Source organism: Dermochelys coriacea, chromosome 5, assembly GCF_009764565.3.
Source record: "Dermochelys coriacea isolate rDerCor1 chromosome 5, rDerCor1.pri.v4, whole genome shotgun sequence".
NCBI classification, from domain to species: domain Eukaryota; kingdom Metazoa; phylum Chordata; order Testudines; family Dermochelyidae; genus Dermochelys; species Dermochelys coriacea.
Genome location: NC_050072.1, coordinates 2,811,651 through 2,922,837, shown reverse-complemented (window position 1 = coordinate 2,922,837; position 111,187 = coordinate 2,811,651). Strand labels below are relative to the sequence as shown.

The 111,187-nt window shown below is 57.7% G+C and overlaps 1 protein-coding gene across 8 annotated transcripts; it reads left to right on the top strand.

The window, feature by feature from the left end:
• The first annotated feature begins 2,953 nt into the window (after positions 1–2,953).
• On the top strand, positions 2,954–73,763 carry IL11RA (interleukin 11 receptor subunit alpha). 8 transcript variants are annotated; one of them, XM_038403750.2, is made up of 12 exons: positions 2,954–3,267; positions 59,977–60,076; positions 61,867–61,927; positions 62,395–62,561; positions 62,931–63,045; positions 67,623–67,655; positions 69,031–69,197; positions 69,458–69,763; positions 70,175–70,270; positions 70,812–70,911; positions 72,507–72,589; positions 73,196–73,763. In XM_038403750.2, exons 2-12 carry the CDS (start codon positions 59,977–59,979, stop codon positions 73,210–73,212), a joined length of 1,245 nt encoding a protein of 414 aa, XP_038259678.1. In that variant the 5' UTR covers positions 2,954–3,267; the 3' UTR covers positions 73,213–73,763. The 8 variants fall into 8 exon arrangements, with proteins under 8 accessions (XP_038259678.1, XP_038259680.1, XP_038259681.1 ...); XM_038403752.2 differs by having other exon boundaries at positions 2,955–3,267; positions 69,034–69,197; XM_043515216.1 differs by lacking the exon at positions 2,954–3,267 and adding an exon at positions 38,947–39,220 and having other exon boundaries at positions 69,034–69,197.
• The last annotated feature ends 37,424 nt before the right edge of the window (positions 73,764–111,187 follow it).

Sequence of the window (111,187 nt, the reverse complement as noted above, 5' to 3'; positions counted from 1 at the left end):
TTAATAAAAAATAAAATAAAAAAGCAATCATTTAATTTTCAACCCCACCCCCACCTCACCCCACGTAGTCCTTAACCTGACCCCTCTCATACGGCTAGCTGGTGTTCTATCCCACAGAAGCAAAGACCTCTAAGGCCGCAACTGGATGAGACTGAGCAGAGCCAGGGAGCCGCTGGCGGGTGGGCCGGGACCGGCCGCGCAGGGACCCTGCAGCCAGTGGAAACAGGGTCAGGAGCAGCCTCTGCCTGAGTAAGTGCAGCCACCCCAGGCTGTTCTCATACCCACTCACCCTCATCTCCCCTGCTCATCCCCCCACTTCTCCAGGCCCTGCAAGCAGCTGCATCCCGTGCTCAGAGCGCCCCTGGCCCCAGCATTGGTGCTGAATCCACTCTGGGCCCTATGCACCCCTCCCGCACCCATCTCATCTGACCCTCTTCCCTCCCCAGGTGCTGTCCTTGCTCCCTCTCCTACCCCCCAAGGGCCTGGCATGGCTACTGCTCAGCTCCTCCTGAGGGGGGTCTCTCCTGCCCTGGGCATCCCTTGCTCCGCAGCCTGTAGGTCCCAGCCCTGCTCTGACCAAGTCCCACTGCTGGCCCAGAGAGCCCCCCATCCTGCTTCGCGCTATGCAGCTAACGCGCTGGGGAAACTCCCCTGACCCAAACATGGGAGCCGGCTGCCAGGAGGGCCAGCTGTTGGGGGTGGAGTCATTGCTGTGCCCATGGCCGCTGGCGCTGCCAGCCTGCTCCCGCCACCTCTCACTGCAGTGATCTGGGGCTCCTTTCCTCTCAGGGGGCCTGACCCTGCTTAATGCTGAGCCATCAACTCCCACTGACTTCAAGGACTGAGGGGCACCAGTAGAGCTTGGGTGGGGAGAAGCCCAGGGCTGGGGTTGTGGGGACCTGCGGGTCGGGATTGAGGGGCACTAGCAGAGCTGAGGGAGGGGGCCCAGTGCTGGGGTCGCAGGGGGCTGTGGGTTGGGAATGAGGGGCAGTGGCAGAGCTGGTGAGCAGGGGAATCTAGTGCTGGGGTCACAGAGGGCTGCGGGTTGGGAGTGAGGGGCACTAGCAGAGCTGGGGGGGGCCTAGTGCTGGGGTCACAAGGGGCTGCGGGTCGGGATTGAGGGGCACTAGCAGAGCTGGCGGGGGGAAAGTTTGCCCGTGCCTGTCATGCCTAACTCGAGCTAATAGTCCCCCCTCAGTTTCATGTGCCCTAACCCTGCTGTCCTCTCTCCTCCCCCATTTGGGGGGGTAGAGCCCCCAGGGCCAGAACCAGCACAGTTCTGGATTCCAGTTCCCTGTGCCCAGCTCGTTCAGCACATAAGAAGCCCGGCCGTGCCCAGCGCGCTGGGTGAGACCCCAGCTGCGTCTAATCCCCACCGGCTCGTTGGTGGCAGCTTGGGATGCTGCGGGGCTACCACAGAGCAGGGGGAGCCTGCAGCCCCTTCCCCAGCCTCCTTCGCTAAACAGGGGGGTGGCAGATACATTGAACCATTAGCACCCAGTGGATCCCTGTTCCAGCGAGGCGTCTGGCAGACATCAACTCGCCTGCTGCCAGGGCCCTTGGCAGACCTGCGGCCTCTTGTCCCCGCCCCCGCACTGCAGCGCTCCTCCATGACCTCCGCAGCCGAACACGGCTCCCCTGCCCCAGGCGGGAGGCTGATCCCAGGCAGGCTGGCAAGGACTGTTACACCATAACACGCAGACCTGACCAGCGCTGGCGCTGTGGGGCTGGGCACTGGGCTAGCGGCGGGTGTTTTATCACAGCACAGACGTACCCAGAGGCACCCACGCCGCTTGGGATTGTACGGCTGCAGGCATGGCTGGTTATTGCACAATTCCTCGTTTGTTTCCACGATTTCCACGATTCCTCGGTTGTTACTGTAGGGTCGCCCCGGTGAGCTGGCATAGGGGCACACCCAGGTTTGTTAGTGTAGGGCCGCTCCGGTGGGCCAGCACAGGGGCACCCCCGGGTTTGTTAGTGTAGGGTCGCCCCGGTGGGCCGGTACAGAGATACACCCGGGTTTGTTATTGTAGGGTTGCCCCGGTGGGCCGGCACAGGGGCACCCCCAGGGTTGTTACTGTAGGGTCGCCCCGGTGAGCTGGCACAGGGGCACACCCAGGGTTGTTACTGTAGGGCCGCCCTGGTGGGCCAGCACAGGGGCACACCCGCTCCTGGGCACTGTGATCAACATGGGACCTGGCTCGAGGTGTCGCTGCTCAAAACTTTTTTGTTGAATATTTTTTTAATTGGAAAATGGGGATTTGACAACCAGATTTTTTTTCACTTCAAACAAATCATTTTCCTTGTAATTTCCAACCGAACCAAAACCAGCCAACACCCCCCACGCTCGGTTTTAAAATGTGGTGGAAAACTCATCTTGTGTGAGTTCTCCACTCCTTTTCCTGTGGAAAGTTTTTAAAGTTTGACAAAGGGAGAGGAAAAGTGGGATTTTGCCCAACAAGGCGAAAATATGGGGGGGGGGCGGGGAAAGTTGTGCAAGTTTTGGCGAAACTTTTCAAACAAAAAGAAAAAACTTTATTTTTAAAAAACCGTCTTGATTTTGCTTCTGTCCCAGCCCCTCCCGTCAGGAGCACTCTGCCCACGGGGCACCGGTGGGGAAACTGAGGCACGGAGCAGGGGACCTCGCCTCAGGTCCCCGGGCGGGCTCAGTCCAGAGCCAGTCCCCCAGCCCCTTCCGCATCGCTCCCACGGGCAGAGGCGGCCCCGGGCCTGCCCTGCCCGCGGCGCAGAGCCCGGGCGCCGATCGCCCCCGCAGTCGGGGTGAGGCGGGGCGGCTGGGGGCCGGCGCTGGCCGCCCCCGTGGTTGTGGGGCAGCGTGAGGGGGCAGGTCCGGGGGCCCGCGCCAGGCGGATCCCGAGGGCAGGCAGGGGGAGCCCGGTGCCCTGCCAGCGCCGTGCGCTCCCGAGAGCGCAAAGCCTCCTCCCGGCCGGACCCCCGCAGGGCCCGGCCCCGCAGCCCAGACAGGAAGCGCCCGGGAGCCCTGGCCCCGGATTGGCAGGGGGATTCTCCAATTGGGCTGCGGGAGCCCCCGCCGCCGGCCAGCGCCTGCTCCGACTTGCCGGGCGGGAGGCTCGGGCAGCCCGGCTGGGGCCGAGCCATGGCGAGGGGCGCAGCGCGCCGGGGCTCGGCTGAGGGTCGCTGCGCGCAGTGAGAGCCGCGGAGCGGAGCGGAGCGGAGCGGGGAGCAGGGCGCGCCCGAGGGCCGGCCGGCCACCATGCAGCTCGCAGCGCGGTAACAGCGGGGAAGGTAAGGGAGAGCGGGGAGCCCAGACACCGCCGGGATGGGCGCAGAGCGGGGCCTCGGCGGGGAGCAGCCACCCGGGACCGTGTGTTGCCGGATCCTCGCCCCCGCCCCCGGCCCGTTTGCGGTGGGCGCTGGAGCGGGGTGCGGGGTTCCCCCACTCGTCCTCCCCGAGACTACCGGCCCCAACGTTTCCCCCAACCCGCCCCGCGGTCCGTGCGCGTCTGGCCGGGGGTCCCCTGGCGGCTCTGGACAGACGGACGGGCCCGTCGGGGACACGAGCGATGCGCCGGCTGAGCAGCCCCCGGCCCGGCCCGGCCCTAGCCCGCTCTGTGCCCCTCCGGTCCCTGCGTGCGGCGCCTGCCCCTCCGGCCGCCCCGCGGCCATTGCCCTAGCGGTGCCGGCTGCCAGGACAGCGCCGAGGGGGGCCGGGCAGCCGGTCCCTGGAGTGGAGTGGAAGCCAGACTCCCCGCGGCCCCGGGCTGGTCACACCCGTCCCAGAGACAAGCCTGCAAGGTGCTACTTGTGGGGCTGGAGCTGACCCGGCCCTGCCCGAGCGCAGTGTTTGGGGTCAGGGCCGCTGGGGGCTCGCGGTGGGGGCTGGGGTCGAGTTTCGCTCGCGAAGGGTCCGTAGACACCAGACTCCTTCACTCGGTGTCTGGGGGTTTGTCCTGGTCGCTGCTGGGTGCAGTGGGAAGCCCAGGGGCCAGTGGATCCAGTGCTCGGGGCCGTCTCCCTGCTGGCCAGCTGGCTACTGCCCCGCGGGCTGGTGGCGACTGGGCTGGGCTCCGGACGGGGCTGGCCCCGGGGCTGGCCCCGCTCCATGTCTGCACCCAGCGTGGGTCGATGCGAGCGCGGGTCACTGCAGGGCTGTGCAGCGGCCTGCGCCGATCCGCCTGGAGTGGGGGCCGAGGGACACTCCAGCCAGCCCCTTGCTTTGGCCCAACTGCCGTTGCGAGGTGGATACCCTGAGGGGGGTCAGGCCGGAGCCAGGGTGAGGGGGGCAGGATCTCTGCAGTGCACCCCGAACCCCGCAGGGCTGGGGGTCATCTCAAACGGGAGCCTGCAGACTCGGGGGCACTGGAGGAGCGCTGTGTGTGTGTGTTGAGGGGGAGCCCCGTACTGGAATAGCGGGGAAAGGGGGCTGGGGTTTGGATTTGGGGGGCACTGGAGGAGCTCTGTGCGTGTGTGTGGGAGCCTGGCACTGGAATGGCAGGGAAAGGGGCCGGGATGGGATTTGGGGGGCACTGGTGGAGCTCTGTGTATTTGTGGGAGCCTGGCACTGGAATAGCAGGGGAAGGGAACTGGGGTTGAGATTTGGGGGGCACTGGAGGAGCTCTGTGTGGTGGAGGGGAGCCCTGCACTGGAATAGCAGGGGGTTGTGGCTCAGCACTGAGGGACATTGGCACTGCCGGGTGTAGGAAGCTGACCCAGCCCTTCCTCCACCTTTGCCCACTCTGCCCAGCTGGCCCCAGCTCTTCACTCTTGCAGGCACCGAAGGGGGAAAACCTGACCTGCAGATGAGCTCTGATAAGCCGCTTTTTCCCTGGCGGGTGAAGTCCCTGGGCTCAGGGCTGGCACGGGGGAAGGGCGTTTGGCCCGAGCAGCGCTGGCTGGCTGAGGTGAGCGAGTGACTCATGCCGATGGAGGCTCAGAGAAACTTGGACCCAGCCCCGATTCCCCGTGGCTGCTGCCGGGCTTATCGGAAGCCCCTGCGCTCAGTTTACCGCCTCCGTGGCCCTTCTGCTGCAGGACATCCGGGGCCCAGCCCTGCCTGGCAGCTCCGCTGTCTGTGCCCAGGCCAGGCAGAGAGCCCAGCTGCGTGCGGAGCGCATCCTCCAGAGCAGTGCAGGGCTGCGGAGCAAAGGGCCCAGCCAGGCCGGCTGCCTAGCCTAGGCGTCCACTGTAACTGAGCCCAGCTCCTGGGTTTCCACTGGGAGATGTCAGGTACGTTGAAGCCTGGGGGCTCCCCCTCCCTAGGCCCTGCCCAAACCTGAATGTCCCTGGGCATTAGTGATGGGCACTAGAATGGGAGTCTTCAGCCGAGTGCCTGGTGAGTGTGTGGGGTGGGGCTGCCCCCTACAGGAGGAATGGATCAGAGGCACTGTGATACAGGGCGCTCATAGCCACCTCTGCGTGTACGCCCGCCTGGTAGGGGCACGCTCCCATCTCCCTGAGTGCAGCTGTGCGGGCCCCCATCTTTCTCAGTGGGACAGGACGCCCCGGATCCCTTCCCCACGGGTGCCCGTATGCAGCTGGCTGACAGCTGCCGCGTCTCTCTGTGCACATGGATGCTTACGCTGCTCGTGTGATGGACACGCCTCTCTTCGCTTACCCGTGCAGCCCTAGTCTCCAGAGCATCTGACCGCCTCCCCTTCGCTGGCGTATTGACCCACAGGCAGGGCAATGCCCCCATTGTATGGACAGGAGCCGAGGCACACAGTAGATTAAGTGACTTGCCCAGGGTCAGGCAGGAAGTCTGTGGCGAAGCAGGGAACTGAATCCAGGTTTGTTGGGCTGCCAGTTTAGTGCCCCACCCACTAGACTTTCATCCCCCCGGGGAAGTACTGCAGCGAGGAATGGCTCCCAGGTCATGGCAGGAGACGCAGACCCGCAGAGGGAGCTGTCAGTGGTTCTGACTCATAAGTGCGCTATCCCTGTCCCCAGCTGGTGGCTGGGTGTGAGATCGGGGGTGTGGAGGAGAGGACATGTGTTGTGCTCTGGCTGGGGTTTGCGGGGTTGGTGGCAGCTCTGGATGAGCCCAGGTTTTGGTTACGTCAGGGCAATCATTTTGTGATGCGGTTCTCAAGGCAGCCCCCTCAGCGACCCGACAGAACCACATTCTGTACAGTGCTGGCAAGATGGGGGGCCCACGCTGGCGTGATGGGACCGGGGGGGGGCATTGGGCCTCGGTTGGGATGAAAGCTGCTTGGATTGAGAGCAGCTGCTTATAAATGTCACATCAGAAACTTGTCTAAAGTCTAATTGTGTGTGTGCACATGTGCGAATGCACGGACCCAGCTCAGAGGGTGTACGCCCGCGAGCGTTCACAGGCACAGATCCACATGGGGGGGAGGGGGTGTACACCTGTGGGCGCGCACGGACCCGGACCCACTTGGAGGGGTGTATGCCCGTGAGCACACATGGACCCCGACCCACGTGGGGACGTGTACGACCGTGGGCGCGCACAGACCCACATGGGGGTGCACATGCGTTGGCCCTCCCCCCTGCAGTGATTTCCCCTGCGCTCTATTCCACTAAAGGAAAATCCCTCTCAGGGAAACTGGCTGGCTAGAGACTGCGCCCACGAGACAGGAACTTCCCTTGTTTCCATCTGCCCCTGCTTGGTGCTTCCCTTTTTCTTTTCTTTTTTTTTTTTTCCAGAGAGGAGTCTGAGCTGGGTGTGGATTCGGGGCATGTCTGGATCTCAGGGTTTGGGCTCTGTCCATTCCAGAGACATGGGCCAGGAATTGGGGTGTAGACAGGGACTGCTCCAAACACCTAGTACAACGGACCATGACCCGGTTGGCGTCTCTGCCCAAACCCAGCAATACATAGTGGCTCCAGGCTCTCCAGTGGATTGCTGGGCTGGTTTTAGGGAGTTTTCAAAGTTGTGATGTTTTCATAATGGGAGTGACAATAGTTTGAACATTTTCCATCTGTTTTGTGTTGTTTGAAAAACCAACCACCCAAAAAACTCTTTTGGTGAAAATTTTCATTTCATTTGCAACTTTCATTTTTTTGATGCAAAACCAAAGCTCGTTCTGTTGTTAAAAGCCTGGCGGTGTTTGGTTTTCAAAGAAAATGGTTTGTTTCTCCAGAATATTGCTGTGGGGAATACTCCCTGTTTTCCAAGCAGCCTGCTCTGAGGCAAACAGGGGACACGGGAAGAGGGATGCGAAAATTGGCCCCTTTCCCCTCCAAACAGTGTGACCACTCTGAGACGGGCTCTAAAACATCTTTTCTCTGCAGTGTGACACAAGCTCCTTGGGGCAGGGGCTGTCTCTTTCTTCTGCCTTTGTACAGCACCTAGTGTGTCTGCAGCGCTACAAATAATAAAAGGAATCGAATTTTACCAGCACTTCTGTGGGAAGAGCTGCAGCACTCCTGCCTTTGTCCTTGTCATTAACGTGGTGAGCCCAGGTTCTCACTCACAGAAGCTCTGAACCCCACAGCCACGTTTCCGTCTCTCTCACCCCGTCACTCATGAAAGTGGGAAAATGTGCCAATGTCAGACAGTTGTTTCGCTGGTGGCCTGGCCTAGCTGTCGCTGCAGGCAGTGGAAAGGTGCCCGTTGACTGCAGCGGGAATTGCAGCAGGGTCAGCTCTAGACAAGGCTGCGTGGGGAGCTTCAGAGGAACTGAACACAACGAGGTGCCTGGGCAGTGTGACGGCTGGTTAAACTAAGCATGGGCAAGTGCTGGGAGACTGGTTGGAAGGGTGCTTTCAAGCAATCGCACACAGTCCTTCGTTCCATTGACTGTAACTGCCCGGAAGAAACATCCAGGCATCATTGTGGGCCACTCGGGGATGTGTGCAGCAGTGGGCAAAAATGCTGGCAAGTTGTTTGGCCCCACTAAGAGCAGCTGGAGCTAAGAGAGGGCTGGAGAATGAAGCTGAAACTACCCTATAAAGCAGTGGGATGCCCTTACATGGGAGAGCATGTGTAGTTCTGGTCCCCTCATCTCAGAAAGGATAGAGCAGAAATAGAAATAGGCTAGTAAAAATGATTGCAGACCTGGAGAGACTGCTTTAAGAGGAGAGCTGGCAAAGATCAGGGCTATCACACTGAGCAAGGAGTGCTGTGGATGGGTACAGAGTGTGAAGGGGGGAGCGAGTCACTGGGTGTTTCTTTCTACCCGTCTTGTAACACAGGCACAAGGAAACTTTCAGCAAAAAGCAACAAATTCAAAACTGACCCAGGACAATGTGTTTTTAAGTAACATGTGATGAACCCATGGAACTCGCTGCCACAAGATATCGCTCCTGCCAAGAGATTAGAAGGACTCAAACCACAAATAGTGAGGATAGTGACATGTGTCAGGGGTACCAAATATATAGTTTAGGGTACAAACCTACCACCGTCTGACTGGGTTAGACAGAAATGTCCCCCGTACGCATGTATCGAATATAGTCAGTTCTAGGAGTATGCCATATTCCTTCTAAGTGGGGCACTGGTGGGAGAGGGGACTGGGTACAGGCCTGGCTGGCTCCCACTGAAGTCCATGGAATGGATTCCTGTGTTCAGGTAACCCCTGCTTTGACTCACCCAGAGCTTTCTGCAGCTGTGGGGCTCAAACTCCCCACACAGGTTGTCTCATTTCAGGTTTCAGAGTAGCAGCCGTTTTAGTCTGTATTCGCAAAAAGAAAAGGAGTACTTGTGGCACCTTAGAGACTAACAAATTTATTTCAGATATATTTCAAATATATTCCTAGAGTTGGAGATGTCGAAAATAGGATTCTAGGTCACCACAGAACTGTATCATGTTCGTGCGGGAGGAGGGGCAGAAGGAGAGGCCCCGAGATAGGACAGATTCTTCTGCTGGGCTAAGAGTATAGTTGGATAGATTAACAATATTGCTGGGTGGGTTAAGGGAAACAGATTGACAGAGCCAGAAGAGTACCCAGAAGTCACCTACTACAGGACAGGCCCAACAAAGAAAATAACAGAACGCCACTAGCCATCACCTTCAGCCCCCAACTAAAACCTCTCCAACGCATCATCAAGGATCTACAACCTATCCTGAAGGACGACCCATCACTCTCACAGATCTTGGGAGACAGGCCAGGCCTTGCTTACAGACAGCCCCCCAACCTGAAGCAAATACTCACCAGCAACCACACACCACACAACAGAACCACTAACCCAGGAACCTATCCTTGCAACAAAGCCCGTTGCCAACTCTGTCCACATATCTATTCAGGGGACACCATCATAGGGCCTAATCACATCAGCCACACTATCAGAGGCTCGTTCACCTGCGCATCTACCAATGTGATATATGCCATCATGTGCCAGCAATGCCCCTCTGCCATGTACATTGGTCAAACTGGACAGTCTCTACATAAAAGAATAAATGGACACAAATCAGACATCAAGAACTATAACATTCAAAAACCAGTTGGAGAACACTTCAATCTCTCTGGTTACTTGATTACAGACCTAAAAGTTGCAATTCTTCAACAAAAAAACTTCAAAAATAGACTCCAAGGAGAGACTGCTGAATTGGAATTAATTTGCAAACTGGATACAATTAACTTAGGCTTGAATAGGGACTGGGAGTGGATGAGTCATTACACAAAGTAAAACTATTTCCCCTTATTTATCTCCCCCCTCTTCCCCCCCCCCCTCCCGCTGTTCCTCGGAGGTTCTTGTTAACTGCTGGAAATGGCCCACCTTGATTATCACCACAAAAGGTTTTCCTCCCTTCCCCCCTCCTTCCTGCTGGTAATAGCTCATCTTAAGTGATCACTCTCGTTACAGTGTGTATAACACCCATTGTTTCATGTTCTCTCTGTATATAAATCTTCCCACTGTATTTTCCACTGAATGCATCCGATGAAGTGAGCTGTAGCTCACGAAAGCTTATGTTCAAATAAATTTGTTAGTCTCTAAGGTGCCACAAGTCCTCCTTTTCTTTTTGTCTCAGTTCAGACATTATTTACAAAGTTATTTAAATCCCTGTCATGTGAGGGGAGGGAAGAGAATAGAAACAAGAAGGCCCATACTGGGTTAGACCAAAGGTCCATCTAGCCCAGTGTCCTGTCTTCCGAGAGCGACCAATGCCAGGTGCTTCAGCGGGAATGAACAGAACAGGGAATCAAGTGATCCATCCCCCGTTGTTCATTCCCAACTTCTGGCAATGTCAGGCAGTCAGAGGTTTAGGGACACCCAGGGCATGGGGTTGTGTCCCTGACCATCTTGGCTCATGGGACCTATCCTCCAGGAACTTGTCTAGTTCTTTTTCAAACCCAGTTACTCTTTTTTAAAAGCAGAAAAAAAGAGTAATTGAGACGAGTTTTTTTTTTTTTTTTTTCTGCACAATTAGCAAGAGCAAAAGGACTTTGACACCAACCAGGGGACGTGGCGAGCCCGCCGCTACAGGGTGGCAGATGAGGAGAACGGCGCTATTCTGAGTGACCAGCAAGGCTGGGGGGCCCGTGTGGGCACGTTTCCAGGCAGAGGATGCAGGGCAGAACATTCCCGTCACGCTCCGCCAAGGCTGGTTCAGTTGGGGCATCTCGGCAGTTACCCATAAAAGCCCTGAGCCTGCCCTGAGCTGTGTGTGGGGCTCTCGGGCCCACTGAGTCAGTGGGGGTCTTTTCAACGACGCCCATGGGTTTTGGATCCAGCCCCTAATCTGAGACGCTGTGGATGGGCTTGACCTGCTGTCACTCAGGCCCTCTCCCTGAGGCTGGAGCGTGGCCTTTGTGTGTTCTCCAGGGCTTCGCCCTGTCTTGTGTCAGGGTGCCCAGGCGATGGGGCTTCCACCGTGCCCCAGTCCGCAGCCTCACTGGGCCATCCAGTGCCATCGGCTTTGATTTCCAGGGGCAGTTCAGCTGAACAACTGTTGGCCTGAGGCAGCCCCCAGCCAGAGGCTTGCCACACCTGGTTAGCCTCGGGTTCCCTGTCTCAGTTCCCTCGCTCTGTGGCGTGCTTTGCCTGTTATCGTGTCCTCTGAGTGTTTACCGACCGTTACCCTGACCCCTGAGCCTTGCCTAGGCGTGTCTCCTCTCAGCTCCGTTTGCCTCTGCTCTGAACTCCCTCTGGTTCGTCCATATCCTCTGGGTCCCCACCCAACGCTGTATCTCAGGCCTGGTCTCGGCTGCCCTGTGACTTTGATTCCTGGGTTTGCTGTACACACGTGGCTGGCCGGGCGTGAAGTCCAGTCTAGCCTCAGGAGAAGATTGTAGCAGTGTCTCATGGATGCAGCTGTAAAATCTCCCCCGCCTGAAATAAGTGACTCCCAGAGCATGGGCCTTCGACCTCATATTAGTTGGCTCTGAACAGGCTTTGAAGAGCCTGGCTCCAGTCACTGAGTTTCCCAGACTCCGCTCAGGAACTTCAGCCGGGGCCTCGCTGGATAGTTGGCGGATAGTTGTAAAGTTGTAAACTGGCGGATAGTTGTAAAGCCTCCATAGAACAGAAACCGCCCAGCGCTTGGCAGGGGAAGCAACATCCAGACTTCTGGGCCTACCCGGGCTGGCCCTTCTCGCATGGCAGGTATGGTGGGAGGTACACACAGGCGCTGGACCTTTTTAAAGGAGCAGAATGGTTTTCCCCTGGCCAATAACATTTGTAGTTGTAAAAAGAAAAGGAGGACTTGTGGCACCTTAGAGACTAACAAATTTGTTAGTCTCTAAGGTGCCACAAGTCCTCCTTTTTCTTTTTGCGGATACAGACTAACACAGCTGCTACTCTGAAATTTTTAGCTATGCGTGCGAAAAGTCACAGCCCCAAGGGACCCAGCAGGCTGCCTGGGTGACCGTGTGTCTAGCCCCTTCCAGCGCCTGGGGGTGCCCAGATGTTCATGACCGTGCTGGGCACCCTGGAAAAGCCCCAAATCCTCCTCAGTCACCAGAGAGTCCCTCATCCCGAGCCTGGAAGAATCCATTGGTCACTTTTTCTCTGTGAGATTAGTAGACTTCAGGGCCAGATCCTCCTGCATAGTCCGGGCCAGGGACCTGGGATCAAGTCATCTAAACTGCAGGCCATGTTTATCAGCTGGAAGATTTCTGGCATCTCAAACGTCTCCCGTCTTCACAAACAGCCGCATGCGGCAGCTAATGAACGCTGGGTGACCCGCCAGATGCTTTTCAATTGACAGGCGGCAGTTAGCAGGCTAAGGGCAGCAGCGTGTGGAGAAGCAGCCCGTGTGCTGGCATGTGCAGGCTCCGGCCTTGGTGGGGGCCAGTGCGGTGCAGAGAGGACAATGTAACTGAGTTCCTGTGGAAAAAAAATACTAGAGTGATGACCTCATCCCAGAGAAATCTAAACAGAGGGTTCAAAGCAGCAGTGTTTGGGTGGGATCCTGCCTTCGCACCCGTGTGAATCTGCTGACCGGAGTGGAGTCACTCCGGATTTACACCGGTGCCAGAGAGCAGAATCAGGCCCTTAGCCGTCGTCTGCTCTGTCCCAAGTTCCCCCCCTTCCGAACGTTGCCCTCAGAAGAGAGAGGGCTTGGTGGGAGCAGGGTCAGCTGCCTCTGCTCCCTCATTGCCAGCAGCTCACTGGCCAGCGGGAAGCTCTCCCACCTGCCGGGAGGGATGGGTTGGGAGCAGACCCGGATCTGCCCAGCTTTCATTGGGAGAGGCCTGTTCTCTCCTGTCCAATACAGCCCGAGAGGGCTCCTCCCTCTGTCCTGAGCCTGGGGAGTCTATCACATCTCCTCCCTGCGCCCGGGGACCAGTGCAACATGCGGGTCTAGCAGCATCACCAACCAGCTGACTGAAGGGCCAAGGGACCCCCTCCCGGTGGGACCCCCAGCGACAGACCTGGGCTGATCACACGGTTTCCGTGTGCCTTTTCCAGTCATCTGGGATCTCTCCTGTCTGCCCCGAGTTCTCAAAGTTGATCGCTAATGGCTCAGAGATCTCCAGCCAGTTCTTCATTTATTCCAGGATGTATTAAGAATGTCTCCAACCCCGCAGGGTCCTAGAGCCCGGGCTCCAGCCCGAATCCGGAAATCTACACAGCAGTGAGTCGGCTAGCACGGGCCAGCCGCGGGAGGCTAGTGACTGCGTAGACAGACCTGAAGACACATAACTTGCCCAAGTAGTTCTGAGCTTGTTCTTTTCCTGTCCTAGCCTCAGATCCTACCCCATGTGCACCGATGGTCACTATGGTAGTTGGCCAGTCGCTGCTGTCCTTTTCTGGTGAAAGCGGAAAAAAACAGGCGTTTAACCCTTCGGCCATCGCTGAGTTTTTCTGTCATTGGCTTTCCCCCCTCGCTGTGTAGTGGGCCAGCTCTGTGCTTGGACTGCCTCTGGCTTCTCATGTGCTTGTAAAATCGTCGCTCGTCACCCTTTACGCCCCTAGCCAGTTTAATCTCACTTTGGGCCTCAACCTTTCTCATTTTGTCCCTTCATGCTCGTGTTGGGGTTTTTTGTTTTTTTTTACATTCATAACTGCGTAGCCCCCCCACCCCCGCTCTCTGGGTCGCTCTGCCCCAAAGCACCTGGCCCCCATCCTGCTCCAGCTCTGGGTCTCTCATTCAGCCCTCTGAGCTTGACGATGCCGGATGCAATTACCAGCCTCGTGTTCCCAGGGGCCGCGTCCTCTGGAGAGCAGCGTGCGTGTGACCAGGGCAGAGCGCTGGGATTCGGCTCCGAGGAGCGGCTGCTGCTTCTAGAGCTCCAGCACAGCCGTCCTTTGGGGTAAGTTAGTGTCAGCGCTGGGAGGGGCAGGGGCAGGGGCAGGCAAGAATGTTTGGGGGTGCTAGTGTGAATGGGAGTGAAGGGGAGGTGAGGGAGGCTGGACGCTGAGTGCATTGGTAGTTGTGGCATCTGTGAGGGAGCAGGTGTGTGTGCACAGGGGGGTGTACGCGTGAGTGTACATATTTGGGGGGGTGTACATGTACATGGGGCAGGGACAGTGGGGTTGGAAGCTGGTGCCAGGCTCTTTCCCTGCAGGCAGGTCCATGGGGACGGGTGAACTTCGGCAATTGTCTTTTACTCTTGTTCTGGTTCCAAATAAATTGTCCTCAGACCCCAGGTCATGTGATGTTAACAAAACCTCTCCCCTCAAAGCAGGCGATTTCTTTCCAAACAAGGCACATTCCTAGACCAAGGGGAGCCCTTTTGTGTCTCTGCTTCCTCAGCACTAGCTCCACTCCAGCTCGCTTCCTGCTCCAGGTTTAAAGAGACAGGGGCCCTCTCCTCACCCCCAGATTGTGACTGGTGCAGGGTTGCCGTGATGATGCTTAATGTAGCTGGGCGGACGCACCCCAGAAAACCGGCAGCATGCCCGCCAGTACCCAGCGTGCCTTGGCGCATGGGATGCTGGACGTGAGTTCCTGCAGTTGCTCTGATGCCAAGCGTCACCGCTCCAAAGCCCATTGCAAACAGACAGGGGCAGGGCTGGGAGCTTGGCTGCAGGGACGTTGCCCACCTGCTAGCCATGCATCTGTGCACGCTTAACCCCTGCACCAGATGAGCTGGTGTGGATGCCTGGAAAGGGCTGGCTGCTGCTGGGAGAGCCACAGGGGCCTGGCAGGCAGCACTGCACTGTCATGCAGCCTCTCTCTGCTCACGCTGGCAGGTGGCACGGGAGAATGGTAGCCACGCTCAAGATGGGCACTTGCAGCTGAGGCATGGCATAGCAGTGCCTCCTGCCGGTTTGCCACAGCACACGGCAGGGCTGCCCTCAGAGTGTCGCCACGTTCCTGACTTAGCTCTGATGTGAGCTTGGGGGTGCAGGCTAGAGCCAGGCTTAGTGTGGGCAGCCAATGTGCCAGCATCCCTCAGGCAGTGCCCCCAAAGGTGGCCAGAGCACACATGGCTAATCCAGACCTGCCCGTTCCCTCCGGCTTTGCCACGGGATATCAGCTCCCAGTCATTCCAGCCTGGGACTGCTTACGGCAGGTCTCCTGGGGCCCCTCAGCCCCACACCCCGCTATTCCAGTCCTGAGCTCTGTATATCCAGCTCTGCCAATTCCCCTCAGTCCTGACCCACAGCCACCCTGTTATTCCAATTCTGGGCCATTCTCGAGCAAGCAGCACTGATCCTGCTGGCTCTGACCTGGCTGTGAACAACCTGAGGAAGGGATGGGAGCAGGTGGTCCCCTTTGTTTGTGATTGGCAGAGGCAGGATTCGAACCCAGGTCTCCAGGAGGGTCAGGCTCTTGCGTTAATTGTTGACTCACCCCGTGCCTGCCTTCCATAGGGCTGCTAACTGCAGCATTTGCCTTTTTAAGATCTGAGCTGTAACGCTGTGAAATTCCCAGGCAGGTCCCTCACACGGGCCTGCTCAGCCGAGAGCCCTGGATTGGGACACTCCCCGTGGTTCCTGTGGCCTCGTGGGCAGAGGAGAGCTGCAGCCGCAGAGACCAGAGAAAGGAAGCTAATTAAACCCTCACGAACACACGCTCCGGTGCCTGGAGGGGTACTGAGAGAGCAGAGTGAATCACATGGCTAAAGCCAGCTTTCCTCTGCTTGTCTGCTGTCCGGTCAACGCGTGGCCACCCTCCCCGCGGGCGGAGGGCTGGTTAGAGGGCAGGGCTGGCTCGTGCGTCGCTGCTGAATGCACGCCAAGGAATTGGGACGGGCTGTTTCCACCCGGGCTGTTCGCTATTTGTGGTGCATGGAGGCAGGTTTCCGCTCCCTGGCTGGGCACACGCCCCGTCTCATATCGATTAGTGTGCTTTCCCATGGGGGTTTGTAGCAGAACAATCTGTTGATGTGAAAACGTGGAGGTTGGTGAATATTTTCCACCTGGACCCAGGGCCCGTGCAAATCCTTGTGAACGTCACGTGCAGAATCCACCCGTGAGCAGCTGCAGGCACCTGCATGGGGTTTGGATTCTGTCTGGACTAGTTCTAAAACGCGCCGGGAGATGCAGCGTCTATGGAGCCCAAGGCCAAATTCCCCCTGGGGTAGGCCCTGTGCGTGCAGTTCCCACGGCTGTGCCTGCCTGGACTATGGCTGCATGTGCAAACAAAGGCTTTGCCATCCAACGTGCGCTTGAGCAGATGCAGTGGTGGTAGCTGTGCATGTGGGTGTGAGCACACGTGTGTGTGTGTGTGCGCGCGCATGTGCTGTTCCCCACAGACCATCGGTCCTTCGTGTTGTGTGTCCCGTTCTCCTCCCCTGTGTGCAGTGGGTCGGCTCTGAGGGCTTGGCATTTAGTGACATACAAATCCAGCGCAGAGAAGGGAGGGCCAGGGCAACCCGCAGGGTGGAGACGTGGAGGCCGCGGTGCAGCCTCCCTGGTCCTAACATCTGGGAGCCGCCCCTCTGAAGAGCTGATGAGAAAATCCACGGTCACCTCTATTGACTTGAACTGGGACCGTATAGAACATTGTTACAACCAAGGTCCTGTAGTGGCACCAAATCTTGTATAAAGGGGGTCAAATAAGGTGTCTAAGATGAGGTTATGGTTTGCTGGTTATGATTATGCTGTCTGTTTGCATGTATCATTTTTGTATTTAAAGATACAAGTATTGGCTCTATACTGTCTGTATTCCAAACTTATGCTATGCTTCTTGGTGACACCCCAGACAAGTTAACCAATTCTAGCTCTTTATATATATCTTTCTCCTTTTATGAATAAGCCTTTAGATTTTAGATTCTAAAGGATTGGCAACAGCGTGATTTGTGGGTAAGATCTGACTTGTATATTGACCTGGGTCTGGGGCTTGGCCCTTTGGGATTGAGAGAACCTTTTTTCTTTTACTGGGGTATTGGTTTTCATAACCATTTGTCCCCATAACAAGTGGAACTGGTGGTGATACTGGGAAACTGGAGCGTCTAAGGGAATTGCTTGTGTGACTTGTGGTTAGCCAGTGGGGTAAAACCAAAGTCCTCTCTGTTTGGCTGGTTTGGTTTGCCTTGGTGTGCATAGAAACCCCAGCCTTGGGCTGTAACTGCCCTGCTTTAAGCAATTTGTCCTGAATTGGCACTCTCAGTTGGGTCCCGCCAGAACCAGCATCATTACAGTGGCATAATCATGCTTGGATCCAAAGAATCGGGTCAATTAAACTTTGGAACCCCACGCTATCCAAATTTGAATTTTGGTAGTGAGAGTTTGGTTGGTTAAAAAGCAGTTGCAACGGGTGAGCAAAGAGCATATGAGGGCCTTGACAAAAAAGCCCTGAAAGGTTTGTGGTCAGAAAAGGGGATAAGCTTTAGAAAAAAGAAAAGGAGTACTTGTGGCACCTTAAAGACTAACAAATTTATTAGAGCATAAACTTTCGTGAGCTATAGCTCACTTGCTTATGCTCTAATAAATTTGTTAGTCTCTAAGGTGCCACAAGTACTCCTTTTCTTTTTCTGAATACAGACTAACATGGCTGCTACTCTGAAGCTTTAGAAAGAAAGCTACAAATCAAGAACTGAGAGATCTGTTAATGGCCAGCACAGCGCTTACCTGATACTGCAGAAGCAATGAAACTGCAAGCCCTGAGAGTCGGCCTGCAGTTGGAACATGAACAAAAACTGGCAGAAATTCAAATGAGAGAGAAACAAGCCTTGGCCCAGCTGGAGAAGGAGGCTGATGAAAGGAAGGAAAGGGCTCGTAAGAGGCATCTGGAGTGGCTGGCTGCTAAGGAGGGGGTTCGCCAGATACAAGAAACTGCCAGACTTCAGCTCCAAGTCAAAAAAGCAATGGAAGAACAGCTGAAATTGTATCCTCTTGAAAGTCCAGTTTATAACAATTTTGGTATGTTGTCTGGGTGTAACCAAATGTACCCAAACACTGCCACCTTTTATGTAAATGCTGTTTCTGTGAGTTCAGTAGAAGGTGACTCCATAAATTGTGCCAATGCTATGTATGGGACTGGTAATGAAAAATTCGTAGTGTGTGTAAAAGGCAATGGTAAAAGCTGTTTAGGGCAAATTATGGCTTCTAACATCACTCTTGTTAAAGCAGATCTGGTCAAAGAGGAAGATTACTTACCAAATCAGAGTGTGAATGTTGTAGTCCTCTATGAGTTTATTGTAAGCGTGCCTTTAGCCAGAATCCACCTTGAATGGAATGGTACTAAGCATGAAGTTATAACTGGTGTAAGGAAGTTATTGCCTGAGGATCTTTAGATTGGGGGAAATGTCAAAGTTTATTCAGTCCAGGTAGCCAGTCACAGGAATGGAATGATCTTAAACCTGTGTCTGTTATGGTCAATGATTTGCCTGGGGAGGGTTTCTCCAAGTGTTTGAGCAAAAAAGCAGTTTGTCTGTGAATTAAAAAAAGGAGTACTTGTGGCACCTTAGAGACTAACACATTTATTTGAGCATAAGCTTTCGTGAGCTACAGCTCACTTCAGCGGATGCATTCAGCTATAGCTCATGAAAGCGTATGCTCAAATAAATGTGTTAGTCTCTAAGGTGCCACAAGTACTCCTTTTCTTAACTCCTTTCTTTTTGTGAAATTGGATTAACACGACTGCTAGTCTGAAACCTGTCATTATGCAAGTCTGTGAATGAAGTTTTTGACTGTCTGTCTAATGTCTCAGAAGTGAATCTGGAATTAGATCAAGCACAGAAAGAACTCATTGGTCAGGACAATGTTTCTCAGGATCAGATTAAAGTGGATGGTCAGGTTGAAGCGCTAACTGAGGAAGGAAAGGGTAGATTTTTGATGGGTGATGGATAATTGGCTAGTACAGCTTGTAAAAGTGAACCTGAAAAGGGTAATTTGCTGGAAGTAGCTCAGGGTTGTGAGAAGAGCAGCTGTTTATCTGTGGGAAGTGGCAATGTGCCTGGGAAGGAGATTTTGGATGAGCCTAGGCAGCCTTGTGAGCTGATGGCTTTGTCTAGTCAGCAGGGTGGGAAGGCGAGGAGAGTGGAAGATGAGTGTCCCTGCACCTTATCTGTTAGCTGGGTGGAGAAGTGTGACAGTGAAGGAAACGTGCCTGTGTCTGTCAGGGGTATTGACTTGCCTGTGGAGGGAGCTACCCTGATCTCCAAGCAGTTGTCTGTGAACAGCCCTGTGTGCTGGGACAAGAGGAATGAGATCCCAAGCTGTGTGTCTGGGAAAGGAGAAAGTGTGTCCGGCTCTGCTTTGTCTGTGGAGCAGACAGAAGGGGCCTTTCAGTCTGTGATGGTCGAGAATAGTGCAGTTGTCTCAGAGCTGGTTCTGGATTCAGCTAAAGCCCAGGACGGGAATGGTCCTAAGTTTGTGTCTGCTCGGGAGAATGGCCCTGTAACTAGGTCGCATCCATGCATTCTTACAACTACAATACCCACCCTGCTGAAGTGAAGAAACAGATTGACAGAGCCAGAAGAGTACCCAGAAGTCACCTACTACAGGACAGGCCCAACAAAGAAAATAACAGAACGCCACTAGCCATCACCTTCAGCCCCCAACTAAAACCTCTCCAACGCATCATCAAGGATCTACAACCTATCCTGAAGGACGACCCATCACTCTCACAGATCTTGGGAGACAGGCCAGTCCTTGCTTACAGACAGCCCCCCAATCTGAAGCAAATACTCACCAGCAACCACACACCACACAACAGAACCACTAACCCAGGAACCTATCCTTGCAACAAAGCCCGTTGCCAACTCTGTCCACATATCTATTCAGGGGACACCATCATAGGGCCTAATCACATCACCCACACTTTCAGAGGCTAGTTCACCTGCGCATCTACCAATGTGATATATGCCATCATGTGCCAGCAATGCCCCTCTGCCATGTACATTGGTCAAACTGGACAGTTTCTACGTAAAAGAATAAATGGACACAAATCAGACATCAAGAATTTTAACATTCAAAAACCAGTCGGAGAACACTTCAGTCTTTCCGGTCACTCGATTACAGACCTAAGAGTGGCTATCCTTCAACAAAAAAAACTTCAGAAACAGACTCCAATGAGAGACTGCTGAATTGGAATTAATTTGCAAACTGGATACAATTAATTTAGGCTTGAATAGAGACTGGGAGTGGATGGGTCATTACACAAAGTAAAACTATTTCCCCATGTTATTGCTCCCCCCCTACCCCACCCCCCACTGTTCCTCAGAAGTTCTTGTTAACTGCTGGAAATGGCCCACCTTGATTATCATCACAAAAGGTTTTCCTCCTCCCCCCCCTTCCTGCTGGTAATAGCTCATCATAAGTGATCACTCTCCTTACAGTGTGTATGATAAAACCCATTGTTTCATGTTCTCTGTGTGTGTATATCAATCTCCCCTCTGTTTTTTCCACCAAATGCATCTGATGAAATGAGCTGTAGCTCACGAAAGCTTATGCTCAAATAAATTTGTTAGTCTCTAAGGTGCCACAAGTACTCCTTTTCTTTTTAGGTCGCATCCAGTTAGTGTCTTTGTAAAGTCCCAGAGACCAGACAATTCTGGTGCTTGTATTTTGCCTGTTGCTAGTGTGTTGCTGGGAAAGGGTGAAGCAACTCTGTCTGATCAGGGTGATACCCTAGCCAGGGCACAAGGAGAGCAGAAAGGTGATTTGATTGTGTTACCTACTGAGGTTGTGGAAACCTGTAGCAAGAAGGAAAAGATTCCTGAACTTGTGTGTGGCAAAGGGAAGGAGAAGGCTTCTAACCTTTTATCTAGTGAGTCTATGGGTTTGCCTGAAGGGGGATTGTGTAGGAATCCGCCTGATGGGCCAGAGGTGATTCTGGATGTAAGTGAGACCCAGAAAGAGTCTCTTGTTGCTCAGGAAAGTGTTCCTCTAGAGCAAGCCCTCAGTGAAGAGGGTAAGGGCAGAATTTCTGTGCAGGGTGAATTGTTGCATAGAAAAGCCCCTAGGGAAAGGAATCCTCATGGAGTCTTTGCAAGCAGTTTACTACTACTGAAGGGTGTGAAAGTGATTTAATCAAGAAAGTTTCAGTTCCTAACAGCCAGAAATTTTCTGTGGTGAATGGATCCACTGACTTTTTCCTTTTGAAAGATCCAGTGTGGATAGGTTTGAGAAGGTCTCAGATGGAGTGAAAGCTGGTAAGAAAGTTGAACAGTCCTCTAACCAAGTGGCTGGGTTTCGCCAGCTTGTTGGGCAGACAAGGTTGTTGAGAGAGGAATGTCTCCATGCTGATTCTGTGAGTGAACAGTCTGTGTCTCAGGTTCAGAGGAAAGACTGGGTAGATGAGTCTGCAGAGCAGAACAGCTGTGTATATCGGCAGAGCCCCCTCTGACCAAGACACCGCCAGATTCCTGAGCGGTTCTCTGGATGGCGAATTTGGACGGGACAGTGGCGACATCGCTTCGCTGTGGTCCCGCGCTCGCAATGCCACGCGTCGCCTGGGGAAGCGCGTCGGCTGCCGCTGGGAGTGGTGCGAGGAGCGCCAGGAGCTGGGAGTCCTAGTGCTGCAGATCAGGTCCGACGACAACACCATCGTCACCCCGAGCGCCAGGGGCATGCTGGAGAGGACCCTGAAGGCGGCCATCCACTCGTTGTACATGGAAACCCTGAAGCGTAAACCAGATCAGGGTAAAGTCTTCAAACTTACCAGCAAGTGGGACGCCAGCAACCACTTCCTCGCCGGGGGCAGCTTCACCCGTTTCGCCGACTGGCGGTTTATCCACCGCACCTGGCTCAACTCTATCCCGCTCAACGGAGCCGTCCGCCACGGGAACCGCGATAAGCGTTGCAGGAAGTGCGGCTACTCCAACGAGACCCTGCTCCACATCCTGTGCAGCTGCAAGCCCCATTCCAGAGCCTGGTAGCTCCGCCACAACGCGATCCAGAACCGCCTGGTGAAAGCCATCACACTGTGCCTGGGGGAGGTCACCGTGAACTCCACCATCCCCGGGACGGACAGCCAGTTGCGACCTGACGGGGTGGTCACCAACGAGGACCAGAATAAGATCATCCTCATCGACATCACAGTCTCCTTTGAGAATAGGACCCCGGCCTTCCGCGAAGCCCGAGCTTGTAAGCAGGAAAAATACGCCCCCCTGGCCGACACCCTGAGAGCGAAGGGCTATGAGGTGCAGATGGATGCCCTGATTGTTGGAGCCCTGGGCACTTGGGACCCCTGCAACGAGCGTGTGCTGCAGACCTGTGGGATCGGTCGACGATACGCACGGCTCATGCGGCGCCTCATGGTCTCGGACACAATCCGATGGTCCAGGGACATCTACATCGAACACATCACCAGCCACGGACAGCACCAGGAGGTGTGAGCTGGAACGGCATCGTGTGTCAACCATGGGAAAGGGACTGAGAGACTTTTTTTTTCATTGGACCGTATGAACTGGAACCATAAACTCACTGAACATTAAATACCACCAAATGAGGGTAAATCCATCCTCATCATCGTATCCACTCATTATACTCCACACCTGAACATAGCCATTATATGGACAACATATCCCCATATCTCAGTGTCTGTACTTTGACCCGTTAAACTTTTAATCCCAATCGGGGAGATTGCAGATTATGTATTCCGTACGCCACCCGCTCCTAAACTGAATTTTGCACTCCTTGATAATCTGTACCTTATTCCCTGATAACCAGAAACTTCTATGCCTAAACTCTGTACCGTTTTCTTTTTACTTCAACATTATCTTAATAAAACTATTGTCTCTCAAGAATGCAGGGGATGGCAGGTAAACTCTCATCTCTAGACACTTTGGATACGACTTGTAGTCTCTCAGTGAATTTAACATCTGATTCCATGTGGAATCAGAGGTTGGTAAGGGAAGGACAACAGAACTTTGAGTCTAGCTTGTTAGTGAAAATGGATGGTTTCTCTTTAAGACAGAGTCCCAGAGTCCTCGGGATCAGTAACAGTGAAGGATCTGAACACTGGTGAATAGGCTCCTGTCTGTCTGAATGCAAATTACTTGACTGACTGGGGGAAGAAAGACTTGCTAATAGCCCTTAGCAGAGAGAGCACACCCAATCAGCCCATGAATTCTGTTAAGCAAGAGAAATCAGGGTTTGATCCTTCAGGATAAGGAGGAAAGAGAGACCTTAATTTTGCAAAGGGAAGCCACAGGCTGACCCTAAAAGGCCCAAAGCCCAATGGTATTGAGCCAGAGGTGTGGCAAGACAAACATGATTGTAGATGGACACTTGCAATGAATTTATTATTGCTCAAGGTAATTTTTGTTGACAGGTTTCAGAGTAGCAGCCCTGTTAGTCTGTATTCGCAAAAAGAAAAGGAGGACTTGTGGCATCTTAGAGACTAACACATTTATTTGAGTATAAGCATCCAATGTAGTGAGCTGTAGCTCACAAAAGCTTATGTTCAAATAAATTTGTTAGTCTTTAAGGTGCCATAAGTCCTCCTCTTCTTTTTGGTAATTTTTGTGACTGTGTTGCTATTACCAAAAACTGTAAAAATGTACAATGTGCCTAATCTTTTGGAAAATCCCTTGAACATGGTAAAAGGATTACATGAACACACTTTATGTTAAAAGGCCTTGTTATACTGATGTTTCGCAGTCAATGCCTGTAAACAGTATTGAAACTTTTCACAAGGGAAAAGACATTCCAGACCTGATGTACTGTATGAAAAAGGAAACTGAGGCACACCACCATATTACTTTCATAGCTAAATGCCAAGATTCCTATACTATGGACAACAATATCTACATTGACCTGATGTTAATTGGGTTCAAACATTTGCCAGAGCTTTTATGGATAAAGTAGCTATGTTCTTTAGCTCTTGGCAAGATCACATGAGAAATACAGGAATCATGTTGCAAGAGCAGATCCAATCCACTATTGTTCTAACCAAGTTTTCCTTGAGTTTGTAAAGAAATTCAATCAGGTTATTGAACATGACTTTGATGAACCATTTCTGTTATACACTGGTACGGCTTCTAACCCAATACTAGCTGTAGTAAGGTAGAACCCAGGATGGGGAGCTCTTGGGATGCAGTCAGTGATGTTTGTGTCATCCTTTCCTGCATCCATTTTGCATTGGGGGTGTGACATTATTCACTTGGACTGTGTAGAACATTGTTGCCACCAAGGTCCTGTAGTGGCACCAAATCTTGTATAAAGGGGGTCAAATAAAGTGTCTAAGATGAGGTTATGGTTTGCTGGTTATGATTATGCTATATGTTTGCATGTATCGTTTTTGTATTTAAAGATACAAGTATTGGCTCTAGACTGTCTGTATTCCAAACTTATGCTATGCTTCTGGGTGACATGCCAGACAAGTTGGTGTCAGCTCTGCCCAGCCTGCTGGATGGCCCTTTAAGGAGCATCAGCTACACAACTGACCCACTGAGAGAAGGCAGACAAGCCTTGGGACTCAGCAAGGTATGCAGGGACCTGCCTATGGACAGAACTCTCAGGTTTTTCCAGGCCATGTGCTGGACAGCTTGTCTTTGGGACAAAGAAAGACAGACCACATGGCAAGAGACTATAAAAAGCTGCTGCAGCTCCTCCATCTTGTCTTCAATCCTGCTTCTGACCTCTGGAGGGACTTTGCTACAAACGGAAGCTCTGAACCAAGGACCGAATGACCCATCCCGGCTGGGGATGTCCTCCAGGGACTTGATCTGAACCTGCAGTCTATTCTATCATTGCTGCAAGCCTGAACCAAGAACTTGGCCATTACTATATGTAATTCAGCTCTCATCTATATCTTTTTCCTTTTATGAATAAACCTTTAGATTTTAGATTCTAAAGGATTGGCAACAGCATGATTTGTGGGTAAGATCTGATTTGTATATTGACCTGGGTCTGGGGCTTGGTCCTTTGGGATCGAGAGAACCTTTTTTCTTTTACTGGGGTATTGGTTTTCATAACCATTTGTCCCCATAACGAGTGGCACTGGTGGTGATACTGGGAAATTGGGGTGTCTAAGGGAATTGCTTGTGTGACTTGTGGTTAGCCAGTGGGGTAAAACCAAAGTCTTCTCTGTTTGGCTGGTTTGGTTTGTCTTGGTGTGCATAGAAACCCCAGCCTTGGGCTGTAACTGCCTTGAAGCAGTTTGTCCTGAAATGGCACTCTCAGTTGGGTCCCGCCAGAACCAGCCTCGTTACAACCCCACCTGCCTTTGCTGTGTTTCCATGGCTCATTTCAGAGGCTGCACAGAGGGCGGGGGGGAGCCATTAGCTTCTCAGCCGTGCTTACGATACTTTACCATCTCGCCAGCCCTAGGTCGCAAAGCGCTTCACCGAGTGGGTTATGTATCCATTTTACATGGGGGAAACTGAGGCACCGAGCTGACGGGGGGGAAGTGACTGCTCAGGGCCACGCAGTGAGTTGCTGGCAGACCCAAGAATAGAGCCCAGGCATCTGGACTTCCCATCAGTTGTGCCACCCCTTAGCCTGCTCCCCCTTGCAGGGAACAGCGGAGCAGGGCATTAGCAGCTCCCCGTGGTCCCCTGGGGCTGCGCTGCTCCAGAGAGGTCACGGGGCGGCCAGAGGTCTCCGCTCGCTGGCGCTGAGCGGTTTACGAGCGTGCGCTGGGGTGTGGCCTCCCTAGCAGTTTCCGCTCCCACAGGAACCCTCTATCAGCCCTGCACAGTTCCCATCAGGCCAGGAAGCCCGCCCTCGTCTGCCCTTCGAGTGCTCCCCCTCCTCACACCCTGCACGGCCCTGGGAAGTGAGGCCCGGGGGGGGGGCCCCCTCACGGCGTCGCCAGCAGCTGGGTGGTGAGCGCGGGCTTGGCAGGCTCCAGGGAGCGAGCAGAGCGGGGGTGCGTTGGGGAGACGGAGAAAGGCAGGGCAGAGGGGGAGAGAGGACGAGAGGGAGAAAGGGGGAGAATTTGGGGGACCCCCAGCTGCAGCCAGCGAGATTCCCCTGCAGCCCCCAGCTCTGCTAGGGAAGCTGGCAGGGGGTGCTCCCGAGAGCCCAGCACATGGGCACAAAGCACCCTCCCCCCCTTGGCTTGTGGGCTGAGGCCTCCCCCGTGCCAGCACAGCCCAGGGCTCGGAGGGAGTCGGGCTACCCCTCCCTCTTGAGTGAAGGTGTTGGGTGGTGCCCATGCAGCAGCTGGCTGGCCTCCTGCTGACCACCACCCGGCCTGGGCCCTGGTACCCTCCCCTCAGGAGCCGGGCGGGCAGGGAGGGAGTCTCCGTGCTAGGAGCAGGGGGCTCAGAGCCTTCCCCAGATGTGACTTCGCCCACCCGGGGAGGGCAGCCAGTGGCAGGACCCCGCTCGCCCCAGGGGCCACCCACTTGCTGGCAGAGAGTTAATCCTCCTGCCTAAGCTCCTAACTTGGACGCAGTCTGGGCCGGCGGGCGCTCACGGTGCAGAGGGGAGCAGGGTCCCAGCACTGAGCTGGGGGAGCCCGAGTCCTTGGCATCATTGACCCGGGGTGGGGAGAGAGGGCCTGGCCACCCTGCCACCCCCGCCCCAGCCAGTGCTAGAGCGTGTGGGCAGGGAGCCCCCCTCTGAAGCAGGCACCAGAGCCAGCCTAGGAGCAGAGGGGGAGGTGCCCACCTTTTGGGGGGTAACAGAGCCTCTGGAATGGGTGTGAGGGGGACAGCACCGTGCCACGGGCGCTGTCCCAGATCCGCAGACTCAGGGCTCCGTTCTTCCACCCGGGACCCACTGGCTCCCGTCCAGCCATGCCCTCCCCCCAGCTCCTGCCCTCCCCCCCAGCTCCATCCCAGGCCCACCTGGGGGCCAGCAGCCCAGGATCCCCCCTTCAGATGGGAAGGGGACGTGCCAGCCTGGGGGGGGCTCCTGGGTCCGGAGCCCGGGACCCCTGCCTTGTGCCTCAGGCGCCACTTGCCAAGCAGGAAAGGGCAAGGACCGCGCTGAGAGACCGGCAGCTGCTGCCAGCTGGACTCCTCGCTGAGCCGTGGGGGCCAGACAGGGGGTATCTCGCCAGAGCTCACTGCCCCCCCCAGCCCCCCGGCCTGGCTTTCCAGGGCCGGTTGCGTGCTGCAGGGCGGTGGGGGTGCGGCTGGCTGCAGAAAAGTGAGGCCTGGGGGAAGTTCAGGGCTCCGAGGGAGGGAGGGGGGCTGGCCGGTCCTGAACGAAATCAGGGAAGTACCAGCCAGGCCACAGCTCCACGCCGTAGGTGCCCGTTTCGCTCAGCCCCGCGGGACAGACATGCCGCCCCGGGCAGTCGCCTGCAGAGACCCAGTGCTGGGGTCTGGCCAGCAGCCGGCCCCCGACCCGTTCTAGCAAGAGGCTGAAAATCCAGGGCCCCTCGTAGGGGGACAACTTGATAATTAAAAACCGGACAATCCAGCAGGAGGGCAGGAACCTCCCCTGTCCCGTCCCTACCCCCCGAGGCTCTGCCCCGTCCAGTTCTCTCCCCTCATCCTCCTTCCCCCCCCCGTCGCTCACTACTTCCCCCCCTTGGGTCAGGAGGGACTCCCCTGCGGAGCCGGGGCTGGGAGCGGAGCCACCCAACACAGCTAGGAGGCAGCCCTGGCTACGTAGGGGCTGGTGCGGGTGATGACCCGACGACGCCTCCCCGCCCGAAGCAAGCAGACTTTGAGTGTCCAGTCAGTAGATCTGACTGGACACGGCTGGGTCCCCTTTTCGACTGGTCTTTCCTAGCCCCTTGTCCCCCCTGGCTAGCTTGTGCTCCACAGCCCCTGGCCGCCCTCTGCTGACTCTCTGGACCCCACGGGCAGGGATGCCCCACGCACCCGTCCCCGGGAGGCTGGACCCTCTCCCAGAATCAGGCCCCATCTCCCTGAGGCAAACTGGGAGATTTGGGGCGCTAACCGTCTGGCATCGCAGCAGGACTAGGGCGGCTTCCTTGCCTGCCTGGCCCTGGGCCGCTCCCAGAAGCGGCCGGCACCATCCCTGTGGTCCCTGGGGGCAGGGGGGTCTCTGCATGTGCTGTCCCTGCCCCGAGCGCCAGCTCTGCAGCTCCCATTGGCCAGGAACTGCGGCAAATGGGAGCTGCGGGGGCGGTTCCTGTGGGCAAGGGAGTGCATGGAGACGCCCTGGTGCTCCCCCCCTCCCCAAAGGGTGTGCCCGTCGCTTTTGGAAGCCGCTGGAGGTAAGCACTGCCCCTCTCACCTCCTCCTACACCCCAAACCCCTGCCCCAGCCCAGAGCCCGCACCCAAACTCTCACCCAGAACCTGACCCGTCATCCCCTCCCGCACCCCAATCCCCTGCCCCAGCCCAGAGCCCTACCCCTCACCCCCTCGTGCACCCCAAACTCCCTCCCAGAGCCTGCACCCCCTCCTGCACCCCAACCCCCTGCCCCAGCCCGGTGAAAGTGAGTGAGGTGGGGGGGAGCAAGTGATGGAGGGAGGGGGGGCTGGAGTGAGTGGGGGTGGGGCCAGGGTGTTTTGGGGTTGTACCATTAGTCAGCTGGCACCGCCCAGTGCAGGTCTCCTGGAGCCCAGCCCTCTGCTCTAAGCACTTCCCCGGCTCCCCTGACCCCCCCCATGCTGCGCTTCCTCCTTGACAACGAGACGGGTCAGCCCCTATCTCTGGGCTCACCCCCCCGCGTGGGGGACAGGACCCCTTTGCACCACAGGGGGGAACCTGAGGGACCTTAAAGCCCAACCCCCTCTGCCTGCTACCGCGCTAACTTCTCCCTCTCTGATCCCTGTGCCCCCGGCCCAGCCATAGCCCCCCGAGCCCCATAGCGGCCCTGGGCCTCCTGGCACACCAGCTTCCAGCGCCAGCACTGTGTAGGACCCCAGTGCCCGGTACTGTATCGTAGCAGCCCAGGGGGTGCTGTGGAGAGGGGCAGGCTGGCAGCAGCAGGCCCAGAGGGGTGAGACAGCAGCTGCCAGGGGGTCAGGATGGGGGCAGAGCCGTGGGGCCAGCCCCTCGGGTCAGCCGCTCCGGTGTCAGGTTCCCAGCGCTAATTTTAAGCACCCGCTGAACACTGGCAGGCTTGTTCTCCCTGGCGCTGAGGCCGCACGCGTGGAAGAAATAGCTGTGGTGCAAATCCCAGCTGTGTCCAAACACCTGGGCTGGAGGGGGTGAGCAGAGCCAGAGCCATTAACATACTCACGGCAGGGGAATGGGGGGGACAGCGGGGGGGCAGACAGGAGTGGGGGGGCAGAGAGGGGAGAGGGAAAAGAGGACACACCGGGCGGGGGTCGGGGGGGGGGTGATGGGAACTGGCTTTACTTAGGATGAGACTTCAAAGTGATGCAGTTCAACTCTTGCAGATGCCCCAGTGGATGCTGTGAATCCAGTTGAACCTGGGCTAGAGGCAGGGTTCGGCCGTCGTGCCACGGGTCCCTCATCCCAAAAGCCGAGCGGCCCCAGGGGTCTGCCCTGGACTCCCTACACTGGTTGGTGTTTGCCTGGAGCCCAGGCCCCCCCTTTTCTGGGCCCCCTGGGCCCATGTGGGGCCTCCCTGCCCGTGGGGTCCCGAGAGCAAGAGCAAACACAAGGGAGCACATGTGGAACTCCTCGCAGGCTGTCTGCAGAGCACGCAACGCAGAAAGTCCATTGCACAGAGAGCCCCTGTCAGGCCGGAGTGGGGGGGTCCTGACTGGAGGGGGAATGTGGCTCCCCTGCCTCTTAGCCCAATGTGCCCCGCCTCAGCATCGGGCAATGGCAGGGCAGGGAGGGGCTCACCGGAGTTTTCCTTAAAACGTTGCAGCTGAGAGCCCAGGCCAGCCCTGGGTAACGGCACTGGCAGCCAGGGACCTGCGCCGGGGGCTCCAGCTAGAGGGCAGGTCCTGGGTCCATTGTCAGTGAGACCCCTGGGGGCTCAGAGTTAACCTCCCCTCCCTGCCTGCAGGCTAGCTCTGCTGTCACCTGGACCCTGGCCCATAGCCCCCAGCCCCAACCTCCATGCTCCACAGCCCAGCTGGCGCTGAGCTGAGCAGAGCCACACCCACCACCCCAGCCCCATCTTCCAACCGCTCTGCCTTAAAAATTGTCCCTCTCCTCGGGGAAAGCCATGGGACTTTGTGCCAACTGCAGAGCGAAGGCAGGTCCGGGGTGCAGCCTGTCTCTGGTCACTTCCACGGCCCAGCAAGCAGGGGGGAGCGCTGAACCCCCTTACTGTGGGCCACACGCAAATGTTGTGTTGTGTTTCTCAGCTTGGCCGGTTAGATTTGGAAAGAGTAACCCCCGCGCCTGGCTCCATCAGGCGCCTGGGTCAGCTCTGAGCCCCCTGGCAGGCCGGGCTGGGTCAGCTCTGAGCCCCCTGGCAGGCCAGGCTGGGTCAGCTCTGAGCGGGGCCAGATGTTCGAGCTGGGGCCCCTGGCTCGCCGGGTCGGGACTGCGACGTGTCTGGCCTGCGTCTAGCAACGCTCCCGCGCTCAGAACAATGACTTTTCCTTAACGCTCCTTACTGCAGACGTACCCAGCCGGGCATCCCGCCATGGGGCCTTGCAGCCGGCAGTTAGAGCTCCCGGGGGCCGCAGCCGGAGAAACGGACCTGCCAAGGCCACTGAGCTTCAAAGAGAACCCAGGAGTCCTGGCTCCATCAGGGCTGTTGGAGGGTGACGGTGCCAGCACAGGCTGGTCTGAGCTCCTGTCCCGTGGCAGTCTCTTAGGTTTCAAACTCCACCAGTGAAGGGCCCCTGCTCCCTGAATCCTCCCTCCCGGCCTGGTTTAAAGAGACAGGGCGCTGTGGGGTAAACACAGCCCTGGTGTAATGTCATGGATAGTCTTGGAGTTACACCTGTGTGTGTCTCACGGTTTTGCATTACCGCCCATGCTGGCTGTGATTGCGGTCCACGCGCTTCCCCCGGACCCCTGCACTTGGCCTCCTGGCTGGCAGCACCCAGCTGGCAGGCTGTGTTGCTCCCTGAGAGACCCGAACGCGGACAAGACCTGAACCCGGGGCCAAGCACAACACAGAGTTGGCAAAGGTGGTACTGAAAGCGGCTCCCTTTCCATCCTCTGCCTTTGTTAGCGGGACACTGAGCTGGGGAAGCTGGGTTCTGGCCACCACCAGCACCCTGCTCCACCTCCGCCACTCCCCGGGCACAGCCGCTGCCATGGCAGGGATCGGCGGGGCTAGGGGGAAGGAGAGAGCCACTTACTTCGTGTCTGGGCCTAGAGGTCAGAGCAGAGGACTGGGAGCCAGGACTCCTGGGTTCTAGTCCCATCTCCGGGTGGGGAGCATAGTGGAGTGGTTAGAGCAGGGAGCCAGGACTCGTGGGTTCTAGTCCCATCTCTGGGTGGGGAGCGTAGTGCAGTGGTTAGAGCAGGGAGCCAGGACTCGTGGGTTCTAGTCCCATCTCTGGGTGGGGAGCGTAGTGCAGTGGTTAGAGCAGGGAGCCAGGACTCGTGGGTTCTAGTCCCATCTCTGGGTGGGGAGCGTAGTGCAGTGGTTAGAGCAGGGAGCCAGGACTCCTGGGTTCTATTTGTACCTGTGCCACTGACTCTCTTTATGACTTTGGGCAAATCATCTCCGTTCTCTCTGCAGTCAGATGTCGCCCAACTCCCCGGGGGCTGGGTGGGTTTATCTGCTCTCTGTACGGTGCCCTGAGAGCCCTGGGCTGTTCTGCACTGGTAGACATTAGTGCCTGAGCTGGATGCCCAGATCATGCTACCAGCAGCACCCCCCCTTCTTTTCAGCAAAAAGAAAAGGAGGACTTGTGGCACCTTGGAGACTAACAAATTTATTAGAGCATAAGATTTCGTGAGCTACAGCTCACTTCATTGGATGCATTTGGTGGAAAAAACAGAGGAGAGATGAATCTCTGTTTTTTCCACCAAATGCATCCGATGAAGTGAGCTGTAGCTCACGAAAGCTTATGCTCTAATAAATTTGTTAGTCTCTAAGGTGCCACAAGTACTCCTTTTCTTTTTGCGAATACAGACTAACACGGCTGCTACTCTGAAACCCTTCTCTTCAGGTAGCCCTGGGGTGAGGAGGTTTTATGAGTCCCGCCAGCAGGAGTGTGGGGGGGAATGCAGCCCAGCAGGGACTCAGCCCCCAACCCCCCCCGTGCAAGCAGCGCTGGGGCACATGGGCAGCCTCGGGCATAAGGCCTGTCTCTGCTTGGAGAGCCCTGCTCTGGGCTGGTGCCTTGGGGGAATGTTGCTGGCCCAGACAGAGGGGAGAATGCATTGCTGCCCTGCCCTGTGGGGCAGCGAGATTGCCCTCTGTTGACTGGACCCAGGGACAAGACATGGCACCTGCTCCTCCTATCCCCCTCGGGGATCCCCCTGGCTCAGCTGGCCGCAGCCTGCAGTCCCAGCTGGACGGCTTTACTAGCAATGGGGTGTTGCCTGCAGCACAGGGGTTTGTTACTCCTGCCGTGGCAGCCTGAGGCAGGCTGTTGACCCCCAGCTTTTGGAGGGGGCATCGAGATCCCGCTCCCACTGGCCACACTGGTTGCCCCTGAGCAGGGGCTACTCTGGCTGCCTCTCCTGGTGACCAGGCCTGCACCAGTGCAGCTGGATCTGGACCCGTCTGGCTCTGGCTAAGCCCCGTCCCCTGGGAGGTGGGAAGCTGTTTTACTTTCTACTCTTGGCCAGGGCTGGGTTTGGAGGGGGCAATTCAGCCTGTGTGCAGCCAGCAAGCGTGCGGAGCGAGGGAGAGTGTCTGTCTGTGCTTGCGCCAGGCTCCTGGAGTCGTCGAGTCCACTGCCAGAAGGAACCAATGTGACCATCGAGTCCGACCTGCTGGAGAATGCGGGCCAGAGACCTGCCCCCAGGACTCCCCAGAGTAGATCTTGGCTAAACAGCCACCGCTGAATTAACAATGGTCAGGGATGGAGAATCCCTCCCTACCGTCGTTGTTCCAATGGTTAATGACCCTCGTTAACAATGTAGGCCTTATCTCCAGCTGGGTTTGTCTCGCTTCAACTTCCAACCATTGGATCCTCTTGGACCTTCCTCTGCTGGATGGAAGAGCCCTTTGTTGTTCCCTGTGTAGGGTCTTATCGATCGTCACCCCTTAGCCTTCTCTTTTTTCAGCTAAACTGAGCTCCGTGAGTCTCTCACTCTAAGGCGGGTTTTTGAATCCTTTCCTCATTCTCGCGGCTCTGCCCTGAACCCGCTACAATGAATTGTGGGCCCCAGAACTGGACACAGGAATCCAGCCGCAGTCGCACCAGTGCCAAACCCAGAGAAACAATCTCCCTGCTCCTACTGGAGATTCCTCGGTTGATGCATCCCAGGATCGCACGAGCCCTTTGAGCCACTGGGAGCTCCTGTTCTGCTGATTCTCCGCCCTGCCCCCCAGATATTTATCAGAGTCCCGCTTTCCCAGGAGAGGGCCCGCAGCCTGTAAGTCTGGCCTGCAGTCTTGGTTCCCGGGTGTATGTACGTTTACATTTAGCTGTATTAAAATGCGTACTATGTTGCTTACCAAGTGACCAGATCGCTTGGTATCGGTGACCTGCCCTCTTCGGTACTCACCCCTCACCTAACCTGCGTGGCATCTGTACGCTTTATCAGTGAGGATCTGATGTTGTCTGCCGGGTCGCTGATATAAATAGCGCAGGGCCGAGAACTGATCCCAGCGGGACCCCATTGGAAACAGACCCACTGGATGAGGTTTCCCCCTTTACAGCTACATTTGGGGAAGGAGCCGTTAACCGGCTTTTAATCCAGTTCCTGTGTGCCGTGGTTGTGTTGTAGTTTGTAACCTGCCCAAGGAGTGCCGGAGGGTGCGACGGGAGCAATCCCTCTTCGGCAGGGGGTGATCTCACTCTCTGTCCTGTTTGCAGATAGGAACTGGATCGCCTTCCTTCCCCGCCCCTGCTCCCATATCCCCTCCCCAGCAACGTCCCTTGGGGCCAGTTTTCCCCCAGAGCCAAGTGCCTTTGGCTCCCAGCGGTTTCGGGGGGGTGGGGGACTTGGGGGACAGGGAGGGGGTCTCCACTGTTCTCAAGAGGAGCTGCTGAAAATGTCGGGGTCCAGCCCATCCTCCCAGCCCGCGGCCCCCTAGCCCAGGTGCCAGGCATGCTGGGAGATGGAAGTGCCACAGAGACTCGCTCCGAAACAAGGCTGCCCTTTTACAGACCCCTCCCGCCCCGCTGCCAGCTGGGCCTGATAGCGCCAGGGCTCAGCCTGACAAGGAACCTCAGCCCAGCCCCGGGGCCCAGTGTGGGAGAACGTTACTTTTCTCCTTGATTTTTAATAGCTGTTTTCTGTAGCCCTAATTGGCTTGGCTTGAGCCGCAGCCAAGGCAAATGCACCTGAGGGAGGCTTGCTTTACAATCTCCATCCGCAGGCTCCCGCTCCCCTCCCAAACACCAGCTCGGCATCTGGCCTCTTTTAGAGGGGCCGGGGCCGGGGGCCGGCCGAGCTGATCGGGGGAGTGCTCCCGGCACCACAGCAGCTGTGTGCGTCCCATGAAGGGCCGTCTGTGTGAGGGAGGCGAGAGGTGGGGGCTGCGGCAGCACCCAGATGGGCATGGCTGGGCTGCGTCTGGGCACGTGAGAGCCATCGCCAATGGTCGTGTGTGGGTCGTTCCGGAGACGGGACAGAGCTGACACCCCGACGTGAAATCCAGAGCTGAGAACAGAGCCACGGCCTGGCCCTGATTTTCACGTCGGGCTGATCCGTCCCCCCAGGCTGTCGCAGGGCTCGGAGCGAGAGCGCCTGGAATGTCTGTGGGCCCACCTGCTCTCACCCGGGTTCAAGGGGCAATTCTCCTGCTGTCACACAGGTGCTAGGTACCTCCGTGCTGGGCAGCGTCGGCTCTCCGCCATCTGGGGTTTTATAGGCTCGTCCGGCTGAGCGCACATATAGGGTGGGGAACTGCTATTGAAAATGTGGCCCCTTGCAGCCCAGACAGGAATCTGAGCCCCACAAACCCTCCGCCCCACCTAGGCAGGAAAGGAGGCTGTGTAATGGGCCGGGGGCCTGGGAGCCAGAGGTCTGGTTTCCATCACCAAATGCTCACTTAGGCTGAGCTTGCTGGGGCAGGGTCCTGCCTAATCTCCTGCCATGTCAGTTATGGCACAGAGCATATTTGGGGCTTAGCGAGTCATTTCTTCTTATTGTTATTAATGAGTAATGGCCAGCTCTGTCTGTGGCTCAATGTGGGCAAGTCACTTAGTTGCCCTGTGCCTTGGTTTCCCCATCTGTGTCTTGAGCATAGTTCCCCTGACCCTGCTTGCAGAGTGACTGGCTGACTAGATGCATTCAGGTTTGCGAACCCCTTGGAGGCCCAGGGAAGGGAGAGGCATCTCTCCTAGCACCATGCAAGCTGCGCCAGCCTCTGGGGGAGTGGCCACATCTCAGCTCCTCATGGACAGCTGTGCACGGCCTGTAGCAACGAGGGAGCATTGTCTGCTGCCAGATACTCTCCCCACACGTTGGGGGCGGAAGGTAGTGCTGAGTGAACCTACAGAGAGCGTAGCGTGGCCTGGCCTGGTTTGACTCAGCCTCTGAGGTGTTGGCTGCTGATCAGGACGCTCTGCAGACCAACGCCCTGACCCCCCTGGGCGTGTGGGATTTGGCAGGAACCGTGGGGAGCACCGCCTGCCAAGCTGTGCATCCTGACCCTGCCGGGAGCGAGGAGACGTGTGCACAGGGAACGTAGCCCAGGGGTCAAGGGTAACCGAGCAGCTCTGCTCACACAGGTCTGATTGCAGGATTGGGGCCATAGTTTGCCCATGCAGCGCTGCCCCCTACTGGGCGTGAGTGTCTCCTGCCCCATCATATGCATGTCAGCTCCTGCACTGGCTGTGTGCCCTCTGTGGAAAGTGGCGCATGCGCCCTCCCGTGGGGCCAGGTTCCCTCTTCTAGCTGGCCGAATGTTAACTCAGTACAACTTTCAAAACAGAAGGTCATTCACCGCCGTCCTGCTCTTGCTCAGCCTGCCTGACGGCCTGAGGACATTCTCAAACTGGAGCCTGCAGCTCCCACGGGGAAGCCAGAGACGCTTGGGGTCGAGGGGGGCCGGAGCTACAAAATGCCTGCGTTCTTCCAGCAGCGTTTGTGCGGTTACACAACATTACAATCGGCTGCATTTGATGGGGTCAGAATTTGTGTGAAAGACACGAGTGTAAGATAAAGGAGCTACTACTGCTGCTAGCTATAGATATGCTCCCTTAGCTCAAGTGCTAGAGGCCTTTGTTTCTGATGAGCGCTCAGAGCAGGTTTCCGCCCCGCTGCCCTCGTGTGTGAGGAGGTTTCTGTAGCCCTTGTGCCTGTTCACAGCATACGGGCCTGGATTTTTGATGTCCAAAGCTAGAGCGGGGCAGAGACCAGAAATTCCGTCTCATGGAGGATTTGGAGATTTTGAAACTTAGCTTCATTTTGAATCGGAGCAAAACAAAGGGAAATTAAAAAAAAAATTTTGGTCGATTGAAATGTTTCCTTTTTAACCCATTGTGGTTACGCTCCATGTTCTGAGATGTGCCGTCGTGTAAAATCAGCCATTTCAGAATGAGCAATGGGAATGTTTCATTCTGCAAAGGTGGAAACGGGATGGTAGAGACAAGATGGGGGAGGGAAAACCTTTGATTGGACCAACCTGTGTTCGGGAGAGAGCCAAGCTTTCCGGCCTACGCAGAGCTCGTCCTCGGGGCTGGGCAATGAGCTGTTCGCAGGCCACTGCACTTGGAGTGTCTCTTGCGATCCGGGTTAGCTACGTGCACTGGGCAGTCCGGTCCCCGTCGCATTGAGCAGCGCTGCACTGCGTGCCTTTCCGTGGGTCCCAGGGCCAAAGAAGAGCTCTGTGGTGCACGACAGCTGGTCTGGGGATAAAAGATCTCACCTCAGCCCCCTTGTCTCTCCGATATCCTGGGCCAACCCGGCTACACCCACCCTGCAGACAAAATTGGGACGCAGGCCTGGTTTCTGTTTTGTGAAACCGTTTGGATTTGGACCTGGCTGCGTTGGTGACAGGAAGGGGACCCGTTGGAGCTTTTCTGACCAAGAGGCCCCCAGGCACAGGGTGATTCTTGAGCTCCAGAGCCGAGGCACCTGCTTCCCATCACGCCGTCCTGTGCCTCGCTCCGTGGCTGCACGGCTTGGGCAGGGCCTCTACTGAGCGGGAGGTGTCCTATAAGGAAGTGGTGCAGGTGGATCAGCTCCAGCAGCAATTGCCCCCCTTTTTTGTCATGCCAGTAAAGTCACCGAGGATAAATGAAGTCGGGAGACCCCTGAGGGGCTGCACAGTGCTGCCGGGCTGATGGCATGTGGGGATGGAGGAGTGACCCTGCCCCCACTGAGCTCACTGGGGACGGGGGCACCTGCCGGATCGGGCCCTACATCCACCCAGCGGGTGGCTGGTCAGTGCCAGGCCCCTCCCACCTCTCCCTCTGGCTGACGTTGAGATCGCGGCAGACAGCTGCGGGCAGCATCTGCCCACTCTTGGCTCCAGGCGTGGGCACTGCCAGCTCAGCAAGGCGGCTGCAGGGCGACGTGAAGGGCGAGAGCTGAGTGGCTGGGCAGCTGCGGTTCCCTGGGACCAGGCCGGTGCTGAAGGCCATGGTGGAGGCAGTGTCTCGGGTGCGTGGTCTCAGCGGTGCAGACCTGTTCCCTCCCCATCCTGCCCTGGGGGGGGTATCGCTTCCAAGAGGGCACTGGCCCTGCATCCCAGGTGGGGGTGGGCTGAGCAACAAGGACCCCTTTGTCCCCTGCCCTTACAGCCTGGGGAGCCCTGGCTGAGCCGGGGCAGCCCTGAGCCCATGGACTTTAGCAGGCGACAAGGGGGCTTGGCACCTGTCTAGCCACTCTGCTGTGTCCGTCCCCAGGAGGGATTTGGGGACGGGGGTGCTGCAGCCCTGTGTCGTTCCACCTCTGCTGTGAGCGGCCGCGGCCTGACGCCCGGCCCAGGTTGCTGCAGGTGCCAAGGAGCTAATGGGTCCTGGCTGGCAGGGTTGGTCCCCAGGAGCCCCCAGTGACCCTGTGTGCGTGTGGGGAAGGACGTGTATTTCACCTGGCACCGCCGGGTGCCCAAAGGGGCTTTGTTTTGAAAGGGAGGGACAGCACATGGCCAGCTGCAGGCTCCCCAGCGCCGGAGGCCAGCAGGAACGGCGGCTGTTTGGGTTGGAGCTGCCAAGCTCCAGCGTTTGGCTGACCCGGGAGTCTTTGTGCTTGGAAGGGAGCGGAGGCCAGAAAGCTTCCCGGCCCGGAGCACGGCTCCCTCTCCCCTGCCCACTGGTGGGGGAAGTGCCGTGGGGCTGGCCGAGGATAAGGCGAGGGTCAGAGGGCATTCCCCTGCACCTGGGTCCCGGGCATGCCACCGGGGCAAAGTGGAAGGTAGTTTTGTAGTGGGATTCATTTAGAGCTCATTGTTCCAAAGGAGGCAGCTAAGTGAGGGCCGAGGAATTGGCGCTGGTGCAAACCAGTGGCTGGCACGCGCTGGGCACAGGGACATTGTGCGGTTTGGGATTCCTCCTGCCTGGGCACCCTGCCTGACTGGGTCGTGAGCCCCGTCACAGCCCCAGGGCTACTCCGGGCACTCACCAGCCTTCTCGTGACTGAGCGGCTGGTGCCGACGTTTGTCGTGAGGCAGGCCAGTTTGCCATGCCCGGGCAGCGCCCGCTCTCAGCCTCCAGGAGCGCCAGAACTCTCATCCCCAAGCCCGTCTGCACCTGGGCTGGCACACTCTTCTTGTACTGAGGGCTGGCAATGGCCAGGCCGGGTACTGACACCCCCTCCTGGCAGGATTTGGGGGCCTGGTTCAGATCCATTTTGGAACCATCTCTTGTTGGGGTTCCCAGGCCTGCATCTCTCCCGTCCCCTGTTGGTGGGACATTCCCCTCCCCGGGATGGGGGCTGGTGGAGCATCTGTCCCAGGGTCCCAAAGGTGCGTGAAGGGAGAGGCCCAGAGGGACCAGACCCACCCCCAGAATCCCGGCGGGCTATACCACACTTGTTTAACCTGCGGGGAGCGAGAGGGGGCTCACTGCTGGACCAGCGCCTTGCCCTGCTCTTTGCAGCTCTGGGCCCCCCTTCTGGCTGCTGGGGTCCGTGCCGCAGAGCCCCCCCGGCCTGGAACCCGGCCTGCCCCATCTGCCTGGTGACCTGTGGCTGCCTGGGGGCTGAAATCTCCCCGCTCCCCCAGCTGCTGAGCTGTTACTTTGCTGGGAGATTATTTTTAGGAATTTCTGGAGCATGCGGTCGGCATGGCTGGGGACCGAGGGGCGGGCGGCCTGGGCGGGGGCGGGGGCGGGGGCGGGGGAGGGAAGAAGGTGGGTTTTTTTTTTTTGGTTTCTTTTTTGTTTTGTTTTTTTTGTTTTTTTTTTTTTTTTTTGCAATAAAATCTATTCCCAGCTGGCAGCAGCTCCGGGCTTGGCTGCCGGCTGCTCTCAGTGCCCTGGTTTTCGGCTCTGCCAGCGCCTCGGGTTACCGCTGGGAAGCGAGAGGCTCTGGTTCCCTGCAGTGGGGCTGGGGGGGCGCCGCAGGGGGAGGTCCAGCGCGAGTGGGTTTTTTGGTGTGCGCTGTCGAGCCTCCTGCTGCAGGCCGGGGGGGAGAATCCCCCCTTTTCTCCGCAGCCGAGCGCGGGTCCGGGGCAGCCAGGCCAGCATGGGGACCTGTGGCTGTGGCCGAGGCAGCTGGCTCTGAAGGTAGGATGGAGGGATGGGGAGCTGCTCCGGCGCACGGGTTCGGGGCCAGGCTGTCGCCAGGACTGGTTTGTGCTGGGCCAGGGACACCCTTCCTGGAGGAGGCTGCTGGGGAGGAGGGGGGAGAATAGTTGTGTATATAAGACAAAGCCCCTAACATCAGGATTGTCCCGATAGTATCGGGACATCAGGCCACTCGACTGGTGCTTGTGGGCTGGGGCTGCCCAGATGGCGCTGCCCGTGAGCGTGCTGGGTCTGATTGGACATGGGGGGAAAGCTGATTTATCCCAGGGTGACCAGAACCAGGCTTGGAGGGTTTCAGAGTAGCAGCCGTGTTAGTCTATATCCGCAAAAAGAAAAGGAGGACTTGTGGCACCTTAGAGACTAACAAATTTATTTGAGCATAAGCTTTCGGGAGCTACAGCTCACTTCATCGGATGCATTCTTGGGGGGGTTGCTCTGGGTTTGCCCCCAGGGTGATTGGAACAGGGTCGGGCTGGAGGGGTGTTCCAGGTTTGCCCCAGGGTGACGGGAAAAGGATTGGCTGGGGGGTCGAGGGGGGCGTTCCAGGTTTGCCCTAGCTGAGTCCATGGCGTGACTCCGGCCGTCCCCTGGTGAGTGTCACTGTCTCAGTGGCCTGCCCCAGTGAGAGGGATGGGGGCTCTGTCTCTGCTGCTAAGGGTAACGCTCCGTCCCTGGCTGGCCGCCCCACGCAGTGTGAGAGGGGCAGGGCACCCCCAGGTGGGAAGCAGCCACTCTCTGCAGCTCCGTGTGATGGGGAAGGGGGCAGCAGGGGCCGGGTGGCTCCTGTGAGCGAATGTGTGTGTGGGGGGGAAGCGGGACCCAGCAGCACAGTGTAAACGCCAGTCTGGCTGCGCACCCGCCTTGGCTGCGGTCTCGGTGCCCACGCCAGCCTCCCGACAGGCTCTCCTTCCCTCAGAATGCACACCAGCACCCCCCCCCCGGTCCCACCGCAGCACCCCCCACTGCACTGCGCCTGCTTTACACCAGCCGGGGGTCTGGCCAGCCTCGGGCTCATTCAGATTTCCCCAGCTGCCTTGGGAGCTCATTAATCAGCCTGCGTTAACGTTTGTCGGCTGCTCATGTCTATTGTCTTCTATTTTTGTCTGTGCTCGGAGCCAGCCGGATGGAGGTCTTTGCTAGCGTTCACAACAAACACAGCCCTTTCATCCCCTCCGTCCGAGGGAGTGTCATGCTTCTGGGGGAGCCCTGAGGCAGAGAGGGGATTGCTGAGGGACGTCCTGCTCGTGCCCGGTACCAATCCAGAGTCACTCTGGTTTAGTGCCGGTGTACCTCGGCTGACTTCGGTGGAGTAGCTGAGATGGGAACCTGGTCCCCAGTCCTGTCCTGATGGTGACTGTATGAACCTTGTCCCCATTATGGGTTTTCCACTCGATCCAATAATGTGTGGGGCCAGGTCCTTAGCTGGTGTGAATCAGCCCCACTCCAGCAGGTCCAGTAGAGCTGGGCTGCTTGACGTGAGGTGAGGCTCCAGACCTGGTGTGATCGCTGCACGCGAGTAGTGGATGGCTTGACGGAGCTTGGCGTGTGCTCTGCCGACCGTCACAGAGTGAGCTCTGCCAGGTGCGCCTGGCTGGGGAGAGGAGGGACTGGCACCCCTCTGCCACCTCCCCGCTCTCTCCCTGGGGAGACCAGAACAGCTGGTGCAGTCACAATGCTCTGCTGGTTCGTGTCACCAGGGCACCACACCGGGGAATGGCACAACGTGCAATCCAAGCAGCGTCCTTCTCCGGCCGGTTCCGCGCTCGGGCACATGCTGCGGGCAGCTGTGCAGCACCACTTGGCAAGTCACTTTACAATCAGCGTTATGCCCAAGCTGGTGTCGGAGCCAGGCACTTGGTCGCTGGATGTCACAATTTCAGGGGGATTGCTGCTGGCTCCTGCCCAGCCTGGGCGCTCCGGAGTGGCAGCAAGAAAGCAAGTGTTGGGGGGTGCTCTTGCGAGTGAGACATGAGTCCGTACGAAGGGTGGGGGGGCAGGTGGGATTTGCGGCTGTCTCTCGTTCTGGCAGTGTTGGTCTCCTCGCTGGCCGGGCTCAGCCCATTCAGGGCCCTACGGTTTGAGGGGAGTGGGGACACCAGAGACGCTCTCTCCATTTGATTCTAGTGAGAGGCGAGGTTGGGGGTGCAGCTCTGATCCCAAAAGCCAGGCAGGGGCAACTGTCCGCCTTGACTCCTCGTGTGTGCAGCAGGCCCTGCGCTTGTTGCAATGGAGGGGGATTGAATTTCTCGGAGAGCCGTGGTTCAGAACCGTCTCTGGGGGCACAAACGAGTTCCTCAAACAAACAAAGAAACGGAAGCCATTCTAGTGCTTTCCCGTCGTTCCAAACCCTCGCGGGCTCCCCATTCCCTAGACACAGCCTGCAGCTCTGAGCATGGCTGCACGCATGGGTAATTCAGTGTCGTTCCATGGACTTTAAATCAGTTCTCTGCTGATTTACACCAGCTCAGGATTGGGGTTTCTGCCCCCAGTGACTCCAGTATAAACGGACCGAAGCTAGCAGCATTGCTCTGGGTTTGCGGCAGCAGGCTCCTGGCTGGGCCCAAGTCCACCTCTTGCACCCCAGCGCTGCTGCATCTGTTCTGAGCCTCTGTGTGCTGGGCCCACTGGGCCAGGAGGGTTCAGGAGCCGCATGGCCGGTGGGGGCTGCCCAAATGCCCCGGCCTGTGTTACGTGGGTCAGCCCAGTGGTCGCCTTGGTCCCTTCTGGCCCCAGCATCCAGGAGAACCCCACTGCGGAAGCAGGCAAGGAAGGGGCAGTTCATCACTGTGCGGCACCTCGGGGGGAGCCCCCCAGCCAGAACGCTGGTGCAGGGCTGGCGGATCCGCATGGGGGCTAGCAGGGAGGGGCAGGGCAAGGGTGGGGATATTCCTGAGAGAAGCGCTAAGCTTTGGTGGGAGAGGGACTGGGGCTAGGTCTGCAGCAGGCACGTGGGCACAACTCTGTCAGCTCCAGCACATTCACACCCACTGCAGAACTGGCCCTGGCTTGGTGGGCAGGCGCTGGGGACATGCTCGGTGCCAGGCTCCTCTGGGGTCACTTGGCTGCAGCCCATGTGGGTGCACCTGGGCTCCAAGCTCATGTGGGGAGAGAGTTTTTCTTGGTTTAATTGGCATCTTCATGGGGGGAAACCTTTTCCCTTCTAGGGCCAGTAACTGGGAGGAGCGTTAAAGACGCCATGCAAAGGGAGTGCCGAGGCGGGGCGGAGTCCGCGCCCCTCCCCCCCAGATGTTTGGGGTTGGTGTCCAGGGAGAAAGCAACAGGAGCGAGGTGTGCCGGGCCATGGGGTATTGCTGGGGGTCGACGGGCGCAGTCCGACTCATGTTCCATCCTGGCCGTGACTCAGCCTGTGGAAGGAGCGACCCTCCTCTGGAGAGCGTTACGGCTCCCTGGGCCCTGCTGGGGCTCTGGGCCTGGGTCCTTACCAGGAGCACTGAGGAGAACGTGGGGTTTGGGGGGGATCAGGCTTAGCCCCAACCACCTGCCGCCAGAGCTCTGCAGCTGGGAGGGTGAATTGGAGTTGGACCTTCAAAGTCCTGGGCCAGCCCCTCCCCTGCTGCAAGTTCTCGTGGAGTGAGGCCTGGTTCAGGCCCGACTGCAGCCCCAGGCTGGTGGACCTGCAGGCAGTGAGACCTTTGGGAAGCTCAGTGTGATGACGTGCGCTTACTGCCCCCCACAAGCCTGGGCTCTGTGCACAGGCAGTTGCGGTTGTGTAGGTAGGACAGTGCATGCCCCCCTACCGCAATGCGGGTCAAGGCGTCCCGCTGGCAGAAGGCGTGTTCGTATCCCCGCTCTCGGACAGGACCGTTTCCAGGATTGTGTCCATGAGCCGTCCAGGGCCCCTCCCTCACCCCAGGGCCCGAGAGTCTCTTTAAAGGACACCCCGTTCCCAGCCCCTGCTTTGTTTATCTTTGGGATCCAAGCCAGTGAAGTGCCTGGGTCAGGCTGTTTGATTTGCACTGTTCACTTGCAGGGATGGCACTTCCCTTAGGAGTGAGGGCTGGAGGGGCAGATCCCCAGCTCCGGTGCAGAGCCTGGGGGGAGTCAATGGAGGAGGCGGCCCCTGGGTTGGGAAGCACTTTGCCGCTGTCGGGATAGGTGTCATGGAGTCCCCGGCGATGCTCTGGAGCTGCTCCCCATGAAGCCAGGCAGGACTCTGGGGGAGTCTCCTCTCTGGGAGCAGCCTGTCTGCAGGACACGCAGCTCACCCGGCTCCCCCTTTCCTGGGGCTGACCTCGGGGCATTCAGCATCCTCTGCCCCTCTGTGCACTTCCCACAGCGAGTCCGCCCAGGGGGGGTCCTGGGGAAGCCAGAGGGTCCTGCCCCCCAACTCCACAGTCAGACGGGACTCTCAGCCAGCCAGTAAAACAGAAGGTTTATTAGACGACAGGAACATGGTCTAAACCAGAGCTTGTAGGTGGGTCCATTTTGGGGGGTAGGGAGCCAGACAACCCCATCTGCACTTCACTCCATGTCCCCAGCCAGGCCCAAACTGAAACTCTCTCCAGCCCCCTCCTCTGGGCTTTGTCCCTTTCCCGGCCAGGAGGGCACCTGATTCCTTTGTTTTCCAGCCCTTTAGCTCTCACCTTGCAGGGGGGAAGGGCCCAGGCCATCAGGTGCCAGGAAACAGGGTGTCGGCCATTCTCTGTGTCCAGACCCCTGCACACACCTGCCATTTAAGGCTCTGCAAGGATCATACACCCTTATCCCACCCCCTAGAGACTTAAGAACTGCATAGGGGAAACTGAGGCACCCCCACAATATTCAGAGGAAACATTAAGAACAGTCCCGCTTTGTCACAATAGGCAAGCCCAGAATATGGTTCTAGCTTATTCTCAAGGCGCATTGGGGCTGTCTGAGCTCCTTCGACCCGAGCTAGACACCCTCTTCTCGCGGTGTGGGGGTGAGAGACGGAGGGGCCTTGGGGCCAGGGCTCTTTCCCTGGACAGCTCAGAAACAGAAGTGGCTGTGTGAATGTTCCCGGCATTGCCCAGACTGAGGCACAGTGTTGGATCAGTCTCCTGAGCAGCGAGTCGCTTGGGGTCTCGTGTCCTGGGCTGGCACAGAAGGGCTCTCACAAGCCAGTCGGGCTGGAGGCCCGTTGGTTTCTCGCCTGCAGCTGCAGCTACGTGGTTCCCGGGTGCGTTTCACCAGGATGCCCCCCAGGGCTGGAGGCCCCATCCATGCACGTTAGAGCATGGGTTGTAGTCGCCCGGCATGTGGCACCCAGCCCAGCCTGGATCCCTCTGCCATGGAGAGGGTGCCATGGGCGAGATGTCGCCCAGACCCAGGGTGGCTGACGCTGTGTTTGCAGGCGGGTGACCCTGGAGGCGGCAAGCTGGCACCAAGCATGCAGGGGGAGACGCTGCCAAGCCCACTTGGCTCCCCGTGCCGCCACTTCACTGGGGCTGCCCTAGACCACCCTCGGGGAGGATTGGCAGTGGGGAACTTTGGAGGCCCCCATGGCGCCTCAGCCTGGTTGGCAGGGGCCTCTGTCCCCACCCCAGTCCCTGAGCGTCTCTCCCTCCCTCCCGACCAAATCTCTGCCCGCGTCTCCCTTTCGCTTTGAAGAGTGACATCCAATGAAGCAGAAAAACCCCAAGCACAGAGCACTCAGTGCAGTGGAAAGCTGGCCCAACCCTGGTACCTCCCCCAGGAATCCCGGCCATCTCCTTGCCAGGCCACTGCGGGGCATGGCACAGAATGAGTGTCTCTGTGCGCGCACACGTGTGTCTCTGTGCGCGCACACGTGTGTTTCATCATCCTCAGCAGGAAACAAAACAAGCAGCAAACCCAGCAGAGATTCTTATCAGTGGATGGGGGCAGAGCAGGACAACCGGTGCCGACGGGTCATGCCAAGGGCCACGTGCAGGGAGCAGGTCCTGCCCATCACTGCTGGGCGTTTTGGGGTGCTGGCTGGTTCAAGGCCCCCAGAGGCACATAGGGTTTGGGGATCAGGTCTGCATTTAGATAAGTCCACGGAGGCTGGGAAATCACAGGTGCGCCATCTGGAAGGGTTAATTTACAAACCCAGAGCTGCTGGGTTCCATTCCCTGGTCCTCGGGCTCGTTCAGCCAGCGGGAGCCTCCCGATGGGGTGACGCAGCTAACTTGTGTCCGAGTGCACTGTCATTCGATGGTCTGCAGGGGCTGCCGTGTGGCGTGGCATTCGGGAATAAGCCAGGACATTTGGGCTCACATAGTTTGAAAGGGGATGGTTCTTGTGGACGGCTGTGTTAGCAGGTCCCCTCCCGCCCCTCGGATCATCTGGGATCAGCACTGTGTTTCCAGCCTCAAACCTTCCAAAATCATGAGTTGGCCCCCCACAGAAATCATGAGATTGGCTTGAAAGATCATGAGGTTTTTGGTTTTTTAAGTAACCGGCTTGGGGTCTGGTCAGTCATCCTCTGGGCTCCGAGGCTGTAGGGGTCACGTTTCCTAGCTTCTCCCTGCAGCCAGGAGGGCTGGAAACTTACTGCTTTGCTTAATGCTAGCCAAGATTCCCCTCGAATCCCGGGACTCCGGGAGGTGGGGCTGTAAGAGAACCGCCCCACGCTGCGAGGCTTGTGAGAAAACTGTGAGTGAGCCGCGCTAATCTGGACCACGCTCAGCATCGGCCCAGCCCAGCTCTCGCTGAAGTGAGCAGTAAAACTCCGAGGAGCTTGGCCAACGCTGGGCGCTTTGGGCAACTCCCACCCCTCTTTTCTCCAGCAAGCCTGGGCTCTTCGGTCTTCTCCAGCTCCCTGCTGGCTGGCCTTTCGCACCGCATCTGCTGCCCAGCCGGCACCCGGCAGATGTCTGCACGCTGGAGAGTTGTCGCCGCCACCAGCGCAGATCAGAGCAGGCAGCGGGCAGCCAGGGCTGCTGCTTGCGTCTTAATCAGCCCAGATTTCGCCTGCATCATCCGGCAGGGCTAGAGGTAATGACGACCCTGCTCATCATAGCTCTGTGCTAATGCTGGGCTTTGCCATGGCGGGCACTGGCCAAGGGCCAGGCGGCCCGGTCCGCACCCAGTCCTTCCTCCAGAACAAAGCAAGGGGCCACGGAGCAGTGGGGGGCAGAGGGACCAGATAGGCTGGTGCCTCGAGGCTCAAGTCGCCCCTGGCCAGCAGCCTGGCGGCTTGCCCCGGCTGGGGTCCCAAGGCCGCCCCTTGGCTGACTGGATTGCGGGGCGGGGGAGGGAAGCTACTTGGACGGGTGCCAGACTCCCGCTGCATGGAGGGTGTTGGGATGGGAGGGGCAGCTGGCTCAGGCTGCCACCCTGGCACCGTGCGATGGAAGATGGGGACCCCCCTCCGCTGACCCTTCCAAGGCACCACATTGATTCTGGGTGCGCAGCTGAGCTCGGCTTCCCCCGCCCCAGGGCTGGAAGCGGCTGCTGCATTTCAGCTCAGAGCCAGCCCCGCCTGCCGGGCTGGGCTGGGGTGAGGCCGGTCATGGCCTGGAGAGGTCCCCGGCTGCACCAGGCCGTGGGCAGCAGATGCCTCTTGCTCTGTAATTAACAGCAGAGGAATCCACCGAGCGAGCGGAGGAAGAAAGTGTCCCATTGTTTCCCCTGCTGAGGCCTGGCTCTGCGGCTGCCGGGCTGGGGACTCCCAGTGCTGGGGCTTAGGTCATCACTGGAGCAAATATAGAAGGGGGGCCTCTGATTCCTGCCGGCTTCATCTCTCCAGACCCCCCTCTGCTGCCCCAGCTCTGCTCTGTGGAGCTCTGTCTGTCTGTCTGTCTATCTAGTCTGTTTTATCCTGCCACCCATCGCCATAGTATCTAGGCACCATTCACATTAAACTCCACAGTGGATCCCTTGTGAGCTCCGGGGGGAGTCTATCTTTCTCCTCTTTTGGGGCATGATTCTGCCTGGGGAAGGCTTGTGGGTTTTGCTTTGCTCGCCGACGTTCCTTTGGCTGGTGGACAGGGTGTCGGAGTTGTGGGGGGCGTTCGGGGAGAGGTGATGAAGTCATTTGTATGTAGATTTGTGGCCGCCAAGTTTTGTGCACTACGCGGGTGGCATTTTATGCCAGTTATTTGTAATGAATGGCATTAGCTGTGTCTTCATTCTATTGATTTGCCTGGTCCCCCAGACACGGGATAGACCAGAAGGCACCTGCCCGCTCCTCCCAGTCCCTGCTCTGCAGAAAGGCTCTGCGCGGGCAGGCCCTGGGCGCTCGTCTGTAGGGTTCAGAGTATGGGGTAGGGCTCGTCCATACCAGAGATAGGTAGGTTGTCTCGCCCAGGCTGGGAGCCCCCGGGCTGCAGGTTTATGGCGCTGACCTTCCTGGCAAAGCTCTGTGAGAAGCCAGAGGACAAGTCCTCTGTCGGAGAAGCTGGGTGTTCTTGCCTGGGTCATGCGGCCATTCAGCTGGGTTTAGAGCTGCCTGCCGCGTCTGCACTGAGCCCTTGGTCAGCCCTGGCCCTGCAGGCTCTCGGGGTGAAGGTACAGCTCAGCCAGTGGCAGTGTGTTGCCTTGTCCAGCTTTCTCGGCACTGCGTCTCCTGGTGAGCTCTGGGCTCCTGTCCTCGCAGCAGGGCAAGATCTTTTCGATCCAGCAGCTCTCAGCCTCGTGACCTGTGAGCAGGGCCTCTTAGGGCTGGGCGCTGCCTCGAAGGGTGGCAGCATGGTTCTGAGCTGGCAGCAGCTGCCCTGGGCTGTCTGACGGGGGCGCTACGCAGAGCTGCTTCGGGTTGTAGCATTCGCTTCCGTCTCTGTCCCGCTCCCTTCCCCTGCGGGTGCCTGGAATCGTGTGGTGTCCCAAAGCCTGGCAAGCGCTGGTGATGTCGGGCACTTCAGGCTGGTACCAGGACAGGTGCCTTTTGGTTTCGTTTTCGTGGTCTGGGTGCCTCGGGCACGGCACTGAGACCCCACCAACTCATTTCACGCAGGCCCCTCGGCGGCCGTCCTGCCCTTCTGAGCAAGGCCCCTCCCCAGGGTTCTCCAGGGGGATCAGAGCACAAAGCCCTCTCCCTCCTCGCTGCCGGGGCCGCGCCCGAGGAGCCGGGCGGGACACAGGGCACAGAGCACAGAGCGCTGGCTGTTCTGAGCCGCTCTGGCTCTGCATGTGGGCCCACACTCCAGACTTTCATAACCGTGCCCTGCTAAATATGCGCTGGCACCAGGGCTGCCTGCCCCATGGCGTTTGCCAGCCCTTAGCCGCTCCACTCCGCTGCCCACTGGGGAGGGACTGAAAGGGGAGAAAGAAGCCCTCCCCCCTTTCTGCAGCGACGGGGGAAGAGCGGCTGGCATGCAGACAGCAGGGCAGGGCGCCACGCTCAGATGCTGGCCCAGGGCTTCCCACGCTCCGTCTCTCTGCCCCCTCTCTGGGCTCCTCCTGGCAAGGGCGCTCTGCTGGCTGGCTGTTCTCGGGCATTAGCCGCAGACTCCATCCCAAGCCCTTTATCCCTCTCTTGGGCAGCCTCTTTCGATCCCTCGCTCTCTGGGCTGGCTCCTAGCAGGGTCAGGGTCCCCTCCGCAGACCCTTGCCCTGTGGGATTTCCCTGCTGAACTCTGCGGGCTCAGCATTTGTCTGGGGCTTGGAATGGGGATGTTGCCTTCGCAAAGGCCCCACCTCTGATCAGGTCCCACCAGGCGCTGCCCAGAGCCAGCCGGTCCCTGCCTCCGAGAGCTCCTGTTCTCTAGAGCCAGCCCAGCCCGAGGATGGGAGACAGTCGGGAACGGAGATGCGGAGACTGAAAGCGAGCGCTTGCTCTGCAATATCACCGGAGCCCACGGGAGCCGGTTCAGGGCTGGCTACGGGAGCTCTCGAAAGGGGAATCCTCATCGAATGGGGTCCCAGCGGGCTCCGTCCTAGGCCTGACGCTTTTCAACATCTCCCCCTCCCCGATTCGGGCAGTAAATATAAAATCCCTGCTGGTAAAACGTGCGGCTGGCACACAGATTGGCAGAGCTATAAACAGTGACGAGGCCGGGCAGCCACACAGAGCAATTGGGGTTGCTGTGTAAGCTGGGCCTGTGAAAAGCGAAGCGCGGTTTAATACAGCCATGCGGAGTTAAACCTCTGTCTAGTTTATCAATGAGCAAATTGAGATGGGACTCGGTCAGTGCATGGCTACCTTCACCAGAGGAAAATCCCAGGGACTGAAGGGCGCTCAGATCTAGCAGAGAATGGCTGGAAGCAGAAGCCAGACAGATTAGAAATAAGGCACAAATGTGTAACCGGGCAGGTGACTAACTATTGGAGCAGACTGCCAAGGAGCGTGGCAGATTCTCCAGCTCTTGATCGCTTCGGACCCAGCTGGAGGCTTTTCTGGAGGGTGCTTTAGCCAAACCCAAGTGTTTGGGCTCAGTACAGGGGTAACTGTGTGAAATGTGAGGACCTGGACTAGGCAGGAGGTCAGACTAGATGATCTAATGGTCCCAGCTGCGCCTCAAATCTCTGACTCGCTGATGTGGTTCTATGTGTAGCTTTCACCTTGTATCTGAGTTCTGAGTGGGGTTTGTTTGGTTTTTTTTTGCACCCACACCCACACATTGTGTTGTGCTGAAAAGTCTCCAGCCGGGGGTGGGCCCACAGGGGCGGGGTTCTGGGGAAGTTTCAGTGTCTTTTGTGGTGAAACCAAGGGCCTCTTGGCACCCAGTGACATATGCAAAAACACATGAAAAATATTTCCTGCCACACAACCCCAGCATCATCAAAGCAGTGCCAGCCTGGGCTTGCCTTGGGGACCTGAGCTAGCTGTCTCAGCGAGGCATGCCAGGCCAGTAATGGGGCAAACCCCACCTTGGGTGCTGCCCCCTGTACCTGCTGCTGTCCGGCGAATGGGCCCGTGATCTCTTCTGCTGCGTCTATCCCCTGGGAGCTGCAAGTGCCTTCAGCCACTAAGGAGTTAACGTGAGGGTTTTACTTTATCTTAACCTTTAGTGGAGCTCTTGCTAAGGCGGGTAACCACAGCAATACCACCCAGCAATTGTGGTTTCACTCAGTTAGGTAATCTCCGAGCTCAGCCAGGCTACATTGCTTCTGAGCTCTCTGTTTGCATAAATCCCCTGCTGAACTGGCCTGCAAGGTGACTAGGGAGCAGTGGAAGGGGATTAAGAAGAGGGTGAAAACTCCATCAATAGGCTGTGTGCATGCACAGAGTATCCCCAAAGCAAAACGGCTTGGCTCGCTGAGCGAGAGCCGGGTGTGTTCCCATCACATCATTTACAAAAGCCGGGCACTCGGCAGCAGAACGAATAGCTCCAGACATCCTATATTTTATAGGTTTCAGAGTAGCAGCCGTGTTAGTCTGTATTCGCAAAAAGAAAAGGAGTACCCGTGGCACCTGAGACTAACAAATTTATTAGAGCATAAGCTTTCGTGAGCTACAGCTCACTTCATCGGATGCATTTGGTGGAAAAAGCAGAGGAGAGATTTATATACACACACACAGAGAACATGAAACAATGGGTTTATCATACACACTGTAAGGAGAGTGATCACTTAAGATAAGCCATCACCAGCAGCAGGGGGGGAAAAGGAGGAAAACCTCCTATATTTTATACTTCCCAAAGAAACACCCTGTGCTTAACCACTATACAAATCCACAATAACCTTAGCTCTGGCCTAGGGGCTGGTTCTGTAGGGTTTAAATCCCCATTTCAGTATCTAACTGTTTCATTGAGTGCAATGCGCCAGTGGACATGTCAGTTGTCGCTGGAACGTTTCTGGCAGAGGTCTGGTAACTGCTGTGTCTAGAGAAGAATGTTTGAACGTGTGGTTTAACAGGGAAGCTTGTGCCAGTCTCCAGACGAATTCTTTACGCACGGAGCCTGCTTGGGAGGCTGCAGAGAGATTTTGTGTTGCACGTATATTGTGAGGCGAGTGGCAGAAGAATGGTGTTTCAGCTAGCGCCGGGCGTTGTGGGGGAATAGGCGTTGCGGTGCAGCGGTAGGAATAATGGGCTGATGTTTATCATCTGCACAGGTGAAGGTCTATGCCCGCAACCACCCAGCCATGCCTTTGCCTTTAAGTGCTGGAGGTTTTGTCTGAGCTGATAAAGAGGCTGCTGTTGGCATGTAGCGACTCATCTGATTTCTTTATATGGGGTTTTTGGTTTTTCCTAGGTTTTTCGCGCGTTGCATTTTCTGGTCCGGGTGGGTAAACGTCCAGTGGCCAGGGCCATCTGGGAACCTAGCTGGAGAAAAAGTCAGTCTTTTCTGAACTTGCAAACATTTCTCACTCTGTCAATACATGAACAGAGTGAGCTGGGCCAGCCAGCCTCTAATGGCCACTCTGCCGTCTTTAATACATGGCCGCGCAAGCCTGAAGTATGTTTTTCCAAGCTTGCCATTCACCCAAATCCAAAGCTGTTTTCACTAGAGTTCTCCAGGCAGTTCTCAGTCGGCCAGGGCCCTTCTCCTTCCAGATCTCCGTGTCCTGCCCCTTGCGTGGGCGGCGGAGCTGTGCAAAATGAAGCTCCCACGTTTGCGGGGTTGCCAACTTTCTAATCGCACAAAACCGAACCTCCTAGCCCTGTCCCCTGCCCCAGGCCTTCCCCACGGCCCTGCTCCTTCTCCGAGGCCCCACCCCTTGCTCACTCCAGCCCCCTCCCTCTGTCGCTCGCTCTCCCCTGCCCTCACTCACTTGCTCATTTTCACCAGGCTTGGCAGGGGATTGGGGTGCAGGAGGGCGTGAGGGTTCTGAGGTGGGGCCAGAAATGCGGGGTTCAGGGTGCGGGAGGGAGTTCCCGGCTGAGGCAGGGAGTTGGAGTGCAGGAGGGGTGAAAGCTCCAGCTGGGAGTGCAGGCTCTGTGGTGGGGCTGGGGATGAGGGGTTTGGGGTACAGGAGGGGGCTCTGGGCTGAGATAGGGGATTGGGGCATGGGAGGGGGTGCGGGATGTGAGCTCCGGGATGGAGCTTGGTGCAGGGTCTGGGAGGGGTCTGGGACAGGGAGTTGGGGTATGGGAGTGGATGTGGGGTCCGAGCTCTGGGAGGGAGTTGGGTGTGGGAGGGGGCTCAGGGCTGGGGCAGGGGCTTAGGGTGCAGGAGGGGTTCGGGGAATGGGCTCCAGGTGGTGCTTACCTCAGGGGGCTCCCTGGAAGCGGTGACATGTCCCTTGGCTCCTAGGTGGAGGGGCGGCTGGGGGGTTCTGTGCACTGCCCGCACCTGCAGGCACTGCTCCCACAGCTCCCATTGGCCACAGTTCTCAGCCAATGGGAGCTGCGGAGCCGGCACTCGGGGTGGAGAAAGTGCGCAGAGCCCTCTTGGCCGAGCCTCCACTAGGAGCCGGAAGGACGTGTCATCGCTTCTGGGGAGCCTTGCAGCGCCGGGTAGGGATGACTTTATTAGGCAGTTCAGAGCAAGTGAAAACCCAGGGGCTAGAGTGGAGGGTCTTGGGGCTTGGATGCCGTTCGACACTAATGTTGGAGCCGGGTGCACACGGGCTTGGTGGCACCTCCTATACCTAAAGCAGCCCCCGGTTTCCAGACCCTCTGAATTTTGCCCAGCGTCCCGCCTTTGGACAGTGGAAACGTGGCATCAAAGGCAGGTTTAATCTGTAACTGTCAAGGACGCTGGGTGCTGCCCTAGGAAAAAGAAATCCAAACATTGCTGGTTCCCGCTTGTCCAAATAAATCCCACAGCAGGATGTGGAAAAATAAAACCCTGGCCTTGGTGGACAATAAACAAACAAGCCACCAATAAACAGCGTCGAGTAAACCCCGGCCCTGAGCTGAGCCCCCCGGGGCCCCTTGCTGCGCTCCAGGGTGGGAGCAGCCCAGCACGGCCATGCCAGGGGGTCAGCGGGCACAGGCGGAGCCAGCTGTGTGATTTTCTGCAGGAGACTCTGACCTGATCAAGCCTCCAGCGCGGGGCCGGGGACTGGTGTGCCTGGAGGGATCCTGGCTGTGAGAGCCATTAACGCGGTGCTGGACCTGGGTTCAGCGGCTGTTCTCACCGCGTCCCTGCGAGCTCCCCGGGGTGTAAATCGAAACCAGGCGTGTCTGGGGCTGGCATCCTGTTCCGGTGGCGCTGGGGTAAATCCAGGGGCACTCAGGCCAGGCCTAGGGGGGAGGGATAGCTCAAGGGAGGGAGGGATAGCTCAGTGGTTGAGCACTGGCTTGCTAAACCCAGGGTTGCGAGTTCAATCCTTGAGGGGACCATTTAGGATTGGGGGCAAAAATTGGGGATTGCTCCTGCTTTGAGCAGGGGGTTGGTCTAGATGACCTCCTGAGGTCCCTTCCAACCCTGACGTTCCATGATTCTGTGATTCTGCATGGCTCTGGGTTGTGGCAGATGTCAGGCCGAGGGCTGTACTTATGCTGACCTGTATGGGGTGGCCACTCACACATTGCTGGCCATTTGGGTACTTCTGGGAATCACCTGGGCCTGCCCTTGCCGGTGTGACCGACCCCCACCAGCATGATCTCGGACGCACAGTGCAGGCAAGGTCCCGCCAGTGGGGGTAGAGAGGGGCGCTCTTTAAAAGGCAAGTAGTGTTGCTCTGGATTTACGCCACTGTTAAGTAAATCTGAACCTACCACCACCACCCTCCCTGGCCTCTTTGAGACGGTGAGCGTCAGACCCACCAGCCAACGGCGTTGTGGATTTCATGTGGGTCCTGAGTCATGTTTCGGTGCCCGGTGCCTGGATCCTGGCTTGCCTGCTGCCATCCATCCCCCCATGCACTGAGCCCAGGAATCTGTGTGTAAACAAACACTCCTGGCCTTGGTATGGGAGCTGCCTGTTGCTTTTTCCATGTCAAACTCTTTCAGACACCTCGGTGCTCTGCCCTGCTCCCAGCTGGAGCCGGCCAAAGGGAGCACAATCTCGCTACTTGCTCCCTGCTCCGGGCAGGGACCAGAACCAGTTGGAAGTTTTTCCACACCACGGGTTTCCTGCGGCGAACGCTGATCTGACAGCATTGAAATGTTCCCCAAGAGCGTATCGATTTCGGAGCGTTTCGACGGGAAATGATCAACACACTTTGTGTTTCTCTGCAGTCTACGACTCTCGCAGAAGGCAGTGGGGACATGAACATAGAGTGGCTGTTCAGTCGCGTGGCTGTGCTTGGACAAGGCTAGTGTTTCTGAATTGAATTGTGTTTGGAAATGTCCCCGTTTCGTTCCGAGTTGCTCCGAAAGGTGGGAATTTCCTGTGGGCCGGAACCCTTGAGTTGTGCCCAGCTGTAGCGTGAGGCTCTCTGTGTTGCGGGGGGATCCTGCCGAATGCTGGGAGTCACTTCCACTCATGCCTCAGTTTCTCTTCCCACCCTTTGACTGTTCGGACTGTTACGTGTGTGTACAGCAGCTAGCACATGGGGAGGCTGATTTCGCTCAGAGCTGCTCCTGTGTACAAATGCTGTCATTGCACGCAGGAGGTGTGTGATTGTCATGAAATGACCCTGACTGTCTAATTATAACACTCATTCCTTGTACTGCAATCGCAGTCATAGGCCCCCATGAGGCGTGAAGCCAGGTGCTGTACAAACACAATACACACAAGCCAGGTGCCCTATGAACACACAGCCACGGTCCCCCCTTCCCCCACAGCTCAAAACTGAAACAGACGAGCCAGGCAAGAACAGATGCCAGAGAAACAAAACCACATTAGTGCAAAACACGCCAGTCACATCTTTTTTTAATTCCCCCTTCCCTCCCCCCCTGGCTGCCCCTGCCAACCTGCTGTGCCAGGACTGCAAAGCAAGATCCTAGCGGGATTGCGTCCTCCAGTCCTGTTTGCATGTTGCCGCCTTTCGGTGGCCCCAGTCTGGATCCTGCACCGAGGGAGGAGTTTGGGCTGATCAGTGCCTCTGGCTGCTATTGCAGGGGACGTATTAATACTAAGAAATCCAGGCCTGTCTGTCTGGCACAGGATGGGCGCCTGGATCAAGCGGCACAACTTGTAAGAACAAACAGTACCCATTTCTAGATACTGGTCTGTGCACAGTGCCTGGCACCCTGGGGTCCTGGTTCGTGGCTGGCCGTCCAGGGCAGGACCGCACCACCGATAATAAACTACAGGCCCCATAACTGAAGTGTCATCTGCACTCCCCTCTTGCTCGAAAAGATCTCCCCATCCAGTACGCTCTTCAGGGACACCCCTCCCGCCCCCCCGGATCGCAGACACTTCTGTGTAACGGCCTGGCCAAAGGGTTAATGGCAGCCGGGGCTCCTGGCGCACGGTTCCTGTTTCCCACTAAGCGCTGTGGAGTGGCCTATGCATGGTCAGCTGGGTGTCCTGCGCTCAGCCAGCACACCAATTCCCTGGGCTCCCGGCGTGAGTCACGGGCCCTGCGCCGCTTGCATTGTTCACGGCCTGGGAGTTACAGCCAGCCAGGGCAGCCGGCCAAGTTCCAGAGAGAGACTTTAATTCAGTGCAGCTTTTGCCAACCCTGGGCAGCCTCTACCTCCTCCCTCCCGGTGACTGACCTTTGCCCCTTGCACACCCCAGAGCGGCCTGGCAGGGAACTCGCAACCCGCTGGATTGCCCCCGCTGCCGGCTCTGACAATAAACAGACTTTCTCACCATACCGGAGCACAGTGTGTACCAGGAGCCCTCTCCTCCCTCCCCTGAGCTGATCTGCACGGGGGCAATATTTGTATATTATGGAGCTGAAAGCCGGGCCTGGGTGCTGCACAGAAACAGAGCGAGAAAGTCCCTGCTCAGTTCCCGGTCTAAACAGACGGGACAGACACAGGGCGGGAGGGCAATCAGAGGCCCAGGGGCGGGGACAGGTCTGAGGTATGGAGCCCAAGTCTCCTGATGCCCAGGCCAGTGCTCTGCCCACTAGGCATCCTTCCGAGCCAGCTGCCGTGTGGGGAGCTCATTGCTGTGTCTGCCTGGAGCCTCTCCATGAGCCCTGCCCGAGGCAGCCAGAAGCCTGGCTCGCGGCGGGAAGCGGGGACATCTCGCCTGGGTTGGATTAACTCACGTGACAACATATTCTCAACACACATGTTCCGTGTGTGGTGAACAGGAATGCATTTGGGCTGCTCTCCTCACGTGGCAGATGGGGGCTGGGCCAGGAAAGACACTTGAGCTGCCAATTGCTGCATGGCTCCTTGCTCCCCTTCTGCCCGCGCCCGGGTGGCAAGGAGAGCCAGAAACCCACGCAGAGCCATACAGGGCCAGAGCCAAGCCAGAGTCTCTTCCAAGCCCTCCACCGCCCTGGGGCTCCAACCACTTCCCCTCGGCAGCCCCGCGTGGGTCAGGCAGGGCCCAGCTGGCTGCGGATGGCTAGCCTCTGGATCGCGATGCCCTAGGAGACGCTGGCGGTGAGTGACCTGTTAGTGCGGTAGCGGGTCGATGGGCGCAGAGAATCAAAAGGAGTAACGTGCCCTGAAACTGTCCGGGACCAAACAGCGTCAGACATGGCCCAGGGCTTGGAAAACCCAGCTCGGCCTGCTGAGCACCTTGGCAAACGCCCCGAAACAGCTGCTTACCCCAGCGAGGCTCCAGCCGCAGCCCGTGAGCTGCAAGTGGCTCTTTAGTGCATCTCCTGCGGCTCTTTTCAGCACGTGATGTTAAAGCGATTTCATTATTAACCGAGCTAAGTTATTAGTCAATCAGGAAGCTTGTACTATGTTATTAACCAGTTAAGTTATTAACGTCCTTATATGCAGTGAGAATAATCTCTCTTTTCCCCACCTTACTGTGTGAATCTGAATCTACAGCACTGGAGTAAATGAAACGGTGAAATCACGCTAGGCTGGTTTGGGGAATGCTGATCACTAATTTGGCTCCTGAACCCCTGAGGTCTGAGAGGCGCTGTTTGAACCTTTTCCCAGAGAGAGAGAAAAGAAGGAAAAGCAGGGACAGCATCTGAATTGTAAAGGATTGAGTCCGGCTTTCGTTCTAACAGCCGCCTTGTTCCCTTTCCCTCGAGCTGGAGGGCATGTAGCAGGAAAGCCCCTGGTCTGGCCGGCTCTTGGTTGGTATCTGACGGTGCTAGCTGCCCTTCTGGGCAATGGAGAAGTTAGTTGAGATGGGCTGGATCCCGTTTTCTGGACCCAGACAAACACACCCAAAAGAGGAGAGAAAAGAACAGCCCGGAGAGAGTCTGCAGCGTCCGTCTCTGGCCTTGTGACCCCACTGCTGGGCACAGGGCCCAGCGCAGGGTCTGACCAGCCACACCGAGACCCGGCAACTAGTACCGGCACAGCCTTCCTACGGCTTGGCCTTCAGCGGCCTCTCTGCTCACCGGCTCACCGACACAGCCGTGGCCGGCTAAGGCAGATACTCGTTAGCCCGAGGCAGACGAGGGATCGGAGCAAGACGTGGGGGGGCGGAAGGGGGGATGGACACACAAGGAGAGGGCGCACGTGGGATTTAGCTGGAGGTGGTGATGGTCCCTTGCTCTGGCTCGCTCCGGTCACAACTAGGGCAAAGAAGGGGCCTGGTCCCTGAGGCAGCTGGGGTGGGAGCCGGGATGGTGAACCTCGCTCCTTCCCCTTCTCTCGTCTTTCAGCCGGCTCCGCCCACCTCTTTTCGAGGCCCCCAAGAGGCATGGGGGGTGCCGTTCGTTTGGTCCCCCCATTAGGCTTGGTTCCCAATGCACCAGGTTTGGGTCTTCGGTTTCTCAGGATCCTAGCACAAGCCTGGTGTTATGGCCGTGGCCTTTGTGGTTGGAGTCACATCTCCTTGCCTGGCCACGTGAACTAGACCTTTTTCCCCGGGCAAGGCGCAGCACCCCTCCCGGGTGCCAGCACCCTCCAGCCTCCGACCTGTGGCGAGACGGGCACCTCCGCCGGTTATTTCACAGGGTTACCGAGCAACGTCCTTTACGGGCCCCGGCCCAGGGGCCGCTTTGGTCTCATGGGGTCTCCGCTGCCAGCCTGACCATGTGCCCCCTGCGTCTGCCCGGGCAAGATGTGCCTGTCCCAGGGTTTGGCCCTAGTGTGCAGGTGGCACAGGGGGAATTCTTCCCGGGGCAAGGAGCAGCGGTACAGGATGTGTGCTGCGGGGATGGTGGGGGCTTGTCCTGACCCTCTGCGGGGGGGTTCACCCAGGAGACTGGGGGGAGAAGCGACCGGCCACGGAGGAGGCAGCTGGGTGCTCTGTCCCTTGGGGCGGGGAGCCATGAGCTCTGCCTAGGGGAGCTGGGCCAGACTAACCCCAGGCTGGGGGCGGTTCCATGGCTGGGCCCTTATTGTCTATATTGCCCACAGCAGCTGGACACTCAGGCCCAGATCCTCAGAGGGGTTTAGGCTCCAAACTGTCCCTGAAACCCAAGGGAGTTAGGAGCTGGGCGGCACCTCCTTATCCTCAGACACGGTGCCAAGAAGGCCCATGCTGGGTGGCTTGTCCCTGGAGTTGAGCTGACCCAGATGGCTCAGTCCCCTCCCCAGGAGGACGGGGGGCCTCCCCGAGCCCTGTTCCCCCCCCCACAGTGCTCCGCAGAGATATGTGTCCTGAAAGAGGGGCTGCGGGGGCCGGGCCGCGAGCTGAACGGCTCCATGGCACATGGGTGGCATTGGCCAGAGCCACGGTGGGGGTCTGTGGCATGCCGCGCTCCTGGCTGGGGGTGCGGCATCGCAGCATGAGAGGGAGCCATGCAGCAGTGAGGGCCGTGGCGTCTGTGCCCGGGCTGCTCTGGCCCCAGATACGGCACGTCTCTGCAGGGCTCTCCCACCGTGGCACCCGGCTGGCCGCGTTCCCCGTGCTCGGGTGGGCAGGGAGGGGCAGGGGCCAGGGCTCTGTGTGGCTCTATCCTTCCCCGCCTGCGGGAGCCGGAGGCCCCGCTCGCTCTGTCCCTCCATCGCGGCTCTGTAGGGAACCGGGGCCCCTCACACCAGCCCCTTCCCTGGAGCAAGCCACAGGCTGGTGACGGGACCCTCACCTCAGGAGCAGCTCCCGCAAGGTCCCACGGCCGGGCAGGAAGTCTTCCATCCTCATGCCCCATCCGGGGCAGAGGCTGAGCTCAGGGCTGGCTGGTTGCTGGTGGCCCAAGTGTGTCGGACCCAGCCCCGGTGGTGGGGTGACTACAGAGCGCAGGAAGGCAGGGCATGAGCGTGGCCCCAGGGCTGGGCCCACCCCCCCACGCCCCACTCTCCCCTCCCCAGCATCCTGCAGGACAGTGTCCCCATCCCCACTGGCTCAGACACCCCCGGGCGCGGTCTCGCCCTCCCCACCTCTGCCTGCGGGACCCCTGCTGGGACCGGCGCAGTGTCCCACCAGGGATGGGGACACTGAGGGTGCCAGCCAGAAGCAGCCCAGAGACCTGTCGTTACCCTCTCCAGTCGCGGCTCCATAAGCCAGCTCCCTTGCGGGGCTGATGGAGAGATGTGAGGGACCCGTTATCCACGTGACTGCTTCAGCCACAGCCCTCTCCAGCATCTCCTTCTCCCCTGCATACCTGCCTTGCGACTTGCTGGCCACACTGCTGGTCGGCCCCCCTTGTACCCCCAGCTCCTGCTCTGCCCCATGCCCCTGGTGCCCCGGCCAGCATGGGACAGGCACAAGGGGTGACCCTGCCACTCTGAGCCAGCCGGGCCTGGCCAGCCACTGGCGATGGAGCCCTTCCTGGCTGGCTGGGGGGTGTGTGTGGGTGTGAGTGTGGGTGTGTGTGTGCGCGCCCATCTTTGCCTGCTGCCCTCTATTTGATTTCCCCAGGACTGATCTGATGCACAGGGAAGCCCTGGGGCCCCTGGCTCAGCGTGGGGCTCTGTTTCTTGCAGGGAGGGGGCTCTGGGGAAGGCAGCCCTGGCCAGCCGAGCCCCGTTCTTGGCCAGCGATTGCTGGAGCCCAGCGTGGGGAGTAACGGGGTGTTTTCTCTCCCCACAGATGTGCACTCCCACCCCAGGCCTCAGAAGCGTGATGGTGCTTCTGGCTGCAGCCCTGGTGTCCACCTCTGTCACTTCAGGGGAAGGCTGGCGCGAGGAAGGTGAGGAGGAGGAAGGCTCAGTTGCTGTGCCCTGAGTGGCCCTGTGGCTCGTACCAGCCATGCAAGCCAAACACAGCACGGCACTGGCCCTCCCAGGCCCCTGGGTGGGGGCTCAGTTGGACCTTCCCCAGTTTACACGTGGGGAAACTGAGGCACGGTGAATTTCCTCCCGGCTCTGGAACGAGTCAGGATCAGAGCCAGGATGAGAAACCTGCTCAGAGCATCCACCCTTGTGAACCTCCCAGCAATAGCCAGGCTGCCGGGGGGCCCAGCCTGATCCTGCTTTCAGGTTAAATAACCCGACAGTTCATCCTCTCTTCTGTACCAGCTCCAACGGTGCCCCTCAATCCCGACCCACAGCCCCCTGTTATCCCAGCCCTGGGCCTCCCCTTTCCTCCTGCCCAGCTCTGCCGGTGCCCCTCAGTCCTGACCTGCAGCCTCCTGTTATCCCAGCTCCCGGCACCTTTCCTCCCCCCCACCTCCCCCCGCCGCTCTGCCGTTGCCCCTCAATCCCGACCCACAGCCCCTGCTGTTCCAAGCACAGACCCACTCCCCACCCAGCTCTGTTGATCCCAGCCCCCCTGCTTGGCTCTCCTGGCCAGGCCCCTCTCGTGGAGGTTGCCAGCTCTGGCCGGTGTCATTTGCTTTTGGGGCCCCTTCAGTTCCACGTTTGTAAGTAGCCATGTTGGGGTGGGGGTGGGATGTGGGAGAGGAGACCTGTCCCGGGGCAGGGGATCCCCACGTGGGGGGGCTGTGCTCTGGGGGGGCTGTGAAGGGTTCCTGGGGCAGGGGATCCTCAGGTGGAGGGCCCCCAGGTGAAGGGCTGTGCTTGGGGTGGGGGTTTGGAAGGGGTCCCGGGGCAGGGGATCCCCAGGTCGGGGACTGTGCTCTGTGGGGGGGAGGTTGGGATGGGGCCCTGGGGCAGGGGATCCCCAGGTCAGGGACTGTGCTCTCGGTGGGGGGGTTGGGAAGGGTTCCCGGGGCAGGTGATCCCCTGGCGGGGGGCTGTGCCCTGGGGGGGGATGAGAAGGGTTCCCGGGGCAGGGGATCCTCAGGTGAGGGGCTGTGCTTTGGGGGGGATGGGAAGGGTTCCCGGGGCAGGGGATCCCCAGGTGCTCTGGGGGTTGGGAAGGTGTCCCGGGGCAGGGGATCCCCAGGTGCTCTGGGGGTTGGGAAGGGTTCCCGGGGCAGGGGATCCCCTGGTGGGGGGCTGTGCTCTGGGGGGGATGGGAAGGGTTCCCGGGGCAGGGGATCCCCAGGTGAGGGGCTGTGCTCTGGGGGGGGGTGGGAAGAGTTTCTGGGGTAGGGGATCTCCAGGTTCTCTGGGGGTTGGGAAGGGGTCCCAGGGCAGGGGATCCCTGGGGGAGAGCTGTGCTCTGGCCGGGGGGGGGTTGGGAAGGGGTCCCGGGGGCAGCTCCGAAGGTTTGGAGCAAACCCCCACCCCCGGCTCCTCCCGTTCCCGTGTGCCAGGGGCAAAGAGAACCCTGGCTGCCCTGGGGCTCCCCATGCCCAGCACAGGCACTGGGGCCCCGCGGCCTTGGTCTCCAGGGTGTCGTCCCTGCTGGGAGTCGCTGTGTTAGCCACGGCTGAGTCCAGCCCTTCTCCCTGCTCGCCCCGGCCGGTCACACACCCAGGGGGCTGCTCCCAGGTACCCCGGAGTTGCTGGATGCTGGGCGTGGACCCTGTGTCCGTGTCCATGTCCGCGGGCCCTTTGCGGTGCTCAGCCCCAGGAACTGAAGCTCCTGCCCCCTGCGGCACCTGCTCATGCACCTGCTCTGTGCCCGTTCCAGGTGTGCAGTACGGCCAGGTGGGAGCGGACGTCGTCCTGTCGTGTGCTGGCGCCCCCGGACGGTAGGTCCCCACTGGGCAGGGGAGGGTGCCCGGTTTTGGTTCTGGTTCTGCTCACATCAGGGCTGGAACGGACCCAGCTCCGAGCAGGAGGCGTGGAGGGGGAGACCCCGACCCACAGCTCTGCCAGTGCCCCTCACTCCCGACCCACAGCCCCCTGCTGTCCCAGCCCTCGGTCCCCACCCCACAGCTCTGCCAGTGCCCCTCACTCCCGACCACAGCCCCCTGCTGTCCCAGCCCTCGGTCCCCACCCCACAGCTCTGCCAGTGCCCCTCGCTCCCAACCCGAAGCCCCCTGCTAGCCCAGCCCTGAATCCCCATCCCACAGCTCTGCCAGGGCCCCTCACACCTGACCTGCAGCCCCGGCTATTCCTGTGCTCACACACCAGCCCTGCTGGGTCTGGACGTGGCAGTGCCAGGAGCCAGGCCCTCTCTCTCTTGCTAACCGAATGCCCGGCCTCTTGTCCCCAGCTCGGGGGTGGAGTGGTGGCGGGACGGGGCGGCCGCGCTCCCAGAGGGCTGCATCCTGCGGGACGGCGACCTGCTGCTGCCACAGGCCGAGCTTGCTGCGGGAGGAGACTACAGCTGCCATGACGGGACCGGGCAGCTCCTCTGCTCCGTCTCCCTCCGGCTGGGCTGTAAGTCACCTCCCATGCGGGGCACTGGGGGGCTGGGTAGGGGCAGGGCTGGGCACGGGGATGCCTCTTCTGGGACCTGACTGGACCCGCTTGTCACTGGGGTGAACGTGCTGCTTTCCACACTACCGGGAGGCCAGTTGTGCCGGGCGTGGGCTGCCTGCTCCGTGGCCAGGGGATAGGCCTCAGTGGGCAGCACCCCCCATCCCTTCACACAGCCCCCCATGGGCGCCCTTGGCTCCATCGGGGACATTGGTACCCAACCCAGCGCCCCCTTGCAGCTGAAAGCCCAGGGTGTCGGGGCAGGAGGCTCTCTGGTTTGCTGGGGGCCCCTGGAGAGTCCCCTAAACGTCTCCTCCCCTCCGGCACCAGACCTGCCTGGGATCCCATCTGTCACCTGCCGAGCTTCTGACTACGAGAATTTCTCCTGTTCCTGGACACCCAGCGTGGAGACGTTCCTCCCCACCAGATACATCACCACCTACCGGTAGGGCTGGGCCATGTGTGCGGGGGCAGGGGATGCCACTCGCTTTGGGGTGTTAGCCACGGTGGCCTCAGCTCGAGGAACACCTTTAGTTCTCCCTGCAGACGGGATTCCTTGTCACGTCCTGGCCTCAAGCGCTGCGTAGCGTTCCTACGCACTGCGTTCCACCCCAGACTTGGCTGCGTTTCAGGGGAGATGGAGAGTCCAACCTTGTTTATGAAAATGAGATGGGGCCATAAAAGTATTGTTGATGAATGACTCTGGGTTTTGCTGGAAGCTTCTCATCCCCGGGAGGGTGGGCTGGGTTTGCAGGTGGGCTGAGATCAGAGTGACTGAAGTTTGCTGCCTGTCTCAGCCTCAGGAAGTGCTTTGGGGTCTGCTCGGATGAAAGGAAATAAGAGAACCGTGTTTTTCATGATCACAGAGCTCTCAGTTATCCAACAGTGGGTCTTTGAACCCAGCCCTGCTTATTAAAACAGGTCAAGCAGCGTTTTCTGGGGGCTGCCACTGGCTTGCTGTGGGGCGCGTGCTTGAGGAACCCATTTTCCTTCAGTTAAAACAACCCCAGAGCTGGGCGTTCGTGGCCAGGTGCCCTGGAGCCACTTCAGTCCCGTGCCCGGAGCCCAGCTTTAACGAGGCAGAAATCCGGCCTGGGGCGGCTGCTGGCGGCGGTGGAAGTCGGAGCTGGGAAGGCCCTGTCTACGGCCCAGCGCCATCACCCCACCCCATGGAATGCTGGCCGGGCGAGCGGAGCGCTCCCCAGGCAAACCGCTGGGGGCGGGGGTGAAATCTGCACAGGGATCGGTTTGGAAGCGAGGACGGAAAGCACCAGGAGTGTTGGAAAAGGCAAAGCCAGCTGCCAGGGAGTGGCCGAGTGTCTCTGTCTGCTCGTGTGTGAATGAAGTCATTAGATAGAAACGGATCAGATAGACTTACAGAATATCAGGGTTGGGAGGGACTCCAGGAGGTCATCTAGTCCAACCCCCTGCTCAAAGCAGGACCAATCCCCAACTAAATCATCCCAGCCAGGGCTTTGTCAAGCCTGACCTTGAAAACTTCGAAGGAAGGAGATTCCACCACCTCCCTAGGGAACCCATTCCAGGGCTTCAGCACCCTCCTAGTGAAAAAGTTTTTCCTAATATCCAACCTAAAACTCCCCCACTGCAACTTGAGACCGTTACTCCATGTTCTGTCATCTGCCACCACTGAGAATAGCCGAGCTCCATCCTCTTTGGAGCCCCCCATTCAGGTAGTTGAAGGCTGCTATCAAATCCCCCCTCACTCTTCTCTTCTGCAGACTAAATAACTCCAGTTCCCTCAGCCTCTCCTTGTAAGTCATGTGCCCCAGCCCCAGTAGTGGGGGGCCCAAAACTGGACACAGTACTCCAGATGAGGTCTCACCAGTGCCGAATAGAGGGGAACGATCACATCCCTTGGTCTGCTGGCAATGCCCCTACTTATACAGCCCAAAATGCCATTGGCCTTCTTGGCAACAAGGGCGCACTGTTGACTCATATCCAGCTTCTCGTCCACTGTAGATAGATGGGTGTGGCTGGGGACGGGTGGGTGAGTGCATGGGTGGAGAGAGAAGGGGGATGGATGGATGGATGGATGGATGGATAGCTAGGTAGATGGGCGTGTGTCGGGATGGATGGGTAGAGAGATGGATGGAGAGTGTTGAGGGGTGGATGGAGAGCTGGAGAGATGGGTCTGTGTGGGACATAACCCCTGAGGAGTCCCTAGCAGAGCTGTGCAGAAATGGAGGAGGCCATTTTCCCGGGTGATTAGCTGGTGCTGACTGGGGCACCTTCCTGATCCCCTGTAAGATGTGGGGACCCAGCGTCTGTTTCTGGGGCAGAGAACGTGTCCAGCCGTTGATTGTTTTGCAGGTTCTGCTGCCAGGCCCCCTGTGTTCAGAGCCCGTCTCTCTGCACCCACCAGGGAGCTTCGGCCTGTCTCTGGCCTGGAATCACTGACTTGTGGGGTTGGTTCCCGGCCCCCTCCGGCCCCACCTGCCCAGAGACGCTCGGCTTCTGAGGACACGTCGTGCTGTGAGCGGGGTGGGAGGTCCCTGGCTCAAGGAGCCATACCCGTGCTAGCTGGGAGCGGGCCAGGGCACTAACCGCATTGCTTGCCCCACTGCCGGGCGTGTGCCTAGAGTCTCCGAGGGGCACATATTGGGGGCACCTCGCCCCCGCCCAGCACCCTGGCTGTGCAGCCACACCAAGTTATTAGCGCCCTGGCCCAGTTAGAGCTAGTGGGGATACATCTGCTCACCTGGGAACTGCCCCCAGCTCACCGTGTAGCCACCCACAGGGTGGGAGCTCCCTGGGGCTGGGCTGAGCCTTGGGTACGGGCAACCCCCAGCACAGCCAGGGCCCGATCCCGCCCGGGGCCTTTGGGGGCCTGTGTAGTGCAGTCATGCTGATCGCTTTCCTCGTGGGCCTGGCTCTGCACTCAGGGGCCAAGGCGAGCAGGGCCCCACTCCAGGCAGCGCGACAAGGGGAGTGCGTCCATCCCTCAGTTTCAACGCACTGGCCACAGGAAGGTTGAGCGCATTAGCCCAATTCTGCAGAGGGGGAAACTGAGGCACGCTGCGTGGCACAGGGTGTTGGAGGCAGAGTGGGACTAGAGCTCCTGGAGCAGCCCCCTGTCCGCTGAACCTCCCGGGGGGTGTAATGCGAGGCAGGGCGCAGGAGAGCAGGATGCTGTGTGTGTATCCGGGGTCTGGGGACCGGCTCGGAGCTGTTTGCTCCCACACCTGGTGGGGTTGGGAAGTGCCGCCCCAGAGCAGATTCAGCGAGGAACGGGGCGCCGGGCAGGTTCCCGAAGAGCAGCCGCTCTGGGAGGCCGGGAGCAGGGTCTCAGCCGGGGTGGGGAGATCCTCAGGGCTGTGTGAGGGACACAGCTGAACCCCCGGGGGAATAGAGCAGCTGCCTCAGCCAGGGGCCTGTCACCTCTGTGGGGAGGTGTTGGGGACAAGTGGGGACAGAGAATTTGGGGGCTCGACAGGGGCCCGGCACTGGAGTCAGGGGAGCGGCTCTCAAGTTACACCAGTGCAAAATCAGGGCCCTTGTCCCCTGGTTAGGCTGCTGCAGGGGCCCGATTCCGCCCCGGGGGAGCCGATCCCCACCACAGAGAGGAGAGCTGGACCCGGTGTCCGAGCCACCTGGCTAGGGAAGCTGTCATCCCGTCCTTCCCTGTGGGTGGCCTGTGATGGGAAGAGTCTCCTGGCTGGATCTTCCAGCTGCTCCTGCCCCAGGGCCGTGTCCAGTGCTCTGGGAAGGAGGATTTGCCCTCGGAGGCGAGGCTGGGCTCGGCTCCCCACGCTGCCGCGGGAGGAAGGAAGCTGCTGGTCCCTGTGAAGCTGGAGAGAGTTGGTGCAGGGCTCCGGCCCTTCCCCCTCACTTCCAGGCCCCCCTTTGGGCACAGGGTCAGTGCCTAGCTCTGGGCGGAGAGCGGGTTCCATGGACGCCAGAGGAAGGTGAAATCACCCAACCCCATCCCCTGGGCAGGGGCAGAATCCCCCTTGGGGGGCGGCTCCTGCAGGCTAACCTCCGTAGTGCGTGAACCGCTGGCTGCAGACAGACACAGAGCATGGCCGGGGCTCACCCTGGGAAGCACAAGCCCCTGTGCGACCCTTCATGGGTGGTCGCCAGCCGCCACCACTAGCAGCCAGACAGCCCGGGCCAGTGCATTGCACGGGGGCCATGCCCGGCAGGGTCTACCCCTGGTGGGGATGCTCCCAGGATTCCCAGACTTGCACCGGGGCGTGTGGACGTGTTACATGACTCAGGGTTGGGGCCGGGGCAGGGCTGTCGGGTGACGAGGGGGCAAGGAGGCGCCAGCAGGCTGCGTTTGGGACACTCATTCCTCTTCACGCCCGGGCACTTTGCAAAGGGTTGCATGTGTGCTTCCCTCAGCACTGACATGCAGCCACCTCTGGGGTGGAGCACAGCAGCTGTTGTCAGCACGGGGCAGCTCCACGCCGCCGGTTAGGCCAGGAAGTGACAAACTGCGGCTTGTTCCCAGGAACGGACAAGAGACCAAGCGGGATCCTCTCCACCCGCTGGGTCCCGCCTGGGATCCTGGTGCTGACATCTGCTCGCATTGCTGCTGCTCCGCCCGAGGAGCCTGCGGCCTAACCCTGGCACAGACCCTATGGCCTGGCACTTCATAAATCGCGTGATGCACTATCGGTGCCGAGCTCCCAGCCGAGGAGCGCTCGTGACCCGGGTGTGCGAGGGATGCAGCCAGCGGCACAGCGCCCCCTAGTGCCACAGTGCAGCCTGGGCACCTGCATTGGCTCCGAGGGGGGAGCTCCCCCTGCTGAATCCATTCAGCCTCCCTGCAGTGCCCGGGGCTTCTCTCCAGCCCCTGCCTGCGACCCCCAACGTGTCTCTCAGGCTGGGTTTGGAAATGTGCCTGGGAGCCAGGGCCAGTGACGGCCGTGCAGCCAGCGGTGCCCTGCCTCTGCCCCCGGGGCCCGGCCCCCCGGCCGGGTTTGCTGGCACGTTTCCAAAGCCCCATCCTGGGCCCCGAGACTCACTGGCTGCCTTCCCGTTTCTCTCCACGACCAGGAAGAAATTGCTGATGGACGGTGAGAAATGGAGGTAGGACCCGGCTCCTTCCCTACCCGCTACAGCCCAGGCCTGGACCCTGCCTGCCTGAGGGTGCCCTGGCCCCAGGATGGCTGGCACTGTGCCAGGGGCCCTGCGGTGCTTGCTGGGGCCCCCTGAATCCACAGCACAACACCCACCGTGATGCCCAGTGCCCAGCCTGGCATGGCTCAAGCAGAATTAGCCGGCTCGTCCGCAGTGAGGCCGGGCCCGAACCCCCGTCCTAGGCGGGGGAACTTGCCTGGCACTGCCCACTCTGGGGGGAGAAGGGGCTGGAGTCTCCGGAGCTGTCCAAGCAGCACCTATTGGGGCCAGTTTCCCCCTCCCCCCGTCCCAGCCCCTGGCCAGGGACTCCGAGACCTGCCCCCAGTCCTGGACCCACGGCAGCCTGGGCAGCCCCTTGCCAGGGGACCCAGCTCTGCCCACAGCTGACAGCCTCTCCCAGGCACTGAGCCAGCCCCGCCCCAGCCGCTCACCCCTGGCCCGCCATGTCTGGCCAGCGGAGCCGGGTCCCTGCCTTTCAGCCGGAGCCCGTCAGCACGCTGCCCAAGGCCCAGTGCCCCCAATCCGGCCCCTACGCGTCATCCTGCAGCCCCCGCGGGAGTTTCCAGCCCGATAAACATCCTGGCCCGTTTCCTGTCATGCCAACGCGCGAGAACAACGCCATGGGGAATCCCCACCCGGCCCTGGCGCCCCACCTTCCTGTCACAGGAAGAAAAGGGGCCTGGCACCATGGCCTCAGTGACCTGCCTTCCCTTTGCTGCTCTTCACCGGCTGCAGCTCCCGGGCCAGCTGCTCTGCAGGGCTTGTGTATTCAGGCCCTAGACCATGCCTAGGCTGTGGCTGTCAGTGCACGGGCCGTATGCATGCGGGGCCTGACGCAGGATTTGCACAGACCTGCCTGTGAGTGTGCCGTGCACGGGCCTGCATGCATGGGCCAGCCCCTCACAGGGGTGTGCCCACACCCAGGTGCCTGCGTGGCTCCCAGCACAGCTTTGCATGAGGGGCTTGGGGATCACATGGTGAGCAAAAGTCTGTGTGTTTGGCAGTGCAGGGGGTTACCTGGCGCATGCCCATCTAGACTGGCTGGCACAGTGCTTTAGTACAAAGGGGCCCCCTGTGCCTGCTCTTTGGGGGCAGTTGGGACACAGACACCCCCAGCTTTCCTGGTTTGCCATTCAAACCCTGTCCCAGCCTGCGCTGAAGGACTGGCCTGGCCAAGGTCGCAGCTGCGTGGCACTTGGGGGCCATGGGTCAGGTGCCTTGGCACCCCGCCCTGGCTGTGTTTGCTGTGTGGGCGGGAGCTTTTCACCCTGCAAAACAGCTCTGGCTCGGCAACCTGGCACCGACTGCCCTGTGCTCTCGTCAGCAGGACCCAGACTAGTCAGGTGGGGCCGTGCGTGCAGGACCCCGGACGCCCGCACACCTGCAGCGTGCACAAGTGTGAGTTCTGGAGCTCCTACCGGCTGAACGTCACCGAGGTGAACCCACTGGGCTCCAGCTTCCGGCTGCTCGACGTCACCATGCAGGCCATCAGTGAGTGCCGGCCCCCACCCCATGGGCATCAAGCAGGGCCTTCCCTATGGCCCAGCCTGCCCTGGGCTGCGGCTGCCAGCAAGGGGCCAATTCAGGCCAAGCCTAGGGGCTGTGGCGAACTGGGCTGAGGGCTCTGGGGTCCTCTCCTGCCCTGCGGCTGAGCCGCTCCCCACCCTGTATAGAGCCCCCAGAGGAGCCCTTGGAAGGCAGCAGCCCAGCAGTGTGGGCTCACGGTGCTGCCCATGTCTGTCCCCGTCCAGTTAAGCCGGATCCTCCGGAAGGCCTGGTGGTGGAGCCGGTCCCGTCGGCCCCGCGGCGGCTGCGGGTTCGCTGGCAGTACCCAGCCTCCTGGCCCAAGCAGCCGCATTTCCAGTTGAAGTTTCGGCTCCAGTACCGGCCCGTCGCGCACGGCTCCTGGTCCATGGTGGAGACCGTGAACCTCTCTGAAGTCATCACCGACGCCTTCTCCGGCCTGGAGCACGTGGTGCAGGTTGGCGCCAAGGACTTCCTGGACGCCGGCAACTGGAGCGAGTGGAGTGCCGAGGCACGGGCCACACCCGGGCCAGGTGAGGAGGGGCAGCCGGGGCGCCCAGGGCCAGGGCTGCGGGGATGGGGCAGGAAGGCATCTCTGGGGACTCTGCCGGGGGCCAGTCTCCAGAGCTTCTCCTGGGCCAGCGCTTCTCACTGTGAAGGTCTTGCAAACCCCACCCTGCTCTCCCCGCAGCCTGGTGCGGGATGATTTATCCTGGGATGATTTAGCTGGGGTTGCTCCTGCTTTGAGCAGGGGGTTGGACTAGATACCTCCTGAGGTCCCTTCCAACCTGATAGTCTATGATTCTATGACCCCTGCCCAACTCTCCCCTAGCCTGGCGCATGCCCCGCCCGGCTCTCCCGTGGCCTGGCACAGCCCCCGTCCTGTGGCACTGGATGTGGCCCCTGCCCCAAGTAACCAGCCTCTCTCCTGCCATCGATTGCAGGCCTGACCGTGACGCCAGGCGACGAAGCCATCACCAACGCCGGCCTAGAGAGCCCGGCCGAGATGCCATCTCTGGCCCCCAACCCTGAGCCCATCGGTGAGCGGCCCCTTCGTAGCACTGGCAGGGGAGCCAGGGAAGGCGACTGGGGCCTGTGGTGGAGGCGGAGGGCCAGGTCCCTGCCCAGCCAGTGCAGCGGGCAGCGCCTGGCAGGTGGAAGCATGGCCGCCCTGTGCCTGGCCGGGCACTGTGCCCACACTCACCCCGCACGGACTGAGGTGCCCAGGGGCAGCAAGACAGCATACAGACTGGCCCCCTTCTCTGGGTGAGGAGCTGCCCAGAGCAGGGGGAACTGCGGGGAGGGGGCAAGGTTTGCAATGGGGCAGCTGGGCTTGGCAGAATGAATGGCAGTCAGCATGGCACGGAAAGAGCTGCCTGTATGCTGTTCCCGTGAATGGAGCACCTGCCTCTTTACCAAAGGCCAGGCAACTGGGTGCTCCTGGTGAACATGGCAGGGGCAGGAGGGGGTGGCGCTAACCTACCTGCCTAGTCCTCGCTGTGTGGTGTGGTGGAGCCAGTGGGGTGCCCCGAGAGCTGTGGGCATCCCCTGGCAGTGACGTCCGTCTGTCTGTCCCCGCAGATCGCAGCGACCCCATGGAGAAGGTCGCCATCCTGATATCGCTCGGGATCTTCTCTTTCTTCATCCTGGCTCTGGTTCTGGGCATCACCATCGCAGTCTGGTAGGTGCCCCACAAGTGCGGCTGGGACAGGCCCTTTGGCAGCACAGGGCAGGCAGGGGCCGGGGTGCTGGGCTCACCCTCTGAGCTCAGTCAGTCGCCTCATGTGGGAACCAGGCACAGGATGTGGCCGTGTGCCCCCCACCCGCCGGTGGTGCCCCACGGAGCTGTGCCCCACATACAGTAGGCAGCTCGTCACAAGATAATCTGCCAGCCCCTGTCCCGCATCCTGTGATCACCAGTGAAATGGTTAACAGTGATCCACTGGCTTCTCCACACAGCTCAGCAGTGAGTTGCAGCCCCCGCCACCAGCCCTGCCAGTGCCCCTCGCTCCCGACCCGCAGCCCCCTGCACTCCCATCCCTGGCACAGTGCTGGCTTTGCTGCCTCTCACTCACTCCTGCCCTTGCAGCCCCTGGGCTGCTCACAAGCAATCAGGCGGGCGAGCCGGGTCTCTGGGTGTTTTTTTTGTGTAGGAGAAAAACGGCAGCCAAGCCCCACACCCCAGTGGGCAGGGCCCTTGGCATCCCAGCATCTGCAGGGCACCAGCAGCGGGCGTGCTGAGGATGAGCTCCCGGCTGGAAGGAGGGCAGAAGCCCGAGCTGTGCGGGGAAGCTGGCTGCGGACAGAGGGCTCCGGCTGGAGCTCTCGGCTTTGCACTGACTCATGCCAGGCCCCGGGCATGTGGCAAGGGAGGGTGGCACCGCTAAGGAACCCCTCAAGCCGGAGCCTGCCAGGCATCATGGGGACACAGCCTGAGCTGGCACTGCCCAGTCGCGCTCCTGGCACCCATTCCCAGTCCTCCCATGAGCATGTCTGTCACCACCCCACTGCCAGCCGGCTGCATCCTGGCGCCCCCAGCCTGGGTCCTGCCATTCCCCCAGCCTGCTGCGCTCGGCAGGGCCAAGCCTGGAGTGAGTAGAGCAGGCCTGGCTGGGAGAATTGTCTCCAGGCCGCAGTGAGAGCTGGCAATGGGTCTGGATCCCGTCCAGGCTGTGGGACCCCTCTGCCCCAGGGCCCCATGGCTCTGCCTGTGCAGCCCCCCGGCTTGGGGTCTGGCTGTTCTCCTCCTTCCAGCCACCCCTCCTTGCTAGTCACCCCACAGCCTAGGGTCGCCCCACACCGTAGAGAACCCCCCACATGCCCCAGAGTCACCCCACACCTCAGGGAAACCCTCCCCCCCATGTGCCCCAGAGTCATCCCACACTCCAGGGCAACTCCCCCATTCTCCTGGGTCACCCCACACCCCAGGGAACCCCCCCATGCCCCAAGGTCACCCCACACCCAGAGTCACCCCACATGCAAGGGAACCCCCCCACATTTGCCCCAGGGTCACCCCATGCCCCAGAGTCACCTAGACCCGACTCCCAGGGGTTGGGGGGGCTGGATTCATTAGTGATCCCGGGGCCTGGGGGGAGCTGAGACATTCTTGGGCACCAAGTACCAATCTTTGCTAAGCGGTTAAGGTGCAAGGGGCTGCACCAGCTAGCCAGGTCCCCTCTGGGGATCTGTCCTGCCGGGCTGCGGGGGATCTGGCTGAAGCTGTGGCCAACGCATGGAGACCACAGAGCGCAACCAAACCCTCTGCTCTTTCCCCAGGCTCCGTCTGAGAAAACCCAGCAAAGATGAGACCAAGAAGCATGACTTCTTGGCAGCTGCCGTGCACATGAGGGCCCTGCCCAGTGAGTGACCTGGGGTCCGGGGAGGAGGGGGGCAGCGTGAGGCTGTGTTGGGTGGAGGGTGTGGGGCAGTGTGCTGGCTGACATAGGGCTGCACAAGGGGAGGGGCAGCGTACTGGCTGGCGTGGCGTGGGGCTGCACGGGGTGCTATGGGACCCCATGGCTCAGGGCGTGGGTACGGATTGACGCTGTGTGCCATGGCATGGACTGGCACAGGCTAGCAGAGGGTGGCAATGGGCTACCAGGCTGTGGGGACAGGGCAGTGTGTGGGTCTTGTACGTCCATGTGCGGGATGTCAGGACGGTGTGGGTGAAGAGGGCATGCGGTGGCACGGGGGCATGGAACAGGAGGGCAGGGAGACAGGGCCGAGAGGAAGGCTGTAGGGCCCCCCGCACGGTCGGCTCAGACAGCCGGGGGGCAGCAGGTTGGTGGATAAGAGCTGGGGTGAGGCCGGGGGGAAGCCTCTGCACTGAGTTGGGGGACGAGCGGCCGGGCACTGCTGCGTGGGCAGGGCGCTTCTGGCTGACAATGGGCGTAGGGCAGTGCTGACCAGTGGGGGGGTTCCCTGAGCCCCTCCCCCTGCAACTTGCTCTCTCTCCCTCTCTGCAGAGCCCCAGATCTTGTAGCAGGACCTGCAGACACCGCCGCCCGCCCGCCCAGGACAGTGTGGCCTGCCCCTGCCAGCGCCTCGCCCGGACCCCAGGACAGACACTCGCGGGCACCTGAGGGAGATGGGCCCAGCTCTCGGAGGGCACTGCCTGCGCCTCTGCAGCAGCAGGGGCAGGCGACGGGGTCGGTACCATGGTCCGTCCCTGCGCCCTGGGTGCTGCCATTGGTGCCAGCCTGTGGACCTGAGCTGGATCCGCGCCCAATAGGGGGCGAGGCGGGGGCATCCCTGGGGCATCCACAGAGCTGAGGAGCCCGGGCTCATGGACGGGGACCCGGGGACCCCAACCCAGGCCAGGCGCGTGGCCGGGGTCTTGGCGAATCCGAGGACATTGGGAGGCCGGGCTGAGGGTGCCGGCGGGCGTGTGAGGGTGACACTGACCCCTCCCCACCCTGAACCCCCCCTCCAGTGGCTGGGAGGACTGCCCCTCCACCCCCTCCCCTGGAGCTTGTCCGGCCCCTCGGGGCAGCGCCCTGGGATCCCAATAAAGGGGGTTGTGACAGCAGGGTCCAGGCCGGCTCTCTCTGAACAGCGCCGGGGTCAGCTCCGCTGGGGGTCAGAGCCTGTGTGGGATGGGCTGGTTATTGCTCAACCCCCCGGAAGAGAGGCCTGAGGGGGGGCCGCCAGCCACCAGCCCTGCCGCTGCTTGTTCCAGGTGCCATGGGGTTGAGGGGGGCTCTGAGTCCCTGGCGCCATGGGGGGTTGCTTTGCCCTGACAGCTGGGCCCCGGCGTAGTGGGAGCAGCCCAGGGGCCCCCCAGGGGAGGTTTGATGGGGCTGCCCCTGCCAGTCAGAGGGGCTCAGGGCAGGGAGGCAACAGGGAGGAGGGGTGGCAGCAGCAGCCTCCCCACCCCCCGCAGAGGTTCTGCCTGGACCCACTCTCCCAACGCCAGGTAATGGCTCCCACGTGTTGGCACCCGGCTGGGGCTGCAGCCCGGCCTGGGCAGCCAGCGGCCCAGGGCCACAATCACATCCAGATGGGATGGAAAGTGCCAGAGCTGAGAGCCCGGCGACGAGCCGGAGGAGCTGGGGGCGCAGGGGAGGGGGGGCGCTGGCCCTGGGCTGGGGGGGAGGGGTCACTGGTAGCAAGCTGGGGGGTGCAGGGGGAGCGGGCAGTGGTAGTGAGCTGGATGGGGGGGCACTGATAGCAAGCTGGGGGGTGCAGCGGGAGGGGCGCTGGCACTGAGCTGGGGGGAGGGAGGAGGAGGCGCTGGCCCTGGGCTGAGGGGTGCCGAGGGAGGGGTGCTGGGCCGGGGCTGGGGGGGGAGGGAGGAGGAGGCGCTGGCCCTGGGCTGGGGGGTGCCGAGGGAGGGGTGCTGGGCCTGGGCTGGGGGGGGAGGGAGGAGGAGGCAGTGGCCCTGGGCTGGGGGGTGCAGTGGGAGGGGGCGCTGGCCCTGGGCTGGGGAGAGCTGAGGGCGAGGTGGGGCAGAGGCAGATGGCAGCCATATGCAGACCCAGCCAGGCAGTGGGACCAGGGGTGGGGCAGGGTCACCCCAGCGAGGCCTGAGGCGGACTGGGGGAAGGTGTGGGAGGGAGCTGTGGATTGTGGGGCTCCATTGAGGTTATCCTGGGGGGCAGGAAGGGGGACATGGGGGCTCCTGAATCCCCCTGGTCCAAGCCTCCGGCTCCTCAATGCAGCTCCAGCAGCCCCTCGTGCCCTGTGCGTGGTGGCAGCCGCTCCAGGTGCCAGGCCACGTTGGGGGGCCCCTCTGCTCAGGGGTATGGGGGGGCCCTGGTGCGGGCTCTGGGCACAGTGTCTGGCTGGCCCAGCACCTGCTGAGGTTGGAAGGGGTCCGGGCTGCCCGGCCGTGCTGAGAGCGGAGGACTGGGCTGGGTGCAGCACCTGGCAGGGTGGGTGGGCGCCCCGGGAAGGCCGGGGTGTATGCTCAGGGAGGCGTCCTGGGGCACACCCTGGGAGTGGGCATGCGGCACTGCTGGAGGGTATCCGCACGGTGCTTAGAGGGACTCTGTGCCTAGGTGCCGCCTTGGGTCGGGCACCCTCAGGCTCTACAACTCGTTAACACCCCCCAGCTAATTGGGGCAAAGCCAGGACCAGAGCCAGCATGCTGGCTCCTCCGATGGCTCTGCAGTGGCATTTCACAGGCTAACACAGTCCTGGCCGCGGGCCCACTGCCCCAGCTGGGTGAGGGATGCAGGACATGGCTATCCCGAAAGCTGGCCTCCCTGCTCTCCCCATCCCACCGCGGGCACAGGCTCTGGCCAGGCTCCGGAGCTGCACACAGATTGCCACCCCTCTGGGAGGAGAGGCTGGGGCAGGGGTCTCTGCTGCAGGCACTGTCTCCAGGAGGCTGCTTTGCTGTTGTGTTACAGGCAGGGGCTACCACGGGTACCTGGCAGGGGGCACTGGGGACAGGGAACTGCAGAAGCCCTGGCTCACAAGTGGGCAGCCCTGGCTTCTCCGACAAGGTCAGCCCCAGACTACTGCATTGGGCAGCACAGTATGGGGAGGAGGTGACCAGCCCTCTGTGGGGAAAGAAGTGGTTCGGGACTATTTAGAAAAGCTGGACGAGCACAAGTCTATGGGGCCGGATGCGCTGCATCCGAGGGTGCTAAAGGAGTTGGCGGATGTGATTGCAGAGCCATTGGCCATTATCTTTGAAAACTCATGGCAATCGGGGGAGGTCCCGGACGACTGGAAAAAGGCTAATGTAGTGCCCATCTTTAAAAAAGAGAAGAAGGAGGATCCTGGGAACTACAGGCCAGTCAGCCGCACCTCAGTCCCTGGAAAAATCATGGAGCAGGTCCTCAAGGAATCAATTCTGAAGCACTGAGAGGAGAGGAAAGCGATCAGGAACAGTCAGCATGGATTCACCAAGGGCAAGTCATGCCCAACTAATCTAATTGCCTTCTATGACGAGATAACTGGCTCTGTGGATGAGGGGAAAGCAGTGGACGTGTTATTCCTTGACTTTAGCAAAGCTTTTGACACGGTCTCCCACAGTATTCTTGCCAGCAAGTTAAAGAAGTCTGGGCTGGATGAATGATCGTCGGGCTCAACGGGTAGTGATAAGGGCTCCATGTCTAGTTGGCAGCCGGTATCAAGCAGAGTGCCCCAAGGGTCGGTCCTGACAAAGCCCTGGCGGGGATGATATAGTTGGGGTCGGTCCTGTTTGGAGCAGGGGGTGGGACTAGATACCTCCTGAGGTCCCTTCCACCCCTGATCTTCCATGAGTCTATGGTTGACAGGAGTCTGGCCCCTCCCCTGCCAGTGCAGGCCATTCAGGTGCGGTTGGTGGGGAAGGGCAGGACTCTGCTCCATGCTGCTGGGTCAACCTTAGAGCCCCTTGAGTGCTCACGGGCAGGGGTCCCGGTGCTGACTTCCCCAGGCCTCCTCTGCCCTGCCGCACGGGGGGGGCTCGTCTAGGCCCCTCGCCTCGCTGCAGCCAAGGAAGCGCTGAGCAGAGAAGCAATGGGCATTGGCTGGGGCATGCATGGAGGGGCTCTCAGATGCCAATGGCGCCTTGGAGAGCTCCCCAGGGCCCCTCTCAGCCAGCAGCTGGGCGCCAGCACTGAGCACGGCACCCCAAGTCACTCCTTGTGCCTGGCCAGCCCAGCCCCCCGGGGCCCGGCTCTGCAGTGCCACATGCGCCCTGCTCCCCACAACTCCCCATCCAAGGCTTCGCTGCCCTCTCTGCTGGATGCTGCATCGCCCTCGTGCAGCCTGGCCCGGTGCCCCAGCCTCACAGGGTGCTGGGAGTGGGAATCTCAGGCCTTTCCCTTGAAGCTTGGGGGTCTCTGGTCCTAGTTGGAGATGCCCCAGCTCCGGTAGCCACTGGGTGTCAGCCTGGTGCCCGGGGGGGGCAGTGAGCCGACGTCCGAACTAGTGCAGGCTGCAGTGTGAATACAGGGACCAGCTCTGGGTGCCTGCGGCTGCTGGCGTGTGGTGGGGAAGGGGCCAGCGGGAGAGAGCAGCTGGTGTCAGACGGGTGGTGATGGGGGCACTTAGACCTTGCCTGAGCCATTGCCTCAGCTCCGAGCTCTCCGGCCTTTCCTTGGCAGGCGCCCAGATACCAGGGGAGTGCCCCCTTGGCCGCTTGCGGGGCCAGCCTGCCTGTGACCAGGTGGAGCCACGCTGTGTTACAGCCCTGGCAGGGCAGGGGACACCCAGGGTGCTGGGAATGGAAAACAACCTTGTCCTGTTCCCAGCGCCAGCTCAGTCCCGTGAGCGTCTGGCAGGTGACGGCACCTAACTCCCTTTGAGGATCCGGGACATAGTCGCTCTGGGCCTCAGTTTCCCCATCTGTACCACGGGGCTTACAGCCCTGCCCCGCCTCCCAGGGGTGTAGCTGCATTAGAGAAGAGTTCCTTAGATCTCCAGAGCACTAGCGAGCTTCGTGTGTGAGGCCCTCGCCGCTGAGGAAGAATTGTGCTAAGAGAAAATCCTTCAGTGCTAGCATTGAACCAACAGCCGCTCCCTTCCCTCGGTGCCTTCTCCCCAAGGCATGCAAAGCCCTGCGCAAACGCTTTCCCCAGCCGGCACCAGCATTTGCACGGGCTAGCCCCGGCTCTGTGGGCAGGGCAGGGGCAGAGACACCCCCTGCACGAGGGCTCACGCACTCCATCCCTGGGCCCCCGTGGCGATGTTCATAAAGGTCTCTTGCTAGTGGGTGGCACCGAGCGACTGCACCCACTGGGCAGAAAGTGCCCAGAGTGACCCAGCCGTGGTGCTGGGGTTGGAGGGGTTCCCAGGGGCCCCGACTGCCAGCCCACAGCTCCAAGCCAGCAGCTTGCGGCCTGCCTGCCTGAACAGACGGGGCTCTGAGTCCTGTGGTGGGGACACTGAGCGGACCAGGGCCAGGGCAGGTGTGCCATCCCTCAGTGCCATGCTGATGGGTGTGAATCCAGAACCACGTCCCCAGTAGGCTGGCTCCTGGGCTCTCGCTTGTCACTCGAATATGAGCCCCTGGCTGGGTCCCTCTGCACACAGGGCAGCTGGGGCATCTGCTCATCGGAGTGCCACCCACAGCGTCGTACTCACAGGGCAAAGCCCGGGCAATGCACTACAGCGCCCAGCTGGTCCTGGGCCGCCGGCTCAGAGCTCACAGTCGGGGCGCCCTAAGTGCCCTCTAAGCTGCGTGGCCATGCAGCAGCCTATTCAGTGCCCCGCAGGCGCTCAGGGCTGCGGCCAGGAGAGATTCCTCTCCCCTAGGCCTGGACCCGCCACGGTTGGTGGAGATGCTGCAGCGGGGAGATGCTCCTCTCCCTGCTCAGTCCAATGCTGCTGCAGCGAGAGAGAGCTGAGGGGGATCCTTTCTCCCTGCCGTAGCCCTGGGGCACCCTGCACCCCAAACCCCGCATCCCTGGCCCCACCCCAGAGCCAGCACCCCCAACCGGAGCCCTCACTCCGTGCACCCCAAACCTCTGCCCCAGCCATGAGCCCCCTCCCACACTCCAAATCCCTCGGCCCCACCCCCACCACATGAATATGGAGGTGATGTGTCCAGGGAGGAAAACTTAGAGGGAGCACTGAGGGCAGCCCCCTGCAATGGGGCGTCACCTGGGGCTGGGTGCCAGAGAGCCCTCGCCAAGCTGGGGGTGCTCAGAGGGGAGCAGTGACTGGCACAGGGGCCTGCAGTGTTCTGAGCAGAGGGCAAAGCCCGGGTAAGCCAGTGACTGGCCTTGGTGATGCTAGAGGCGGCAAGTCAGAGTCACTAAACAGGGGAGCTGGTCCTGGAGCCACAAAGGGCAGCGCTAGGAGAACTGGGGGAGGGAACTAAAGGGCACCTGGAGGGATAAGGCTGGCAGAGGCGTATAAACAGCATCGCTTGGGCCGTTTACCTTAGCCTGGCCAGTGCCCTGCGGAGTGGCCTGGAGGGCGCAGACCAAGGCAGGCCCAGCTGGGACCCAACAGAGCGACAGCTGACTGGCGTGTGGCCAGCCCCAGCCAAGCACTTCAACAGGGCTTCTTCCAAAGCAGGGCTCAACGGGGCCCTCCCTGAGCTAGGGGCCCTCTGCACCCTGAGATGGAGCCCCAGGTCACCCCAAATAGTTCCCTTGGGCAGGAGGTGGTAAGTCTGTCCCATGTGTGTGCATGTGCACATGTGTGTTACAGCCCCCAGCACATTGGAGCCTGGGGCCAGGCCGTGCTCCTGCACTAGGATTGACTCAGTTCTTTAAAGGCTGCAGGTCTTAGGGGGGAGCCACATGCCACGTGGCTGCAGCCAGGCTTTATGCAGCCAGCGCCCTCTGCCGTGCACGTGCTGCGAGGCTGGGGACGTTGGTGTGTACACGTGCGGGGACTTGGCGCGGGCTCCAGAACACCCAGCATGCCACCTCCACGTGCGAATTCCTGCTCCCACCAGGCCAGGGCAGCAGGCTGGGCTGAGCTGGCGCACGCTGCTGACTCCAGCGGGCGCAGGACAGGGCCCTCCCTACCCATGCACAGAGCTCAGCTGGTGAGCTGTAAGGCAAGACCAGCTCTCATGGGCTCAGGCAGGGCGAAGTCATGTGCCTAGAGCCTGCCCCACAGTGCTGGCCTTTCCTCCTGCCCCCCGGGCTGCTGGTGCCACCTCCCTCGGTGCTCCCTTGGCCGCCCCATCACCAGCCATGCCCCCCTCATGCGTGGAAACCCTCCCTAAACCCCCTCCGCAGCCAGGGCCCTCTGGCCAATATCCTTCCACACCTGCACCACGGGAGGCAGGTCCTGGCTGGGGCACATTCCCCCCAGCTTGTGTTTATCCCCCTCACTCATGGCATGGCCATGCTCCAGCCTGCCAGCTCTCCAGGGCCGGGGCCTTGGCTTAAAAGGCTCTGTAGAGCCCCGCGCACGCTTGGGGGCACCGGAACTCCACCCTACTATCCATGCTGGCCCCTGCTCAAACACCAGCAGCTGAGCTTTGTTTCCATGCAGCTGGTGCTGGCTTGGAGCCTCACACCCCTTCCTGGAGGCCAAGCTGCTTGGCTTATAAATATGTAGCGTGAGGCCCACCTGCCCCCATCTGCCTCAGCTACGTGTACATTTTTTACAGTGCTATATAACTGTGATGGAAAGGACTTGGTGGCAGGCAGTGGCCCAATGGGACCCCCACGGAGTCTGGCACATGGGGCACCCGCCTGGCAGCCTGCAAAGTGAAAGCAGCCCTCAGCCCGGGGAGGAACGATATTGTGCAGCTGTGCCATACAGAGCACCCGCCCGCAGTGCATGGGCTGCTCGGCGCTGGGGTAGGCCGCCTGGCTCCAAGCACGACAGAGGTGTGCCACTTTGGGCCAGCTGAGACTCTGCCCCTGAACTAGCATCTCAGAGCCGAGGTCTGTGCTCTTGGTTTGGGATGCGCCACGAACACCTGGGTCGGATGGTTTGGCAAGCTGTTCTAGAGCCCCAAAGGGGGCCGGTTCTGCCCAGCGACTCTTGTGCACCCCCTGCCCCTAGCACGGTCTGGCCAGCTTTTCAGCCTGGACAGCTCCCATGTGTCAGCTCCCAGTGAGAGCACTGGGCAGACTGGCACAAGAACTCTCCTGAGAACCTGCAGGGCTCGCTGGGGAGAACTGGGCTGAGCCCCCCGCCACAGCTCATCCCCTCAGGCCACTAGAAGCCCAGAGCCAAGGCCACGTGGGCAGGACTCACACCACACAGCCGCTCTGGCCATCACCCCCCAGCCGCCCGTCCCTCCATGCACAGGAGCTCAGCCCTTCCCTGGCAGCTAGCTCACAGTGGCACCGGGGCAGGGATCGTGCATTTGCTCTTGGGGATTATTCCTCTGCCCTGCCCAGGACCACACCAGCCCTGGCCCGGGCCTTAGCCAACTCCGGTTTGCTTTAAGCTGTTTAGGCAGCTGCTAGGATTCCACCTCACAAACCTGTCCCCTCCGCCCCCCCATGGGTGCCCAGCTGCTCAGCCAGCTTGTGCTATGCCCACCCACCCGGCAGGGCTGCTCAGGGCCTCCCTGGATTCTTGTCTTGTGAAGGACAGCACTGGTGAGACACACCCCCCTCCTGCCCCGGAGGCAGATGGATGTCTGGGTGAGCCGACCGGGTGTGGGGGGGGGCGGCGATAGCAGGGGGCACAGCATCTCCCTGGAGGAGGCTGGAACACAACCCGGCTCCAGGCCTGACCATTGGCCTAGCAGAGAGCCTGTGGTGGGGAACTCCCCCGGCACGCGTGTGAGAGGGGCATGGACTCTCCCGATATATATATGGTCAGGGCACTTTGGAAATGTCCCCTTCGTAAGAGACAAGAGGAGGAGAGACCTAAGCAAGCCCCGTGGGGAGCGGGGCATCGGCCCAGAGACAGGGCGCTTTACCCTGCACCCAGAATAATGTCAAGGACCCGAACAGCGGCTGATGCCCCTGGCACGGCGGCCCCCCCTCCTGAAGCAGGCAGGTACTGCAGCAGGCAAGTCCTGCATGGGAGGGTCAGAAACAGCCCAATTCTGGGCAGAGAAGCCTTGCACGAGCTGTGGTGTCAGGTGCTTTAATCCTGGGGGTGCTGCGGGCCGGAGAATCCCTGTTGCTCTGGCTGCGGGATGGTGGCTCAAGGTGGACCGAGGGGCGGATGCTGCGCTCATCAGGGTCGGTGGAGATGCAAATAGAGACGGCTGGGCCAAGTGCAGCCGCACGGGTCTGCGTATAAATCTGGGGGAGGGGCTGGGGCCTGGAGCTGTGGACCTGGATCCCACGGCTCGCCCCCGGTCACAGCGAGCTGTAAAGAATGGGAAGAGCCCATTAAAGCAGCCCCAGTTCTGACCTCTCCCTGTCCCTAGCATCCCCCCTTCCCCAGGCCCTGCCTTGGGCCCGTTCCCAGCACCCCGAGACCTCCACATCCCCCTTCTTGTGGGACACACACCACTCCCCATGCACTGGGGAGGCTAGTGCAAGGGCATGCCCCAGCTGGGGTGCGGGGGGCTGCCTTAACCCCCCCCCACACCTAGAACTTAAGAGCTTGCTCTCCCGCAGGATCCTGCCCCGCTATTGGAGTCGTAGCTTCATAGACCCCCGGGCCAGAGCGGCCCATTGTGGTCAGCCAGGCTGCCCTCCGGCCTAGCACCCACCAGACCTGCCCGGGAGAATCCCTTCAGCCGGGCTTGTACCCCAGTGCTCACAGCCTTTGGGGCTGGCGACCCACTTCGGACTTAAAAAAAATCATCCCCCCCCCACTAGAAAAACTGTGGAAACCCCCCCCCACCACCACCACCACCTTCAGCCCCCTCGGGGAACAGGGCTCGGGGCTTCAGCCCAGTGTGGGGCTGAAACCTGTAAATTAGCTTGGGGGGTGAGGCTGTGGCATGTGGGCTCAGGCAATTGCCCTGCCTCCTACTCCCCTAATGCCAGCCCGGCTTGCGACCCCTCTAGGCCCCGCCACGGCCCCAACCCCCGTCTTCGCCAGCCAGCCAATCTGGAGTTATAAATCGCCGGCGAAGGAGAAGCCCCCACGGCCCTCGCTAACTTGCTCCAGTGGGTAATTCTCACTGTCAGAAGCGTTCACCTCGTCTCAGCCTGAACCTGTCGGGTGTGAGACCTGCCTCGGCTAGACGCAAGAGCTCGTGAATAAACAGTCCCCATGTGGGTGCGCTCAGACGGGGATCAAGGCACCCCGTAGCCTTCTCCGTGCTCAGCTAACCAGCCTGAGCTCTGCGAGCCTCTCACTGCAAGGCAGGTTTCCAGTCCTTTACTCATCCTGGGGGCTCTTCCCTGACCCCCCTCCAACTTACCAACATCCTTCTGGAACTGTGGGCCCCAGACCTGGACCCGGGATCCCAGCAGCGGCCGCACCAGTGCCAGGTACAGAGGGAAAATCACCTCTCTGCTCCCGCTGGAGATCCCCGCTTTATGGCCACAGCCTCACACTGGGAGCTCCTGTTCAGCTGACTGTCCACCCCCCCCCCCAAATCTTTATCGGAGTCGCTGCTTCCCCGGGTGAGCCCCCTTCCTGTACGTGTGGCTGAGGGTCTTTGTTTGTTTACACTGAGTGTATTAAACTGCACGTTGCGGGAGTGCAGCCATCTCTGGGGAGCCGCTCCCAGCCCTGTGCCCCATGGCCCCCCTTCGGGGATGGAGGCCTGGCTAGTTATTGGCAGAGCCAGCACATTCAGGTCACTCCAGCAAAGCCCCTGGGCTCCTTATTTCACACTGGGGTCACAAGACAAGACAAGGCAGTGTGCCCCTGTGGGGAGTGGGGAGCAGGTCACCCCTGCCCCCCAGGGCGGCAGGCCCCTCCCAGCAGGCTGCCCTCTTGGTAGCCGCTGTGGGAAATAGGCAGCGGCTGTCCAGCCCTCCAGCAGGGCTCCTCTGGGGTCTCGCTTCCCAGCTGGCACATGGGGACAGCCTGGACACAGGGCTCTGGCTGGGGCCGGAAGGGTCGAGGCTTCCCCTTCTTCCCTGCCCCCCTCCCCTCCCCTCCCCAGCAGGGAGTCACCTGTGTGTCGGGGGGTGCAGGGCCAGGCAGTCACTACGTACCCCTTCACGGCTGCACCCGCTTCCCTCTCCTCCACATCCGGAGCCAAGGAAAGAAGTAAAAGCAGCCCCAGTAAATTCTGGAAAATCCACAGGCAGGAGAAAGCAATGTTATTATTAGCCGTATTATTGTAGGGCCTAGTAACCCCAGCCATGGGCCAGGACCCCACTGTGCTAGGCACTGTACAGCCACAGGGCAAAGACGACCCTTGCCCCACGGAGCTTGCAATATATGTATGGTTGGATGCAAGTGCTGACATCTCTTTATCTGTAGATAGATAGATAGATACTATTGGATGGATGGATGGGTCAGTGGGTGGAGCTGGGTCAGTGGGTGGAGCTATGTGGCTAGATCAGTGGGTGGAGCTGGATGGTTCAGTGGGTGGAGCTGGATAGATGGATCAGTGGGCGGAGCTGGCTGGTTCAATGGGTGGAGCTGGATGGATGGATCTGCGGGTGGAGCTGGATGGATCTGCGGGTGGAGCTGGATGGATCAATGGGTGGAGCTGGATGGCTGGGTCAGTGGGTGGAGCTATGTGGCTGGATCAGTGGGTGGAGCTGGATGGTTCAGTGGGCGGAGCTGGATGGATGGATCTGCAGGTGGAGAGGGATGGTTCAGTGGGCGGAGCTATGTGGCTGGATCAGTGGGTGGAGCTGGATGGTTCGGTGGGCGGAGCTATGTGGCTGGATCAGTGGGTGGAGCTGGATGGTTCAGTGGGTGCAGCTGGATGGCTGGGTCAGAGGGTGCAGCTGCCTGGCACATGCTCTCCCTACACATGGAGAGCGTCCTGGATGCTGACATCCTAAGTAACAACCCCCCTGGCATGTGGCCTGATTTGCAGGGCCAGGAGAGCCCCGTCTGTGTAGCCTGTCCTGGCAATAGCTAGGCTGATGGTGACCATGCTCAGAGCTCTCCGGGCTGCAAGCCCCTGGGAGGGATGGATGGATGGGGCGAGCTCGGGTGAACCAAGGGGGTGTAGCTAGGAGTGATGGGGTGGGATTATGAAAGGGAAAACCCAGGCTGCCTCTCAGGGTGCACAGCCCGAACGCAGGCTGGAGCGAGCTGCGGCCCCCTCTTCCAACGGGAACAATGGGGTCCCCCCCACCTGGAACAGCTAAACCCCAACTAGACAACACCCATCTCGCTACGGCGGGGACAAGTTGTGAGATGGGCTGGCTGCGCTAGCGGGTCCTGGGATCTGTGCCAGCACCCCATGGATTGCACATTACTGCACATCCCCTCCATCCACCCGGGCGCTCAGCTCAGCACCCATCACCGTGGTATCGGCGCATGGTGTCGGGGCAATGAGTGGCCATACTGACCCCTCCCTGTTGGTCACCTGAACCGTCACACACCTGCCCCCGGCTCTCTGGGAGTGGCAGACCCCGCACCCTCTGGGCAGTCAGAGTATCTCCACCAGCCGCGCTGCCGGCCCCCACCCAGTCTGACAGCGGGCTACCCTTGTGGATACTCACTCCTCCTCGTCGGGCTCACCCGGCAGCTGCCAGCGCTCCGCCCCTGGCTCCTCCTTCCCCGCCATCAGCTCTCCTGCCTGAAGAACAGAGCTCTCCTAGAGGGGCACCTGGCGCCCATCTCCTCTGGCCGCGCCATGTGCTGGGAGTGTGGCGTGGGGTGAAAGTAGCAGCAGAACTGCAGGGTTTAGCAGAGGCCCAGGGCCGTGGAGGCAGCCCGGTCTGCCCCTGCAGAGTGCCCCGGGGCAGGGCAGAGTGTGGAGCGGGTCAGGGGGACCAAGGAGCACAGCTCCCTGCCTTGGAGGAGAGCAAGCTGGCCTGTGGCTTGGTCAGAGAGGCCTTGCTGGCCAATAGCCCCGGGGTTCGGGGAGGAGGGGAAGGGGCTGCCAGGGGCCTTGGCACTGGGGTGGCCCAGCTTGGCCCCGCTCTCCTGTGTCGATGCCGGGCAGGGGGACTGTCAGGGGCACAGCAAGCACCAGTCCCAGCGGGGTCAGGGAGGGCGGAGCAGTGGAGGTGAGTTTCTAGAGGACCCCTGGGCTGGGGGTTCCTCTAAGACACTAGCTGGGATGAAGGTTTCCACTCACACACTGGAGAGCCACGTCCATCGCTCGATAGGCCTCCCGCGGGCCGCGCACCAGCCTCTGCAAGGCAGGGACCTTGGTCAGCTCCCTGCACCGTGGGAGGCCGGGTCAAGGGGCGGGGGGACAGGAGAGCTCCAGGGGCCCAGCTCCTGTGGCCCACAACCTGCTGGGGCACCAGCGCCTGGACCCCACCGTGCCAGAGCCCCGGCCTGCTCAGCTCAGGGAGACACAGCCCTGCTGGGGACCAGCTGCTGTTGCCAACAGGGACAGCTGCCAGCTAATCCCAGGGCACTCGTGTGGTGGAGGGAAGGGGTAACACCTCACCCTGAGCACTGGGCACCCCCAAACAGTGCTGCCAGGAGGGAGCAGCAGCGTCTGCAGGGAGGGGGCCTGGTGGCTATTGGCAGGAGGAGAGCTAGGACTTCTGCCACTGTCTCCCTCCCGTGCTTGCTGCCTTCACGGTGATGCCCTTGGTGGGGGTGGTTAATCCTCGTTTTCTGGGGTTCGACCCCTTTCTCCTCTGGCAAGGCCATTCTCTGTGAGGCCTCCTGTCAACCACCTCAGCCATGGGAGCTTGCACTGGGCAGGGTGGTCTGGGCTTCGGCTCCCAGTGATCTGGGGAGGACAAAGCTAGCAATGTGGCAGGCCCATGAACCTTGCAGGGAATTGCCCTTTTCCCTCCAAGCAAGCCCTGCATTTTGCACACTCGGCCTTCTGAAACCAGAGAGGGATGTCAGGTTCTGCGGGCGTTGCTTGGAAAGTGAGGTGTTTGGGGACCCAAGCGCTCAGAATATTCCACCCGCCTGGTTCCGCCGAGGGAGGGGGTGAAATGCAGGGTTGCCTGGTTCTGAGCTCGTGCTGTGCCCCTGGGGTGCTTCACAGCACCCCGCTGCACTGCCTCTGTTGGGTGGCACCTTGGCTCTCCATGGTCCTGACCCACATCCCCTGAATGCTGTCAGCCCCTCCCTCCCCACACCATGCCAGTGCTTCCCCTGCCTTGTGGTGGCGCTCGCTCCCCTCCGGCTGAAACGCCAGCTTCTCCTCAAAGCCCCTCTGGAAGAGTTGAGGCTAAAACAGAGGGAGAAATGCTTAGAGTCCCGTCCCAGGAAGCTGGGGCGATGTCCCCAGCAGGGAGACTGGAAGAGAGATCCCGTCAGCCCCCAGCCCTACCTGCTGTTCTCCTGCCATCAGATGCTCCTCACACTCCCCTCCCTCCATCAGCTGGCGTGCCAGCTTCTTTTGCTGCAGGGAAAGGAGAGACCATGGCCGATGAGAGCCAGGCAAGGGGAGTGGGGACACCCCCAGCCTGCTGCCATGAGCGGGGTGGGGACAGGTCTCGGACACTCATCGGGTGGCTGGGATTGCACTGAGTCTGCGTGGGCATTTCCCTTTCTCTGTCACAGCCGCTAGATTACATGGCTGGTTGGTAGGTATCACCTAGCTCACCTATCATCTAGACAGCCAGACAGCCAGACATTACTCTGCCTCGCGTCTCCTGCCAGCCTCCATTGGGGCTCCCTTTATGCGGCCAGAACAAATGGCCTGCCCCAGGGCGTTCACGTCCCGAGTGGCTGGGCTGGGTCATGCTGGCTAGAGTTGGCTGGTGGTGGACACGGTGCAGTCACGAGTCGTGACCTGCAGCCCCGCTTTGCGACTGTTGCTGGACCAGCTCTGTCTGTAACGTGGGTCAGGAAGAGGCCTCGTTAGGGGAGTCGTTACCGAGTTAAAAAGTCAGCGGGCTCTGCCTACGCTACGTGTGGCTCCATGGCGAGGGAGCTGGCTAGACAACGATTGCTGCTGATCTGGCTAGGGCACAGGTTCTGTTCTGTAGCGTGGCCGTCGGCGCTTGGATGGGGTCTTTGCTGAAGTCTGGGTTCCACCCCCACATTTTCTCTGCACTAGCACGGTCCAGGAGCTCTCCCACCAGCACAGCTGCCACTGACGTCTGAACACTGGCATACTCACGTCTGTGCCAGTCAACCCTGTGCCGAGCGGGTAGGAATGGCACGATGTGGTAAGAACGCCGGGGACTTGCCTAAACTAGGGCTCCCACCATTGCTAGGGCACCAGTGGGAGGCTTCCTGGGAAAGGTAGACGCAGCCGTTGTGAGGACAAGGCCCTGCTAGCCACGGTACCGTATACCCTGCAGACGGCAAGCTGCCCGGTGCCCTCTCTGCCCAGCCTGCTCATGCAGCCTGTCTGGCGCCCACTGACCCGGAAGGCGCCATCTCTTATCAGGGCAGAGTTGCATTCTCCCCCAGACCACAGCAGCTCCTTCAGCTCCTGGGCACTCATGTCAGACCCCGACGGGGCCGGCGGCTCCGCCTGGACCTTGAGCTGGTACATCCCGTCCGTGGCCCCAGGGCGACAGTCACGGTGAAATTCCTGAGGGAGGCAAAGACTCTGGTCAGCTCACGAACCATGGTACGGGTTGAGATGGGGTTGGAGAATGGTACCAACGGGTCCTATTATTTGTATGCCTGTAGCATCTTGACACCCCAGCCAGGGCCAGGATCTCATTGGGCTAGGTGCTGTACAAATGCCAAACAAAAAACCCACAGTCCCTGCGCCAAGGAACCAGGCCCCTGGTTGCACTGTGCGATTGGGCCCCGCAGGAGCTAGGCTCAGCATCAGAGGGCCCTGCTGCAGGTCACCTGCATCCTCTGCCTGGCAGTGCTGGTCTCAAGAAGGCCCCAGGTACCATGCTCTCCCCACCTCTCGCAGGCCTGCAAAGACTCCAGGAGACACCCACAGCCAGGGTGGAGAATCCAGGCCAGGCCCCCTGTCACGGAGTCCCCGGCGATGCTCTGGAGCTGCTCCCCATGAAGCCAGGCAGGACTCTGGGGAGTCTCCTCTCTGGGAGCAGCCTGTCTGCAGGACACGCAGCTCACCCGGCTCCCCCCTTCCTGGGTCTGACCTCGGGGCATTCAGCATCCTCTGCCCCTCTGTGCGCTTCCCACAGCCAGTCCGCCCAGGCGGGGTCCTGGGGAAGCCAGAGGGTCCTGCCCCCCAACTCCGCAGTCAGACGGGACTCTCAGCCAGCCAGTAAAACAGAAAGTTTATTAGACGACAGGAACATGGTCTAAACCAGAGCTTGTAGGTGCAGAGAACAGGACCCCTCAGCTGGGTCCATTTTGGGGGGCAGGGAGCCAGACCACCCCGTCTGCACGTCACTCCATGTCCCCAGCCAGGCCCAAACTGAAACTCTCTCCAGCCCCCTCCTCCTCTGGGCTTTGTCCCTTTCCTGGCCAGGAGGGCACCTGATTCCTTTGTTTTCCAGCCCTTTAGCTCTCACCTTGCAGGGGGGGAAGGCCCAGGCCACCAGTTGCCAGGAAACAGGGTGTCGGCCATTCTCTGTGTCCAGACCCCTGCCCACACCTGCCTCTAGGGCTCTGCAACAATCATACACCCTTATCCCACCCCCTAGAGACTTAAGAACTGCATAGGGGAAACTGAGGCACCCCCACAATATTCAGAGGAAACATTAAGAACAGTCCCGCTTCGTCACACCCACCACCCGTCTGTGCCCTGCGGACGAGTGATCCCTGGGGCCCGGCCTGCACCTTGGCAAGGGGCTGGAGTGCATCTCCTGAGATGTGGGGTGTGTCTGAGCCCTCTGCTGATGCGTATCCAGGGCTCTGGCCTCTCTCAGTGGGGCCAGTGGTAATGGGCTTCCTTCATCCAGTGAATTGGCCTGAGACCCAACAACTCATTTCACATAAGCCACCGAGCCAAAGGTGCTGGCCAGAGATGGGCCCGAGCCAGGAGGTTCCGCTCCGAACCCAGATCCGAACCTCCAGGGGCTTGGATCTGAGGTTCTGGGTCCTGCCGGCCTCGGGTCAGGACTTTGGCTCCTCGCTGACTGGCCTGGCTGGGAGCGAGCCACTGAGAAAGGCTCCAGCCATATCACCCTGTGCCCGACGGCCGGAGCCGTCCAGCCCCACGCTCCGCCCGCTGGCACTGGCCTGCTCGGTATCACCTTCACCAGATGGCCACTGCCAGCAGGAGGCGCCACGTGTCCTTTCACAACAGCCCCCCCTTCCTCCCCAGCCCCTGGTTTCCATGCATTTCGCAGCGGGCGGGCGGGCAGTGCATCCTGCCCTGGCCACGGGCACTCAGCGGGAGGGCGGCTGCACGCTGGGGCGGCACTGTCCATCAAATAGCCCAGCTCCAGGTGCCAGGGCCAGGCTCATGCCCGACTCACCCAACGAGGCCCCCCCCCCCCAGCGGCTGGGAGGTCCCGTCCGGCCTGCACGGCTCCCTGGGGCCTCTCGGGGAGCAGGGAAGAGACGGGGCAGCAGAGGGGAGACTCCAAGATGGCCTCCCTGCGCTGGGGTTCTGTCGCCAAGGTGCTGAGGTCACAGCACTGAGGTTCCCAAGAGAGACGGGGGCCGTGATGGAGCACTGGGGGGGCTGCTGCAGCCTGCCGGGGCCTGAGTTCAGGGCTCTGGATGTCCGCCCCGAGAGCCCCGCGGGGAAATGGCTGGCTTGTGTGCCCGTGACAGCGCCCGCCGGGGCAGGGCAAACACAGCAAGCAGGTGCTGGGTAGGGCCTGTGTCAGTGATAGTGACGATCTCTTTAACGTTAACAAATTCTGCTCCAGGATACCCTGGCAGGGAGCAGCCCGGGACTGTCTGTGTGTCTGTCCCCGGAAGTCACAGGCTGGATTCTTCAGTGATTCCTGTCTCAGGCTCTAGCCCATGTCAGCCCGGGGGCTGTGACCTCTCTGGGGGTCACAAACAGGGGTCAAGAGCGGCAAAATGGGTGGGGGACCCAGCTGGATGGGTGTAGGGCCCGGGAGTGGGGCCCGGGCATGGAAGAGATTGGCAACCCTGGCTCTGAGCGCCTCACAATGTTTTAAAACAAGTTCGTACTTTTTAAAAAATATTGTACCACATTTATTCTCCTGGCCCTGTTTGCTGATGAAAGCAACTCTTCCTTCCAGTTCTTGTAATTTAGCTTGTCCTGGTGACTGGACTCCAGCCCCTGTCCATGCCTGACCAAGGCAAATCTCTGAGCTCTGGGCCCATCCACCTTTTGAGGGATTTTACCATCATTCCCCAGGATCATTCCCCTCTGCCCACCCTCCCCACTTTACATCAATATGTGGGAAGTCGCTTCCCGTAGTAAATCCCCTGGCCAATACCCCTGGCTTTGGTTCAGGGATGCTGCTGCTTTGTGATTTGATTTCTAGCGGGTGTGCTGTATGACTGTTTGATCGAGGGTATGTATTTATTAATGCGAGCGCATCTGAGTCCCGCGTGAGACACAAGGAGACTCGCTCAAGAATATGTATCAGTTGGGGATTTGGGTTGAAACAAATTACATTCACACAGCCTCCTGAGCCAGGAGCCTGGAAAATGTCAGCATTCGAAGGGTTAACCGTTATCCACCCTGGAAATGAAACCCTCAAGAGCCCACAATAGGCACCCACCATTCCTGAGGCCAGGAGGAGGCCATTAGAATCTGCCAGGGCACTCACCCTGCATCCTGAAGTTCCAGGGTCGCTCCCAGTTGTCCCGGATCTGCCACGTCCCTCCTGCCAGCAGCTGGATGGGAAGAGTTATAAAGGCCTACGTGTATTTGGGGCTTCACTGTGCTAGGAGTCTTTCGTCCGCAGGTACTGAAGCACCATCAGTTCACAAGGGCACTGATGCCATTGTGTTGGAATGTGAAGATGCCAACAGCATAGAGAGGTGCAGGCAAGGCTTGGGGGCTTTCACGACTAAAGCTCATTAAGAAGAAACTCTCCCTGGAGGCAGATTACCCCGCAAGCACCTACTTCTCCTGAAGCAGCTGGTGCTGCCACTGTTGGAAACAGCAGGCTGGCCGGGATGGATGCTGGGTCTGATCCAGTCTGGTGTGACACCGGCAAACCAGGTGCCAGCTCATGCCAAGGTCCCCATGCCGCCACTGAACCCTGACAAATACTTCGCTGGGATCAGTCTGGCTTACCTGAGTGTTAGAATTGTTCAGACAGGTATTAGGATTATAAAACTGTGTTTGGTGCTTAGACTTTATTGAATGCTGGTGAGCTGCTGCTGGCATTAATCTCATTTATAACATCTGTATCCCTTATTGCAAGATTATATTTGAGCAGTTGTATGGTGAGCCTCTGTGACCGTGTAAATCACTATGCAGGAGAGAACTAGTGGGAAGTGCTGAGCTCCAACAGAAGGCATTACGTCCTGCTCAACAGGAAAGGTCCATCAACACCAGACGGACTATTGTGGGATGATAAAGAGGACAAAAGGGATTGATTTGCCCTTCCCTCATGGAGTTATGTAAGCAGATTCCTCCCATCAGCTGAGTTTGCAGCTCAGAGCACAAGAGTGAAAGGGGATTGAAAACCCCTAACAAGAAGGAACTGGATCTCTTTAGTGCTTGCACTCTGGTCGAGGGGGGGGGGGAATTTACTAAGCATAAGCAAGAGCTCCCCAGTGCGTAGCCTGGGTTAGCACTAAAGGATATATAAAGCTTGCTTATTATAGAAGCTTCTACTACTTTCTGAAACTTAAGATTGTAACTCATTTGTGAATACATGTTTACCTCCTTTAACCTTGCAAATAACTTTATTTCCTTTTCCTATTAAATAAATCAGTATATAGTTTATTATAGGATTGTCTACAAGTGTTGTCTTTGGTGTGAAATCTAAGGTGCAACTGGCCGGGTGTAAGTGACTGGTCCTTTGAGGCTGGGAACAACCTGACTATTGCTCTGATCTTGGTTGCAGGGACAGTCTATCGCAAAGGCAGGCCCGCTGGTGGTGCCACAGATCGGAGCACCCACAGGGACAGTCTGGGACTCCACGGTGAGGCTGTTATAGAGCTTGAGTGGCTCATACTATAGAACTCCCGGCCACTGTGGGGTTTGTGCCCAGTGTCCTGCCACTCTGGTCTGAGGTTGGTATCCGCATTCTTGCGTCACTGCAGGCTGCGTTACATCCGACAATCCCTATGGGCCAGTGAATGGTGGGGTAGGGAAGGAATAAAATCCTAAAGCTGCCCCTAGAAATTTCCCAGCAGGACAAGAGGGATGGTGCTGGGAGCCCCTCTCGGGGTATGTCTAAACCGAAGCTGACGCTCTGATTCCCAGCTTGGGAAGTCATACCCCAGCCAGCTCTGATCCAGCTAGTGCGCTAAAAACAGCAGTCAGGTTTCAGAGTAGCAGCCGTGTTAGTCTGTATTCGCAAAAAGAAAAGGAGTACTTGTGGCACCTTAGAGACTAACAAATTTATTAGAGCATAAGCTTTTGTGAGCTACAGCTCACTTCATCGGATGCATATGAAGTGAGCTGTAGCTCACGAAAGCTTATGCTCTAATAAATTTGTTAGTCTCTAAGGTGCCACAAGTACAGCTTTTCTTTTTTTGAAAAACAGCAGTGTAGCTGCAGCTGTATCAGCAGCGGGACGGGTTAGGGCGACCCAGTACGAACCCCTCTGAAAGCCTAGGTGGGTACTGGAGGGGGCTAGCCCCGCCTGCTGCCCATGCAGCCTTTCCAGTGCACTCGCTCTCTCAGGACTAGTGCGAGAGTGTCTCCCCACCCTGGAATCACACCTCCTGCTCCTCTGCATTGCGTTTGCCCACTAGATGGCAGGCAGTCCCTTCCGATTGATTGCAGACGCTGGCTCCCTTAGCCAAGAGCAGAGACTAAGGAGAAAACTCTCCTGCAGCTGAAATAAATGAGGTGGCCACAGGCAGCCAGATGCTCTAGTCGGGTCTAGCAATGTCCCTGCGCACTTGGAGCAATTTTACCAAGAGTTAAAACCTACATAGCGGGGCCGGGCGTAACAAAGTCTCAAGGAGTTCAGATAAAGCTGTGACAGGCGTTTGAGATGTGCCATAAATAGCTTAGATTAGATCAACTGGGAGATCCGTAACACCTTGAACCTTGGCTCGAAACTCGAGCCAAACCTTGAAGCTTTTACAAGAGTCAAACAAGTTCCAGTCACTTTCTTCTTCATTTTCTTAGTGTCTGTGACACTGCGGGGTGCAGCCTGGAACCGAGGTACCTCTGGGGAGCCTGTTGTCATGGCATTAACAGCTGGGCCAGAATCGGGGACTCTTAGGATTTTCATGGGAAAGCCTGGAGGGCAAGATTTCTAGACCCATTCTGCAGGCTCAAAGGGACAGATTTTCATAAGTGCCCACACTTCTACCTGTGCTCATGGAGACTCCAATGTGTGCTAATGCAGCCCGGCACATGCAGGTATGTGTGTGTGCAAATTGCAGGATTCAGATGCCTCAGCAGTGTGCACACACAATTGAGGAGGTGCACAGACCTCAGAAGTGTGCACATACAATCGCGGGGGGGCATGCACGCACCTCAGAAGTGTGCACACACAATTAGGAGTTGCACGCACCTCAGAAGTGTGCACACACACAACTGGGGGTTACACCCCCTCACAAGCATGCACACACACTTAGAAGCGCACATCCCTCAGAAGGCCTGATCATTTAATATAAATGTCCAGGCTTGCCTTCGTTTATCCAACCGACCCTCTGGACAGCTCAGCCGTCCCTGGTAATGAGCGTGCACTGGTGTCTTTCTACCAACTCTCATCTGGCTCTGGAGCTGCTGATTGCTCATTATCGATGCATATTTAAACACACTGGGCCATAAGTTATTAAAGAGTTTAACTGGAGCTGGTAAATGTTTAATCAAGACAAATCAAGCCAATTAGAGAGGGATGAGGTGAGTTCTCGCCCATGGGAGGAGATCCTGCTTTGCTGGAGCTTTGTACACACTTGGGGACTAGGTTCTGCACTGGACCATGAGTACCCGGCTGGCCTGAGGCCAGTGGCATTTCTCAGCTGGGGTTCATCCCATTTAGAGAATTCTCCAGCTCATAAACTGGGGATAAAGGCCCATAGGTAGATGGTATAACCCAGGACTCTGTATGGGCTGCAGTGCACATGAGCAATAACCCATCAGCCGATGCTCAGACTCAGTGGTCGTTTGCCATGGCCACCTGCAGCTACAACCTCCAATGCTCTCCAGAGAAGAACTTCAGTACAGATGTTTTATCCTGCAAAGAGACACCACAGAATCAGGTGGGCAAGTCGGGTGTCGGAGCCAGGGCTGGATTTCCAGGAGGCACTGGTAGTCACATAGCTTTACCTGGTTTCTGAAACACAGCTTGTTGGGTTTCTGAAGAGCCAGGAATCACTTCACGGAGCAGTGTTAGCAGCCAGCTCAGCGATGGACCACAGCTGCTGCTTAGCAACACATGGCAACGCTCATGGATGGTAGGCAGGGAAGGATGTTACCGCCAACTGAAACAGCAAAGAGAATTTCAGGCATTGGGGTGATGCAACACCTGCCTTCCAGGATAATATAGTGGTCTAACGTTGTGTAAATATTAGTGTGAACTAACGCCAGAGCACAAATCATTTCAGCAGAGAAGAGGATGCTCTGCTGTTTCAGAGATGCCTTAGGCTGTGTTCATGTTGCAGCTGAAACAACTGGGACTTGGAGCGTGGGGTAATAAAACCACCGACATGTTAATAAACGAAACCCAGCAGCCACGTTTCCTTTCAAAGTGCGGTAAGTGATCCCACTCCTTTCAGCGATGTTTATGTGAAGCTTCTGAGGTTTAAATCTTTGCCTCAAACATTTCCTGCCGGAGGATGTTACTTGGCATCATTCAGTTCAGATTGGGAAAACTCCCTCGGGTTTCCTGAATGGAGGTCATGCTTCCGTTAGGAAGAGAGAGTGCATGGACACTGGATGGCCTTTTTCTCAGCGGGAAGTCCCCTCGAGCGGCTTCTTTATAGTAAAAGGAATGAAGAGGCAGGACTGTCAGAGAATAGAAACTGACATGCCACAGGCTGAATTCACAGCGAAACTTAGCATACAGAACCCAGCTCAGGCAAGAGGCCTTGGCAAAAGGACAGGCATGCTCCGATTCTTTGCAACAGGGTGTCCAGCCACTGACTGGGGTACAGCCATGAACAAAGCAGGCTGGGCTCCCCACGGGCACCTTAGGGCTCCCCACAGACTCCCGCCAAGACTGGCAGGGCTCCCCTCTAACATGTGTGGGTCCCACACAAACTCATGCTGGGATGGGGGCAGCCCATCCCAGTGCAAAGGGTGGTCTGGCCCAAACAGGCTGTGATGCACAGCCTGGGCCATGCCCAGTGGGCAGACATGCACACCTCCCCACTGGAAGGCAAAATCCCCAGAGATGGAAAAGGAGCAGGAGATGGTGCCAGCAGCTGCTGGTTTTTGCATTGGTGAGTGGTCCCATCAATCACTGCTGGGAGCCACAGAGCCCTTTCTGGGGAGCACAGAACCAGGGCCCCTCTGAAAGAAGAGTCAAGATCTAGGGCCAGTGCACTGGTTGAACCAAGAGGAAGTCTAACTAAAATTCTCTGGCAACCTTTGGCCTGTTGGAGTCGTGATTCTCAACGTCCCCTCCTGCAGGACCCGTGGAACAGGGGTCACATGTTCTCTTAAACAGCTGCTGCATTCCAGCCTAGTGGTGGCTGCACTGCAATGTGTGGAGGGGGACGGGGGGGGGGGGATTCAGAAAGTCACAATTTTAAGGCCAGATGGCACCATTCTGTCATTGAGTCTGACCTTGTGTGCAGCCCAGCCCAGAGGGTTTCACCCCCTTGGCCCTGGATTGAACCCCAAGAGTGGTGTTTGACTAAAGCAGGAGGGAGCCCAGCACGCTCTTCCCTGCCCTGGCCCTCTCCTTAACTTGAATTGGTGGCTGGGGCTTCTATACACAACTCTTGCAGCTACTGGGGAAGATCCATCGCATCATGGACTTCAAGGCAGCTGCACTGGCTCACATCTGCTGAGGTTCTGGCCCCCCGCTGTGTCTCTCCTGTTGCTCTGTCCTGCCTTTGGGGCCAGGTGGTGGGGCCAGAGTCAGGAACCTGGTGGGCTGTGGAGTGGCTCACTTCCAGGTTGCTGGTTCCAATGCACCCCTGGGGCTGGGGGCTGGACGGCATTATCAGGGGCGATGGCCCTTTGTGAAAGGGGTTTGCTGGGGTCTCCGTTCTTGGCGGGCACTCATTTGTCTCCCCATTGTTCTTTAATTCAGTAACCTGTAATAATGCCCCTGATGCTCCTGGGGAAGCATCAAACACAAACCTACACTGAGAGGTCAAGGACTGGACAGAGGGAGAATAAACTCTCCTCTCTGTCCTATGGGGTCCTCCAGGACAGGGGCGGAGAGAAGTGTGTGTGTGTGTGTGTGTGTGTGTGAGAGAGAGAGAGAGAAAGAGAGAGAGAGAGAGGCCAGTTCACACTCCTGCTGCCTGTGTTGTGCCAATTCGATGACCAAACAGGGAGGTTTGGAGCTGCAGGGTGGGCAGCCTGCAACCCTTAAATCCCTCTGACAAATAGGAAAAGAACGCAACGCTCCTCTTCCCTGCTGTCGTCCCACCTCTCGGAGAGGACCGACACGTGGCTGCAGCCTGTTTGCAGATATCAGAATATGCCTCAACCAAAGGATGCCAGCTCTAAACACCTCTGGGTTCGGGAAAGACTTAGAAGGGGATCGTAAGTGACTGGGAAAACAACACAGAAGCAATTCCCAGAAGCTCTGCTGGTGTCTCCTTCAACTAGCAGGCCCAGGAACTCCCTGTCCAAGAGCATTTCACTTCCGTTTGACTTCCTGCTTTTCTGCCGGGTCAGAGTTCCCAGTGTAACACAACATTTGCTCCAGGCTTATTCTACATGGTCCATTAAAGCCTTTGCTCTCATCTCCTTTAAAGGCCAGGGCAGGATGGTCTGGGGCAGACAATACAAAGGAAGAATCCTGCATCCTGGCAGGGAGATTAGACAAAATGACCCCGGTGGTTCCTCCTAACCCTAGGGCTCTATGATTCTAATCCTCAGCTGTAAGGTCACACCTTGAGCTGCCCATTGCTGCCAGTACCCAGATTTTTTGGCGAACAAAATAGGAAGTGAAATTCACATGCATATGCTACAGTGAGGCCTATTCTGCTTTCCTGTAATTCCTCATTCTGCGGCTTCCTTCCTTTGTTTAATAGGTTCTGTTCTGATCATCTCATCTGGACTCCCACATAACCCTGACCCTCCAGCTCCTACCTTCCCTTGGAGCTTGAGGGAACAGTTTGATCTTTTCGAAAGACATCCAAGCTCCAACCTGCCACAGCCTCCTCAGCTAACCCCAAAGCAAACACACTCCCCTGCCAGGCAGGCGATCGGCTGACGATATCAATGTAAGACCCCCAGAGAGGACATGAGGATGGTTGCACGCACAGACACAGGCAAGCCCCTCGGATGAGCATCATTCTGGCGTCTGATCTGGATGAGAGTGTGGAGGGAGCTGTATTTTCAAATTCTCTCCCAGGAGCCTGTTCTAGACTCTGTCCGAGAGCAAGGCTGGGCTTGTGGTCAAGGCATTGGACCTGGGCTCAGTTCCTGTCTCTGTCACATCTTCGCTTTTCTCTAGGTGTACAACGGGGGGAACATTTTCATTCTCCTTCTCTTGGTCAGGCCACTCGGTTTGGATTGTAAGCTCCTCAGGGCATGGCCTGTCTCTTACTGTGGGGCTGCAGTTTGGGGTGGGGGCTATTGGTGCGACAGTCACAGAAAGGATAGTCAGAGGTAATGATCCGCTGCAGGAAAAGTCATATGTGCTCAAATCAAAGTCATGCTGAACCCCTTTTGGACACGCAGTTCTGGAGCAGCACTGCTGGCACAAGGACAACTGGCTCCTTCTGTCTCTCCTGTGGATGGGAATAAACACATTTTCTGTCCAGAGTCCATACAGCTCTGGGAGAGCAACCTGGACTCTCGTCTGACCCACGTGGCGTCAGCTCAATTCTAACTGCTTCATCGCCACTGCTGCTTGAGGGCTTCCCAATTAGCTGCGCTCGAACTCAGTCAGAGTCACGGCCTTCATTCAGGGGTCCCTTGATGGCATTTTCTGGTCTGTGACCTACAGGGGGTCAGACAAAATAATCTAATGGTCCCTTCTGGCTTTAAACTCTGTGAATCTATGAAAAAAATGAAGTGATTTTCAGAACGGTCGGTGTGTTCCCGCACCCATGGATGTGTCTGTTTGCATTGTATTTTGGTGTCTCACTGTAATTAGATGTGACATCAAGTATCACCAGCGACTTATGCCTTAGTGCAATGAGATTGTGGCTAATTCCCCAGGGAGCTGCAAAACTGCTTTCCTCGGGCTGGGTCATAAGTGTCTTTCATTAGTTCCACAGTTAATACTTAAATATCATCTGCTGATAAGCTTCCTGGTGAGGCTGGTTGGCTGATTACCTACCGGCGGATCCAAGGGCTTTTAATGTCTTTATTGGGTACAAGATACACAAACGCAGTAAATGTTTCCAAGAAAAGAGACAAAAAGAAGAAATTAAATTGACTGCAGGATTGCATTTGTTAGTCATTTTGCCATCTATACAGGGCTGTGATGTATACAGCTGTGTGGTGCTTGTTTAAATATTCATAATTACATAATCCAACGCTTAGACTTAAAGAGACATTGTCACAGAAAACTCTTCTCATCTGTCCTCTCTCTTTCTCTTTGTTTTAGATCACATCTGTCTGCTGATAACTGAGGCCCAGGTCCTCAACGGCATGTTAATTGAAGTGGGAGCTGTGCATCACAATACCTTTGAGGATCTAGGTTGGAGTCTCTCTCCTTTTCCAAAGGGCACCCTTCTCAGCTCTAAGAAGAAAAGGAGTACTTGTGGCACCTTAGAGACTAACACATTTATTTGAGCATAAGCTTTCGCTCAAATAAATGTGTTAGTCTCTAAGGTGCCACAAGTACTCCTTTTCTTTTTGCGAATACAGACTAACACGACTGCTACTCTGAAACTTCTCAGCTCTATTATGCTAAGAATACCTGAGATTGTCCGTCTCACGCATTGACTGAGGCAGGGGACCTGTGTTAAAAATGGTATGTGATCGTGTCACTGATGACTGTATCATAGTGCGTATGCTCAAGGGGGCTGAATTAAGGCTGTACAGGCAGCCTTAATGCTGGAATTTCCTAACTGTTGACTTGACTCCAAGTCGTGTTCTTTGAGCATCATTATTTTTGTATGTAATATTAATATAGACAACGCTGCTTTCCTGGACACCTGCATTCAGGTCAAACCAAGAACATCTAATTTACCACTGAATAATATTTCAATTAGCTGATCCCCATCACTCCCACATGCTCAGCAAGTCTGTGCCCGTTTGTAAGTTCTCCACAGTTTAAGGTGCCTCAGGGGTCATTCCTCCCAGCATCCAGCAGGCAAATCTAAGACAAGGAGCAGCGACTAATTACGATAGAAATTTTCAGGAGTGTTTCTAGTTTGATCTCCTTCCCAGCTGCCTCCTTTCTTCTTTGGCTAACTTCAATGCAACAAGAAATAATAGATGAGTAATCATAGCACTGTATGATTAATCATAGCACTGCACACACAGGTTAATCAAGCCTGCCGTTTCCTGCCGGAGGATGGTGTTATCATCCCCATTCAACAGCTGGGGAAACTGAGGCACAGAATGCCAAAGTGACTTGCCCCAGTGTGACCCAGGGTGCCTGGGGGAGCCCTTCCTGAAAATGCCAAGGTCAGGGCAGGCTGCAAAAAGGAGAACAGATACTCCCAAGACTGGTGAGTAACACTGAAGTTAAACTCACCAACCAGTCACAAACTGTGCTCCTTATCCCCCCCCACACTGGTTATCAAGAAGCAAAAAAAAAAAAAAAAAGTCATGCAGCCCCCTTTATTGCATTCTATTTCCCTGGCTCCCAACCAGCACCTAGGTCCAGAACAGTGAGAAGTTATTTCAAAATTCTGCTCACTATATAAACTGTTCTTCTGACCCCAAAGGGCCAGCCATGCTGCCAGGTCAGTCTAGGTTTGGATCTTACCCAAAATACCACGCTGCCAGCCAGTCCCTTCGTGTCTAAAACTGAAGGTTTATTAGAAAGAACAAGAAGGAGAGCTGTTAAATGATAAAGCACTCAAATACACACAAAGATTTCAAAGTCCATTGATCAGGATCTTAGCAGTATGGGTGAGTTTGTTGGCTTGTACAGTCCCTCTGGAGCACATCCACCGCTTGGATGGGTCATTCGGTCCTTTGTTCAGAGTTTCAGTGTGTAGAGAATGCCTCGCTGAGTGATAAGGGATAGCCCTGGTTCCTTTCAACAAATTCATTGTACAGCCCATGACCCTGGATAGGCCATCAAACAGGCTAGGCCCTGCTGATGCTAATCTGTCTGGGGGTGTCACCCACAAACACAGCACACGCTTGCAATTTTATAATATTGGTGTCAACGATACCCTAAAGTGTCCCACATATTCCATACAGTGACCCACCCAGGCCATACAGCGAGTCAGTGTCAGAGGAGGATTTAGCACTCCAGGAACTGCTGCCTCCCAGTCCTGTGCTCAATCTGCACCATCTGTCCACAGCACCGGGTGCGTCCTGCATCCTGTAGTGCTGGTGGGGTGCATCTGATGGCCCCACAGGGTGAGCTCTAGCTGGGCTCCCGCACTTTGCATGCCTGGGCTCACATGGCAGAATACCACTTGTTGCAGTAACAAGGGATAAGGTCACCAGTTCTAATCCAGCCAGGTGAGCTATTCCCATCAGATGGCTGTTCAGCGACAGCCATTTGATGGGGCTCAGTCCGGTTCTTGGGGACACAGAAATCTGCTCTGGGACTGACACTAACTGCCTCTCTGGTTGGCAGCAGAGATGCTAAGGAGCGCTGGAGTGAAACGCTCTTGCATCGCCGCTGGGTCTGGACTGGGGATAAATAGGACAGTCTCCATGTGTTGTCAAACCAGCCCAGAAATCTCTCTGCTAAATGTAGCCACTGTAACTGGTGTCTCTTTTCTTGGAAACATTTACTGTGTTTGTGTATCTTGTATCCAATAAAGACATTAAAAGCCCTTGGATTCGCACTAGGTAATCAGCCAGTCAGCCTCACCAGAAAGCATATCAGCAGATGATATTTAAGCAGTAACTGTCTAGCCTGCTGCCCATCACCACAGTATCTGGGCTCCTTCCACATACAATCAATAGCAGCAGTGCTGTCCCCAGGAAGTCTCCCGTTTTGGGTGAGGTCAGAACTCACCTGGAGATGGGGTTCTTAGTAAAACAAGCCTTCCTGTGCCCCACTCAGCCCCAGACAGAGGCAGCTGCAGTAGTGCCCAGCCTGGCCTGGCCTTGCAGATGTCCTGTTCAACTCACACACACGACTGCCTCCCCCTGAGGACGAGCAGGCCTGGACCAGGCTGCCCCACTGCAAAACCCTTCTCCTCAGTCCCTGGGGTGCCGGAGATGCCTGTTCACAGCCAGCCACAGGCCCCCGGGGGTCAGTGGGCAGGTGAGTGCTTTCCCAGGGTTGTTTTTCTCAGCTGTCAGCTCCTGGCTGGGCTCTGGGATGCACTGGTGCACACAGCGTAGCCAGTAATGGCTTTGGGTAACAGGATAGCTTTGAGTTCTGCCCACCCAAACAAAGGGAGAAACACCTTTCTGCTCCTCTGCTGGGGAGGACCAGCTCTCTCTGCCAGACTGGGGTTTCCAGGGGAGATTTTAGCGGAGCTGGGACTGGGTTTTACTCTGCTGTCTCCAGAATGCAATGTCTCATAATGTTCTCATAGCACTCGTGGGCCTCTCTGCAATGGAACAGCTCCCTGGGCATGAGCCAAGTTTTCCATAGGCAGGGGAGGGGGGACTATTCCAGCCTTGGGATCCCTGCTGCACTGTGCCCCCTGTTATGACGGTTTGGTGGGGTTGACAAGACAATTTCTTCCCCTCCCAGTCCATGTGCTTTTTCTGTTTCCTGCCTCGACTGTGAGCTCTTTGATGGAGGGGCTATGGGTTATTCTGGCCCTCGGCCAGCCTCAGGCAGGTTGATGGTGCTCTGTGGCATGCTACATTGGTACGACAGTCCTTAAATGGGAAGCATTTGTGATGCTGGCAGACCAGGTGCCAGCTCATGCGCAAGCCCTCGGCCACACTGAATGCTTACAAATGCATGGCTGGAAGCCAGCCCAATTCACTTATGTATCAGCATAGATCAAAGTGATTGCTGAACGGATAAGAGTGCATTTGGTGTTAAAACTTCATGAAAACTACCGGGTTGTTACATGCATTGTTTTCACGTAGCTGTATCCTGGTATAAGGTAGGAGCAAACATGTACATAGTGTGTACCCCCGTCACTAAATAACCTATCCGACAAGAGAGAAGTCTTGTGGAAGGCAGATGAAGAACTTTAACAGAAAAAGACTAATTTCAAAGCAAGTGATCACGGTATGTGACGATCAGCACTCAAAGACTCTACACATGTTCCTCACTTTCCATCATCAAAGGAAGAACTCATGTGAGCCACGATCCTGGCAGCTTGTTTTCTGTGAGAAGCTATAAGCAGGATTCAGGGAAAATCTTTCTTCCCTGGACTGTTTGGACTCTTCCAGGGAAGGGCACTAGATGCAAAGCAGAGACCCCCAGAGACAATCTGGGTCCCCTGAAAAGATTTTGGGGAGACTGGCAGTTTATTACATCACTGCCACCATTTAGAATTACAAACTGTGACTCACCTGTACATATTTTATCCGCTTTAACCTCTCAATAACTCTCATTTCTTTTTCTTAGCTAATAACCCTTTTGTTAGTTTACTAGAGCATTGGCTGCCAGTATTGTCTTTGGTATAAGATCGAGGATACCAGTGGATCTGGGGTAAGTGACTGGTCTGTTGGAACTGGAAGCAACTTAAATGTGGTGTGATTTTTGGTGTAAGTGATCATTATCACTAAGTCCAGCTTGTCTGGGAGACAAGATAGACTGCAGCATCTCAGGGGATTGTCCATGGTAAGAATATTTTAGTGATCTAGGAGCTCTCATTTATTACTGGCTTGGTGAAATCTAATTATAGAACACATCACCAGCTTGGGGCATCTGTCGTTTTCTGACGGTCCGTCCGACAGTCCGTCATGAGGTAGGCACTCCTGGTCAGGAGCCACTCCAGACAGTCGTGATAGGATTCACGTGCGCCAGGTCACTTGGGTTTATAGATCGTAACCCCAGCGCAGTTAAAAGTTTAAATTGGATATTGAGAGTTTTTAAGGGTGAAAGATTGGTCCCAGTAAGGGAATTACAGTCCTAGGAGGGTCTTGGGACAAAAGACCTGGAACATTCATGCTTGCTAAGGGGATTATCCTTTAAGAGGAAAATCTCAGATAAGGAATGGAGAGCTTTGTTCATAAGCTATGACCAGGCGTCCAAATGCCCTGCAGCTCCAGACACTGCAAGGGAACTGGCCCGACTGCAACTTCTGGAAACTCCAACGGTGGTGGAATTGTGGATCAGGGAAACTGAGGCTGGGGAAAGTGCACATGAAAGATGCATGGAACATATTGCAGCAGTCTAAGCCAACACTGAAATGGAGGGAAAAGCCCACCAAAGATGCAGGGAACAGCTTGTATCTGAGGAGAGAACACATGCAGTGCAACTCAAAGTCCTGGAGCAGCACAAGAAGCAGCCTCAGACTGGGGGTTCAGCCCCTCTCAACAGCAGGGAGTGGGAGAAAACACCCAATTTCTGAAGAGACTGACTGCACTGAGGAGCTCCTGTTCACCTTTGACAGACGGTGTGGGATCCATCCGATTCCAAAGAATACACAGATGTAGTGTTTTCCCCAGGAATTGAAATTGGGGGGGTGTTCGAATTTACAGAGGGGGGTCAGGGCTGATGAGGGGTGAGACCGTGAGGGTGAAGGTGGGCTGTATGGCACCACAGTAAAAACTGAAAAATGTTTCATGACCATTTTATTAGATTTTAAAATCATCACACAAATTAAAGTTGGCTACTCAAGCCTTCTATGAAGCACTACGTCTACATCCTTCTTGGTTTCTTGTTATAATTTTGCACAACACTGTTAATGAACTTCTTGAATGCAATGCGTTCATCTTTGTTGGCTTCTCGTGTGTCTGGTACTTCCATTCCTTCAATTGATAAGCTCATTAGTTCATTCCCATGATCAGGCAGAAGGCGACTTCTTTCAGAACACAAAATTCTATTCAATGAGGCAAAAGAGCGCTCAACTGCAGCTGTTGTGACTGGGAGTAGCAAGAGATGAATTCCTACTTCTTTCAGCCCAGAAAACAGAGCACAAAGGTCGGGTCGAGCCACTAGTGATGATAAAAAAGAAGTTGAAGTTAAATCTTCATTCATTAGTCGTATGATATTCCACTGTGTGTTTAAATTCTCTATTCTGTCCTGAGCACACAGCAGCCCCATTGCTGGTAGTAATGCATCCGATGAAGTGAGCTGTAGCTCACGAAAGCTTATGCTCTAATAAATTTGTTAGTCTCTAAGGTGCCACAAGTACTCCTTTTCTTTTTGCGAATACAGACTAACATGGCTGCTACTCTGAAACCTGTCATTGCTGGTAGTTCCTCACTCCACTCAACTGTCGGTGTTTTATAGGACAGGGATCTGTAAAAGCTACGTAGAGGTTGAGTAGAATCTAGAAGTCGCTGTTGTAGATTTTTAAGAATCAAGTCTGTGTACTTTTTCAGTTGTCTTAACAAACACTTCTTGTCCTCCTCACTTAAGGATTCAATATAAACGCCTTCATTAGTCAACTTCTGGACTGAAGTCTTTGCTTCTTCCAGTACTTTTTCAATGGGTAGCTCTCCGATTGATCCAAATGTAGCTTCTATTGCAGGACAAAGATCTACTACTGTTGTAGCAGATGCCTGGATGGCACTGTTTAATGACCCAACTGGTTTCAACAGTAGACTTACAAGAGAGAGAATGGCGATAGTCTTCTTTGAACCTATTAGCAAAAGTAATCCACCAGCCTCACTACTTAGAGCCATCCCATCTTGGCATATACTTTCCAAAGCCAGTAATAATGGCTGGAGTAATTTTAAGACAAGAGCCGAGGATCGCTCATGAGAAAGCCAGAGGGTTTTCCCAGGTTGGACTAATATGAACCTCAGTCCCAGTGTATCTTCTATATTTTCCAAGATAGTCAGTCTTTTTGGACTCTTGCTGAAATAAGAATATAATGAAGACATTAAATTTATTGCTTTTTAAATGTCTTTTGAAGAGTCTGCAGCTCATACTAGCGCTAGTTGGAGTAGATGGCCTCTGCAGTGTGTATAGGAGAGACTAGGGTTACACTTTTCTCTGAGCAGAGCTTGTACTCCACCATATCTTCCAGAGAAGTTTGCAGCTCCATCAAATGCACAAGCAGCCATCTGTTTGGGGTCCTATTGATGAGCATTTAACTCTTCTAAGATGTGGGTTGCACAGATGCAGCCAATCTGTCTTCTATAACTTGAACATCTAGAAATGCATCTACTGGCCTATCACTGACATCAAGATAACGTACACAATGACTTAATACTTGATGACCATTTGCATTGGTGCATTCATCAGTCATGTATGCAAATTTTTTGAATGTGATGAGAGAGTTCTTCACTTTTTCAACTGTTGAGTCTTTCACTGTTGCACCACATGCGTCGAGCCAGTCAGTTGAGTTTCTTGCAGAAAGATAGTGAGCATTTGCTGGTCTTGTTCAGAACCAATGTTCAACTTCAGGATGAACAAGTGACAATGCACTTAACATTGGCATCCAGTTTGTAGTGTGTGGTATCTCTTGCTTAAATAGAAAGTATGATGCCACAGCCATGTATGTTCGTGTGAACTGTGTTGTGTCTCCAACATTCTTAACAGCCTCATTAACACTCACCGGTATTGTCCTTCGTGAGTGGAGACTCAGAGTTCAGAGGTGCTTTCACATGAGTTCACCTCCCAGGTGGGGGGCAAGAAGGAACCTTGCTCGTTCCTCCAGCTGCTCACTGTTCGCTCTGGCCACCATTGTTTGTTGTGACACCGTTCTCGCCATCACTCTGTTGCCAATGGCCCTGCACCGTCACCTTCTGCTGCCACCTGCCACTGTGACCTCTGCGAGTTGGTCTCTTGAGGTTCCACTCAGCTCTCAGTGATTTCAGCTGAGCTCTCAGTGGGGGAACCTCACTGCTAGTGCAGACTGGGCCATCTCTTCCACAGAAACGCTGTCCGACAGCAGGTCTAAGCGCTTAGACCTGATTATCAGTGATTTCAGCTGTAGTGGCCACTTCACACAACAAGACTATCTATGGAGCCAAATCAGTGGAATGGGGCAGGTCAAATAGTACTTGTGACTCAGGCAGACCATCAAGCAAAACACCTGTCCCCACCCTCTCTCTCCATGTCCTCAGTCAGCAGAGGCTAAGTACAGTTCTACTGCCCTTTACTCATACAATTAAAATAACATTTCATTACACCTCCTCCCTCCCCGCATTCAAGTGATTTGTAACCCACCCCCAGCCAAAATCTATCACTTGGGCAACACAGCTCTGTTTGCTGGATACCTAGGTAGATTAGGTGTGAATGTAAATACAATCTGGTCCTGAAGCCTTTCCCCCCAGCCCCCAGCTCATCACTAGCTGTCAGGGAGAGCTCATTTAGACTTTGCTTACAAATCATCATTTGAAATGATTAGGTTGGCCAACATCACCAAAATGAATGCACTGACATGGTCATAAAAACAACAGCTGTATAAGGAAGCTAGTCCATGTTCATACTTTTCAAATCCATGATACTTTTTCAGATACAGAATGACAGATCCAGAAGAGTATGCAGAACTTACCTACTACAGGACAGGCCCCACAAAGAAAATAACAGAACGCCACTAGCCATCACTTTCAGCCCCCAACTAAAACCCCTTCAATGCATCATCAAGGATCTACAACCTACCCTGAAGGACGACCCATCACTCTCACAGATCTTGGGAGACAGGCCAGGCCTTGCTTACAGACAGCCCCCCAACTTGAAGCAAATACTCACCAGCAACCACACACCACACAACAGAACCACTAACCCAGGAACCTATCCTTGCAACAAAGCCTGTTGCCAACTCTGTCCACATATCTATTCAGGGGATACCATCATAGGGCCTAATCACATCAGCTACACTATCAAAGGCTCGTTCACCTGCACATCTACCAATGTGATATATGCCATCATGTGCCAGCAATGCCCCTCTGCCATGTACATTGGTCAAACTGGACAGTCTCTACGTAAAAGAATAAATGGACACAAATCAGACGTCAAGAATTATAACAATCAAAAACCAGTCGGAGAACACTTCAATCTCTTTGGTCACTCGATTACAGACCTAAAAGTGGCTATACTTCAACAAAAAAACTTCAAAAACAGACTCCAACGAGAGACTGCTGAATTGGAATTAATTTGCAAACTGGATACAATTACCTTAGGTTTGAATAAAGACTGGGAGTGGATGGGTCATTACACAAAGTAAAACTATTTCCCCTTGTTTATCCCCCCCCCACCCCCACCCACCGCTGTTTCTCAGACTTTCTTGTCAACTGCTGGAAATGGCCCACCTTGATTATCACTACAAAAGGTTCCCCCCTTCCTCTCCCCCCCACTCTCCTGCTGGTAATAGCTCACCTTACCTGATCATTCTTGTTACAGTGTGTATGGTAACAACCCAATTGTTTCATGTTCTCTATGTATATAAATCTCCCCACTGTATTTTCCACTGAATGCATCCAATGAAGTGAACTGAAGCTCACAAAAGCTTATGCTCAAATAAATTTATTAGTCTCTAAGGTGCCACAAGTCCTCCTTTTCTTTTTGCGGATACAGACTAACACAGCTGCTACTCTGAAACCTTTCAGATACATGTATTTTATCATACACTGTATATGCTTTTAAATTGTGCATTAATGTTTCAGTTTCAATTCAAATTTCCAAACAATCACTACATTGGCAACACTGCATGTAACTAGTTCACAAAACTGGGTGGGGGGGGGAAATTCTGGGGGGGATGCAAGGAAATCCCTGCATGGATGTCCATCCTCTCAAGCAGGTTGACTGGGAAAGCCGGACAAGTTTTTAATGATCTGGAGGAGGGTGGTGCTAAGGTGTATAAGAAATGTACAGAAAATGTATTGAGAGGCTTAAGATCACCCCAAGTCCTATGATTGAAATACAGAAATCTTCAAATGTTTGACAGCATCACTCGTGTGGCATGTGGACAAGTGTGTAATTATATGAACACTAGATAGTAGGGGAAGGGGCTGAAGGTAGCTCTGACAAGCTGTTTGACTTGATGGCACAAGAACAATTATAGTGGACAGTCACCGATGAGGTAAAAGCAGCCATCCATAGCAAAAAACCTTCCACCGCTTTGGAGGCAGCAGACATTGCTGATGAATGTACTGAGTCACTCAAGGGCTCGTGGGGGGCACAAACCTCAGGGGAAGGAAAATCCTCCTGTTCCCCAGGGTAAGAGGGAGGAGGGTTTAGGAATAAACCTACTCCCAACTTTGTTAAAAAACCTCAGGAGAGCCCAGATTCTAAAAACTCTTGCCTTAAGGGAAGGCAGGTCATCTGTCGTCACCGTGAGGCTCCTGGCCATATCAAACCAAATTGCCCAACACTTAATGTCACCCACAATCTGCAACCACAGCCCCCACCATGAGTGCCAATGCTACTCCCTTGATCCCAAAGCAGATTGCAGAGGAGGAGATTGGGTCCATAAACTCTATTCGGACTGAGTCTTGGGAAGGTGGAGAAGAGTATATTAAGAGTGCGAGAGTGAATGTCATTGAATGTACTGGGTGGAGAGACACTGCCTCACACGTCACCTTGGTTAAGCGAAGTTTGGTTGGGGAAGAGGACAGACTTCCTGGCAAAAGTCTTACTATTAGCTGTGGATGAATTTTCTATGACCGTACCTCTAGCAACAGGCCACCTCATGTGGGAAGATTTTAAGGGTGACGTAGTGGTTGGCACCAGGAATTTGCTACCTGATGCTATTTTAATAGCTAATAACATTTTAGCCGTGTCTAGCGTATTAATGTTGTAGTCAGGTCCCAGAGAGAGCGTGGATCTGATTCCCCTGCTTTGGCTGTGGGTCGACATCATTTTGTAGTGTAGACTTCCCTGCAGGAGGAATTTGAAAATTCTTCTGTTGTGCTGGAGTCGGTCTGGGCTTAGGTGAAACGCAAAAGGAGTTTGTGGCTGCCCCACAAGCGGACTCTTCTCTGAAACAAAGGGAGAGTTGCAGCTCAGAATGATGCCCCAGCTGGGGAAGGAAAAGGTAAATTTTTTTGGTAGGTTTGTTGTATAGGGAGGGTCCTCGCAGGAAGAAGAGGAGGGCTGGGGAGGTGTGCAAGCAGGCACCTGTACCTGAGAATACAGGAGGGACTTGCTGAACGCAGCTCATGATTGTCCATTTGCAGGACACGTAGGAGTGGACAAAGCCTGTGACAGATTGAACCAGAATTTCTATTGGCCTCACCAGTTTGAGGCAGGAAAAGATGACTGTCTGAGTAGTGCTTTATGCCAGAAGCATAAGAGATTAAAGGGTCCCTGCAAAGCCCCATGGCAGCCTTTGCCCATTATTAAACAGGCAGTTACCAGAGTGTCTGTAGATCTGTGGGACCTCTCACTAAACCTTCCAGGAATGGAAAGAGATATTTTTGTTGTGCTGGTTTCTGCCACCAGATACCTTGAAGCCAGCAGGTATTGAAGCTGAAACAGTGGCTACAGCTTTATTCAACTGTGAAGGTTTTCTCAGAGAAATCTTGACAGATGGTGGTGCAAATTTCATGTCTCTGAACAACGCTGGCACTTATATGGAGTGAAGCATGTAAAGGCTGCTCCGTATCACCCTGCAACTAATGGGCTTGTGGAAAGATTTAATGGTACTTTAAAAGCTATGCTAAGAACGTGTGTGTCCAGGCATGAGAACGATTTGGACGTGTTTCTCCCTTATCTTCTATCTGCCTACAGAAGTGTTCCCCAAGAATCTATTGGCTTTGCCCCCTTTGATCTATTGTATGGGAGGCAGGGGAGGGGATCCGTAGACTTGATTGGCAGCTCTTAGGAGGGCAGTACTGAGGAAACAGGACAGCCCATAGGGGAGTATGTCACTTGTTTTAAGGAGAATTTACAGGTTATGATGAATTTAGTGCAAGGGAACCTGAAAAAAAGTCAGAAAGTTTAGTATGATCGGTCTGATGGAGACAGATCAGTTCCAGTTTGGTCTCCCTTGTTCACCAGGGTCCATGCCCTGTCTGGACCTTGATCCAGCATGCAGGGACATCTGGTGTGTGAATAATACAGTGCAAGCAAACATATGCCATAATACCGGTAATCACAAGTGGCAACTGCGTGGATTTGCCCTGCAGACCTCACACCAGCTCCCCTGGGCCACCTTAACCTGGCTAAAAGAAAAGGAGTACTTGTGGCACCTTAGAGACTAACAAATTTATTAGAGCATAAGCTTTCGTGAGCTACAGCTCACTTCATCGGATGCTGTAGCTCACGAAAGCTTATGCTCTAATAAATTTGTTAGTTTCTAAGGTGCCACAAGAATTCCTTTTCTTTTTGCGAATACAGACTAACACGGCTGCTACTCTGAAACTTAACCTG

Bases quoted from the DNA above. Each gene is read 5' to 3' on its own strand.
- IL11RA (XM_038403750.2), top strand. From the start codon at position 59,977: ATGTGCACTCCCACCCCAGGCCTCAGAAGCGTGATGGTGCTTCTGGCT. The intron at 60,077-61,866 runs GTGAGGAGGAGG...TGCCCGTTCCAG, and splicing joins GGAAGGCTGGCGCGAGGAAG to GTGTGCAGTACGGCCAGGTG. The intron at 69,198-69,457 runs GTGAGTGCCGGC...GTCCCCGTCCAG, and splicing joins CGTCACCATGCAGGCCATCA to TTAAGCCGGATCCTCCGGAA.